Source organism: Mytilus galloprovincialis, chromosome 11 (assembly GCF_965363235.1).
Source record: "Mytilus galloprovincialis chromosome 11, xbMytGall1.hap1.1, whole genome shotgun sequence".
NCBI classification, from domain to species: Eukaryota; Metazoa; Mollusca; class Bivalvia; order Mytilida; family Mytilidae; genus Mytilus; species Mytilus galloprovincialis.
In genome coordinates, this window is record NC_134848.1 from 66,895,453 (window position 1) to 67,039,631 (window position 144,179).

Sequence of the window (144,179 nt, forward strand, 5' to 3'; positions counted from 1 at the left end):
CTGATGCTGTCGGTGAGTGGAAATTGAATTGCCTAAGAATCATCAAGGAGTCAAAATGAAACATTGCTGACAAAAAACAAGCTTATTCTTTTCTTATATAGTAGTGTCCTTTGACTTGTTGACATTGTCCTAGTGTTTATGACAATTGATATAGCCATGGCATTCAAATTATTATGTTAGAGCGTAGATAAAGTACTGTACTAAGTGACCTATTTAGTTAAAAAGTTAACACATGTTATACGAAAAAAAGGTCGTTTGGTGTATTTTTCTACTTTCTTTCGGTTTTTAAAGAGTTCAAAATATCAAAATATCAATTGCCTTGTGAGGATTATAACGCTAAATTATGATCTTTGCTTTTGAAAAAAAAAATAGAAAAAAATTACGAAATGTATGAAAATATTGATCATTTTAAATAGTATCTTAAGTGATAAAAAAACTACGCGCAATTATGTAAGGATAAATTTCTCTGAGTTTGAAATAAATCAAGAATTGATTGGTGATATTGGGTAATAAGAGATGTGGTGCAATATGTTCATGTCACCGTTCACCTTCAAATTCAGATGTTATTTAAAACTGTAACTGACAAATAGATTATCAAACATGGTAAGCATCATTAAACAGAAAAAAAAAATACCATTGACAACATGAAACACTATCAGGATGAGTCGACTTAGAAAAAGAAACATGGTTTCTTTTGTTCTTCTTTTGACCTGAAGTAAAATACTAGGAAATCAAGTCTGTATACTTCCTGCCGTACCACATTCTTTTGTCAAAGCGTAATGCAATTAAGAAAATAAATTGTTCAGGCTAAAGTTTAGTAGACTTATTTGTCGCATGTTGATTTAATTAAGGGTGTATCTCATCTAAAAAATAATTCAATTTAGAAACGTTACAATTATCTTAACTAACTGGGAAAATGACACAGTTATTGGATTTCAATCCGATAATTTTATTTGTTATAAAATATTCCGCTGCGCCAAATAAATTATGTGTAAACAGTGATGACATGGAGTTATGTCTTACTGATCCTGTAAACTTTCTGAATGGACTAATGCATTAATAAGATCTGCATTCAACTTTTTACTTGTCACACAGATGCATTTCATTAATTATAAGGATAGAGTTGTATAACTCTGATCAAATAACCGCCAATATTGGGCATGGTGCATCTGAACACAATCAACAATAAATGATTCATTAACTAAGCTTATCCTTAAGCAGTACATGTGGCAAAGCTTTATAAATTCTTAACCATTTTTCAATTAATTATAAACATAGACAAAAGTGTCATTTAGTATAGACAACACCATGAAATGCCTGCATGTCAGACTTATACATCTAAAAAGTATATCATGCAATAAAACTTTGAAAAATAACGACAATTGCGAAGAAATATGTATGCCATTGGTTATCATTTACCTAATTTTATTTATTAAACAACAACAGGCTTCATTAGATAAACTATATGTAAACAATGATGATATCGAGTTATTTCTGATTGAAAAATTGCAGTAGACTTTCAAAATGACAAATAAGTTAAAAATATCTTCATCATATTTTATTACTTTTGGATATTTGTTCGCAACGCAAATGTATTTCAATAATCAAAAATGATAAAATAAACACAAACCTTGTGCATGGTACATCTGAACACCATCAACAATAAATGATTCATCATTAGCTTATCCTTAGGCAGTACATTTGACAAAGCTATTTGAATTCTTTACAATTTTTCAATTATTATATAATTAATATAATGGAGAAAGTTGCCATACATCTAGACAAAGGCCTGTATGTCTGATTCATTAATCTATTTCATAAAGAAAATATCTAAAAATGAGCAAAATATGTAAGTGTATTTCATGTTTTTCTGTGTTTATAATTTTCATGCTGTTATCTAATAAGTATTTAAATTACTTGGAGATCTACAATGTAGGTGATCCATGCTCTCATAAATATTATTAAATTGGTTTTTAATCAATCATCTTTTTTCTACCTCCATGTATATTGGTTTTGTTTATTAATTTAGCTAATCTGACCAAAATGTGCAAAGAAGCAATTCCTATCACTTGAACGTCCGTAGTAAATCGTTGGTTAAACAATAATCGTATCTGAAACCGCTGGTCCAATTAAACCACACGGTGCCGTAATCTCTAATGCAGTGTATAATTCACACAATAAAACTGGCTGAATACACTAAGAAATACCTGCAAATTAAAAGATGAGACATAGAAGCATCAATTGATATGAGTTATTGCCGATAGATGTTGATTTTTAGCATGTTGTTTTGCGTTTAAGTTTATAAATAGAGAGAAATACATGAAAAAGATGGCAAACAAGACAAGGTCGGCCCATATTAAAGATTCAGTTCTACAGGACTCACTACCATAAAATTAAATTTCTTATTCTTTTTTCGGGTTTATCAAACACTTTAGAAAATAAAGATTTAAAATAGAAAAACATTGCAGCAATACAAGATCAACAAAAAGGGGATTTTAGTATTGAATTTTATCTTTCTCTACAATGTTAGAGGGAGGTCATTGCTGAGATTGCAAATAGTTTGTAACCCGGTATTATTTTTCTCCCAAATTGAGTTGTGTCTAATGTAATACTGTTGGCTTTATTTAGACATTGGGGGTGACATATTATTCTTTGGCCCATAGTCGTATATTTTGTATAAACGTTTGGGTTCCAAAAGTAAAATAACAAAACAATACCCGATCAAGTGGCAAAATTAAAAAATCAAAGGCATCAAACGAATCGATAATAACTGACATGTTCTTGACTTGGTACAGGCATTTTTTTAAGAACTATTTTCCAACTAAATGTTCAAGCATATTAATTTTGGAAACCTTTATGTCTTGCTGTTCGTTGTCCGCAAATACTCCATGTTGAAGGCCGTACTTTGATGTATAATTATTTACTTTTACACATCATGGTTTGGTTGGAGAGGTTTTTTTTTTGATAATTGTACATCTTAAAACCATCAACATTTCTTATTAAAAACTTGAAGTGAGGTACAATCATTATATTTTACATTGTAGAAAGGAGACTAGACAAAATCTTGAAACTATTAGCCAGTCAGAAGAAATTACCGAATAACCACACTGATAAAGACGATGAAAATATCTCAAGTTTGATGCTATACACCATTGAATAACAAATAGCTTAACACCAATTAGAGTCAAGTCAACACAATCAGTCTCATCTTATTTGGTCTTAAAAGAGCGGCTGTCCTCCAAATTTTTCAGAGGCTTCAAAACAACACCAAACCCATGCAGCGATTGATACTGTCTGTCTTTGGCACTTTTAGAAGATTTAGATTCTAGACATATTGAATGTAAACAAATGATTTAATTATTTCGTTAATGTAATTGTATAAAAGAATTAACCATCAACGAAAAACATATTGAAACTCTGATAATGCACAGGCTTGCCTAAGAAAAATTATTTTTTTCATTTCTTTGGCTTTGTGTCTAAACAATAAGCTGTTTATTATCTTGTTTTGTACTTTATACTTAAATGTTAGATAGTTTATATTCAAATTATCTTTATAAAAATGAGATGTAGATAACAAGATCCTTTTTTACTATGTGATAAAACGAAACTGTGACCTAACATTACAATCTTTAAAGTTGTTTTCGGCATCATTTCATTCAATCAAAAAGTCGGATATTTATCACATAGAGAAACACTCATTAAATACACTCCCGTAACTCATAAATCGAAAACAAATAGATGTGTTGGTTGGGTATTCAACATCATAAATTTAAATTAATGGGAAAAGAACGTTAAAATTGCCTCCGAAATACATGTTATTCGTATTCTATATACAAAATGTACTATATATATTTAAAAACAAAGTTTATCAACCGTTGATACAGAAGCTTTAAAATAAAAAATGGCCAATATAATTGTATAATTATGTAAAAAAAATATAAAATGAGTTGTCCTATATGCCGGTGATCTGCAAACAGGTATATAAACCAAACTAAACTGAAGGTTATTACAAAAATTAGGGAAGTCCCTATAAACAGACAACATCAAACGTTATAAACCAATGGAAAGAGTAAATAACAACTGCATTATCTCTGTGTACTAGGTACCAATATATGGTGAGTTAAACTGGATGCATAATCGAGGAATAAACTATAAAGAAACTTAGAAGTAACACGGCTTCAGGACTCAGAATTTATAACGCAAGTCAATTTGTATCATTTGTTCATGTTGTTAATCTTTATCTACAGTCGATTTCAGGTTATTCTGGTTGGGCTAAAACGCTTCGTACGTAAAAATGACTTACCGCGTTTATTTAAAATTATGTTTTCCTAACGCATAATTTTTGGTGTTGACATTTTCAAATGTTTTACGGCAGCCCTTGTGTATTGGACGGTTGAAATTCCGACCTTGACTTTCCCTATGACAAGTTTGCATTGATTGGTCGCCATCTTTGTTTCTATGAGGATCGTTTGTTGTTTATCAATCTTCGGGAAATTCCGGAGTTTTCGGAAACGTTCGGCTAATGTTTCGTTATTTTTTCCCGCGATAATGATGTAAACAAGATGAGAGAGTAGAAATTATGGAATTGATGATTAATTCTAGGAAAATATGATCTCGTACCCGGTATTTTTACGCTACATATTGTACAGAATGATATTATTGACAACATATCCAATGCCAAGATTAGCATTAATAATGTATGCTCTCAATATGATGCAATGAATGGAACGGAACGGAATCAATTTCATACACGTGTTTTCACCGATATGGTTTCAACATCTATGATGAATGGTAGGTCAGTGTAGTAGAGAAAATCCATAATACTCATAATGATATGCAACCTTTAACATGTTTATGTGGCCTTATTGACACCTTTGATGATCGCTAATCTGTTGATCATTCGATGTTCCTGATCTTTGATGTTGGGTTAATATCGGTGTCGCGTATCACTCACTTTACGTGTGCAGCAATCAAATAAATTTGTTTACTATGCGATTTCCTTCAACATGTTCAATCTGAATGAGACAATTTGTATAGATAAGGGGATGAATCAGATTACTTGGGAAAGTAATTATTTTATCAAGAATTTGATTCAATGTTGTCATAAATTAAAGAGAGTATACGTGGTATTCTCATTTTCGAAGACTGTAGTACAAAATGTAGCTTATCCTCATGCTCATTTAAACTTTTCATTACAACTTTATACTATAGTTCTGTTTTATAAGCAATCATACCTCTCCTCAATTTTCTACAAAGAACATGTAATATTTACATATTTATGTCTTGTTACAATGCACATGATGTAGGTCTATTTTGTTTTTGGGAATAAAAGCACCATATGAACATGCAGAAACAAGAATATTGAAATAAAAACATCAAAGATGTCATAATTATTTGGAAGTTGTGAACAACTAGTTCATATGGTGAAAGGAATGGATATGAGGATTTAACTTTTGTTAACCAATGCAAAATCGCCAAAGAAATACTTGTGCTTTGTTACTGGCTGTACATGCTGTAATCATAATGTTATAAAATTTCTATTTTGTTAGATTTTTCCAAAAAATAAAAAAGCATCTTTGTAGATTTAAATATTTCATAAACGATTAGCCTTTATAAGGGTAAAATATGATATTCAAATTTTTTCATGTCAACTGAGAATTGTCCCCATATATACATGTAGGTACCAAAGGTCTAAATTTAAACTACATGTATTGTTTGTTTCTTTAAAATGAATTTGTGTTCGGGCCTTGCGTCATAAAACTTTCGACCACGATTTTTGTACTCACTCTAGAATCAACCAATCAAAATGCTGGATTTCATGTTTGGAGCATGATTTTTGGCTCTGAGCACTGAGCAAAGTTTTATGACTTCATCCCTGGCTCCCTTTAATTTGTTATGCTTAGGCCAAAAAAAAAATACACATGTTTTTGCTAACCACACTTACCATAATGTTAGTGCCTACATTAACACTTTTCATGCCATTTTGGAACAAGCACTGTTATACATGTTATAGTCAGTCTGATTCCCTAGTATAAACGTGAGCTTATGAATGTTTTTTTTTTCCAATACTTTTTTCTTAAGATTTTTTTTATAATAAAACAATCTGAGGTTCAGTGGTTGAGGTCTGTGTATGTGGTTTTTATGTGTTTCTCATTTTTTTGTTTTTACACAAATTAGACCATTGGTTTTCCTGTTTGTAATGTTTTACACCATGTACACTAGTAATTTTTGGGGCCCTTTCAGCTTGATGTTCAATGAGAGCCAAAGCTCTGTGTTAAAGGCTGTACCTTGACCTATAATGGTTTACTTTAATAATATATTACTTGATGGAGAGATGTCTCATTGGCACTCATATCACATCTTTCTATATCTATTATGTGCATATTGCATGGCAATACATACATTTTATAGTCCCCCACTGGTTAATAATTCATTGTATTGGGACAAATTCAGACTTGTCATGATGTAACTATATATACTATATATATAGCTAGTGCAATGTATAAACAAACACAGAAACATGAAGCCAATATCTTCAAGCATGATGAGTTTTTTTAAGTGGATTTTCTAAGTCCAAGAACCACAAATCATAAGAGTGAGACCAAAACAAAATTCAAGCATGATTTGTAACTTGTCATGATAAAACTATATACCATTTTTTTGTAACAATAACGTCAAACATGCAGAAAGAAGTGTGGAGAACTGATTATTGTACTTAATTTTGTAAACTACATGTACCTTGACCAAAAGTTCAACATGAAGCCAGACAGACAAACGGATGCACAGACTAAAAACATAATGACCATAGATTCATATATGGGGCATATAAAATGTGGAAAACTGATTTGTTGGACTGAAAGATTGACAGACAGATAAACGGAGTGCAACCTAAACGTCCCCTTCTACATTTGTACTTCTTTGTCAGTAGTGAACTAATTATATGGAATGACAACAATTTTGTTCTCTGTCTAATCTAAATAATCGATAAAGTGTAGTGTTATTTACATTTCTGATACATGTAGATATTTCACACTGCTTAACAATGTAATTTCTCTGCATAAGAAGTGAAAACTAAAATAGTTTGTGTTCATATGTCTCTAATCTCCATTTCAAAATGTTATACAACCATTTATTTGTACATATTACAAATATAAAGTCTGTTTAAAATAAATTAATACACATGAGATTTTGATTAGATATATTGAAACATTTTGATATAACAAACTTGCAATACATTAACATGATTAAAGAACAAACTTAACTATTTCAAATTTAGAAAATTTGATAAATTCAAATGAAACTTAATTAACGTGTAACAATAAATAATATGCATATATAATTAATGCCAACAACAGTCCAGGAAATTTCTAGATAATAATTTACATGATTTACAATGATATTGCACATTTATACCAAAACAAATCACAGATGTTTAGCACTATATAATTTAACACAGATATGCTTTATTTTTAACACAATATAGTCTTTATCACAGATATACTTTTATCACAGAAATGCTTTTATCACAGATATGCTTCTATCACATTATCCATTCTTCAGAAGTCCTGAAACTGTTAGAAAATGCCCTGCATTTGACCAACATTAAAGAAAGACATTACTGCTCCACATCATCCAGTGGTGAGACCAGTGTTTAACTGAGATTTCGGTGGTGAAGAAGAGAATAGCACCGAGGACACATTATCTGCGCCAGGGCAGGTTTTGTGCAACATTTGTTATACAACCACTGATCACAGGTGTCACATTGAAACCAATCAATGTGCGTTCCCCGGTCTCGCTTGGGAACACGTCCTAGCGGATCAGTGTCATGACAAATTTTACACAAAATCACATCAGCCTGATCGCTGGTATCAGAGACATAACCGTCAACAATGTCCATGTCAATTTCCTCGTCATCGGTACCCCCTCCTGACAATATACAATAGTCGCCTGACTGTCATCCGTCTCATCGTCCGTCATGTGTATAATAACTGGAGAAAGAGCCTTGTCTCTGAGACCATCGATCTGCCAGAGCTTTTCTTCATACTCCCTCACCACATGAGTCTCAAATTTAGCCCAGCGCTCCGCACTGAAATGGGACTTGGCCTCCTCAAAAAGCTTCTTACAATCTTTAATTTTTAGGTAGAATTTTTTCTAGCTACGAAGCCTTTCGAGTCAGACCAAACCATTTCAATTGGATTGAGCTCACAATGGTAAGGGGGTAATCGTAAAACCACATGGCAATGAGCTTTTGCAAGTTCGTCTATCACATATTTTTTCTGAGGCTTGTGCTGATTTACCAAATCAAGCAGCCCAGTCTTTTCCATTCTGGGGTCATAATGAACATTGTTCTTATCCAACCATGCCGAGATACCTGGTTTATTGGCACCTGTAGAAGGTGCCCTCGACTCAGGATCTAAGTGGCTGTGATATGGAGCATTGTCCATTACAACTACAGACTGGGGAGATAGTCTAGGGATGAGCGTGTCTCTGAACCATTCTGTGAAGTGTTCACTATTCATTTCATCATGATAATCCGAGCTGTTGGTTTTCGACTCAAAGATCAGGCCAACACCAGGGATGAGGCCGTGTTGAGAAGATCCAGCATCTAGGATTATCAAACGAGTGCCTTTACCAGATGGTAAAGAACGCCCGCTGCCCGCACAGTGTGGCTCAAAGACTGACATGGATGTGCTAGGTTCATCCAGCCAGTCACCCCTGACTACAATATGTACATGATTGGAATTCAACCAAGTCTCATCTAAATACACAATATGACGCTCTTGCTGCCTGTACTTACGTATCTGACGCAGATAATGATGACGAAGAGCAACAACATTGGTATAACATTAAATATAGACTTTGCTTTACATTCGGAATATTTATTGAAATAGAAATTTGTTGAAACTTTGGAAACAATTTTTATGTCATTCCTTTTATTATTTTAGAAATACTGTTGATTTATCCATTTTTTGTTGGTACCAGTTTTCCAGGATTGAGAAAAGTTATGTTCCATTTACATGTACTGTTGTACATTAAACCTTTAAGTTCAAGGTTTACATCAAATAATGAAAAAAATCCTAGGAAAGTTGGACTTTGCAAATTCTAAGGAATCCAAAGTTCTTATTACTTAAAAATGTTAATTTTGATATATATATTTACCGAAAACCCAGTGACTTCACTGTTCTCACTACTGTTGACAAGGATGCAGTAATGTCTTTCTCTTTCATGACTTCATGAAGACGGGGCATGGACACCACTTCTTTCTTCCTATACATATCATATATGGTTCTCTTCACTACATTCCGGTTAAAGTCGTCCAGCTTCCAAGGCTTTGGACCAGGCTTCTGTACTGATGACTTGTGCAATTCCTTAACTGCATCCTGCACTGGATCCAAAGCCTCGATCTTCCTCTTTAAAGTACTGAGGCTTATTCCTGAAAATAGAGAGAAATTTTTTCAGAAATATAAACATTCATTTGTTTTGTGTTAAGTGTGTACACTTTAATAATCAACCAAATATGAGATAATGAGAGTATTAATCTTTTCAGGAGATTTTATAATTGTATATAATGAACACATTTTCTAGTACATTTTTTATTGTAAAGTACTGGTTTGTGTAAAGCTGTGAGTGTCACTGTATTGTTTTATTGATTTTTTTTAAGTTATGCATGTGTAAATAATTTTGATTGAATGTGATGACGTAAATGTTCTTCTGTTTTTAATGTTTCCTGAGATAATTTCAAATCTTATTTTCATGAAACTTTGGAAAATCTTTTATATATATATTAAAACGGGCTCCTTTTTTTAATTTAAAAATTCAAGATCTTACTATTCTGAGTTATTGTATTTTATAAATTAAGAATAGGAGGATTTCAAGTTTTATAACTATAACTCATAAAAAACAGTCAGTGACTAAAGTTAAATTTTCAGACAATGAACAACAAATTGCATTAAGCAGTTTTCATGTAAGTCAAGAATTCCGATTTGCCAGTGTCTTTACCATAAATATTTACACTACCTGTTGCCTTCACCATGCGGGACCAAGGATCACTCAAACACCATGGCTTTCCAATCTTCTTTTCCATAGTGAAAAATTTAAACATTTTTTCAAGGAGGTGTGAAACCTGTAAAAATCAATGGCAAATATAATTTTTAATTTGGACAATTTCTGTTGTTATAAAGCTTTCTGAATTGAGTGTTTTTCAATAAATTATATGAAAGTATATGGAAGTGTACAGTTTATATTTTCATGATAATTACTTAATTGTTCATGCTTGTTGTTAGATTGCTGGCTTAATAACATTTATCCTATACCACAAATTTATATGAAATATGTAGTATAATTTTTAAACTACCTTGTATCTGATGTGGATATCTTAATATTATATATGTTGTTATTATTATTGATGTCATCAGAGCTGAAGTTGTGACAATACATGTAAATCTGACATAAAATTAATTTTCCATTCCATTATATTTCTATTCAATAAATTCATAACAGTTTTGAATCAATTTTGTAGCATTTACTTGTTTGTTATTATTCTGGTGATGCTTTACTTAAGACAATTTATAATTGTTGCATGCATTAGAAAATTTAGCATTGAAAAATGTTAATATTGTAACCAACAATTTGACCAATTAATGGGAGATAAATCTATTTCTTGTAGGGATTATCTCCCTTAGTACACAATTCCTTGAAGGAATTCTGTTTATATAAATTGAATTTGAGTGCACAATGGATGGAATAATTTGTCAAGACACATTTGCATAACTGTTTTTGAATTTTAGGACAGTGAGTTTTTATTTCTAAAAATAAAATCTGGGCAGACACATATTTCTAGCATTAAAAATCCATTGTTACATAATTATCTTGTATTTTTAGTCTGATGTTAGTAATTTATTTTCCCTGACTCACTTTCCTATGAATTCAAGTCCATCATTAATTTTCCTAGATAAAAGCATCCATGTCCTTTTTTATAGGAAAAAAATAATAATGATTCAAATCATTTAGTACATATATACAATTGAAACTTTAATGTTATGGTTTAATATTGAATAAGAGTTGTGTATTTATAATTTTCTTGAAATGGATGTCCTAGAAAATTTTATCAATGTCAATTATATTCTTAAAACATTCTTTATTTTAAAAGGACAATTTTGATAAAACAAATTATTTACATGTAAACAATGAAACTTCAAAATTTTATGTTTTATAATTAGAGTTGTGCATTATATAATACTAGTGGAATTCATATCCTCATACTTTTTTTTCCTAATAATTTCCCTGTCATTTATTATCCTATGAAAAACGTCCATGCCTTTTATTTTAAAAGATAAATTTAAATGTTGTTTCTATATTGTTTTAGATTTGTGTATAAATATTTTTTTTAAATGTATGTCTCCAGACTAATTTTCTTTAAAAGGACATCATGTCATTAGCATTCCTAGCTTATAATGTCCATATACCCTTTTTTTTTACGGAAAAAATAAATGAAACTTTCAAAATATGCTTATTTTATTAATAACTATATTTATAATTGAAATTACTAGAAAAACAAGCAATAGAACAATTTTTCCAAAGATAGTGAGTGCCAGAGTGACACATATTTTACTTGTTATGGACTTCTGCTCCTAGTAAAATAATGGTCAAAGACTATAGTAACAAGGATAAAAAGTCGGGCAGAAAATTTACTGTTATATAATTTACATTGCAGAAGAAGGGTGCATCATTGTAGTTTATTGTAAATTTGATATTCAATTATTTTTTAATTCATATTCAGGTTGAGATGTGAATAATGTCCAACTCACAAATGAGTAGGTTCTAATTTATGTTATCTTATTGTCACCGTCGTGTTTTTGTGTATATTAAATGTTCGATTTGTTATTCATCAGTTCATTTATTTCATTCATTCCATTTTCTGTTTCATCATACTCATTATGACGATTGACTGAGACTGACGACATTTCTAATATACGTCACTGCACAATTTCATATACACATCACTACACACCTGAACGATTTAAATAGAATAAAATATTATTGCACGAGCGCGGGAAAATATATGTACGTCTTATTTATACTTATATATAGAGATTTAGTATTTCATTAACTGAATAGCTGCCTTACAATGCTGACGCTTAAATGCTTAAGCAATATTTACAGGTTAGTTAATTTTGTTAAAAGATTTGTATATGTTGAAATAAATGTATATTTACAGTTATCAAAAGTGGTATCAAAGTCACTGTCTAGTTATAGCCATCACGATAATTTGGTATATGTCAAGTTCACTGTGACATTATTGTAAAATAAAGGCATGTCTCTGTGCGAACAATTTCCTCTATTTTGTTTAACCCATATTATTGCACTTACAGGTATCTGGCAGTCTTGTATAAAATTTTAGGCCAAATCATGCACTATATTTTTCTCAGGATAAATGGACTATGCAGTGTTGTTGGCTTAGTTTATTTGGTGTTTTTCACACTTCCTGCTATCTCTATTGAAGTATGTTGTAGAGACTATAATTGGTGCATCTAATTTACTCCAAGTGCAAATGCAAAATGATGATTTCAATAATTTAGAAGTAGGATCTATCAGTGTTTAGAACTTTATGCAATTGAAAGTGAAAGCATGAATGATGAATGTTGTGTCCAATTTTCATTTCTTGGTGTAAATATATCAGGGGCAGATCCAGCCATTTAAAGAAAAGGGGGTGGGTGTCCCAACTATAAGTCCCCATATGAATGCATTGATCATCCAATAAAAAGGGGGAACCAACCCCCCTCCCCCCTGGATCAACCAATGAATATATATAATTCTCTATTCTTTATTTTGTTAGTGGTGGCGGTGGGGATCGGAATGGGGACATATATTTAGAAATCCCACCCCTGTACCCCTTTCGCCTGGGTTGGAATTTCCCTTTAAAAAATGACTGGATCTGCCCCTGTGTTGGGTATTTTTTTTTCTATATTATTTATATATTTTCTCCCATTATACTGTATTCTGTAATGTCTTGAATCATGTGCAAAGATTCATGTTTTTTTACTTGCATGTACAAAACTGCAGTAGACAGGGAAGAAAAGTTTATATGAAGGGAAAAGCTGTGAATGGTGTTTTCTGAATTGCATGGGTAATCACTGTACATTATTTATGATTTTGATATATAAAAAGGGACAACTTTGAAGTTTTCAAAAACACAAGTTGACAACTGAAAACAGATGATATTCCCAAAATTGTCAAAAAGCACTGTCAGTGATTCACATGATTTTCAGAAAACATCATTCTTGGTTTACACACAGGTTGTTATACCTCAACACTCTCGATCGTCGTTTTAGATTTCTTTCTTCCCATGGTAAATAATAAATACAATATGTTGAATTACGTAAGTCTGCTCGCTGCTGTATGTAAACAGAAGTTCGTCTGCTATTTATAAACGTCTTTTCTTTTATCGTCTTAACCATGACGACTCTCGAGAATTCCGAAAATATATTGTTTACATACGTCATTGTACTCCCAGGCAACACTTCCGGTAAAAACAATGGCCGACTTCCAATGGTGAGATAACCTATCGGAAGCAATTCTGCACACGGTACCAGATATGTGAGCAATAAGGGGGATATTATTATTGGATTAAGTCAACACCAAAAATTATGCGTTAGGAAAACATAATTTTGAATAAACGCGGTAAGTCATTTTTACGTACGAAGCGTTTTAGCCCAACCAGAATAACCTGAAATCGACCGTACAAGTCTTGTTAAATTCCGTTTCAATTTTTGTGATAACATACTCCAATGCTGATTGTGACCAAAATTGTCTGAGTATATACAAAAACAATAGACGGACAAGGTGAAACATACGACAGGGTTTTAAAAACACCTATTTGAAAAATAACAAAACAAAATATGTATGTTATAAAACAGATAATCTGACAAAGGTTTTAAAATAATTTTAATATTGTATACGTATATCAGTTTGTTCTATAAAATTTATAATTTTCCATTGCATGATATTGGAAGTCAAAGTTTAGAAAAGTGTAATAAATGTATTGTTAATATACAGTACCATATGTAACATGCATAATGTTTTATAATACGGAAAGTAAGAGTAATGAAGGAAAAGCATGACACACCTATATCTCCATATACTACAAATATCGATAAGAATAGTCGTATCTGCATTTATAAAGTATAATAACACCTGGTACTAGACGGCATTTGTCATCGAATTGAATCATAGTAATTGATATTATTAGTTGCATAGTGACCTAATACGATATATATGGGGTCAGAAAATTTCGACAAATTTATCCTACCGACTATCACAACATGTGGTATTTAGGCTAGTGGCCTATTAAAGTGAAAAAGTCTTCAATATCGTTTGTATAAAAGGGCTTAACACCACTACTAATCGTGTTTTGAAATAAGCCCCGTCAACTAACTTAATATGAAATATACACGGTATCCACACATTTTTTTACCAATCATATTCCTAGAAATGTATAGGAGGTAAGATAATAACAAATACTAATTAGCAAGTTAACGAAACAAGACTTTCTCAAGATTCAGCAGTAACTTAAATCGTGCATGCATGAGCCACACATATGCAATTGTTTCCTCTTTTTGTTTTTGATCTACGACTCGATCTACGTCTCTCTCTCTCTCTCTCTCTCTCTCTCTCTCTCTCTCTCTCTCTCTCTCTCTCTCTCTCATTCTCTCTCTCTATCTCTCTCTCTCTCTCTCTCTCTCTCTCTCTCTCTTTTAGATCTACGACACGGTTGTTGTTTGCTATCTGGTCGGGTTGTTGTCTCTGTGACACATTCCCCATTTTCATTCTTAATTTTATTTTGTGTGGAAGTTATTTAATTTTCTTTATTTTTTGTATATTGTTTCTGCATTTAAAAACAAATGTTCAAAGGAATAATCGCCTATTGTAGATCTAATTTAACTATAATTAATTTAGAAAGTCAACACAAGTACTGTCAATCAGATACAACTCGATGTCATTATTGTTAACACGTACAGTATCTAGGGAAGCCTGCTGTTTTTTTACAAATAAAATTAGCTTTCTTAGTCACCCTCGAGGTTAACAGATCTATGTAGTTCTAATTTGTTTTTACCATTATTATACATTCCTAACATTTTTAACAGTCAATAAACCTTACAAGATGGAGAGTAAAATATTTCCCAAAATAAAAAAAATATATATATAAACGCATAGAAGATCAATGAATGTAAAAAATTGTTGAACACTTCAATGTGCACCTTATTACGACCCTGATTTTTTGTGCATATTATCCTATTAAACCAAAAATAAGCTTTCACATTTCTACCGACTCAAGGTTGCTACGGACTCATACATTCTGCAAACACATGCATCAACTTTCGCTCAGTTATCGGGTGGAAGCGTTCAAAAGGTTATTGTTTTTGTGTTTCTCTTATTAATCTATATCCTTGGTTCTTAAATCACACCACTGATCAAGTAGCAAAACTAATATATTGGCTTAGGGATTGGTACCGTAAAACTCGATAAGCATCATCAAAATAAATAAATTTCTGAATAATTTGATATAACATTTTTTTTATAAGCCGATGTATTTTAGTAACTTATTTTAAGATGCAAAACAGTAGTAGCATTCAATAATTTTATTAATATTTAGTTAAGATAACACTTTTTGAAATTTTATCTTATTCATGTATGAATCTTTTAAGTAATTTTTAACCAAGTTAATAAAGTTTTAAGAGTCTTAAATTTTGATAGTCGATTTGATGTTGTATACTTTGTAGATTCGTGTTTGTACGAACTTGTGTATATTTGTTTTAACATGTAAAGCGCATAGAGTAATTGTAGTGAATGAAAATGTCTTGTAATAATAATAATAATAATAATAATAATAATAATAATAATAATAATAATAATAATAATAAAATATTTACATCTACGCCTGCAAAAGTATTTACATAATGACATTTTAGTTTAGACCACACAATTGAGTATTTCTTAAGAATACTGTAGCCTCTAAACGCAAAACCAAAGATAAAGTAGTATTAAACAAAACTTTCACAATTAATCTCTAAACCAAATAATCGAAATGCCTAATGTAAATGCTACATTTACGGATGTTTCTAATATATTAACAGTGTGTCAACAAATACTTAGTTAATTCCTTATTATACGGCAATTTAATCAATCCTATTTGTGTAGAATTTACAAATTCATCAACAATATGACACTGTAAATCCCAGTGGCACAAACAGGATATTATTTCCTTGTAACAGTAGTTAAGAAATCAATTGCTTTTGATTTAAATGTCCTTGGTATATTTAGTTTTGTTGGTTAAATTATAGTGAATCCGATGTTAATAGATTCTTGATTTTAATTACGATTTTTATCATCCTTAACTTCCGTAATTTTGTAAAATGAACTTTGAAACCAGTACATAGTAATACAACTTAAGAATGGTCACGGTTGCTTTCCTGTGTGTTACGTTAATCATTTCCGATTACGTTGGTTGCGTTGACATAATGATGACTCAGCTCTACAGAAAATCATTATCAAATCTTAAAATAGATAAGAAAAAAAGTTAAAACAAAGCTTGTATAACATTTTAATTTCAGTTTTACCTTGAAATGAAGTAAGGGGTGATAAAAAAAATACAAAACTCGCAGTATATACATGTATATAAATACCGAATCAGTTCTCAAAAGCAATGTGATCAAGACACATATTTTGTCGAAATGCGCAGCTAGTGTAGAAAAATTGGTACCGTTTATGTAATTTCAATTAAATAAGATACAAAAATAACTATATTTATTCTTCTTTACCCCGGATAATTAGTGTGCGACTTTATTCAAGGTATACATTTGCATGTCCCATATCTTGACTTGCATCTAGCAATTGGTTGAAAAAAAATTATTACAAAAGGGATGATCATAAATGTAGGTTCCCATTAATAAACATTTCATTGTTATGTTGCAACCTCCCTACAGCGCCTGTATACTGAATATATACATGTATCGCCATGTTGGAATGATATTCCTATCATAATTTACTTATTAGAACGTGTCTAGTCACAAGGAATTCATTACCAAGAGTTCCAAGTGGTGAAATTGAAATAATCCCATCGTAGTGTGTTTTTTTATTTTACGGACGCCATCACGAGTTGATTGACCGGCACGGAATGCCCGTTTTAGAGATGATAGCTGATACGTTCGTAATGTCAGTTCTACAATCCTGTTCCTTTTTACCGAATTTGACCATGTCGGAGCAACTCATGTCACCCGACGTTTTTAGTGAGGTTTGTGTTTTGTTTTTTGTGTACTTAAGAGATAGCTATATTGTATTTGAAGCTTTAAGGACGTCCATCGGTAGTTTTATTGTCGCAAATTTAGTTTATCTGGCGACGCGCAGTGTAAAATCTTAATTATAGAAAATTCCGTGAAAATATGTTATCTTCTTTGGTCCCTACACTAGGTGACAATATTGGTATGTTTCCGGCCTCAAACATTAACACCGGACGTTTTCTGGCTTCTTTGTCGCATCAGAATGTAATAAAATTTGATAAAAAGAAGATTTTAGGTGCAACATGTGATTTTTTAGCTTATTATTGTAGAAATTACATGTCAATACATTCAGCTATTCAAAATATCGGCTTCCTTAGTTACAGACAAGGAGATAGAGAATTTTATGCCAACTGTTATCCAATCAGAACCATTCATACAAAATAATTGCATTAAAATATTGTTTGTCTGTTTGTCTTTTTCGTTTTTAGCTATGGCATTGCCAATTTAGTTTGAATGTCCCTTTTGGTATCTTACGTCCTTTTTTTACACCTTCATTTAAAAGACTTAGTTAGCTATACAACAAGGTTTAACCCACCATTTTCTACGTAAGGATCGTGTATGTTAATTGATAAACACTACGCTAGATATTGTGTTTTATAATTAAGAAGACATGAAAAGGAGATGAGAAATGTAAAAAGTCGAATTTTGAGAGCAAAATTAATATTTAAGGAAGGAAAAAACAATCCTTTAATTACTTTTAGAATTGCAGATATCATTTTAGCATGCTTGGAACTAATAATATCATGTATTTGTATTTAAATTTCACCAAAATGTGGTTGTGTTAATACGCAAAACTGGTTGTCTTAACTGAAATTAATATAAGTTTTGCTTTTCCCTGACTATGGAAATCAATCAAAGAGTTTCATTACTCACAAGAGAATTACTGTGCATATTACATGTATTACATAATTGAGAGAAAAGCTCTCTTTAAAGTGCATTACTATAGCATGTATAAATAACAGAAAGAAAACTGTCAATATTTATAATTAAATCAGGTGCCACAAACCAACAATATATATTAATCTGTGCCTTCAAGGTTGTTTTTGATTGATGAAATAACATTGTCAGTACGTTGTGCATATCAATGATTATATTTATTTGTTATTTAGAAAGATATTAAAAGTTTTTACTTTACAGATTAAAATATTGAATAAAACAATACTTTTGAAATATCAAAATCAATTTTTAAAATTTGTTTTTCCCTAGCGTCACTAGTGGGTCGTTTGTAGACAAAACGCGTTTCGGCGGAGACAATTTATAGTGTTTTTTCTTAAATGATGTTATATAAGTTTGACTTTGTATAAGCGACTTTGTACATGTTTGGTAATATGTGCAATTTACGAATGCTTTGTATCAATTAAATTGGCTCCAAAATTAACAGTTTTTAAAAAACAGCACAAAAAGCTTTCTCACCATAAAGAATGGTATATGTAGATCTCATTTTGCTACTGCAATTTTTCTCTTAATGTAATACATGCAAAAAGGGGTACAAACTGTCATTGTATTTTCAATTTTAGCTTTACTGACCATATTTCAAATCCAGTCATTGTGATAAGTTGTTTCCTTTTATTGTCGTGCATATCAAGACAAAAAACAAAATTAAAACGCGTAATAGTCAAAATTGAAAATACAGGCCATCAAAATATATAAGCAGTCGACTGCTTAATTTGATTCTAATCAAAATTTATTCATCTCGACATCTTGGCTTCCATGAAACTCAAGCCCTTGGAAACGGGTATCATATGTCAAACTAGGGTGGTTATCAAGTAAAGTTAAGGAAAGTATGTGCATGTATGTATGCGCAGACGGGTGCGAATGCAGGGAAAACATTCTAAACAGTTTATTTTTTTAACTTTTGGAAGTAAAACATTAATTGTTTTTGACGTGTAAGTGTCCAGCCCAGTAATCTGATCTTATTTATTAACATAACGACAATGGAAACATTTGGAGATATAGAATGAAGCACACCAGCTATAACATACTGACCCAAATTTCTTAGACTGGAAAGTCTGTAGGTTGGTTCCTATTTATTATATTTTTTTAAATGACAGAAACCTGTGAAAATTAATTTGAAAATTTGACCACTATGCCTTTTATGCACTCCAGTATAATATATTATATATATAAAAAAAAACGTGCAACAACATTTACAATAACAAATGTCAATGCATTCCAGAAGAAATAATAAAATTAATAATATCATTTGTTTGTTTTATAAAAACGTGGTCGTTTTGATTAAGTACAAAATGTTGTTATAATTGAAATTAATTACCTTTCAAAAACTTTAGAAATCAATCAGGATATGTTACTCTTCACAAGAGAATGACTGTTCACATTACATAATCAAGAGAAAACATTTACAAAAGTGCATGCTATGCATATTGGAAAGTAACCATCAACGACAACATGTATAATTAACTGTGGTAATTGTTAGTTTATAGTGTTGTTCTCTTTTTATTGTCGTTTAAATGTCAAACAAGAAAATAAAACCGCAAACATCATGTTTATAGTTAAATTCGTCTTTTACATTTATAAACGGTCGACAGATTATTTTGGTTAAAATTGAAAAAATAGGTTAATCGTAAAAGTTGGAGCATGTTTGCTCAGATATATTGTCTTTGTCTTGAATAGTCATCTGAAAATCACACAAATGTATACTACTCATTTGTTCTTTTGAAGGCTGATTCATCAGGCGAATGTATTTTATCACTTATTATAATACCATTGTGTATAACTTCAGTTTTGATTGACCAAAAAGTTTCATTAGAGGAGATGTGTTTACACTTGAACAGACAACGACTGTGCGTTGAGCTTTATTGTACATATAACACATTAAAATTTGCCATTGATAGTTGCAACATATAAATGATATAAGTTTACAGAAATTTGTCAAATGTAGAAAATAAAATATTTGCAAGCTACACATGATATTAGTTTACAGATATTCGAAAATTATATGAAAATGGATATTTTCAACATATAATTGATATATGAAACGAAAACAAACAAGCATGAAGTTTTATTTCAAAACGTAAATTCTAACGCATTGGTCAAAATTAAACCGAAAAAGCAGTTGCAATAAAACCAGGGGAAAAACAATGGCACTCAAAATTATACATAACACAGATTACAAAAACACAAAACACAGCATTCAAATCACAAAACACAGTATGTAAAACTAAATACTAAGCAACACGAATCCCGCTGAAAACTCGATTTGATCTAAAGTGGCCAGGAAGGACAAACAGATCATACGCCCAATAAGGCACCCATTATGTTACTAATGCCACTAAAACAGTGAAAAGTCTTTATCAGGAAATCACATTCGATGTACAAAGAACGGGACCAAAGTAAAACACACTGTCAGAATATCCTCGTCATCTGTGAAGAATATGTCTCATTCACGAACAACCGTTTTGTAATGGCCTCTGTAGAATTCCGAAGGGAGTATTTTAACTTTATTATTTTCAACGCACAAGACGATACATTAAAAAAAAAGTTATAGCTAAATTATATCTTAATTCCGGTTATGCATTAATGAGTGTATGCATGGTATACATGGTATATGTCAACTTTTTAAAGACAGAATCTTTACATAAAAAGAAAAGTATTCATAGTCTGATTTATTCTCTATTGAAGGTTATATTTATGATTTCTTTTACATTATATTCGTTCCAGCTGTTTATAGTATGTCACTTTCTGATACTGCCGGTGTACGGAAAAATCATCAAAGGAGTCAAAATAAAGCCTTGCTGACAAAAACAAGCTAACGTTATTCTGTCATCGTAGTGTCCTTGAATTGTTGACATGACCAAGGCAAATTATTATTATGTGAAAGCGTAGACACAAAACTGTACTAAGTATCCTATTTTGATTAGATTTTAGCAAATGCTATAAGGAAAACAAGATCGTTTTATATTATTTTCATTAGAGGGGATGTGTTTACACTTGAACAGACAACGACTGTGCGTTTGAGCTTTATTGTACATATAACACATTAAAATTTGCCATTGATAGTTATGTGGATATTTGCAACATACAAATGATAAAAGTTTACAGAAATTTGTCAAATGTAGAAAAAAATATTATTTTCAAGCTATACATGATATTAGTTTACAGATATTCGAAAATTATATGAAAATGGATATTTTCAACATATAATTGATATATGAAACGAAAACAAACAAGCATGAACTTATATTTCAAAACGTATATTCCAACACATTGGTCAAAATTAAACCGAAAAGGCCGTTGCAATAAAATCAGGGGAAAAACAATGGCACTCAAAATACATAACACAGATTACAAAAGCACAAAATACAGCGGTATACTACTGTTGAATTTATATATACAGCATTCAAATCACAAAACACAGTATGTAAAACTAAATACTTAGCAACACGAATCCCGCTAAAAACTCGATTTGATCTAAAGTGGTCAGGAAGGACAAACAGATCATACGCCCAATTAGGCACCCATCATGTTACTCATGCCACTAAAACAGTGAAAAGTCTTTATCAGGAAATCACATTCGATGTACAGAGAACGGGATTAAAGTAAAAAACAATGTCAGAATATCCTCGTCATCTGTGAAGAAAATGTCTCATTCACGAACAACCGTTTTGTAATGGCCTCTGTAGAATTCCGAAGGGAGTATTTTAACTTCATTATTTTTAACGCACAAGACGATACATTAAAAAAAAAGTTATAGCTAAATTATATCTAAAATTCTGGATAAGTATTAATGAGTGTATGCATGGTATATGTCAACTTTTTAAAGACAGAATTTTTTATTTCCTGCTATACATAAAAAGAAAAGTATTAATAGTCTGATTTATTCTCTATTGAAGGTTTTATTTATGATTTTTTTTACATTATATTCGTTCCAGCTGTTTATAGTATGTCACTTTCTGATACTGCCGGTGAACGGAAAAATCATCAAAGGAGTCAAAATAAAGCCTTGCTGACAATAACAAGCTAACGTTATTCTGTCATCGTAGTGTCCTTGAATTGTTGACATGACCAAGGCAAATTATTATTATGTGAAAGCGTAGACACAAAACTGTACTACATGTAAGTAACCTATTTTGATTAGATTTTAGCAAATGTTATAAGGAAAACAAGATCGTTTTATATTACTTTCATTAGAGGAGATGTGTTTACACTTGAACAGACAAAACGTATATTCCAACTCATTGGTCCAAATCAAACCGAAAAGGCCGTTGCAATAAAACCAGGGGAAAAACAATGGCACTCAAAATACATAACACAGATTACAAAAACACAAAACACAGCATTCAAATCACAAAACACAGTATATGTAAAACTAAATACACGAATCCCACCAATTCGATTTGATCTCAAGTGGTCAGGAAGGACAAACAGATCATACGCCCAATAAGGCACCCATCATGTTACTCATGCCACTAAAACAGTGAAAAGTTTTAATCGGGAAATCACATTCGATGTACAGAGAACGGGACCAAAGTAAAACACAATGTCCGAATATATCCTCATCTGTGAAGAAAAACTATCATTCACGAACAACCGTTTCGTAATGGACTCTGTAAATTCCGAAGGTAGTATTTTAACTTAGTTATTTTTAACGCACAAGACGATACATTCAAAATAAAGTTATAGCTAAATTTAATCTACAATTCTCGTTATTTATTAATGAGTGTATGCATGGTATATGTCAACTTCTTAAAGCAGGATTTTTTATGTCCTGCTATACATAAAAAGAAAAGTATTCATAATCTGATTTATTCTCTATTGAAGGTTAAAATTAAGATTTCTTTTACATTATATTCGTTCCAGCTGTTTATATTATGTCACTTTCTGATACGTCCGGTGTACGGAAATTGAATTGCCTAAGACGCATCACGGAGTCAAAATAAAGCATTGCTGACAAAAACAAGCTAACGTTATTCTGTCATCGTGGTGTCCTTGAATTGTTGACATAACCAAGGCAAATTATTATGTTAAAGCGTATATACAAAACTGTACTTAGTAACTTATTTTTGATTCGATTTTAGCAAATGTTATAAGTAAAACAAGATCGTTTTATTTTATTTTCTATTTTTTTTTAAGTTCAAATTATAAAAATGCATGTTCCCTAGTAATAACGCTTAATTCTGATCACTGCTTTTGAAATAACAAAACAGAAAATACTTAATATGTCAAATATTTGCTTAATTGATTTAGAAAATAAGTGTATTTTATGTAAATAAACTTATGACTATCCTAAGACCATCATAAGACAAATATCGTGTAGTCCCAACTTTTTTACCTACTTTATAGGATGTCCCAAGTTAGGACCACTTTGTGAAACCTGCTGGACTTGGATATGTCGTAGGACCATCCTAAGACATGTCTTAGTCTTAAGACAGCTTCGTGAAACTGGCCTCTGGTGATAAAAGTACAAAAAAATGAATGTCATTTATAAGTAAAGGTAAAATATTGTGTAGATTGTAGTGTGTCTTTTGAAGAATTTTGATGTATTTTATTTACTGTAGAATGTTATAAATCTTTTATACGGAAACTATGTATGTGTTAATAAGATGAATGTAGAACTTATATATGCAAAAAATATAAAATAGATTTGTTTTTAATAATAGAGTCCACCGTTTATCCCTGGACGATGGATACTTGTAAACATAGGGCCCCTTGTGTATACTTCCCTGGGTTATACAAGGTAAATTATATTCAAGTGATTTTCATTAAATGTATTTCAAGTCTTAAAAAAATATCAGTTTAAATATTATCTTTAGTAATAAAGAACTAACCACTTTATGGAAAAACTACTCTGGGATTGAAATAAATCATGGATTGATTGGTAATATAAAATGATAATATACTGAAAACAATATGTCGACGTCTACCTTCAAACTCATAGATTTATTGAATACTGTAACTTACAAATAGATTATCAAACATGGTAAGCAACATATAACAGAACAAAATACCATGGACAAAATAAAACATCCCAAGGTTGACTTGGACATAGAAATATGGTTTCTTTTGTTTTTCTTTCGACCTGAATTAAAATGCTAGGAAAGCACGTTTTTATATTTCCTGCTTTGTCGCATTCTTTTGTCAAAGCGTAATGCAAGTGAGAATTTAAATTGTTCAAGCTAAAATTTAGTAGACTTATTTATCGCATGTTGATCTAACTGCGGGTTAATCTCATCTGAAAAAAAAAAATCTATTTAGATTTTCACAATGTTCTAAACCAACTGATAAAATGACAAGGTTATTGGATATAATTATAAAACAGCCCGCTGCGCCAGATAAAGTATGTGTAAACAGTGATGATATCAAGGTATAGCTGATGGATCCTTTAGACTTTCTAAATGTATTATGAATTATGAAGATCTGCATTCAACTTTAAATCACTTTTGCATATTAACTTGCCACACAGATGCATTTCACTAAGTATCAGGAGAGAGTTGAATAATTCTAAATAAAACGCCGCTAACATTGTGCAAAGTACATCTAAACATCATCGACCATTAGTGATTCATTCATTACTATTTACCTAGTGTGTGACAACATGAGAAAAACGACGAGTGCCACATGTGGATAGGATATGCTTGCCATTCCGGGGCACGTGGGATCACCCCTAGTTTTTAATGGGACTCGTGTTGCTTAGTCTTAGTTTCCTATGTTGTGTCTTGTGTACTTTTATTTGTCTGTTTGTGGGTTTTTTTAACCATGGTGTTGTCAGTTTATTTTCGATCTATAAGTTTGACTGTCCCTATGGTATATTTCGCCCTCATTTGTCGTTACGTTATTATGATTTGTTCAATAAAAGGATTACCTTTATGTAAACGTATTGCAGAATATAAAATGTAAATGGCTGGTTGTCTCAGTTTAAAATGTCTTATTGGTGTGTCGTTTTTCGGCTTGTGATTTTCACCCGTGGTGATTTTTCCTCATGGCATTGATTGTGTAACAAGTTGGATTTGTAATCATTGCAATGGGAATTTAAGTCTACACTTTATTGACATGTTGTTGCGTGTTTCGTTTATCTTATATATCTAGTTCAGGAAATAATTATGCGAAAACAAACATAAATTCGGACTGATCATTAATTGGAGACTTTAAAGAAGAGATTAACGTTTAAGGATAGCAAAACCTATCAATATTTTCAACAAGTATAAATATATACAAATCTGTAGCTGCAGTAATGTTCTTTACATTGATAGGACCATATATAAGCTAATAAGAATGACAGAAACCAGACAAAATGTAAATAACTTGTATTTACGTCTGAGAAAATCAGATAGATATAAATTATTCGATAGTTAATGACATACATCAATCTTAATTATTATATACGAACATTAGGACACACATTTAATTTTGGTTGCAGCATAAATATATGTAAAAATATCAATTATAATTCAAACGACTACTTTCTATATCTTTGTTATATTGTCATCGAACCTATTTCATAGAACAAATGCCAAGACGAGATGTATGATAACTTGACTTTGAATTGCTGTATAACCAGGAAGTTAAACTACACAACGCCTCTCATACTTATGATTGCTATGTGCTGTTTGTAACACGTAACTAGCATTTTAATTGAAAATGGATTGATGTAATAAAATCACTATATACAGTAATGTGAAATTGAAAGAGATAAGTGCATTAACAGTGCAGAACTGTGTGACTTTACTGTATATGCACAAATTATGTGATGTTTATATTATTGAGCGGTTTAAAGAATGAACTGAGATAAGAAATTAATTACGTCAATTTCAGGTAATGTTGCATACAGGTACAGACTTATTTGCATCTTGTCTGAAAGATAATAACATTTAGTTCTGTTACAATATTAGATATATTAAATAACTGCAAAATGACACAGTATTTAGTTATCAGTGAGCTAATTATATTTGTAACAAAACTGCATGTTGCACCACATAAAGTGGCCGTCAACAGTAATGCCATCAAGTTATAATTGATTGATTTTAAATTGAACTCTAAATCATACTCTTATTCGGCGTCAATTGATTTTAGATGTGACTGATTCGTTTATATTATGGTAGCTCAGTTGATTTTCCTTATCTAAACTCATCGTGAATATATAAGATATTCATAAGCAAAAAACAATGTTTCAAAAAAAACAAAAAAAAACAGAAAGATTGGTTCGTCTGACAGTAGCATCGATACACATTCATAACTCTAAAATAAACCCCAGTAAAGGAAAACAATTGCATATATGTACAGGATGTAGTTTATGCTATTTTCTGGGTTTGGCTTAAGCAGATTCGTAGACAGTATTGTTTAATTTCTTGTAAAGGTGTAACACCACCTGCTTTCCCTATAAGTCTTTATTTAATTTGCACTTTTCATTAAACTTTGCAGAAGTCATCACTGTTTTAAATAAGGAAATACTTGAATACATGAATGAAGTTTGATCTGATTCCTTTCACGGGTTTGGCTATACTTTGTTTAACCTTTTTGATTACAGCTCTTCACCTTTTATTTAAGCTTTGTATTTCAAATATTTTGGCCACGAGCATCACTGAAGAGACATGTACTGTCGAAATGTGCATCTGGTGCAAGAATATTGGTTTTGTTTATGTTATTATTTATCCTGTCCAGTACTAGAGAAACAAATGTGCATATAGCTTCTTTGTATATAAGGAAATAACCATCACTTGAAATTAATCAATCCAAGTTCCACTTCTTTTAACCTATGTAACAGCTGCAGTAACCATGTAACTACAACTAAAAAATAATCGGTCTTAAACAACACAAGATATATGCTTATGACCATATGTCCTGCAATGGATAATTTATCTACAGCTGTCAAGTTCAGGGGAAGTTTTTTCGAAATATTGTCTTATGCAACCGGATGTGCCGTACAATTATTAAGTGGTATAACACCTATCATTTTTATTATCTAAGTCAACAATGTGTGTTGTGCTTAACTAAAGTATTAGCATGGTTAGTTACTGACAGATTCTGTATTTGTGACAGATACAATATACCAAAAAAGACAGTCAAACGCGTAAGTTGAAAATAAACTAACAACGCAATGGCTAAAAAAAACCAAAAAAACAATGGTCACAAAACACAACATAAAAACCTTAAGACTGATTAGCACGAACCCCAACACACACTGGTGGGAACGCTTGTGACTTGGAAGTGTGAGTTTATCCTGCTCTGCAGTGACAACCGTCGTGCTGCTAATGTTAGTACAAGCCCGGTTATATGTCTGATTCGGGATTGAAAATCCGTAACATGGACATTACAGAGAGAGTCTATTCATAACACTATTATTTTCCTTAAATGATGTGAACACAGATTATTTTGATCAAAATCTTGAGTCAGTCAGCAGTGTAAAATATCTAGGCTGTACATTTACATCCGAACTCAGATGGAATGACCACGTAAATAACTAATGCAATAAGGCAAATCGAACAATTGGTTTCATAAAAAGAAATTTGAATATAGGATCAATTACAGTGAAGGAGAATGCCTATAAAACATTGGTACGTCCAATTGTAGAATATGCCAGTCCAGTATGTGATCCATACCTTAAGACAGAGACTGACAGACTTGAGATGGTACAAAGAATAGGAGTTTGCTACATATCTAACAAACATCATAACCACTCCAGCGTTAACGTAATGCTACAACATCTGGAATGGACATCCCTAGAACAAAGAAAGAAAAAAGCGAGACTCACAATGATATACAAAATAGAAAACAACAAAGTGGCCATGTCAAAGGAAGTTCGTCTAATACCACAGAAACATGCATGATAAATCCTTCCAATTACCATTCGCATCCTGATATTACCGAAAACACTCATTCTTCCCAAGAACCATCCGGGATTGGAACGCTCATCCCTATAGGGTCGTATCAGCACCGTCAGTCGAGGCCTTTAAAGCCTCGATGACAAAGCTGAATTAAATTTTGGGGGAGGGGGTGGTCGAATATGTGCAACAAACCATGGCAGTATAATTAGTCCGTTGATTGTGGCCATGATCTGGCAGAAGAAGCAGATAGAAAAAAAATAAACATCACTGAATATTTTTCATACGTTTTATATTAAATTATCATCAGTTTCTAGACATATAAAGGCTTATAAAAGCACATTTATAGTTATTTCATCTTCTGTGTCTCATACACAAATTTAATCCAAAAAAAAAAAACATTTTGAAGCCACTGTAATGTCGAAGCTTGTAGGATCTAAAACAAAATTAAAAAATCCGCCAAACTTATCTACATGTTATCTTTATTATGCTCGTTTCACGTATCATTTTCAATTATAAAACAAAAACATCACAAAATTAGATAAATATTTGGGCTAGCTATATGAATAATAACATTTTTTTCCCTTTAGTTATTATTTTCTTTGCTATTAATTTGCACTGTTAACGTTCATTTTGTATAATGTACAGTTGCCAAATCTTGAGTAAACTGCTTCACTATATACAAATATAGCTGAGTTTTATGAAGAATTACAGCTGGATAAATATTCTTGAGAAGTAGTTATAAAAGGTACCAGGATTATAACTTAATACGCCAGACGCGCGTTGTGTCTACATAAGACTCATCAGCGACGCTCATATTAAAACATTTGAAAAGCCAAATAAATGCAAACTTGAAGAGCATTGTGGAACAAAAATTCCAATAAATTGGGCCAAATACGGCTAAGGTAATCTACTCCTAAGAAACGAAAATCCTTAGTTTATCGAAAAATACAAAGTTTTGTAACAGGAAATTTATAAAAATGACCATATACTTGATATTCATGTCAACACTGAAGTGTTGACTACTGAACTGGTGATACCCTCGGGGACGAAACGTCTACAATCAGTGACATCGACCCAGTGGTGTAAAACAGTTATCAACGGTATCAGGATTATAATTTAAGACTCATCAGTGACACTCCTATCAAAACAGTTAAAAAGCCAAAAAAGTACAAATTTGAAGAGCATTAGGGACCCAAAATTCCAAAAAGTTGTGGCAAATACGAAGGAGAATGACAAGTTGAACACATCTTCTTCATATGTTTAAATAAAACAGTCATGTGGTGAACTGGGTTTTTGTTAACAATCGATTCCATTATTTTTATATTATTTTTTTTTTATTATATCTATGAAAAATAATACTAATGCAATTTTTAAATTTGTAGTTACTACATTTATCTCTGTATCCCTGTTACATTAAGGGATGTTTTTTAGAAACTAATCTAGTATTATAAAGTTATTCAATATTGCAAAAAGCAGCTAGACGTTATCATGATTATCATCTATTCAAAACAATAAAATAAGGACACAAAGGACGAATATTTGACAAACAAAGCAAATATCTTAACTGTTTTTCAAATTAATTGTTGTGTAATGTGTATGAACTATCATAACACGCACATGTTGATTGTTTTCCACAAACAATAATAACTAATTCATGGCTCTCAATACACAATATTTTATTGTAATATTTTATTTAAAAGGAACGTAAATATTTGTTATTCTTCTTATATCCTATTAAATAAACTCATCATAGATACCAGGACTTAATTTTGTATATACGCCAGACGCGTGTTTCGTCTACAAAACACGCATCAGTGACGCTCGCATCCAAAAAAGTTGAAAAGGCCAAACAAAGTACAAAGTTGAAGAGCATTGAGGACCAAGATTCCTAAAAGTTTTGCCAAATACAGCTAAGGTAATCTATGCCTGAGGAAGAAAAGCCTTAGTATTTCAAAAAATTCAAAATTGTGTAAACAGTTAGTTTATAAATATAACCATATCAATGATAATTCATGTCAGCACAAAAAGTGCTGACTACTGGGCTTGTGATACCATCGGGGAAATAAATCTCCACCAGCAGTGGTATCGAATAAACGCATCATAGATACCAGGACTAAGTTTTGTATATACGCCAGACGCGCGTTTCGTCTACAAAAGACTCATCAGTGACGTTCGAATCCAAAAAAGTTAAAAAGGTCAAACAAAGTACAAAGTTGAAGAGCATTGAGCATTGTTGAGGACCAAAATTCCTAAAAGTTTTGCCAGATACAGCTAAGGTAATCTATGCCTGAGGTAGAAAAGCCTTAGAATTTGAAAAAATTCAAAATTTTGTAAACAGTTAGTTTATAAATATAACCATATCAATGATAATTCATGCAACACAACAAGTGTTGTTTATATTTATTGCAAAAGTTATTTCGGTGAAGCATTGTTTAGAAATGTAATTGTCTCTTTGGAAATTACCTGTTAATTTTTCCCATAGTGCATGCAATAATAAGTGATATTTATTTGCTATTGAAATCATTACAGAGCCTACATAATAATACCTCCAAAAACAATTTCACGAATAATTATGGCTTCATCAGAAATTAAGTCGTTAATGCAGAAATAATCGATCAGTGATTGCCATTACAATCTTTCATCTTTTATATGTTCATTTTGGAGGGTATATTCATATTTTTTATAAGATTTAAAATTTGATAACATATAATTCCAAAGGATTTCTGGTGAATAAGGAAATCCTGCTTCCTAACCTGAAGACATGTTTCTTAAATCACGCAATCATGTTTAGTAAATTATAGAAGAACTTTGTTTTTTAAAAGGTGACGCCGTTTCTTTTAAATTTGGTATTACCAGCAGTACCTATGAGGAAAAAGCACTTTTTAAAGGTGTTGTCTATATAAAAAAAGAAGATGTGGTATGATTGTCAATGAGACAACTGTCTACAAGAGACGTAAATGACACAGACATTAGCAACTATAGGTCACCGTACAGCCTTCAACAATGAGCAAAGCCCATACCGCATAGTCAGCTATAAAAGGCCCAGATATGACAATGTAAAACAATTTAAACGAGAAAACAAACGGCCTTATTTAAATAAAAAAATAAACGAAAAACAAATATGTAACACAAAAACAAACGACAACCACTGAATTACAGGCTCCTGACTTTGGACAGGCACATACATAAATAATGTGGCGGGGTTAAACATGTTAGTATAGTACTGTATAGTACTCAAGGTTGACGCGTAGAATATTTTGCAGCTTATGCTATTTGTTTTTGTCATTTCGTTTACAGAGACTTTATATTTAAATACATATAATTCCTTAGGTTGTGTGGTGAACAAGGGAATCCTGTTTCCTAACTAAAAGAAATGTTTTCTTAAATCATGCAATCTTGTTTGGTTGATTATAAAGGCATTTTTTTTTCAATAATAACACAATGGTTGGATAGTGAACATGTTTATACATTAACGTTGTTTTTCCGCAAGATAATAGCTATGCAATTTGCATAAAATGACGCACATTCTGATTAATATTATATTTCATGGTGCTGCTAATCCAAATACAATAATATTGGCTTATGACACTCATTACACAGGTTTGTATGGTTATGTTCAATCAAACGAGAATATATATTTGTTATTTTTTCGATTTTTCTGTTAAAAATTTCTGATTATTACTTAATCTGTTAACTTTAATGTTGGTGTAGATAGTTTTGAAATATTATTCTCTCTACGGAAATTACCCATTGAAATATTTCCAATAATAAATGCAGTAAATGAGGACAATTTTTTTATGCTTAATTCCTAATTTCACCTGTAATATATATTAAAAAAAAATGGTTTGATAGCAAGTTATGAGCTTTTAAATTTGCCATTTGAGGAGGAACTTTCTGTTTTGAATTGACGGAGCTCGGAAATCTTGTTTGTCAGTGAACAATTTAAAATAAAACATGTTCAACTCTAAAATTTTTTTTTTTTATCCACAACCAGTAAACAGATTAATGTTATATATTTTTTCACTGCAATCTGTATCCATACAACGTTAAATCGTCTATTGACATGACCATAACGACATAACAGAGGAATGAGCCAACATATTAACTGGCTGGAATCAATAAATGTCCGATTCATGTACAAAATCGAAAATAAAACATCACCTACCTTACAATCACTATTTTATGAGATATTATCGGATTTTGATACGGACAGGTAATATCATAAACGTTATTTTTCTATGGCTATGAGTCAAGTTTTGCCAAAAAGTAAAAATGCCAAGATCATTTGCGAAATTTTGTAAAATGTTATTATCATGATGATATTATACATTAAAACATTTTTCTAACTCTTCAAGAAAAGGGGGACGAAAGATACCAGAGGGACAGTCAATAGTTATCAAAGGTACCAGAATTATAATTTAGTACGCCAGACGCGCGTGTCGTCTACATCAGACTTACTTACTGTCCAAAGATTATCCGTTTCAAACAGTAAGATCTGAGTGAGTCGTGGATGACATAAAGACACTCATTCCAATTTATAATTGTCGGGGACGATTGTTAGTTCCTTTACTAAAGAATGATTTTAACTCTTGGTCTTGAATGATGCTAAGATCTCCTGTTTCCACATGGGAAATGGGCACATTCATATATTAGGAATTACTGCAATTACATGAAGTAGTTGTATTTTCTCGGATACTAACATCTTTATACAATTGGCTATAATCAAACACATATTTACGGGTAGATTTCTTGTATATATAACAAATAAGAGAGACTTCAGTATTATCAAAATATCCTGAATTTGTTCTTCAAGAGAACGGTTGTTAACAATAACAGCAATATTTACAAAATCAAAACCTTTATTGACATACTTTATTTTAATAAAATGTTGTTTATGATCTATAGGGTGACCAATTTTGGGAAACATTTTTGAATTACAATGTGCCATTATAATTTGAACGATTTCATATTTAGGACTTCTATATGAAATTGTATTACAATCGTCTAAAATTTTATTTAACTTATTTACCGATAATAAACAGAGCTTTGTTAACAGATAATGTCTGCCATTGTTTTTTGAAATAAAAATTATGTCCGAAATATTGGTATGATTGGTCAGAAATTTTCTTTGATTGCGATTTTTTCTACAACCATGAGAGCGGATTTTACGAACAGTTTTAGAAACTAAATACACAATGCTAAGTAAACATATTCGGTTCTTGATATATTTCCAATTCCAATGATATTATCATTTAGACCGAGAGGGTAGACTGTAAAGACTTGTTGATATCGTATAACTTTATTCATCCGCTTCAACATTTGTACAGAAAATAAAGAAATATTTTTTTAGAAGGCTACATTGGAAAAGGTTTGATTTGTAGAAAACATAACAAATAAGACTTTTAACCGGATTTGTTATAAAATAAGCAACACGACACGTGCCACGTATGTAGAAGGATCGCTTTCCTTCTGGAGCACCTATAGAAGTCCTTTCCAGTAAACAATATATCCAACAGTAAACACAGCTGACTGTAGTTTTATTCATAACTTCTTAGAAAAATATACTTACAAACCATTATAATTTGCAAGTGAACCTAACTGAGGTTTCACTAATACACGAGAGATAACTCATCTTGGAAATATTCTCGTACCTAAGTTGAACTCTGTGTTGAAATGATATTTTATTTATATAAACGTTGAGCACGCAGTTCATACAACCCTTGTTATTTAAAAGAGAACAAGAATGTGTCCAAAGTACACGAATGCCCCACTCGCACTATCATTTTCCATGTTTAATGGACCGTGCAATTGGATAAAAATTTTATTAGGCATTAAAATTAGAAAGATAATATCATAGGGAACATGTGTACTAAGTTTCAAGTTGATTGGACTTCAACTTCATCAAAAACTACCTTGCCCAAAAACTTTAACCTGAAACATGCACTTTCATTTTCTATGTTCAGTGGACCTTGAAATTGGGGTCAAAAGTTTAATTTGGCTTTAACATTAGAAAGATCATATCATAAGTAACGTCTATACTAAGTTTCAAGTTGATTGGACTTCAACTTCATCGAAAACTACCTTGACCAAAAACTTTAACCTGAAGCGGGACAGACGGACGACCGGACGGACAGACAGACAGACAGACGGACGAACGGACGCACAGACCAGAAAACATAATGCCCTCTACTATCGTAGGTGGGGCATAAAAACCGGCTGAAAAAAAAGTTAGCAAACATTTACCACTTTAAAAAACTTATTCAGTATATGTTTTTAATTATGTTCTTATAGCTTTTGGTCATATGCTTAGTATAAACTTGTATATTTTAGGATCGAAACAACAATGCTGCCTGAAAAAAAAACAGATGTCCAACGTTATATTTCGAACAACTGCTTTAACTCTTGTGTGAAAAATGACCCTATTTCCTATTATCTGATCTTCGTGAAACTTGGCAGGAACAACGTCATGTGTCAGTTTTTTGTAACATTGAAGCTGTTATTTTCTCAATTTTATTTGACTCGGTGGCTCCTTCTTAAGCTGGAATAAGAAAAAAATGTCCAACGACTTTGATCGTTGACTCAAAGACTAAAAATAAATTTTAAAATTAGATATAGCAGAGAGTGTCTTAAAAAAGTAAATAATAACAGCATCTACCAAAAGTACAAACATTTTTCTAATTGTTCGTGAGTTAAAAAAAAGTAAATTCTATTACAGTCGTTTTTTTAAAGCGGTAGCCATTTTGTCCAAGTTAATTTTTCATTTGTCAAAGTAATTAATTCGGCTTTTTTACCTGATATTTCAGTAAATAATTTATAATCATTAAAATAAAAGTTAGATAAATACAAACTGTCTAGATTCGTTGTTATTAACTACATTCGTATATCGTAAAGGAATAACATGCTACGAAACATTACAAAACGGTAGCCATTTTGTCCCAAAGTCTGAAAACTTCGAAAATCATAAGAACGCTTATTTTCGACGTTTTAGTACATTTGATAAATTTATTTCAATTGAATTTTCCTGATATATAAAACAAACCGTTTGGTAAAATTAGAGAAATATATCTAAGGCTGTAGAAAAAATAATGGTGCAAGTTCACAGACTCGGAACATCGATTCGACACAGATAAATCGTTTTAGCTTTTAGTAATTGATTCTTGAAAGAGGCAAATGTTTGATTCAGAATTTCTATGATATATATCACCTTTGCAAAGACAATTAAGAAACTACGAGACAGTCGTCTATATGTAAAAGGCAAATTTTTCGTTATGTTGTTGAAATGCCACATAATAGCTGATTACCGGTAATAGATCATTTAAAGTCGTCCCTTTAGTAAGGTAAGTACGATGTATTCATTAAATTAAAAGTAAAAGTTTTCAAAATGTTTAAGTTTGCAACTTGTCCTGCTACACATGTTATTACTGTCGTACTGAATCTTATCCATGTTCTAGCGAAATTGGACCTTAATTTTCTCATTATAAACTTGTATATGAAACGGACATAACTGAAGGACAAATAGGAAACAGCGACGAAAACTATGTCATTGAATTAATGATATTATGTTAGCCGTTTTTACGGACGATCCAGGAGAAGATTTCTAAACTTATAAATGTAACTAGAGGTGACTCGTGGTAATAAGACATCACACAGAGACAGAATCAACCACCATCATTTAAAAAACAATAAAAGTTACAAATTTAAATTATCGACGTCAATTTCAAAAAGCATTCTTTTGGTTTACAGCGTGTTGTAGAAACATCTTTCGCAAAGTTATTCAAGTAAACGAAATATAAAATCGAATTGTTCAAATTAAATAAGATTTTGTATGCCAGGGATAGATCACCTTAGCTGTTTTTGGAAAACTTCTCGGCATTGGGTTTCTTAATGCTCTTCAACTACGTTATTTATTTGGAATCTAAAATGTTTGATCGAAGTCAAAATGTTGGGAAATTTCAAACATTAAGGAAAGAAATAAAGTACCTATACATAAGGGAGATATATCTTTAAATTTTCTTTGAAATTGGATCTGTACCATATTGGTTTAGGGTATTAGTGACTATTCATATCGTCTATAAAATTAAAAATAATTTTCAAGAAGAGGTTTCAGCTACTACGGCAAAGTTGATCTTCGATGAATTTGGGTACATGCAGTTTGTTTGGTGCTTTTTAGTTATCTAGCTCTTGACTTATACGTTTTTTTTAATACTCGGCGTTTCTGTTGAAGATAAATCCCAATAAAAAAGTTTTAGTTCAATCAGAATAACTGTTTTTCTTCTAAATACTCATTTTACTGTTGTCCTTGTCATATTGCATTTAATTAAAAAAAAACAAAGTCATTGCATTTTCTGTTTCTAGTCAATAATTATCATCATCCTACTACTGCCGAACCTGCAATAAAAAAAAATCAAACATCATCGTCATAACAAGCAGCAATCAAATATTCACATACAAAAGTAAAAGTCCACACTTTAAAGATTCCTTAACTGCAATAAGTGTGTAACGATATTTTCCCACTTGAAACAGTTATTTTTTTTTTTATTATAAGCGTGAGGCATGTTGAGATTTGAGAAATATCGTAATAGACGAGTAATAGTGGTGAACTCTGTTTATCTACTGACTTTTATCCTTCCTTTTCAAACATTTGCAGAAAGTTGTGTTTATATGTCACGTCATCAGACATCATCAGTATTTTTTATGACGTCATAAGACATCATCGTCTTTTTTTACGACGTCACAATCATAAATTCTAAATAAATCAAGATAATTAAACGTCATTATTAATTTTCGACCAATTATTTGCTGAGAACAGATTTTTCACTAGTGACGAGAAATATTTTTATCACACTGCTCAGGAAATACGAAAATAGCATAAAAAAAAAATTTTTGGAAATCTGCATTGATTCATAAAAAACCAGTTTTTTTATAAAACACATTGACAACATATACCATAATTTATATTCTACAATGAAGTATTTTTGGCCTCACTGAAGAGACATGTATCGTCGAAATGCGCATCTGTCGCAAGAAAATTGGTACCGTTAATTTTATTACTCACTATGATGAACGATAACTGTTGCTTTTGCGGTATCCATTCCAAATTCATTCGTTGCTGTACAAGTAAGGATTCCAGACTCTTGCATATCAACTAACTCTATTAAATTACCATGACTGTGTATCTTATGTGGAGGTAGTGTATCAATATGATGAGAAAGCTAAAGGCAAATTTAACGTTTATATTTTAACTTAAAAAATGGTTTTATTGACATAATGTTTTTAAACAAATTAAAATAAATAAAATGTTGTTTACCCTTTAGAAGCAGTTATGTATTCATTATTGTTTATCTCTATTTCATTATTTGCTTGGACATTATTCACTATTCGTCATACATTTTATTTTTATATGTTGACTAATTGGAAAATGCTGACTTGCGCTGTATTGCAAAGGGGTCACTTTTCTGGGCGTGTTTGATTAACAAGACGTTGATTTTGTATTTACACTGTGTCTTAGATCAAAATCAGTTGATGTTCACTTGTGTTAATATGTCTTTTGGTTTAGTTAAGCAATCTTAAATAATATTTTATAGTGTGTATTTCTATGTTGTGAATAATGTTAAACTTTTATTTCAAATAAGGGTAAAGGTTATCTATTAAAACGTGTAAACCCGCTGCATTGTTTTGCGACTGTTCTTATGTAGTCAGAAATCTGATGTTCAGTAGTTGTCGTTTGTTGATGTGGTTACTGGTGTTTCTCGGTTGTTGTTGTTTTTTTTAAATTTATATATAGATTAGACCCGTTGGATAATACATTTGAATGATTTTACCATGGTCATTCTAGGTGGCCGTTATAGCCTGCTGTTCAGTGTGAGCCATGGCTCCGTGTTGAAGACCGTACTTTGAGATCTTTAATGGTTTACCTTTACATATTGTTACTTTGATTGAGAGTTGTCTCAATGGCACTCATTCAACATCTTCTTATATTTATTTGATGATAAATTATGAACACAGTCTTGTTTTTAAATTTGTATGACAATGAAGTGTTTTAAACTTGAAGTTTACATACTGAATTTGCCAAATGTTAATGTCTAATAATGATAGGTTCTTACTGATGCAAAAGTCCATGTGATCATTGGAACAGGATGGCCTGTCGCAGAACAGGTAAAGTTATGAGATATACCTGCCTTTCCCGAATAAACCAAAGGAGACGTAAGGAGTTTGGGAGAATCTGTAAAATGCAAATACCAAAAGGAATACAAATATACATTGTACATTAAATAGATGAATAAAGCATACAAAAATTCGGTGAAATGCTACAAATTATAGAATAATATATCTCGTTTGGATTTTTAATTCATAAAAAACAGTTATAAATTTCCTGTGCCCGCATATAAAGAAATATATTGATGTTGTTGTTGGGTGGAAAAACTGTTAGTTCATTATACAATACCTACCATAAGTAGCTTCCAGCATTATATTTGCTCGACTTGATCCTATATCATTTGTAGCTATACAGACGTAAAGACCAGTAGCTTCACTAGTAACATTTGAAATGAGCATGACACCGCCTGATATTTTAACACCAGGAATATTTCTACCCTACAGAAAATATACAAATACAATACAGATTAAATTTTTACAAGTGGTAAAGTCTTTAAAATTGTTGAAATAACTTGTATTATTTAGGAAACAGTGTATGTGTCAACGATTTCGTATTTCCTATCATTTATTACTAGCTTTATTTCGAATATGAATATAAGAAAACCAGTTAAATCAATTAAATTTCAAGAAAAAAACATTAATTGGACCCCTTGAATAAACTTCAGAATGGAAATGGGGAATGTGTCAAACCGACATTAACCCGATCTTAGAGCAGACAACAACCGAAGGCCACGAATGGATCTTATGTAGCGAGAAACTCCCGCACCCAGGGGCGTCCTTCAGCTGGCCCCTAAACACATATGCCTACTAGTTCAGGGAAAATGGACGTCATACTAAACTCCGACTGATACACACGAAACTAAAAAAAATTACACTAGACTAACAAAGGGCAGAGGCTCCTGGCTTGGGACAGGCGCACAATTACGGCGGGGTTAGAACTGTTTTTGAGATCTCGACCCTCCCCCTATACATTTAGCCAAAAGAGAAAAACAACTGCACAATAATAAGCACAGTAACACTCAGGTCAAAAAAGTCTGAGTCTGATGTCAGAATATGAAACAAAAGAAAATTTACAAAATAACAATAACACATAAATAGCAACAGACTACTGGCAGTTACGGACATGCCAGCTCTAGACCATACTTACACTGATGGAAAGATTATGTCTTCATCATATGCATATCAAGCACACACCCCCTGTTAGGGGTTTAATATTATATCATCATGAAATATTTGAGACGAATATAACCCGTGTCAAGAATATTGCCATAAAATAACTTGTAATAAAATACATTCCTTTTCTCTTGAATTTGACAATAAAAAGCAATGTGTAGAACTACTTGGCAAACGAAATCTTTTTATGAAACATCAATCTGGAAGATCTCATTAAAGTGCTACATTCTAAAATAGGTAAATTAACAAAACTTTCTATTGTAAAAACACTTTAATTGAAAAATCTCCACTATTATCTGCGTAATATCCCCTGATGTTGCAAGTACGAAGAAAAAAATTATATAATCAAACACAAGTATTGTGTTTTATAGAAAATACAGCCATAAATATGCCAAAAAATATGTACAAATCTTCTCTATTAACATGCAAAACACATAGTACATGAATTATCTACTAATTTCATAATTTGCATATTTATAGACCAATTGTTATTTACCCTTCACAATTCTAAATGGAGGAAAACACACCAGCCACCTACGAATGAGACTTTTGAATAAGACTTATCGCCTTGTTTGTACTGACATTAACAATACAAAAAAGTAAAATCACAAAAATACTGAACTTAGAGGAGAATCCCATCGGAAAGTCTATAATCAGATGGCAAAATCAAATAACAAAACACATAAAAAACGAATAGACAAGAACTGTCATATTCCGGACTTGGTATAGACAATTTCAAATGTAGAAAATGGTGGATTAAACCTGGTTTTATAGTGCTAAACCTCTCAATTGGTTGACAGTCTCATCAACAGATACTATGTGTGCAACATAATATGCGTTCTCGTCCTGTGCACCTTGAATTCTCAGATTATGGTGTGGTTCGTGTAGATCAGTCATTGGTTTTCTTTTTTGCGTTTTGCAAATTGCTATTTTTCTTGTTACCGTGTTCAGTCTTCCAAAGGGATTTCCAGCTATGTTAAAAAAAAACAAGTTTAAATATCATTTTGGGTTTTTTTTTCGCCTCATTACATATAGTTTATATGATAAGCGTAAAAATGACTAACGACATACTTAAATTAATGAGAGAAGAAAAAACCTGAGTAACCTGATTGTATTCCCATCTGACACTTGGTATTGGGTATCCAGTTACATTACATACAAGCCTAGCATCTGTGTAATATTTCACGATCACTGTGGATGGTGCAGATATAACTGGTGCAACATATGGTCTTGTTGACTGTGCTGTTAAAATTTGAAACATCTTTTTATTAAATGACTTGCATGTACATGCAAACAAAAACTTTTTTATTAAGCTTTCATAAATGTAAATACTAAATATTGATAAGCTTTATTTCTGAATGTCTAATTAACATTACATTTTATTAGTTTTGAGAGGTATCGATGGAAAGGCGGTCTATGTTTTTTCTACTACTGTAACCACTAGTCACAGTAACAATTAACAATCCTCCAACAATCAAAGCTGACCGTCACTAAATAACACAAAAGTGATTCCTATAGGTGGGGTTAAAACACTAACCCTCACCTAATCATTATTTGATATGGTTGGTTTCCATGTAAGTGCACCAATCAGCCTGAACATAGCAATGTACATAATATATATATTTTTTACAGTTCGAACGACTTATTAAGAAATGAAAGTATGAACCATTGCATACCTTAGTTTGTTATCAATGAAATTCAGGTCGTCTTGTTTTAAATGACAATTCTTCTCTCGTCTTGTCATTTATTGGCTTTTAATAAATGAATTGTTCAACGTTCTCGTTTCCCTTCATATTACAGACAAGTTGGTAATTGTGAAGGAAATGTAATATGGTTTAATTCCATTCCAAACAGATAAAGTTTAGAACAAACACATTTGTTTTTCTAATTGCCATCTTATGGCAGTGGCTAAATGTTTACAAAATTATAATCCTGGTACCTTTGATAACTATTACTTACAAGCAACAATAATGTTGACAGCTTTGATGTCGGTCCCGACACGGTTTTTAGCTGTACATGTATAATAACCTTTATCTGCCATTGTTACATTTTGGATTACCAGGAAATGTCCAATTTGTCGAACGTTTGGTTGAAACTTGGCCTAAAAGTTAAAATCGATTCGTTTGGTTCGAACAAATTAACTATTATAATAAAACATATATACTCACAACAACTATGTCCAGTTGTAAATTAATATATAAATAAGAAGATGTGGTATGATTGTCAATGAGACAATTATTCAACAGATCAGAATAAATTTAATGTATATTAACTATATAGGATGTTATGTTTATTCTTGAAAGTAATTTTTATCTGAACAAATCACCGCGTTAATCTTCAAATGTTTTCTTATTGTTAATGTAATGATTGGAAATATGCAGGATGAAATAAATTGATCGCTTTTGTGTAGGTTTTTTTATATGCATATAATGCATACATTCGGTAGTTGCCTATTTTATTTATCATGTGGTTTTGTGTAAATATTTCGGAATTTGACGAGACTGTCTTACAAGTGAGAGGTTTAGCGCTTTAAAACAAGGTTCATTCCACCATTTTCTACATTTGAAAATGCCTGTACCAAGTCAGGAATTCGTTTGAGGTGTTTTGTCATTTGATTTTCTATGTGATTAGGGACTTTCCGATTTAATTTTCCTGTCATTTCTATATTTTTGTGATTTTACTTTTTTTCGACTAAGAAAATAAGCAACCTAAGCGTTGTATACTGCTGACGCCATTTATACCTAAACCAGAGATATTCTCCAACGAAATAATCCGTGGTGGCAAACACAAGTTATCACACCACAACCCATCACACTATCCATACAGACATTACAATAGATACAAGAAGATGTGGTATGAGTCTCAATGAAACTCTCCATTTCAGTCAGAATTTGTAAAAGAGAACCTTTAAAGGTCAAAGTACGGTCTTCAACACGAAGCTTTGGCTCACACTAAACAGTAAGCTATAGAAGGCCCCACAAAAACTTGTATAAAACATTTCAAAAAGAAAAACCAATTAACATTTATTAACCACATCAACAAATGACATCAACGGAGCATCAGGTTCCTGAATTATAACAGGTGCAAGCAATTAAATATAAAGTTCGCAACATTTTAATAGGTACCAACCGTCACCCTTACATAAAACACAAGTGTAACTATGAATGCATTCTGAGCAAATATTTATATTGCTTTTAAAGAAAGGAACGAAATGAGGTCTATAAACATGAACTGCTTCTCCATTTCTAGTTATATACTAATCTTACTATAGTTGACGTCTTACATCAATTTCCTCCCAAGTGACTACAGGTGCAGGAATACCTTCAGCAAAACATGCAATCTTTAAAACAGGGGTACCTTCAGTAACAGTCGTTTCTGATATCAAGTTTATTTTTGGAGTTTCGGGTACCGTTGTCCCTGAAAATATACAGTTGATTGGAACAATTGTAAATGTAAGGTTTTTCTTTAATAAAGCTGTACTTTAAAAGATCTAACTGATAATCAAGCTTTGATTAAAATATCAGGTAACAGGTCTTGGGTAAATAAATCTTTATAAAACTAGGAATATGTGGTATGATAGCCATTAAAACAATTATACACCAACGTTATATGGAATATACATCAACGTTATAAGGAAGTGTATGGAAGCATTCATACTCAACAAAACGTGTAACCTGTTGTCAACTGATTATTCACTGTATCGGTTTGTATTCAGTTGTTAGCGTTTAATTTGAGTTTTCTCATAATAATATAACAGACAGCAGCAAAATGCACTCACTAAATATCCTTCAAGACCGTGAATATGATGATCACTCTCAGAAGCACTGCTTACGATTTTTTAAGGCTCCTCTACATAGTTACAATTATAGCATCAATATATGTTATCGATGCAAATAAAACCACAATGTTTTTTGAGAATCGAAATTTCCAATTACCATCCCTCTTTTGAGAATATATTTTAAAGTGTAATTTATATCGGATGAGATCAAGGAGACAATATAAAATGAAGTCTGATTTAAAATACTACAAATTACGAACCCACAAACTTGTTGAAAATCCATAGCATAAGAAGAGAAAGGACTGATCGATCTGAGTAAATATATTATAACACCAACCTAGTTCACAGTTTTTGCCAGAGTCACCGTCAAGACATTCACATTTGTATCCATTAAACTGGTCGACACAGGTGGCACCATTCTGGCATGGATGAGAAGCACATTCGTCAATTTCTAGTAATGTAAAATAAACAAACTGTCATCAGTTACTTGTAGTATTTGCATAATGTCAATAGTGAATATTAGTTCAAGTAAGAAAACAATACCGATGCACCTTTTGATATGTATGACATCTTATTTTGTTGCATCCTCAGAGCAATACATTATTAAGACATAATATATACATATACTTTCATTATTAAATTGGTTCATTTCCTCACCATTGTTTTAACGATCAAACTAGTACTTCAGCCAATTTTGTTATAATGTCGATGTAAATAAACTCATCATAGATACCATGACTAAATTTAGTATATACTACAGACGCGCGTTTCGTCTACAAAAGACTCATCGTTGACGTTCGAATCTAAAAAAGTTAAAAAGGCCAAATAGTGTACGAAGTTGAAGAGCATTGAGGACGAAAATTCTTAAAGTTGTGCCAAATACAGCTAAGGTAATCTATGCCTGAGGTTGAAAAGCCTTAGTTTTTCAAAAAAAATAAAAAATTGTAAACAGCAAGTCTATAAATATAACCATATCAATGACAATTCATGTCAGCACAAAAAGTGCTGACTACTGGGCACACTACATAATTAAAATAGATCGGAATACCAGTTGCAAAATTTGGTTAATCAGTTATTTTTTATACATTTCAAAAGCAAGGTTAGTTTGGACAGTTGAAGCTCAAATTCAGTACCAAAGTTTACACAAGAAGTCGACTAGAAGCTTGTGTTCAGTTTAGGACATTCAAAAATTGTGTCATTCTATAGATTATACACAACCCCACATTAATGTGCATTGATCGCAAACACTAATTTGTTATTTTTGTACATATGACCTATATTCCTAAGTATGTAAGTGTGTAGTATAAACAATACCTGTCTCACAGTGAACACCATGAAATCCAGCTATACAGGAACAGGTATAACTGTTAACACCATCATTACATGTACCACCGTACTGACAAGGATTACTTGCACACTCGTTAATATCTGTAATAAAAATAAGGATTATCTGGAAGTTGATATTGGTTTTCAAGAGTGTTTTATTCTAGATAGTGTTTTAGTTTGTAATTATATCTAAAAAAAATATGGTACGTCATTGTGTAATCACTCAAGGTTTGTTTTATTTGCACAAATCGGTACTTTTGATGATTTATGTTTCAAATAATTTCCAGTCTGAATTCCGTAATGATAATCTAGACGGATTTTACAGATAAGTGTAGAACGAACGAACAATGGACAGAATACAGAAACATAAGCATAAGCATACACATTGAAGAAAATAATACACTTGAAAGCTAACATATACCACATACAAAATGGTGAACTATTTGCATTGACCAAACCAACTATTTAACTTTTAGCTTTTGCATACCATCGGTTGATATTTAACGACGAATCAAACGCTTTCCGTTACAATCGGCCTAGCCATATTCAGATGTACATTTTATGTTTCACATGAAACCAAAACTGAGTGTCACCTCAGGAAAAAACTCTTTTGATATTTTGGTTAAAAAATGGTTTAAATTATGAAAAATAGCCATCATTAGGCTAACACTATAAGCATTTATATAATAACATGCAGATTTTGGAAGAAAGATTTATTTTTTTATGTAATAAATTGTGTTTAAAAGCTGTCTAATCTTTTTAATGGTTGCCCTCAAGACATGATCACCAGTTTCAGATTTTTTATCATTGACAAAGACAACAAAATATGTTTAGAATTAGTGAATATCAAACATTTTAATTGGAAAAAAATGACAAGAACAAGATATTTCAAACAACAGTAGCTTTCTTTGATCATTAATCTGATCAAACGGCACATTTCCCATTTCCATTCTCAATTTTATTGTGATTATGTCTACGGACAAGACATTTTATTGATATTTAATTGAATGCTTTAAAAGTTGATTGTAAAAGTTAACATTAAAAGTTACCAATGATTTTTAAGCTGTGTCTTTTTTAATTTTGGAGAATATAAAAATGTACCCATAATTCTTTACATATCTCAAAAATGTATTGATTAGGTCGACTTGAACTGAAATCCATCAAAAGAAGAACAATAGTTATTTGATTCAAAAACCTTAAGCGTAATATAGTAACCAACGGCAGCCAATACAGTTCAACGTTTGGGCATATACATAATGTGGCAGTTTGAAGCATGTGACTGTAATAGCACGAATAAAGCTTTGCTATAAGTTGTCATACTTCGCATACCTGGATTGAAAGATACACACCAAGAAGATTGGTTTTCGATCAATTACTAAAGGGTTTTAATAAGCTGCTTACATGGATAACTGAAAAAAAAACATTCCATTTACAATATACATACTCTTTTCACAGTGCACACCGGCAAAACCAGCCTTGCAGCTACATGTGTATTTATTTACTCCATCATGACATACACCTCGGTGTTGACATGGATTGCTACTACACTCATTTATGTCTGAATATAGAAAAGAGCAGATAAATAATTAGAATAATTCCTATTGTCAGAAGACGGGAAAACACGAAAAAAATTATCAGTCCACAAAACGAAAAGTTCCTAAGCAAATAGCAAAATCAAAAGCTGAAACAAATCGAACAAACAATTAGCTATGATATTCCTGACTTGGTAGAGGCAATTTCTACAATAGAAAATCTATTGAGCTCTGCTAATAAAAATATCATGTGTGTCTGATAATTTTAATACATCAACTGCCTGATAAAGGAATTAGGGAGTGAAACTGACATATTCTCTATCAACGTCATCAACATTGAATATGAGAATTGATGGACAAACACAAATGTCATGTTTTGGGACTCTTTTGGATGTTTTCATTGCATATGTGTTATATCTGTATTGATTGAAACTTTAGTGTGTGACGACATGACTACTGCTTTCAAATTGATTGACACTTAGCTTTAAAGATAAGCTGTTACAGCATTGTATTATGTAAGCTTTTTAGCGAAAACAATCATATGGCTCAACTAAAAAACAATAAGTATCGCATTTATTTCATCGACGTTTACATTAGCGATACTACAAATACTATCAAAGCAGATTTTATCTTGACTCTTAAGTGATGCCATCACTCCATTGTACATAAAGCATAAATACATACATTAAGGAGATAGGTAAGTAATATGGAATATACAGATTTTCCAATTTTTAGTTTTAATGCTACGTTTGACAGACATGTAGTTATTTGATCGCTGTAACTATCACTGACTTGCATCATGCATTATATGATTAGTGTTTCAAACATATAATTATATGTTGAGTGTCTAAATTAAAGTGATTATTTTGTCATACAAGATTACAACTAGTGTTACAAATATCATTTTTTTAATTGTTATTTTGTTTGTTTCTTGATTATGATGTGACCAAAAAACAACACCAAAATGGCTGTGTGATTAAATTGCAGTAATTGTTGTAAATAATCATTGATACCTGTTTCACAATTGACACCAGTATATCCCCTCGCACAGCTACAGGTGTATTTATTTACTCCGTCATGACAAACACCTCCATGTTTACATGGTCGACTAGCACACTCATTAATATCTGTATGATGAAAAGTAAATAAAGTGTCAAGGGCATTCCCAGTTTTCCAACAATTGTCGATTCGCGATATGGTCTAACCATAATTTTACTATGGAAAGTTAGAAATGTCAAATGTTTAAAGTATTCCGATTTTTACGTGGTACTTTATTATATTATTAGCATTTTCTATATAGTTTTATCTTTTATTGACTTTTATATACTTCTTTGGAGCTTATTATTCAGAAGTGGGGGGAAAATAACAACATACGTTGTCAATTCTTACGAGAGACAAGCGAGAATGAGCTAATGCTTTAACAACTTGTCAGAAATATTCACAATGATTGAAATAGTGAAAACATATATGGTTTATAGCTATTTTTTCACATTAAAGCATAAGTGATAGAAGATATAACATAACAACGTACTTGTCTGACAACTTGCCCCTGAATATCCTCGTACACAGGTGCAGGTGTACTTATTTACACCGTCATGACACGTGCCACCATGGAGACAGGGGGTTTTGGCACACTCATTTATGTCTAAAAAATTTAATTTGTTAAACAGATAGGTAGTATACATATGCATGTATGTCACAATCAAATATTATCTAACTTTCAGATGTGTTCGTCTGTTTTTTTTTTTTTTGTTTTTTTTTTAATTCTTATTTCATACCTGACAGCATACCCGTTAAATAATGTGTACACAAATTAGGCCGTTTATTTTCTCGTTTTTCTCGTTTCACATTTGGCATTTCGGGGTTATTTATTACGAACTATGCAGTATTGGCTTTGTTTATTGTAGGAAGTAGCACAGTGATATATAGTTGTTACATTTTTATCATTTGATCTCTCTCGGAAAGTTGTCTCATTGGCACTCATATCTCAGTATTGTAATATAGATTTGTATCACGGCTTATAGAGACCTGTTGTTGTAATCAACACATTTTCCTTAGGTATTGACTTTATTGCGTAACAAAAACTAGACCACATATAACGGTGATGCCAGATGTTCCAAGGTAAGTAGTATTTAAATTATTTGGCAATAAAGGAAACATTAACTCTGTAGATAGCATAACATTATTCTGCATATACAACGAATGTCCATAACTTTATGAAATTCATTTCCTTTATTGTGTTATCTTTTATCATGATTATAATAATAAGTTTGTGGAATTTATTCTCTAAAAGTACAAACAATACAATATCAACATATGTTTTCAACTCTTAAGTGAGACAAACACAAATGAGTACATGCATTAAGAACGTTTAAGAAATTTTGGTAATGTTTCAACATATTTACTGTAGCTTTTTTCACATAAAAGCAGTAGGCGTAGTATATATAAAATAAAAACATACTTGTCTGACATCTTGAACCAGTATAACCTCGTAGACAGGTACACGTGTACTTATTTACACCGTCATGACACGTACCACCATGCTGGCAAGGAGTAGCGGCACACTCATTTATGTCTATAAAATTCAAGTTGTTAAACAGATTTGAATACTCTTCAAAGTTAGGAGAAAAATTGTAGAAAATGTTCCAACAGTGACGTTACTGTCAGGTATCAAGTGATCGAATAAACGTGAAAAAAAACTACTTTTTTTTATAATTTGCTAATTCCTTTGAATTTCGGTGTTGACATTCACGACAGTACTGCTTTTGTCTGCTCTATGGTCGGGTTGTTGTCTCTTTGGCGCATTCCCCATTTCCATTCTCAATTTTATGTATGCATAAGTATATCTGCTTCCTCTTAAACACATCTTTAATCAGACATCTACTTCAAAATAAAGTTTGAATTTACACACATACAATAAACTCCATATAAAACTCCCTTATTATGTATGGAACATCTCTATTTTACATGCTAAGGCAGAATTTTGTTTCTGTACAAAAAAAAATGTTACTGAACATTAAAGACTTGTTTAAACAGGAACAAGATTTTTAGAAGAAAAATCTATATACAATTAGTTATGTCAAAAAAAGTATCACATTCTAATGGAGACTGAACATTGTAATGTATAAAATCTAATATGTATGATGTTATAATAACACATAACTTTATTCACTCAACATTGCCAAAAAAGTACAAACGCTGATGATATATAGACCAATTTCTTGTTATCAAGGACATACCTGTCTCGCATCGTTTACCAGTATATCCGTGTAAACATGTGCATGTGTATTTATTTACACCGTCAAGACAAGTACCACCATGTAAGCACGGATTGCTCGCGCATTCATTTGTATCTACAAAACATCTCATAATTTTGGTTTGTGAAATTAGGGAACATGAGCATGTTTAATGCAACATAAACTATGTCCTGACCCAAGACTCCAGTATATGGATCGGTGATAGTCGTCCATTGTGTTTAATTTGAAAATCTGTACACTTTTTTTGTCGTTTGAATTGATTTAAATTTTGTAAAAATTTAACCTGTTACGAATTTGTAAAAAAGATATACTATGCATATTATAATTCTTAAAAGCACAGTCATGTAGTTGGGAATATTAAAGAAAAAATACTAAACTTCCATCTTTCTTGCGATTATTCTTGGTATTTTGAATATGTTTTTCATATTTCTATATTCATTTCGAAGTCCGACAAAGCAAGACTAGTATACAGTTATGTGAGATGAATTATAAAAATGATGCCAAGATCATAACTAATGCATAAATGAAGATGTGGAATGATTGCAAATGAGACAACTCTCTACAAGAGACAAAATGATACAGAAATTATCAACTAAGGGTAATAGAAGGGCCTTCAACAATGATCAAACTTACTTGTTTGACATTTTGTTCCACTATAGCCGTGTGGGCAAGTACATGTGTATGTATTTACACCGTCATGACACGTACCACCATGAAGGCAAGGATGTTTAGCACATTCGTTTATATCTAAAAAGAGATTACAGTTTTATGGGAAGAACAAACTTCTTTCAAACTTACCGCTGTAAAGATTGACAAAAATTAGAGCACTTAAACAGAGAAGACATAATTTGCTAGCAGTAATATTTTGATAAAAAAAATGTAAAAAGATTGTTTATGATTCGGATTTAAGTGTGTCCCATTCGAGTTACATTTTCTCTCATATCTATAAATGAAATGTTTCAAAGTTGTTGTTCGAAAAACATATTGGGTTCAAGATTACAAGCGCATCAAATGATTACCGTACATAAATCTATATTTGGCAAAATAGTAATCAAAGGAACCAGACTTATAATCTAATACGCCAGATACGCGTGTCTTCGACGACATAAGACTCATCAGTGACGCTTTCATTAAAATAGTTATAAAGCCAAAAAAGCACAAAGTTGAAGTGCATTTGATCTAAAGTTCCAAAACTTAATGAAATTACGGCTAAGCTAATATATGTCTGGGATAAGAAAATCCTTAGTACTTTTAATTATTCATAATTTTGTAAGCAGGAAAATTATAAAAATGACCATAAATTGATAGGCATGTCATCACCGAAGTGCTGACTTTTGGGCAAATACTTGAGGAATTTTGGGTCCACCAACTTTTTTTTAAATATTGTTTTGATCATCACTTCTGAATCTTTTTTTACGAAATGTGCGTGTAGCATAAAATGTTTTAACCCTGTATATATGATGCACTGAGGTAAATTGATCAATTTACCAAATAGAAATATACCATCGTCCTTCTGGTCAGGAATTTAAAGCAGTGTGAAAGTTACCATTACTTGTACATGTTACATGACTAAACAATTTCTTTTTTCTCATTCGATAAAGGCATAGAAAAAATCTTTTTATTTACCGCCGAGAAAGGTTAATATAAGATTTGAAACATCGCCCGTGTACGTAAAGATGAATATTATGAGGCAACTTCAATGACGTTGGTTTATGACTTTATATGAATTTGCATTGACAATGACTGAATACTAATTAACTCACTTGTCTCGCAACGATGTCCAGCAAATCCAGATCGACAGCTACATGTATATGAATTGATTCCATTATGACAATGCCCATGGTTTAGACATGGATTACTTCCACATTCGTTTATATCTGGTAAAATAAAACCAACTCATTAACTTAACCAAAAAAACATTCATAACGTATGGTAACTAGGTTGCCTATCTTAAAAAGAAAATACGTGTAAGTTTTAATGAAAGTATGTTTACCTAAGTGATAAATGGTTGTACTCTAAAAGCCGAAAACGGGTATCAAAATTCAGACGACCACATGCATAATCAGTAATGCAGTAGTTGAAATAATTCTTTACGTAATTGTCGATGTTTCCTTCGTATAAAAGAATTGATACAAACTTTACATTCATAACCCAGTTATTTCGCGACGAGAGGGATACACATGTGTAAAATTCATTCTCAATGTTATTAAGTTAATGAAGGTATTTGTCAATTCGCTATTTTAATTTGATTCGAAATTACATTGTGTAATTTCATTGTTAACAAGAACATAATCCGTTAGCTAAATGTAGAATTATTGCCGTTTTCGAACAATTGATGACAACATAGCATGTGTTCAAATAAGGGGCATATAAATAAGATTTTCCCCTTTATTTGTATGTACATATATTTAGTTAAATTATCACCAACACATGTACTATACGCAAAGAAAACGTCATCATGATCATTGTCAAACAGTACCAAGCGTTTGTATGGGTTTTCTGAAAAAAGAATGATTTTGCCGTTTGTCCAATCAGCATCACTGAATCAAAAAGCAATAGCAAACTGTGTTACACTCCGCCATAGAGGTATAATAACAAAGAATTCTTCAACATATATCTATATTGTAGTATAGCTTTACTCCCTCAGGCAAAGTTGACAAATGTTTGGCTTTGAGGGTTACTGATGAAGGTAAATCCAGAGAAGCGGTTCAGACGCATGGAATTATTAAACGTGCTGTTTTCAATTTTTTTACCTGTCTGACATACTGCTCCACTATATCCAGCTCTACATGTACACGTGTATCCATTACTTTTATCATGACATGCACCACCATGCTGACAAGGATTACTATGGCATTCGTTTATATCTATTATCAATATATAAAAAGTTATAAGATAATACTCTATATGTGTAATAAGATTGTGAAACAAACAATTATAACAAAAATAATCAAATGAAAATACAAATTAGGCAAAGTCCATTTAAGCTGTCAAACCCTATCAAACAACCGAACTAGGGAACACTAGTACCATATGACTCGGTACAGACATTTAAAAAGAAGCTGGTGTTATAGATTGTTAGACAACCAATTAGTATAATTGTTGTTGATAGTTCCGTTATGTTGACGCAAAAGGTTAATAAAACAATAATATGGACCTAGCTGTTAAATGTTAAGCATACATCGCATAAATACACATGACTTGAACATTCAAGCATACATACAAACATTAATTTATATAATAATCAAATAGATATATATGACACAAATCGAGATTCAGCAACACAAACTGACTGAAGAATGCAAATATAGACACAATCTAATATACCAAATTCACTAACAAAAGCGGTTGTAGATTTATATATATAAATTTATATCGACACCAGATAAAGGCAAACAAAACAGTGGCGAAATATACCAGAGGGACAGTCAAACTCATAGATCTAAAATAAGCTGACAACGCCGTGGCTAAAAAATAGAAGACAAACAGACAAATAATAGTACACAATACATAACTTAGAAAACTGATATAGAATAAGCAACACGAACGCCACCAAAAACTTGTGTTAGTAGTAGCGTGATATAGCAGAAAAAAATCAATAAACTGCGCTCTCTGCACAACATCTTACTATGACTTTGCAATCCATAACTCCACTTTAATTAATTAAGTTTGTTTGATCTACAAAATGCTACATAAACAATAGTATAGCTTTATGCAGTACGTATCAGGATCGTGCGAGGTAATGTGCATTTTACGTGAAAGAAAATTAAAGTTTATTAATTTTAAACTTCCAAATGTATGACTATAATGTCATGTATATGAATGGAAAAAGTCCAGGTACATTGTTTTATAGAAGATCGGCCTTAGAACTTATGCAAGCTATTCTGTAGAACAAGCAGTTCTACTTCTTCTCATCAAAGTGATGAAAGAACATATGTATGAGTTTCTATTTGCAACTTTTAATTATAAGTTAATGGGTCTCTCATCAATCACAACATCTTAAACTGTATGCATATACTTCATACCAAGATAATCGTGTTATACATACATACTTGTTTCGCAACATTTTCCAGTATAACCTCCATTACAAGTACAAACTCCAAGCTTTTGGAATACTGGTATTACTTTGTATGTGCCATGTCTGATGCATGTAGACTGCGCATTACAGAATTCTGAAAGTGATGCAAACATAAAAATAAACTTTAATATATATGTAACAAATTGATCTGTAGAGGACTTACATTGCTGAAGCGCCAACCGATACTATAAACAGTTCGCAGATAGTATGCAAATATCAATTTCAAAAGTTACAGTATCAAATTGTTTTGAAAGTTGAAACAAGAATTGTTAAGTTTTATTAAAAGCTAATATCATAAATAATAGTTACTTGGTATAGATAATTTGCAATATATGTGAAATAACTTTCAGAGTGTGCATCAATACTGGAATAACAAAATATAATTAACTGTCAAAATCAGCTGTTCAGTCAGGGCTCTAATTTGAAACTGACTATAATTTCTGAAATTGTTAATCGACACACACTAAAAATAGTACATGTAAATAGTTTACCAGTATGATTTTAGATATTTCTAACCTGATATTAGGATAAATATGGATAACATAGAATGTAAAAGTAACTTTTGAATAAGGTAATTTTGTTGTACATGTGCCTATGAAATATCATTCCACATAACATCCAAGTGTGCAAAAGCGAAATAAGTATGGACTAGTTTTGCAGAAAATAAACGCCGGGAAATATGAATGGAATAAATGAATGAATAAAATTGAGAATGAAAATGGGGAATGTGTCAAAGAGACAACAACTCGACCATAGAACAGACAACAGCAGAGGGTCACAAATAGGTTTTCAATGCAGCGAGAAAATCCCGAAACCGGATGCATCCTCCAGCTGCCCCCTAAATAAATATATATACTAGTTCAGTGATAATCAACGCCATACTAAACTCCAAATTATTCACAAGAAACATAAATTAAAAGACAATTACAATCAACACCAAGGAGTAAACAAGGACTTAAAAACTAAAGGACAATTACATCAATAGTTATAAATAATAAATAAGAAACAACACGAACTCCTCTCAAAACTGGGAGAGAAATTAGGTGATCCGGATGAGTAAGCATTTCCTGCACCGTCTACGGCACCCATCGTGTTATTTCTCTGTTCAGTCGGTAATGATGGAAGGTTGTTATGACTGAGGAATAATATCAGATAAATCCTATGATTTCTGACACACTTTTTTCATCATGGTCAATCAGCTCATGATGGCGACCGTAAAATGTCTTTAGTGATGACCCTAATTTGATTGATTCATAGCCCTGTCTTAGCAACTTTTGAGAAAGCAGTTATCCTCGTTCAACAAAATCAACGTACTTTGAGCTAGCTCTAGAGTAACGTATCCATTGAGACACATATACTCCATATGCTGGTGCCGCTGGGATTTTGCTACACAGAAATGGAAAGTTGACTATAGGAAAATAAAAATCTTCGCGTTTGTCACAAACTTTGGTATTCAACCTACCATCAGTAGTCATTTCGAGAAAAAGGTCTAAATATGAAGCAGATTTATCTGTGTCGGTAGTATCTTTAATTTCAAGTTCACTTGGATATATTAAATATAAGTGACCACTGAATCTATTAGTATTAATAGACAGTACATCATCGATAGACCGAAAGGTGAGATTAAAATACTGGGATAGTTTCTTTTCTCCTTTCTCTTCAAGCCCTTGGATACATTCTGCTTCATATGAATACAAAAACAAATATGCAAGTAGATGAGCGCAATTTGTACCCTTTGGGATTCAAATAGTCTGTTGGAAGACCAAACCTCCAAATTTAATAGTCATGCATGGCAGTGATATCCTCTTCGGTGTATTTTTTCCTTGACTCTGTATAATATTTTCAAAGTAAATTTCTGCCCAAAACTAGATATATAAAACGTCTAGTACCCTTTTTGTTAAAGAAACATAAGCTGGCGAGTTTGAATCTACAACTTAGGAAAACTGAAAGTTTAGTTTGATAGGCTAATCAATGTACAAAGAGCATATGAGCAATTAATTCATGCAACGTATAATTCGTTGATACAAACAAAAGCCATAAGTTTTGATAATTCAATAGATAATTGTCTTTAACAGCGTGTAATATTTTAATACGAAAAGTCCTTAAATTCCAAAATTTCTAACAATCATAATTCTATGTTATGCTTAATTATGCATGCATGATCAGGTATAGGTTCAACATTGGTAGTTTGGATTCATTCATGTTCGTGAGTACCCATTTTCGTGGATTAAGGAACACTCACATATTCGTGGATATTTTATTTTGTGGTTTTACTAAAATATGCTTACAAGACTATAAAAATGTTGTCATTCGTTGCACATTTAATTTCGTGGTTCGTCTGTACCCTCAAAATCCACGAAAATTGGTATCCAACGAAAAAGAATAAATCCACAGTATATTTTAATTGCTCTAACTGCATACTTACGTGTACTGGCAGCATCAACATAGGTAAGGAGTGAAATGCAACCTAAATATATTGAAATATTTTGCTTACTTAAGAAAAAAAATTGGCAATCGTAGATTTGTTTATAGACACGGATAAATTATTGATATAATGAACAACCAATGGTCAAATAAAATAAAATCTACAGCTGTCATTTGTAATTTCGATCATCATAGGAAAACTACGGGGATGTTGTCAAAAATGACGCCCTTTTGATACGACACTGTTTTGGTTGGTCCGTTTTAGCCCCATACAAAAGTATATTCAATAGTGTATTATTCAATGATAAATTGAAAAACAATTACACTTTCACCTAAGACCACACTTATCTAGTTTGTAGTTCTTCGGACAAGAGCTATACAAAATGTCGGCAAGCAAGCTATTTTTTCTTGAAAATGCATGATTTTTTATGATGTGAGTGATCTACAAGTGAAGCGAACGGTTTATACATAACTTTGTTGTAATTGTCCGATTTGCAATTGATGTATATATAAGAACTAGTGTTACTTTATAGAAAAAGAAGTGAAACATGTTGTTATGCATATAATTGGATGTATTGGTGCCTTTACCAAACCCGACTTTCTTGTCATGAAAATAAGCGTTGTCTGCATGTATTTTCATTTAAATCCATACATGCAAGTGTATATATCAAGAAAGCAAAGCAGATGCAGTTTAAAAAGACGAATTATGTTAGTTAGGTAAATGACAGATGTTGAATGCTGAGAGTATTGCATAGTAATGCACAACCCCTATCAGTTAATTATCATTTGTGCTGGAACAAAATGCCAACTATATCTATTACTTGTCATGGTGTAAACTATATAGCAAATATCTAGTAAATATCTAAGTATGACAAATACAAAAATTATTAATTGACAGAATTTTCTAATTCAAAGGACCATAACTCTGGAAAAACCCCTCAAACCAGAACAAATCGAATTTGATCTGTATCTTATCAAGATAAAACTATATACTAATTGTTAAATCAACATCTTTAAGCATGACGAAAAAAAATGTTAGAAAACTGATTATTTGAGTCAATTTCGAAGTCCAAGGACCACAACTCTGCACAAAATCATCTGACTGGAACATGATTCGACCGTCCGTGATAATTGTTAATCAGTGAATTGTCATGCTAAAGCTGTATACCAATAATCAAATCAATATATTCATGCATAAAGAAAAAAAAGTATGGAAAACTGATAATTTTACTATTGATCAACATTATGAGTAAGGTGAATAATTCAGCAATATCATTAGAAAGATAGTTATATTGCTACGTATGTAGTTCGCAATGTATTAGAATATTCCCTTAAAATACATGTCAGCTCATTCATATCATTGTTTTGACTGAGCAAAATACTTTCTCATTTTGCGCCTTAAAGCAGCAATGCAGTTGAAACTCTTGAGCTTGACTAGAAAGTTGTTTGACCATTTTATTACCCATACCTAATTATAATGAGTATATCAATCACAATACCCCCAATTTGTTCTCGAAGGTTAGAACTCTCAAATGTTCCGTTGCAACATAATTCTGCTTGTATGACGATAGGCTCTAATGGGGATTATGGGTTTCATCAAAATTAAATAAGTCATACAAATGAATATTTATTGTATCTAAGATAGATACTAAGATATGGCTCTGTTGAAACAATTTTTTGATCTGGGATAACGATGGTTCTTACAAATATGGATGTGATTGTGGTAATTAGACAAAATATTTTCAATTTGTGTCTCCTGGAACAGGTCTTCACAGGTAAAACAATATGCTTTTAGGAGAGCTGTGTTCTTAATTACTACTTATCGACGACAGTGAGCTGACAAAACTACATGTTTGCACCCGAGTTTGTATCTTTTATTTACAAATCGATCGGATCAATATATGCACAAGAATAACGTCCGTGTGAAAAAAAATGTCAAGAGAAAATTATTTTGGAGTGGCATGTGACCCCAAAATATGCGGAAGGGGTTAAAACTTTTTGTTATTGAAAAGTCAATTGCTCCCACACAGGAGCGAACCCGTAGAACAATTAATGAAATAAGTGTGGTCTTAGGAAAGTTCTCTTTATCTAATGTTACTACTTTCTGCGGCGTACAAGAAGCACAAACACGCATGGGGTTACAATTGAAACCAGGATCATAAATATAATGTCACATTATTTAGCTGCAAAAGACATTAAAATCGTTTCGCTTACGTTTTATGACATTTTACACAGAAATAATAACTAAAAAGGACTGATTTGAATATTTTTTCATTATAATATGAATTACTGTTTTGTATTTGAAGCTTGACCTTCGTAGTTTGTACTGTGACAGTCGCATGCATAAGATGGGCGTAGCTCGGAACAGCCGATTTTGTGTGTTAAGACTTTGCTGGTTTACTTAGATATACTGTGGATGCGTTTTTTTTCTGAATATAAAGTGAAACAGATAAAGTAAAAGTTACATTAAAACGAATTTGTGATGCCGTTGACTTGGCTTAAACATTGTTAAAAGCATTGCATTTTTTATTACTTAATAATTGAAATGTGTGTTTCACCTTAATCTATAAAAACCTCAAATATGTCTTCGCCCTAAATAAAATTGAGAATACATGTATGGATTACTACTACGTTCCTAATCATTTTGTGATTTGTTAACGTGGATATATACAATACTTTGCTACGATTAAAGGTTCTAATGTTTTTTTAAAAAATCATTGATCACAGTGTTCAATATTTACTTGTGTAAAATGTGTGCTAGCAAATAAGGCAAAAACTTACCCAATATAAATAGATGCATGTCAATAGTTTTATAATAATCCACAGGTTTGCAATTATACTAGTATTGTAGTGTACCTGTATGATTTTGTTGAAGTCAGATAAGAGGTCATATGTATACATGTCAGTAGAATATTCGAAATCACGAACACTGTTATGGGAAGTTTTGTCAATCAGAAATTTAGACGTTCCCTATTTCCATTCTCAATTTTGTTTTATGATCTTTTTGAACACAAACTATTGTTACAAATAAAATTATATACATCCTGCCAGTTTCTAATCATCAAATGTGTGTTTGCAAATAAACAAATAAAAACGTACCTAATATAAATAGATTCATATCAATTGTTCTCAAATGAATTCTCGGGCTTACATGTATGCGATAAGACTAATATTGTAACGGTCAAGTAAGGAATTCTTATAGTCAGATAAGGTGACACATGTACATGACATTATGATATCATAACCACTAACACTCTAGCGGAAGTGTTTATACAATCTTTCTAGTTCGAAAAGTTTTCAAAATTTTTAGAATTTTATAATAGTTATCAATGATAATAAGTAAGTACGCCAGACGCGCGTTCGTTTACATAAGACTCATCAGTGGCGCTCGAATCAAAATATATTAAAAGCCAAACAATTATGAAGTTGAAGAGCATTGAGAATCCAAAATTCCAAAAAGTATTACCAAATACGGCTAAGGTAATCTATGCCTGGTATAACAATATTAACTGTACAAGTTTAATTGCAACAAAAGCCAATTACGACAGTTCATTTGTGAATATCTCTTTAATGATGCACAAGTAACATGTATTAGAAAAATCAGAATTCATAAAAACAGTTCTGTGTATTAAGTGTGCACAGTTAAGGCAGTAAAGGAGTCCTCCAATTTTTTTTTAAAATAACAGTTGTATCAAATATTTAATGAAATAAGCACATATAAAGTTTAACAAAGAATCCTTTGTATGCATTTTTATTGAAATTAATAAGTTTGTGTGACCTTATAATAATATGAGGACTGCTATTTATCAATGAAATATTTTATTTAGATTAAGTTTTTTTGCTGTATAAGTGGCGACAACTATTCATATCATTCGGTTTATACAATTAAAGAAATGTGTAGTGATTTTCTTTTTTTTTTGTATATAAGTAACAAAAAAAAAAAAAAACGCTGACCAAATTTGCTTTTAATCTAGGAACACATTTTATTGTCCAAAAGGTCGAAGTGTAAGTCATTCGTTAGAAATCCACATGTTGGTTGACCGTTTTGAATTATCTGTTTTATAGATGACAATATCTATGTTTCAAATAGTGGAATCACAATTATTTCGATTACAAATTTATTAAAGATGGATTTTGTGTTAACGTTTTAAATCCCAATTTGAAACAGGGCTACTCAAGTTACGCATGTTAAATAATTGTTTCTCATTTGCTTTTTAAGATTGAAATTTTAGTGTTAAGGGAAGCTTTGTGTTTCCTATTTCTTATTTTGTACGGTAATTGTGTCTAGTTTTCTTATTTTCTTATTTTGTACGGTAATTGTGTCTAGTTTTCTTATTTTCTTATTTTGTACGGTAATTGAGTCTAGTTTTCTTATTTTCTTAATTTTGTACGGTAATTGTGTCTTTGTTTTCGGAAATCAGTATCCCTATGACTGTAGTGACAATTAAAATTAAAATGTGGGACTTCATACAAAAAAAAATATCTTGATTCTTTTACAAATATATCTCATTTAAACCAAAGGGGGGCTATAAAAAAAAGAGAATGGATTTGGGGAATGTATCAACGAGACAAAAACCCTATTAAAAGGCAGAAACTATTGAAAGTTATTAGTAAAATGAGTACGAAGCAGTTAACACATGATGTAGTTTTTTGTGTTTTTTTTTTTCATTGTTGGCTTTGTAAAAGGTTATGATAGATGTGATACAGCATATTAGATCTTTAAACTTAATCTGTTGTTCCGGTTTTATATATCAGCAAGTCTTGATTTTTATATGTTTTGTAGAGATTTAAAAAAATAACACTTGTTTTTATGATATTCTTTTTAATTTCATGTAAATCCAATGGTTAAGCCATTTCTAACTGATTTTGTTCCAATTTAGTACTGTTGCACAAATGTCGCAAGTAGGACACATTTTTTTTAATAAAACTGCCACATCTGAGTCTGTGCCAAGTAAGATGACTGCAATTTGATATTGGTTTGTGCCTGTTATGTTTGTGGTATGTTTACTGTTGATTTGAAAAATAATTAGATCGTTTGGTTTTTTTATTGTTCATATATTTTTATTTGACGTTGTTTAACGTGACATTTGTGGATACTTTTCAGGTGTTTGCTTTGCTTTTTTTTATAGTTTCAGTATAGTAACTATAGTTGATTAAATCCAAAAATTTCGGACATCTTAAATATAATTGTCTCATATGCAATTATAGAAATTTTTGCATTGTATATAAGACCGTATTGGGGTCAGTAATTGTTGACCAGTATGTCTTTTATTAATTGCTGATAGGAAAGTAGTTATACCATAAACATAATATTATTTTATATAATACTTGTCGATCTCTATAATGTTGTTTTTTTTAATTTTATTTTAAGTCGTACCAAATTAATCATTTATGTTAGCTAATGGATCTATGTTAACTCCAAACCATACTCATTGCTTTAGCTTTTACATAATGGCTGACAAAAATTGTGAAATTAACTTGTGCAAATGTATGACCATTTAATATAACAATTACACTAGACAAGAACATAAGAAACACATTATCAAGGTTATGAATTAATATTGGAAGATATATAAATGTGCGCTATAATACATGAATTTGTGTTATCAAAATATATAATTTAGAAGTATTTTTTGCCAACGATTAATCTTCGTCCTCCTCTTCGTCCTCCACCAAATCCCCCTCCACGTCCACCACCAAAACCTCCAATAAATCTGCCGCCAAATCCCCCTCCACGTCCACCTCCAAATCCTCCTAAAAATCTGCCGCCGATTCCTCCGGGAAATACTCCTCCCTTACCAAATCCAATCCACGGTGCTCCTATACCCCATCCATATCCACCACCTGAGCCCCAACCTATTCCTCCTGCTCCCCATCCGGGTCCTCCAAATCCGCCCCATCCACCTATTCCTATAAAGGTGGCATTAGTGCACACTGCTGCCAGTAGTAATCCCACGGCAATTGAGAGCTTCATGTTATACCTAAATATACATCATTTTATATAAAGTATGTGGTTCTATACATATTTTAATCATTTACACTTCATGATTTTAGGATGATAACGTGTATGGTATTTCATTATCCAGGTGTTTTAAGGTCTTTTAGAGATATTATATATTACTTCAATACAGTGTTTGTTAGTAGACATGATAAACTGTCATTCATTCACATTTTAGTATACATAAGCATAATATGTTCTTCATGTTAGTAAACATATTCAAGAATGATTTTCTTGTTGGTTTGAATAAATGATCGGTTGTTGTTCGATGCCAGTACGAACCAGGCATAGACTTCATCTATGTATAAATAAAACATATTGAAACAGTGAATACATCAAATATGTTATCATCGATAAAATAAAATGTTGCGTTTCAGAAAAAGCAGCGTAGAGTATACAGTGTTTTCCATCATTGACACAAATAACCAAAAGCCACTATTAAGACCACATACCGAGTTGTCTTATTGCGATATAAGATAGATGCAGATATATTGTACATTAATTAAATGTATAAAGCAATGGTACAACCGCTACATTTTTTTTCTATTTTAAAGGATTTTACCTTACATACAAAAAATTGGTTTATAGATTTGCCTAATTCTATGATCAGATTTGCCTGAATACATTATAGATCTGTCTGATTTCTTATAGATTTACCTGATTTCACCTTAAAAGTATACTATTTTAGTAGTTTTATAATAGATTCAAATTTTACATTAGATATTCCTGGTTGCGTTGATATTGAAACAAAATGTGTTACATAAAAACATTCCAATTTTGTAAAATAGTCATTCAAAAATCCGAGCATGATGGCCGAAACTTAAACAACAAAAATGTTGTAGATGGTCGAAACTCTTTTTTAAGTAGGACCGAATAAGGCAAGTCAAGAGGTTTAAATGTGTCTTTTATTGTATGAATATATTATATGATTTGCGCAGTTGATTTCACCAAGTGATAAAAACTAAAAGGGGAAAAGAGAGGGTACATGTTAACTGCAAAACGGAAGACAAGTGGAACGAATCGAAAAAAACCCAAAAAATGAAATGAAATGAAAGTCATTGTTAATTAAAGTATAATGTATCAAAAAACAAAGGCAATAACAATTAAGAAAACAAGAAAGTTACACAGCTCCTGTTATGATCATTCTTAGTTAACAATAATGAAAAGGCGTTTTTAAGAAATTGGACATCACATGAAATAACAGTATACTCAGAGATTTATTTCTTTATATTTTGCATCTATTGAAAACATAAACTTTTAAAAAAACTAGTATGCATCTACTAGTTGGAATTTAAAAAAAACTCTACTATTTAAAATTTACACTTTAAGTCGAAACGACATAAGTAAGGAATCAAAATAAGCTAAACATATTGATATGTTATGGCGTTCGTTATCGAGACTAACGTACCTGAATTGAAAAACATAAATCTTATTCTTATAGCCTAGATTTTGAGAAGTCGTATTTTCATTTGGTAAAGTCAGGCTGATTTTAAGGTGCAAGGTCAAAGTTCAGGTATAATTATTACCCGTGGTTATTAAAAATCCCGAATACGCCTATTGGTACCGTGCTATCCGATATACACACTGAACGTACATATAAGAATGAAATATATGTATGTGTAGCTTGTGTCCGGGATAATGTTTGAAAATAGAACTTTATGCTTCAACTCAGCGTACTGGTCTTTTAAAGCTGAATACATTCATACAATATAAACATATAACATAAATATTATTTTCAACCTGCATATGTATGTGATAGTTGCCGCAGTACATTTAGTTCTAACTTGTAATATTATCATGGCTAAAGCCTGGCCACAAAATACTAATCGTTTATCTTACTCTTAAATTCAACGAGTGTAGTAGTGTAAATATATATCAACAATATTCATCCTTTCGAGGTTAACACAATGTACATTGCGACACAGTGGATTCAGTTCTCATTCCGTACAAATACTACGAAATAATATTAATGACACATTGCAATATATAATCGTTATGTAATCGATAAAAAACAAAGACAACACGTTAAAAACACCAAGATTTCGAAGTGCATTTGTGGGTTTACCTTCATCATGAACGACCAAAATTCGAATATTTGTAGGCCAATGCTTTATTAAAACTGCAATAGCTGATTCAAAATTAAAGATTATTGTTCAAAATTGTACGTTCAATAATTTCATCTGCCGACATGGTAACAAGTAATAAAAAAGTCGTCAATGAAAAAAATCTAAAAACAAATATGAGGGAATACACGTGTATTCAATAATTTGTTGCCTTGACTTACATGCAAAAATATATTAATACTCAACACTTACATACTATTTGGCTTAATACGAGTTGATTAGTTTTTACTGTTTCTCCTAAATGATGGTCGTTTGGAATACATCAGAATTGCGTATGTTTGATAATTTTATAACTTAATCTCTGGATACCATTATCAGAGTAACATATAATATTGCTTATAGTAAACTATGTATGACAACAGGGATTTTTAACATGGTAATATGCACAATACTTTTAAAATACATTGATAAAAGTTTATCTAAGTACTCGAGTTACGGTCATCTATAAAGTTACGACCATCTTGTGTCGGTTATGATTATCATCCGAAATACTATTGTTGACATTACGACCATAACACATTAAAAGTAATGACCATCATGCTCGAATTTTTGAATGACTATTTGACTAAAATTTGAATGATTTTATGTATCAAATTTGGTTTTAATATCAAAACCTTTACGATAAGTGTACTAATATATGAGACAAGCGATTTGGCTTAAATGAACCTTTTACTGCACGAAAATCGGAAAAGAAAAACTTCTCTCTTGAGTTGTCTCCCATATTCAGATGTTCGTAACCATCCGCTTACCACCAGTGCTTAATATACTTAAGAACACCTAATCAATATCAGAATTAGAAGCTTGATTCTGACAATCTGTATTACATTAAAGTATATCAAAATCACACCTTACCTAGTATATGTTCTTAATAGTTTCACTGTGTTCCTATCATATTTCTAAAAAGTTTATATACTACATTATGCTATAAAAGATTGATGAGGAATAATTTCCAATTCATCACAAAAAAAGACAAAAGTCTTTATTATCTTTTTTAATCACTTAATTGATGTAAAAAAATCATAAATATTCACTTATTAAAAAGTCATTCATCATAAGTCATTAGTAATGTATATGTTATAATAATTATCCGATTTTACATAACATGCATAAGTACTTATTATATTTATTCTATATATATAGGAAGATGTGGCATTAGCGCCAATGAGACAACTCTTCATCCAAGTATTTATAAAAGTAAGCCGTTATAGGTCAAGGTACGTCCTTAAACACGCTAAAAAGTGCCCCAAAAATTACTAGTGTAAAACCATTTTAACGGTAAACCAACGGTCTTATCTATATGAAAACAAAAAAAAACAGAAACACATATGAACCACATACACAGACGACAACCACTGAACATCAGATTCCTAGATTATTCTAAATATTCCAGTTGGACATTTTTATCTTAATTGATTAAAACCTTACCATATTGCATTTTTTTTTAATCAATGGACTGTAAAAAAAAACCAGTTTTATCTCCCACTTAAAAGCATATGAGTCAATTTCACACAGGAGTCTTCTCCTGTAAAATATATTTTGTATGTGTGATCGACATGGACTCCAAATATCGTTATTCTAAGCTATTTAGATATCAAAATGTTCTAAGTGCATGGGTTCACCCACAATGCCAAATGAATTAAAACATACTCTTTCCATAAAGTTTTAATAGGTTAAGATATATTTTGTACTTGCTTGGTATGTCTTCTTCTTAGAAACATTTCTAAATATGAAATATATCAAATAGTTATTTGAAAAAAATACTCTGCGGCTTCCAGATTACTGAGAAAGATTTATACACTCAAACTAATCTAAAATTGTATCTGGATAAATAATATATTTGTTTAAGGTGGTACCTAACACTACAGGGAGATAACTCTGTCAAGTCAGCTAAACGTTTTAATTACGTTGTGTTATAAAAGGAATATTAAGCTTCTCAATGATCAAAATTGGGGGTTGTCTAATTGCTATATAACCAGTGTAATTTTTCTGACAAAACGGTTGGTTCAAAATTTTTGAATTTTTTTATATTTTTGTTAAAGGGTCAAAGTAAATACTTTGACATAATTTTATGAAAATTAAACGAGCCAAATTAATTTTAGTGAAAGTGTTGGGTACCACCTTAAAACAATTTCATGTCTTCTTACAAAGAAGATGTCGTATGATTGCCAATGAGACAATCTCCACAAAAGACGAAATGACACAAAAATTAACAACTATAGGTCACTGTACGGCCTTCAACAATGATTAAAGACCATACAGTATAGTAAGCTATAAAAGCACCGAAAAAAAATGGAAAACAATTCAAACGAGACAACTAACGGCCTTATATTATCTAAAAAAAAACCTTTGCCTTTTTCTTAGGATCTACCCACAAAAACAATGTACAAAAAAACTTGTATTATGAGATGGTTTTTTTTTGGAATATAATTTTTGGAAATTCTTCTTTTATAATGTTAAGGTTTTTTTTGCTTTTAATAAATACAATACGAAGCGTTTGTTCTTGCAGAAGTCAGTTTTCAAACAGCCCCTTTGCCACTATCTAAACGTGGCTGTCGAGTTGATATAAATACTGATCGAACTGAGTGACATGTGATAGCATTGCATACCTTTTGAAAAACACAATGACACAATACCATTTCTTAAAACACGAACATATATAATATGATGTCGTTTTAATAATGATTCAAGATCAATTAGGTTATTCATCAAAAGCATATAGTAGCAACTTTATTTACGAGGTAAATGATTAAAATAAACTATTATGTGACTAACATAAGTACATTTAATTATATAACGATAAAATCGAAAATATACATATATACCTGTATACGTAGCTGATTTTAATGCATTGTCGACATTATCAAGAGTGATTGATCAAAAACAGTATTTCATTATATGATGATTCACTTACATAAAACAAATTACATAAATTAATTATGAGGACATTGAATTCCTTTCTACAGCTTATTAGTAGTTAAGTTACATAAGATATATTTACGAATGTGCAATATAATAAAGAAGGTGTGGTATGATTGCCAACGAGATAACTGTCCACAAGAGACCTATTAGTCTATGTTAAATTTGCACTTTTCAAAAAAAAGCATCATTTATCTTTGTTTCAAATAAAAAAAATAATTGGTATGAGTAAAGTTTTATCCTGTCCAGTACTACAGAAACAAATTCACATAACTTTTCAATGCATATAAGAAAATAACCATCATTGGAAACTAACCAATCAAGTTTCTCCCCTTACTTTATATGAGTACAAGGTTTAGTCACCATGTAACCACAAGGTTACAAAATATTCAATAGAAATCCAAAATAAAAAATAATGGGGTTTTAAATACCCAAGACATATGTTGATGAAACAGAAATGTTTTACTGCAATAAAATGTAGGATTAATTCCTTACAACTGTCAAATTCAAGGGAATACTTTCGTATACAACCGGATGTGACGTACTATGATTTGGTGGTACTTCACCTTTTAGGTAAAAAAAAAATTGGTATGTGTCGTTTAAACAGTTAACAGGTGGCATTTAAGACAGAACAGACTCATTGGATCGGAGTATAGCGACCGCTCTTCCTACGAACTGTAAGCTTGTGCACTTACATTATAAACAGCAAGACTCAGCATGTAGTCTTGTACAAAGTTGTAATATTATTTAGTTACATGCTTTAGTCCTAAATATGTATTTAATTTACCAATCTACGTCATCTAAATCATCACATGTTTTAAGTTACTCAACAATTACATGTTTTTCTTAGAACTACTGGTTTTGATTACACTTTCGTTAAGTGCACAACTGTTTTTTATTGATATTTGCTTCCTGTGTTTTCAATTGACATTTTCTCTATGGTTTTGTTTTGTGTTATTCATTGAAAAAAGCTCAAATAAAATAGAAATGTTATCAAACAGATATTTATTCTACATGGGACGTTAAAAGTTAAAAAGTTGAAGACAAACTGACAATGCCTCGGCAACAAAAACCCGTAAAACGACTGTAAACAACCAACAGTCGACACATCAAATCAAAACACACAGGTACAACATAGTATGCCGAATAATGCTGACAGGACACAAGTTGGTCTATAGAATGTTAAAGGCAGAACTGTGTAGGATGATAAATTGATTTTGTTAGTGCTCAAATCATGCAATGGACCAATTTGTATGTGCAATTTGCGAACACTATACGATAATACTGTTATCAGTGTAAGTGATCAACAATAAAAACTACAAACCAATACAATCTTTAATATTTATTCATCTCGTTGACCAACGTAAAAGTGGATATTTTCAATTTATGCGATTTTGTTTTTAAGTACTCTATATCGCTTTTTAGAACTATTATACGTGCAATAAACCGAAACACTATGTTCTTTTGTCTTGCTCTTTGCATTTTTCTTGTTTTTGAGAAATGACTTGTTTGGAATCAAGTGTCTTTGGAACCAGGATTCTCTTTTTTGTAAAATCAGTTAAGTTTTCACAATGCTTGATTGCACTATTTGATACCTATAACATAAAAAAAATGTGTACCATTATTAAACATTCAGATAATACACCAATAGAAAAGCACCATTACGTACAAGAGCATATTTGATAATTGTATACCTTCAGGTTTTGGTTACAAAATTAACATTTATATTGGATTGAAGTTTTGTTTAGTATGCCTTATTGATTGAATGTCTTACAACTTCCAGGTAACGTTATAATTTAAGTAATATTGGTTGTATATAAATATATTAAAGTCTACTATTTCTGCTGCATATACTATGCGTTATGTAGGGTTTCGGTGGTTAATTAGTGCTGTCTGGTTTTTTTTTAAATCTAATGTATGAACTTATAATTGCAAATGGAGTTTTACTGCTTTTAATTAAGCAGTTATTTTTATGAGTATATGATTACCTGTAACTGATTTAAAAACTATAATTTCAAGAAAATATACAATAAACAATTTATAGTAACCAAAACATATATTTTGTTTTAGTTTGAATAAGAATTTCTTTCATTTTTAAAATGTGGGAAAGCATTTTAAAACTTGTCAACCCTAATAAGACACATTTTAATTAGTCAATCAATCTTTGGCTTAACCTTTTCTGTAATAGTGGAGATATTACATTGATAATTTAAAAAAAGAGAAAGTCGAAAGACACCACTGGGTCATTTAAACTTAAACGTTGAAGAACTAAAGTTTGTAAACTATAAATAGGAGCGAGCACGTCCCAAAGAGGGGATCAAAACACATATTATGAAAAGTCAAATCCATTAATGACAGCACGACAAAACAGGAAAATATTAATTAACAGAATTGTTTTTTTTTTTTTAAGCAAAAAACCGTAACAAAGAAAAAACATGAAAATTGGTCTTAATGCATGCTATCTGTCTCATTATTAACACAGATCCTGTGAAAAAAATGAATAACAATGTTTTGTTGTTTAATGTGCTATAATTATACCACGAGGATTTCAAATGTCCAAATACGACATGTACGAGTAGCTAAAGTAAAAACAAATATAACTTACTTTCTCTAAGCGTTGATATTGTGGATGATGGTGTGGTTTACATTTTTGGTTGGACACTGTGTTGTATGCTGTCAATAAAGCCCATCTTCTGTGTGCACTGCTATTCTGACCACTACAGTGCAATAAATTGCAATGGAAAAACAGAGCATCTCCTTGAAAAGCAATTAATCAGTTATCTTTGTAAAACGAGGACAAATATTCTACCGCTCACTATAGAACATTACAATGTTTTCATGATTTACAACATAGTTATGGAATGCATGTTTACTACAAAACTATCTCTCTTTATTCCTTCAATACAAATTGCAGACGATATTTTTCGAATCGTTAGAATTCGAAATGAGTGCATCAATAATACAATTGGGAATTATATATTCACGCATTTTCAATGTTGGAAGTGAATGCATCGAAAGTTGACTATAAGATAACATGATTTAAATGTGTCTGAAATTGATGTGTTGCTCTTGTGTACATTTATATGTTTACATGTGTAGGGTACTGTTATATTTATGTTAGACGCAGAATCAACATAAAAATACTGCTAGGACCTGGATATTTTCTTTCTACTGATGTGTACAGTATGTTGTTACATATTAATGATAATACATAAAAATATATAGAAATCGTACAGACTTGTTAGATGTGTTTATCCAACTAATTTCGTGCCCTTCCAAATGCAGTAAAGAATCGTTAGCTCTGTTACAAGCTTCGAATTCTGATATCATGAATTAAAATAATAAGAAGGTGTGTTCGATCTCATTCTTAAATTATTTACTAGGCTTATCCGTAATTTTCAGGCTGGAGGAAGATGCTTAAATATGAGGATACCAGGTACATGTATATAATTTTCCCTTGGCAAACAACTATTTAAATATTAGGACGAAACAAAGTTTACAATAGCTTCTATCAAAATGAATAATTCACTATCAGGTCTTTCGAGTGTATACTATGAAGCGGCGTCAAATCATTATGCTCATTAAGCAAAACTTAAATACATAACACATAGCAAACTTTGCATTTAGTAAAACACAAATATCAGTATATCTGTTGCAAGTGTGTAAATTCTTGCGGTAGTTCAGAAACTAATCATGATCATTTTACCAAAAATAAAATTTAGTGATATTTCACCTGGATTGAGAAGGCAGTATTTCATCGGGAAACGTTCCATTATTTTGTCAAGTCTTATAGGATCAGTGACAGTCAGTTGACCTTCTAATTTGTGGTCCAGACGTCCGCATTTATGGGAGCTTTCTACAATCTGTTAACATCAAAATCGACACAATTTTAAGTATTCTAAATGTCAATCACCGAACCATTTATTGTTTTTTATTAGATAATGTAAGCTTTCTAGATACGAATTATACATGTAGTATTGTGATACAGAATGTGATATTCATTATCTCTATGTTCAATGATGTTTTAAATTATTTTGTATTCTGTTATTTGTGTTTCATCATAGTAAGACTTCCTTATATTTTTTTTAATAATTAACCATTGATTACCATGTGTTTGTTGCATTGATTCAATTTGCTGCAAAAATATTTAAAGACGGTCTGGAGCATTGTAATATATTCATTTTTATATATGATTACCTGTAAACATCCGTTTGTTTTCTCACATTTATCTAAGGCAATAAATACAGTCATCATGTTAGGCTCCAAAAACTCATTTATATACCAATATCTGTAAAAATAAGTTTGCAAAAAAAAAAAAAGAAACAAAAATGATAAAATGTTCTCTTTTCGATCATTTGTTATATTCTCTTTTGAGTTACGATCACACAAGTGTTATCGTTGTGAGTAGTTACAAATGTTTTCATTTACATCTTTAAACAGAATCAGTTTCCGACATCTACACAAGTTCTGAAATGTTAAACAAAAGTATGACGTTATCAATAATTACTTTGTAAATGGACACACAATCAAAACTATTTGATACATTTGAGAAACCTTGATTGTAATAGTAACATGAGTAAAACGAGCATATTCCACCAAACAATCATTTACACACGGATACACATAGGTAACACAGGGGTGGTGTGCTGCTTAGAACATCCAAGAGTTTTATTTTGTGCTTAAATTATGTACTACCCCTCTCTTTACTGTTGGTCCTCCTTAGAATTAAATAACGCCACTTCTAATTTGTTGTTATACTGGTAAAATTTTCAAGTGTTGTGTCTATGGAATACACCATAGAGATCAAAACTAGGAACTAGTCCATGAACCAAAAAAAAATATTTATCTCCCGAAAAGAGGTGCGGTTTGATAAACAGTTGCATTGAAAAAGCGCAACATATAGATATAACTGTGTGTAACTGAACAATACTGTGCGGCAATAATAATTTTTGTATACCCGTAATCTTGATGCCACAAATGAGCTCCTCCAGTAAACGGTTCTTTGGTTACTAACTTTCCATGATAATGGTAAACTTCGTCTTCCAGTAACTAAATTTCATATATCAGTATCATTAAATGATTTCGAACAGAATTACCTATCATAAGGATCAATTATCGTCATCATTCAATATTGTTACATCAGTTGTTGCTTTGGTGTTAGATACACAGTTGATTCTAGCATTTTACTAAGATGTTTATATTATTCCTCTTACAAACCTTTAAAAACATTGCTTAGTGTTAAAATGTCAGTTAATAAATGTCTTTAACAGTAACACATTTTAAGTCAAATAAAAAGCATACAAATGAGAAATTTAACATTTTATTATTAATCCATATATCATATAAATTAGCCATTCAACGTTTAATTATGAACAATAATATAAGCATGCTTCTTGAATAATGTATTGGTGTCTCATATATTACACGTTTTCTTGCTTAATATCGATTTCATCATACATTGTTAACTTTTTTCTTCTTATTTTGATAATATAGCAAATGATCTGTTTGTTCAGAGGATTTACACGATGTCAATCTATTGGTTAAATAATTTTACTGTTTACAAGTTATTGATTCATACCTGTTCGCATGTTCCTGCCACTTTTTCCGATCTGCTGACCATTCCACTAATGTCATTACCCGGATGTCCCCATATGGTCAATTTTGCTTCGCGGCCTTGACAATCAGGAACCTTAAATGCACATTATATGCTTAATTAAAATTGCATCATATGCTTCTTGCTGCATATTCAATATTTTATAGATGCAGCGAGCAAATATTTGTTATGTACATGTTTTGTTCTTTGTTTCTCTTTTTAGTCTAATGAATGTATAAATTTCGTTAAAGTGAATATCTCCTCAACTATATTAATTTGCAGTATTAGAAATGAAAATTGTTTAACTTAAAAAGTACTAAACAAAGACTATGTACTTTCATAAACAAAGAATGTTTTACTGAACCCATATATATGAATTTTACCTGCACTTTATTATTGTTTAAAATCTGTGCAGTAGATGGATCTTCAAACTCTTTGATGACTTTTTTTGTTTCCTCTGCATCTAACAGATTTCTGATAACATATGATATATGCATGTATTATACACTGTATTGTATTTTGAGTTCCTATGGATTTAATTGTTGATGCAATGGTCGCAAAATTAGTTTACTGGTGACGCGTTAGTGGACACATTAAACCGGTATTTGGCACCATCAAATCACCAATTGATGGCATCGGAGCTTAACATATACTATTTTTATCTCCATATAGTGGAAATCTGCCACGCGTATTCATCACTTGCGCGTACGTTTTCATAGAAGTGTGAATTGATACCAGGTAAATTGATGTCGTTATCCAATCAAAATGAACTTTACAAACAATGTTACATTAGAAAAGGTATTACACTGTTTTGATGATGTTATACATTTGATACTTAATGTGTGATTTATTTGCATCCTTTAAGACTTGTTTCGATTGATAGCTGCTCGAAATATATACGTCATGTGTGTTGAATTTTGTACATTTTAAACAAATATATAGTTAGATGCTGTTTTATAAATGTTAATAATTGAATAAAGAAATGTAGACTGCTTATGTTATTTTATCTTCGTTTCACATATTTACTACATATAATACAGAATTGGTATTCACCTCTTTGACACTGCACTAGACATATTTTGTTAATGGATATGATTTAAAATGTATTTCACGCATGAAGTCATAAGTCCTACATTGTGCTGAGGTATGTCGGATAAGGAACAGAGATATGAAAAATGATTTGAATTAGTTGTCCGTTCATGCAATTGACAACAATGACGACCTTAAGAATGAAACTAATCATCGCTATTCTGAAGAAAATTCATAAAATAACTACTCGACGATATGCATTAAAAAATATTTTTGTGACATTTGTCTCCATTTTAAAGAGTACAAAAGCTGAAATCATTTTACTGTAAATGCATTTATTATTAATTCAACATACCTTATTACGATGTATCCATACTTGGCAAAGTCTCCCTTCATTTGTGGTGTTACTTTAAACGTTTCTCCATTAAACTTGTAAACTTAAGTATCAGACACAATGAAAGTGTGATGGGAGATATACAATGAACATTTAATCTCAAAAATATTTAATAACTAACAATAGTTTCCAAATAATTAACAGATAATTGAACACTGAGCAAACAAACCCAACCAAAATACGGTTGTATGTTTATGTGCTCCTAGTGGGTAAATAAAGTCCCATGTCGCACCCATGGTATCGCCTATTCGCTTATACATTTGGAAGTATTGTGTTAAGGTTAACTATATAATTACAATTTCATGTTTCCACAAGAAAATATATATTTAGTAGTTATAATCTATATTTGAACTAATCCGATTGAAACTTATATATAGTGAGAAAAGTAAGCTGAAAAAGCCATATTCCACAGTACTGTGATTCATTAGTCAGCTGATACAAGAAAAGAAATATCAAGACGAAGTATTTATTTTGTTTCTTTATACCGTTATAATGTTCCAGAGCATTCTTAAGTGTATGCGTATTCAACATCGGATTCTGGTTTCGATAGAAGTATGCAACCTGATTTGTTTATATTGCTTATTTATTTCATTTAAAAGTAATGGATACTTTTTCAACTTCTGTGTGTACACTCAAACTGACACATATATTGACATACACATTTTGAACAGTAAGTTACTAGTTTCGATGTCCTTTAAAATAATGGCAGTGTTTTTTTTAATCATTTCAATCAACAAGAATAATTGACTTTTTTTTTATAAAACTACTGCATTAACTCGCAATTTTGAGAGATCAATTATGGAGAGGGACTAAAATATTCGGGTAAAGTTCTAGTAAATTGACACTGACCTGCATTTAGATCGCACTCTCCCGACATCTTGAAGAAATTTTTGCTTTTGAAAATAGATTATAAATGAGCTGTATTCTCATTGTGAACAGGTCTAAGGATAGTTGTTTTGAAAACCAATAAAAGCATATATATTCCTTAAGCCTCGGTCACACCTTACCGGATAGCACGACCGGACGCCTAACGGATGAAAATAAAAGTTGTCCGTTGACAAAATTGTTATCCGTTGGGAGTCCGTTGATGTCCTGACCGAATAAAACGGACGTGTAACGGATGCATAACGGACACACACCGGATATGCAACGTACGAGAAACGGACACGTACCGGAAAGAACGGATGTCGAACGTACATCCAACGGACGAGCACCGCATAAAACGGACACCTAACGGAAGTGTACCGGATAAAAAGGATGAACAAGATATACGGAAAGGTCAAAGGCGACAATAATTACACATGTAAATCTCATAAATATTCAAAATGTTTCTGTGTAACTGGTTTTGGTTTGTTCTTCAAAATTCCGCAAAGGACAGTGTCTGGCCTGAAAAAGAACTGCTTGATTGTGAAGACGTGCCTATACTCTAAGATCGATTATGAATAATAAAAATACATGAACCTTAAGAAATCTGGCATACCAATAATTGGAATTCCTGACTCGAAATTTTCAATTGGCATTTATCCGTTTCAGATCCGTTCATCATGCGTTTCAGATCCGTTCATCATCCGTTTTATCCGTTATACGTCCGGTAGAAGTCCGTTGGTGAATTTTTCTTCAAGATCTCCACCGGATGTATAACGGACATGTAACGGATACAAAACGGAACCGAAACGGACGAGTACCGTTCAAAACGGACGCCTAACGGACGTTCAAAGGACACTTTATCCGTTGGACGTCCGTTCAAAGTTTTGAACATGCTTAAAATTTTCCATCGGATAGAACGGACGTCAACGGATAAAACGTACGCTTAACGGACATGCAACGGATATGGACGGGCGTCTAACGGATAAGAACCGACGTCTAACGGACATGAACGGATTGGAAAAAAGTTATCCATTAGACGTCCGTTTGAGCTATCCGGTAAGGTGTGACCGAGGCTTTATGTTCTAATTACGATTCGTTCCTTTTTCACGAATATAACCTTCCGAATTAACTTATTAACCGGGTAAGAGATAACACATTTAACACGACGGGTGCCCCGTGTGGAGCAGGATCAGCTTACTCTTCTGGAGCACCTGATACCAACCTCAGTTTTTTTGTGGAGTTCGTTTTGCTTAATCCTTAGTTTTCTATGTTGTGTTTTGTGTAGTATTGTTTGTCTGTTTATCTTCTTTTTTTTGTCGGGTCATGGCGTTATCGGTCTTGTTTTAATCTATGAGTTTGAATATCACCCTGGCATATTACGCAACTCTCTTATGTCAACTTTCGATTTTTCTAATAGAAGGGATTTTCAAATACGTTTTTTTTGTTTGTTTAATATGTTAGTAGCTTGCTTGATATTGGAATTTAATTGATGAAATGCTTCAACAGCGACCTTATCATAGAAGGGACTTTATATAAAAAAAGTTTGGCATGATTGCCAATACGACAACTCTTCACAAGAGACCAAAATGACACAGAAATCAACAACCATAGGCAACCGTACGGCCTTCAATAATGAGCAAGTCCATACCATATAGTCAGCTATTTATGGCTCCAAAATTACAACGTTAAACAATTCAAACGAGAAAACTAACGGCCTTATTATTTTACATAACAGTGAGCAAAAACAAATACGTAACACATAAACAAATGAAAACCACTGAATAACATGCTCCTGGCTTGGGATAGGCATATACAAACATACTGTTCATGATCTTGGTCTTGTAGGACAAGGACGTAAGTCTTTCCTCGTCAGTCGGGGAATATTGATACGTCCAGAAAACCGTCTTTGGTTCATTTCACTAGACAAACTCGAGATAGACTGAACACGCCTTGGAATTAAAATGAAAGAAAGTGAAAAAAGGAGAGATCTACAGTTATGTTGCCATTTACATTGGTCGAGAACTTGATCACTATGTTTTTCTCAAATTCAAATATTGGAAACAAATGATTTTAAATTCAATAAAACTTCACTGACCTATTCATGTCTGCTGCAAATAAACAGCAGGCTGAGTTGAATCACTTGATTCCATATGTTAAAGAGAGACGAAAAATACCAGTGGGACATTTATACTCATAAGTCAATAATAACACGAAATACTCAATACTGAGCGACACCAAACCCCACCGAAAATTGGTGTACTTTCATGTGCTATGGTAAGCAGATCCTGTGTCACATATGGTACTTGTTATAAATTGATAATCACAATTTTAGCTTATGATTAGTGATAGCCAATTTTCGTTGATTGTAAATATTAAGATAAATTGCTTTTGAAACGTGTTAATGTATGTATGTTTCTTAATGTTTAAATTTGAAACATATCACTATTTTTAGCGGATGACCGTTGCTTTAAGCATATTACATGAATATTCTTGTATGCATTTTTGGGGAAAACCTTGGTAATTCATTTACTATTAACCAAATAATGTATGCACATTTTAATTTAAATACCTCTATAAACGATGAGAAATGTATTTAGCATTTTTGTCAATGGGCGTGTTTTATTTTAATAAAATTAACGGTACCAATAACACATGATTGATGTGTTACGACATTTTAAACACTAAACATGACATTGAAAACCAATTCAAAACGTTTTAAATGAACATCAGAGGAACCATAAACAAATAGAGAAAACATATTAAAAGCTAACAGGTAAAAAGCAATGGTAGTAAATACTTACTATTGCTACTTGGTTACTTCAACGGGCCACTAGTCTTTATTCCAACTATAAACATAGGCGACTGTATAACATAGTGTGCTATTGACCGTATACAATATATAACGATTTAGTAGATCAATTGGGTCCAAACATACTCTCATCTACCCCGTATATATTGCATTACGTCACTTACACACTTTGCAACAAAAAGTGGTAGGATGAGAACGAAATAACAAATCGAATTTAACATTTTGTCTAATGTTAATCTTACCTATTTTCCCTAGTTAATTTGTTATCTTTCGTATATGTATTAAGGTAAATTTATCTATGAGGTCAATATATGTAGTACAAAACACATGTGAGGATGTAAAGGGTAAATCAAAGTTAGTCAAAATGTCTTAGTAAGTTTCTTTGTCGTTACATTTGAACTCATTTGTCATTAACGATTGAATATTGTTTTTCTTAAACCCGACCTGTTCATCTTGGTCGCCAATTACCTTGATAAATGGCGTTGAGGATATTTTGTTTCCAAAGTAGTCATATTTACACCAATGCTATTTGTTTACAATAAAAAATAAAACAGTGTTCCCATTCCGTAGTTTTTTTTTACATTTTTTAATTTGCAATTTCGAAAACGATATAGTCTTCATAATTCTAATCGAAAACAAAAACCAATGACCGAGAGTAAAAGCTAGATATCGTTTAATCCCATTTAATCGGCAATAGTAAACCGTTCTTACTGCACTTTCAAGTATTTAGTTAGACGTTTAATTTTAGACGAATCGGCGTATTCTTTGACAAAGATACTGTATAAGTCAACAGTTTGTTTTTGGGGTAAGTGTAAGCACCCTATCCAAAAAATTATGATAAGATACACACACTATCGTTTGAATTAGGATAATGCAACTCTGTATGCAATTGCTGCTTGAATTTTGATACATAAAATTGAAAGTTTAAAATTGCGTTTAGATCTAAAAATATCTCACTGATTTTGAAAGTCACACTGTTTCAAGATGTCATATATAAATAAACGCATGAAAATCAAAAATAACTGTTTGTCTATTTACAAATCTTATTTCAAAATAAGACCATTCACCGGCTTTGTAATGAAATTAGCAACACGATGGGTGCAACATGTGGAGCAGTATCTGAATACCCTTCCGGATCACCTGAGATCACTCCAGTTTTTCGTGAAGATCGTGTTGCTTAATATTAAGTTTTCTATGCTGTTTCATGGGTGTCATTTATTGTCTTTTTGCCTTTATCATTTTTAGACATGTCGTTGTCAGTTTATTTGCAATCTATGCGTTCACTGTCCCTATGGTATCTTTCGCCCCTCTTTTCTAAAACTGGTATAAAAAAAATATTGTAAAGTACTAAGCTTGCAGACTTGCTATTTTTTTTTCTAATTTGGTATATGTATATTTTTGTGATTATTCTTTTTTTTTTGTAATGCTTATCCCGTTTTTTTATCATATAGATTGTTTTAAGTTTCTTCAAAAAGAAAATAGTGCATCTTTTTTTTTTTAACGACAACAATTATTTTATTCAATCATTTCCTGCTATGTAAAACCTAATTTAAATCAACAATACATTTGATTTTCACCTGATAAGCTTCATAGTACAAAACACTATCGTATATCTGGTTCACTGACAAAACATGAAAAAAATATAAATTGATTGCGAAAAATAAGTTATATTTTCAAATAGAAATTATTGATGTGATTGAACAAAAATTGAAATTATTCTGTAACATACATATAGATTATAAAAAAAGGATAAAGCAAATGTGATGCGTACTTTTACTGCGTATTACGAAGCACGATATATTTGATAATTTAATAATGTAGCCTTTCTCCTATATGTTGTAAATATCAAAATAAACCAATGAAATTTGTTTTTTTTAAACAGTCATCTACAAATATAACAAAAAAAAAAACATTTGATTGTATATTCTTGCACGCCTGAGAAAACAGTATTTCATTTTTGTTTTGATTATAAAACAACAAATTAATACAACGGGAACAACCAGAGTTTTTCTTTGACATTTTCTTATACTAAGAGGAATAACTCAATGTCTTCATTCCCTAGTTTTATTGAGTATAGCCTGTTTCAGTCATGTTTAATACCACCGCAAAAAAAATCTATCTTTTTCGTTTTCCTCTTTTAGGGAGGGGGAGGTGTCATACTATTTTCTTCAAGATTGATTAAAATTTCAATTTAAGAAACAAACACCTTAAAAATTGGGGTGGGTGGGGGGGGGGGGGGGGGGGGGGGGGTTCTGATATCTAAGTTATAGAAGACCAATAAATTAACGAAAGATTTGCATTCATCACAGCTTTCATTCGTTTGGGGGGGTTCTGATATCTAAGTTATAGAAGACCAATAAATTAACGAAAGATTTGCATTCATCACAGCTTTCATTCGTTTGACTATATACTTCAGCCAATTCATTGTCATTAAAACAAACCAGTCATATAACATGTATAGTCTTGTCAAAAGAGGTTATACACGATTTGTGTCAATTGAAAATACTAAACTTTAAAAAATAAATAAATATCTTTATTCAATGAATTCAAAATACTAATATCTATTCAATTTCACAGATATGTACTGAATAAGCATCATGTAAATCATTAAATAAAGTAACATGAAATGGACAGTTTTAAAAAAGTGAAATAATAATGAACATTTGAAACTGATTATACTGGTAAGGGAGACAACTACATACACTTTTATATTCAGTCAACGTGCATCACTATGAATTATCTATGAATTATGCGGCAAAGAGAAATGATTTTATTCAATACAATGACTGTATATATTATAAAATAAATAGATGTTAATAACGTAATCAAAGGTGGAAATAAGCAAAAATGACGGTCCATTCAAGATAATTGTCAGTGTCTATTGAAAATAACTTGTGATTGCATTGCGCTTTTCAACTTCCTGTAAACATTTAGAGTTATTGTTCTTTAAACCTAGTGACAGGTAGACAGGCTAACTAATGTACCAAATATGCACAGAATTAGATTCAAATATTGATTACAATACATATATTAGTTATTCTTTCTGTTAGATAACATATAGTTCACTACTTTATTCACAAGATAAAATAAGATACATTCCAGACGTAGTGCATTGTACAAGTATGGGAGTAATTAACACTTCAATATTGATAACAACGATAATTAGAATCATGACCCTTTAACAATTTGGTATTTCATTATTTCGTTGAAATCTTACCTTGATAAAATAAATTGAACATACACTGGTGTATTATTAAACTTAATATGACGATAAAGACCACCGTTATCATATTACAGTTCACTATATAATCCTAACCTGAATTATTGACTTAGCAGTTGTAAGTACATCGTTTTTTAAGTGATATCGTATTGGGACCAGGGTTTCCGCTGGCGGTCGCCATTTTGACAATTTCCGAAAAAATAATAATTGTGGCGATACAAATTCGCCATTTGCGAAAGAATTTGGCGATAAAAATATATACAACGATTTATTTTCCTCCATCTTGTTTATTTACTTTTTTTCGAGTTTCTCGGACTTTACCTGATCTTTTGAAAATCAATAATCAGCTGATTGCATTTTATAGCTATCGACAATAAAAGATTAATTAATTAAGGTGTTGATTGAATTGTTTGACAAAATGATATGGTTAAATAGCTTCAACTAAATGTCACATACAGAATTTATTTACCACTTTTCGACGCACGTGTTTGGAGCAAACTTTTGACGTCTCCTCTCATCTTAAAGATAGTTCAGAAAAGAAAGATGTTGTGACGAAAAATGTTCAAAAGCAAGAAAAATCTCTGATTTATAACTTTAATTATCCTTTGACTTTAATATACGTAATTGATTAGGGAGACTACTTTAAAGTCGTTTGAGTGACACACGTGTTTCAGGCATAGTTTTACGTCTCAACTTTTTCATTTACGATGGTCAAGGAAAGAAAACTGTCATTATGAACAAATCTATCCAAAAGGTTGGGAACAACCCCTCGAATGAGAGTAACCCTTTAATGTAATGACTACACATGAAATGAAGCCTCAATTTCATATGATAAAAGCCTTTGTTTTGTTATAAAAACCACTTCTTAGTATAAAAGGGCACATTAGTATTTTTTCTTTTAAAGAAACTTCCCCTCGGAACTATACTGGTATTATATGACCCAAACATTTCCATTAATTTTGTTATATTCCAGGACTTATATCTTCTTTATTATTAAAGTATAGTGGCCCCTCTTTAGGAAAGTTGTTTAAAATACAATGAAAATTTTCCCTTTTCAGTTAAAAAAAATTCTGTTGTTTTAAAGTAAAAGTTTAGAGTAAAAATATATTTATGTTTAGGTGGCGAAAAAAATAATTGAACCAGGGGAAACACTGATAGGGACAGAAGTCTTAGGAGCATCATAGCATTTTTGCGATTGATTTTTTCACCGACCCTCATACAGGCGTGACTCCAGGATTGACCTGAAGCCGAAATGTGGGTTTAAGTTGTAGATGTTCCAAAAGTCCTGAAATTAACATGAAGTCATGCGGCTTGCTGGATTCTTCATCGACACACGAGCCTAATTATCAACCCCTAGAGTAGTTTTCTAAAGAGCTGTTAAAAATTCGAACAATTTCTCAATTTCTACAGACACAAATCATAATTTGCATACTCCTTTTCTATGTTGAAATATATTCCCCTGTCTTCCAATGGTAAGAACTATTATAATTATGACCTGTACTAGTATTTTATTATATATGTGAAGGATTATCAAAAACAAAAACACTGGCAAAGAAAAATAAAAACGACAAAAGACAAATATCAGTCGACAAGCATGTAACAATACAATTACACACTCGACAGAGCAATGCACAAAAAAAAAACCAGATTGATCACAGTTCAATTTAAATCGAGTCCCATCATATGTTCCCGTATTTGGCACACCTTTTTGGAATTTGGGGTCTTCAATGCTCTTCAACTCTGTACGTGTTTGGCTTTATAACTATTTTGATCTGAGCGTCACTGATGAATCTAATGTAGACGAACCGCGCGTCTTGCGTACTTATTATAATCCTGGTACCTTTGATAACTATCAAAAACAGAAGAACATTTTATGGTGTATTTATTAGCAACTATTATACAGGAATTGTTGTCTTTCACAGGTTCATCATGTCCTTTGATAGAAAAGTATATAAAGCAAAACGGAAGGTAAGAAGTAATAGTTTCTCAATTTGGGAAAATAGCTGTATTTATTGATCGACATAACCAATCAAACAATTTAGTTATGAAATGATTGCTGTCATTTCTTCTTAAAACCGTTTAATTCAAATAAATAGACTTCAAGTCCCGTTAAGGCACACAAGACAAAATCACATGCGCACTTTAAGAGATCGAAAGTTGAATTTACTAAATTTGTACAGTTTTCTTACATGTATGATTATTGCATGGTGATGTTAACCTTTAACTTTTTTGATAGCTTTGCACTTAAATAATCATCAGATGCACAGTCTATTTATTTCAATTTTATTACAACTACTCTCCATTTTGTTTCCGACGACATATTGCATAAAACCTTCTAAATATAAGTAGTTCTAAATTAACATTATTTCACCCTTATATGTTTGCAATGTGATACAATTATTAGATATGAATGAAACCATAATGGATGAACGTTATGTACGACGAACATGATTAAACCTAAATACATACATGCAATACAGCAATTTTACAGTAAAAGAAAAGTGTGTGTTATAAATTTCCAGTATATCTTAGACTCGACTAGCCTCAACTATTGAACTATTGAGTTCAGTCTTAATGATTTACAGTAAGGTATATTTTAAAAGCTGAAGATTGCAGGGATTTAGTTTCGGATAGTGTGTTCGTGTATAATTCTGATTTAGTTTGCTTACTTGTCAATGCAGAGCACCTTGGTCATGCTTTTGCTTTTCAAATAGGAAGATGGTAACACAATAAAACAATAAAAGAACAAGTTATTTATGTTGAATGTTGTTTAAGTGATGAACATTTAATACTTATTTGTTTTGTTGTTTGCTTATTGACAAAAGGATCGTAAATTGTATCTCTAAAATATCTACACAGACCAAATATTATAACAATTAACCAAGTGTTTTGTGAATAAAATCAAACAGTTTTGAAATAAGTGATTGTTTTGATTACGTGTTTTTAAATGGTTTGTCCCGGTTGATACAAGTTTATTTTTCCTTCCTTTTTTTGTATAATTCGTATAACAGTTTATTGTAAAAGTTATACGTCAGATTATATTTATTTATTTTTAATTGTATTGTATTTGTATTAAAATTCAATGGTGTGCTGTGACAGTGAACTTCGTTTCTTAATAAAAAAAAAGTACCTATCTGTAATTCACCAAAATAATATTTAAAAAACATCTCATTCATAATTAATTCATCTATTTGAAATAAAAAATACACTCAACGTAAACACATTCTGATTTAAATGGTTAACTTTTCGGTTTCATGTGGTGTTGTCAAAACCGTGTACAATAGCACGAATAGGGTGAGATAGATAACGAAATTTTGAGCATAGCCCTAATGATATATGACACAGATATTCTATAAAATTGAATCAACTCAATAATGCGATGCCATTCAAAAGTGACTATTTATTCAATAATGGTACCAAAAACAATGTTATTAATTTCAGGCGTTTGAGTAGGGCTTGGTCTCTGATTACGATGTTCGAGGCCTGTGCTTGTCTCTAGAGGATTTTACTCTTCAGGTTTTGACCTTTTCGCAGTAAGGAATATTTTACTGTGTTTCCAAAAATAAGCTTGATCAATATTAATAATTTCAGAATCACTCAGAAGACCATCGCTTGTAATTTCGTGTGTAAAATATTGTTTGTCAACCACGGGGAATCGAATTAAACATAGAAAGCTTTGAACGACTTGCATATGTTTTTGGCCCATTTCATTGCAAATTTGCATAGGTCGGTTTCTGTCCAGTTGAACTCTTCTGATTCTAAAATAATTCCATGCATTTTTTGTCTATGTTATTGGCCAATTTCGTTGCATTTTACTTCTCTATGTCTATGTTCAGGATTTTCTCAATTTCTAAACATTTACTTGGACATGTATGTACATTTTTCAGGCTTGCACTTTGAAGATCCAATAAATTGAATGCTATAGATGTTTGAAGAGCAACAACCGAATCACTCGTTGATACTAACTTTTTAAGGAAGATTTCGCAAGCATCTTTCCCACCATAAAACATAAGCCGTTACCTTAGCCGTATTTGGCAAAACTTTTTTGGGAATTTTGGATCCTCAATGCTCTTCAACTTTGTACTTGTTTGGCTTTATAAATATTTTGATATGAGAGTCACTGATGAGTCTTATGTAGACAAAAAGGGCGTCTGGCGTACTAAATTTTAATCCTGGTACCTTTGATAACAAATTATCATTTTCCGTACATGTCTTTAAAAGCCAATATGCATTTTGACACAAATAGTGGAAGAGCTATAAAACAAAATAGGTAAATCCGTCTACGATCAACTTTGCCTGAGGGACTTCAAACCATAGTTTCTGATAATTCTAAAATGCTTTACCGGATAATTAGATAAAATATTATCATAAATCATGTTTGTACGAAAGAACTGACTGATAATGCCCTTGAGGACATATAAGTCGAATATATGAATGCCAAGGATATATAATAATATATACATTAGCATAATATATGAAATGAAAATATAGTGTTCAACAGTTAAATTCAGATTTTCAATAAAACACAACTTGAAGCCGTATATTTTTATACATTGTAGGCGGACGCTGAAAGAGAGCGGTATGGGACAACTTTGTCAGGTTGCACATTGTATATGCTTGAAAACGGATTAATGTGTGATGTCTCTTTCCAAGTTGGTCATGAGCAGAAGATTATAAAAGCACATAAATTGATACTTGCTACTCGAAGTTCTGTTTTCCATACAATGTTTGAAGGCTCCGTTCCAGAAACCGATAATATAGTCATTTCTGATGTGGATGCAGATTCTTTTAACCTTTTTCTTCGGTAGGTGAATAAATGATAAAACTCAATGTCATGTAGTCTGAAATATACAAATTTATGTTTTAGAATATGTTGTTATTCATTGCTTTTCATCTAATTATGATAAATACTATCAGAAAAGAAACATTTTACTTGTATTTATAATAGAATTCATTTATTATTAGTTATTGTATTTTTGTAGTATAAAATATTCTACATGTATCACACATCCTAACCATGTTTATGTTTGTTACAAATTAGTTAAATCCCTTCAGTTTCTTTTATTTTATAATACAAAATAAACTATATCATCATCTATGCTAATGTAGATTCCGTTTATTTGCAATTGCTTTACTCTTTCAGGTGGATCTATTCTGATAACCTACAAGTATCATCGGAAAATGTGAGACAGATGCTTTATATATCAGAAAAGTACATGTTTTATAATGGGAAAGATGTTTGCGAAAACTTCCTTAAAAAGTCAGTATCAACGAGTGATTCAGTTGTTGCTCTTCAAACATCTATAGAATTCCATTTAATGGATCTTCAACGTGCAAGCCTGAAATATATACAACAATATCCAAGTAAATGTTTAGACAATGCGAAAGGCCTAAACATCGGCAAAGAATGCATGGAATTAATATTAAAATCGGAAGAGTTTAACTTGACGGAAACCGAACTTTGCAAATTTGCATTGAAATGGGCCAAGAACAAATGCAAGTCATTGAAAAAGGAACCATCAGGACCAAATAAAAGAGAGCTTCTTGAAACCTTACTATATTTGATTCGATTCCCCGTGGTTGATAAACACTATTTTACAAATGAAATAACAAGCGATGGTATTCTGAGTGACTCTGAAATCATTAATGTATATCAAGCGTATTTTGGGAAAGACAGTAAAATATTTACAACTGAGAAAAGGTCAACGCATAAAATCCGCATACCACCAGCACGTCCAAATATTGGAGATGATCGATATCACGTGGAGACAAGATTAAGTCCGGTATATCGTAATCGGAAACCAAGCCCTACTAGATGGCCAAGGTAGCAGTAATACCTGGCTGTTCAGATGAGGATTGAGCTAAACAATGCTCATGAATTTAACATGGATTTCATTCAACCTGTGCAAATACATGTAGAAGTATAAACTAAATCATGTCATACGATGTTACAAAATTGGCATATTCAATATGTTATATTAAAATCCTCCCCCGTAATTGATTTATTTTTTTATATATGCTATGTCTACTGATTCTGATGTCCAATGGTTGCCGTCTGTATATGTGCTTCATAAGTGTTTCTCGTTTCTAGTTTTTTTATATAGATTAGACCGTTGGTATTCCCGTTGGAATGGTTTTAAACAGGTAATTTTGAAGCTTTTTGTAGCTAGATGTTTGGAGTGATCCTAGACTCTGTGTTGAAAAAACCGTATCTTGACCTATACATGCTATTATGGTTAACTGTTATAAATTGTGACTTGAATTGAGAGTTGTCTCACATGCACTCATATCAAATATTCCTTCATCTATTAGGAACCATCCTGTTATTTCAAAAACCCAAGTAGATCGATGTAATTTTGACATTTATCTATCAACTATATCTGATGACATAATCTCACTAGGTAAAGTTCCGTATCATATACTTTCACTTCATTTTTTTTCAGAAATAATGCCCTCTTTCAGTTTTATTTTTATTTATTTTCTTATGACTGCGTCGCATGTTTTCATTTTTTCTAGATTTTTGATAAATTAAATCAAAATGCACGATTCAAAATAAAAGATTAATTTAATCTGTATTGATTTCTATTCAATCATATTGTTATATTTTACACGCTTACCTATCATCATTGCCTTTTATATAACTAACTAGAGGCTCCCGAGAGCCTGCATTGCCTACCTGACTCTACTCCGGTTTTTGAAATCATATTAAAAAAAAGATAAAATTTGGCTACAAAGTAAGAACACTTGACCAGCACCTCATTAAGAAAGGAACATTCATGCTAAGTTTGGTTTCATTCAATTCAGGTGTTCTCTAGAAGAAGTTCAAAATGGAAAAAAGTTGACGCCGACGACGACTACTGACGACAGACGCCACGTGATGAGAAAAGCTCACTTCGCCCTTCGGGCCAGGAGGGCTTAAAAGCATTAATTTTCCCTGACCGCCAACTGATTCCTTTTTATATATTTTTTTTAAACTTTTTTTTATATATTTCAAGTGTATTTTTTTATTTTCGTCTGAAATAATAATAGGTTACATAAAGAGCAGGTTAAAGTAGTTTATAACTAAATAAATTCTACTGCTACCAAACATATAGACGAAACTGAACTTAATCTTTGTGAGTAATTAACTAAGGTACAGTTGAGTGCAGACTAAGCATTACATAAAGTAAACACACCTGAACGCCACATGCAAATAGTTCGTTTAACTTGAATGTTCGCGAAATGATATTCTAGTTGATAATGTCAGTATTAAGAACATAAATGTCATTGTTCTATGTTGATATGGACGTAAATAAAAAAAAATACAAGAATACAAGAATACAAAAAAATGTCCATAGCACAAACACATAATGTTGAAATCTAAACCTACCGAGCTGTACCGAAAGTATATTAAAAATGCACAAAATACATACAAAGAACACTATAACACGTAATTCTAATGATCAAAAACCTCACACTTAAAATGTTCTCGTTCGTAATAAATTCCTGTACTGAGATGACTGCTTATGTCAAAGTTAAAGTATAAGTCTACAAATGGGCCGCAAAAAGCCATGATTTCCGTAACTTTTACCTCACATTCATGTTTGTGCTCAACAATTACATCATGTACATCGTACGACGATTCATCAGCACATTGTTGACTATACATTAACACACCACAAACAATCACACTTTAAAACATAACAACTGTATAAAAGCAATACTATGAAAAGATTTGTATAATATTTAAAAGAAGCACATTGTCATTTACAAAAGTTTTAATATATTGTCTTTGAGTCAATACTTTTAACTGATACAAAGAGTTAACGCTGGTAAAGTTTTGTGGGAGTAAATCTCAGAGTAGAACTGAGAACTGGGAAAAGTTGTAACTAAAGCGATTTATTCTGGTGCTGAAATTTTGATTTTAAAGTTAATTAAATAATTTTGTGATTTTGACAAGATGTTGAAAGCTAAAGGTTTGGAGTTATTGATATAAATTTCTGTTTGATTTTGAATGACATTATTACTCGATTGTTGTTATCGCGATTTTAGAGAGAGTTCCATTTTAGATGGTCAATCATAGTTGTGACGGTACTGGTTTTATAGTACAGATACCTGTTGGTGACGTATTGTCCTTTTCCCCATTGCAATTTTGTAATATATTTATATTTTATTGGGTGTTATGAGACCACACGGAAAAGCAGAGTTCTGGGTTTGTTCGTATCATAGATTTAAAATTCAAACTGTTAGTTTCTTTTTTTTAAGTGTCCAATATCTAATTGTGTAAGCAGTGATGTTGTTAATATTGTTATTCAATGAAATAAATTAGCTGATACCAAGATATGTTACTGCGCTATGCTCTCCTTATTTGTGCAGGTATATGTGTTTTAATTTCCCACACATCATATTTAACGTCTACAAACAGATATGTGACACATCTGAATCTGGGAATCCCGAGATGCAAAAGCTTTGCCATGATAACATTTACATTCATAATCATTACCTGATATCATTGACAAACAGTTCTTTCTTAGGTCCCAAAACAATGATGTATACTAGTTCAGCAAAAATGGACGTAACACTAAACGCCGAACATATAAATGAACCAACATGTAAAAACAAACATGCAAGAATAACACAGGTTAGAGGTTCCCGATTTGGGACAGGCGCAAAAATGCGGCGAGGTTAAACATATTTTGTGCGATTTTGATCCTCCCCCTATACCTCTAGCCAATGTAGAACAAGAAGGAAGGGCCTGATGGTTTATTTTCGTTCTTCGTAAATGGCGTGTTTTCACTATCATGATACGTTTTTTACTTATAAACACTAGAGATACCATCCCCCGAAACGAATACTCAAGTCGGTTTTTCCAATAACATTGATGATGCCTTGTTCTTCAAAATTCCAAAACTCTGGCATTCAACTGGTCAAAGATAATACTGAGATACCAATCAATGACGTAACCGGTATGCTAGCGTCATCTTTGCGGTCTGGAACTTAAACAACTACTGAATCTTAGGGACCAATGTTAGCTGTTCTTTTAACCACCAATTTCCTCTTATATTATTTCAACCCTCCTTATAATGGTAAACTGCTAAACTCAAGTAACACAAATGAAGAAAATTGAGAATGGAAATGGGGAATGTGTCATAGAGACAACAACCCGACCATAGAAAAAAACAACAGCAGAAGGTCACCAACAGGTCTTCAATGTAGCAAGAAACAAATATATATTCATATCATATGTTGACACATTTAGCTAATATATATACTAGAAGTTTTCAAACAAAGCCATATTTGCAATAGTTGTAAGTATGCAGATACCAGTCTAAGATATAAATTCACTTAAAATGTTGTAGAGATGACTGCTAACATCTGTTTTTTGCATAACTTCCAAGCATAGTTATTGCTTTTTATATCAAGAACTTAAAAATCATAAAATCATAGCATTTACAAGTTAAATTATTTGTTTTATGACCCAGGGGGTAGGCAATTTTCTATGTGTTTGGCCCTTGAAGCCTCAAATTTCCTAAATCATTCTGCTGTTTCTAGCAATTTTAAATATATTTAGTACATCTTCAGGATAGAATACACTATTGTTAGTTTTCTTGGGATAATTTTGTTTTTCTAGCTTGTATTTATTATGTCGTGGTGACAAAAAAAGCAGATTTAGGTGTTACGGCTTATTTTTGGGTTATCGAAGGGACACAAATACTCCATACATAATATTCAGGAAGGATCTATGAGTTCAATGACTGCGAAGACTAAATATAAGCACTTCTTAACAATTCAACTTACAAATATGCATACTGTTAACTGTGAATTTATGCTGAGTCATCATATTGAAGGCCCATGATTCTACCAATCTTCATTAAATATTTATAAAACTTCATATTTGAGTTACTTTCTTTCAAATCTGTGAAATAAAGCAAATTTAGATAAATTCTGAATGTTCCCCTTTTTTACCCTATATAGGTTGCATTTCTGTTAATATTGACAATGCAATTTCCCATAGAAACTCATTTTAAGGCTTAAACTGTACCACTTTTACAATGAAGTTTTGAAAAAAAAATCCTATCCTAGAATTGAAAGTTCATATGCACCACAATTTATTTTAAAGGTTAAAATATAGGGCTGTGTGGCATATTTTCAACGTTTATATGCCCTGAACTTCTCAGAGTTTAAACTAACACTAATTTTCTTAACTACCCCTACCTCGAATGAAAGGTTACCACAGATTTTAATGTAAACAATATGCACATGTAAATTTACTGGTAACATTCCCATATTATGTCTCTGTGAGATTGAACACAGAGAGCATAACTGAGAAGCAGTATGTAAACAAAATTAATTTTCCATGAATATTCACGATCTCCCCAAAAGAGGCGTGTTTTGATAAACAGCTGTATTTACAAAGTGCAACCTCTAATTCAACGAATATTGGGTATGAAAGTTGTTTTCAGTTTAAACTTCTTTATATTTTTTTTCGTTTTGGGCTTGTAACATATTTTCCCTCCGGTTAAAACATACGTTCATTCTACTTGATAAAATTTAATAGTTAACATAAAATCCTAAATTCAGGTTAATTGCCGGATAAATGACTTTCCAAATACTGTGTCGATCCCTAACATCACTGAAGAGACATTAACTTTTGAAAGTCGGTTATGTTGTACAAAGTTTTTGCACCTGATGGTTGTGTTATACCATCTTTCCCGAAAGTTTATTGTTTTCTGCTTGGTATTAAATTTAATAGTACGATTCTTTGTTACATCTGGTTATTAATTTATTTGGAAATCGCAAATGGCAGTCAGCATGGATTAAGAACATTCGTTTTTCGAGCTGTTAATCCAATGCGTTTGCTTTAAAATATACATTTTTTCACTTTTTGGACGTTTGGACATGTTGATGTCATGCACACATATAATAAATATTCTTTTTTAATCAAAAGCCATCATAAGTTTGAACGTTATTTGCACTTTAGACAGTTTATACATTGTATACATGTATCTCAATAAAACCTGCTTATTTTTTAAAATTAAATCTTCATTCAATAGTTTTATTTGAAACTACCTATATTTTACGAAAACGTTCGCAAGACCAAGTCATTCAATACACTTTGAATGTAGTACGTCTGTACAAAAAAGTAAACGTATATACTATATTATAAAGTGCATAGATGGTTTTAATATGCAATACAGTAACATTTACCAATCTTTATATTGAAGAGTAAACAAAAGTGTATGTGTTTTGATTATTCGTGATAAACATTTGGTGTTTTGTATAATTTCATTGAAATCAGACAACATTTCAATGACTAAGTAGTTCTGTTTACGTAAATGTTTATATCGTCTAGTGTTATCTGTAATTGATGTCGAACTTATAAAAAAAGTAAAGGATAATCCTAAAACAACCTTTTTAATCATTGAATATTATCTTACGTTATACAAAAACATAAGCCGTTACCTTAGCCGTATTTGGCAAAACTTTTTTGGGAATTTTGGATCCTCAATGCTCTTCAACTTTGTACTTGTTTGGCTTTATAAATATTTTGATATGAGCGTCACTGATGAGTCTTATGTAGACGAAAAGGGCGTCTGGCGTACTAAATTTTAATCCTGGTACCTTTGATAACAAATTATCATTTTCCGTACATGTCTTTAAAAGCCAATATGCATTTTGACACAAATAGTGGAAGAGCTATAAAACAAAATAGGTAAATCCGTCTACGATCAACTTTGCCTGAGGGACTTCAAACCATAGTTTCTGATAATTCTAAAATGCTTTACCGGATAATTAGATAAAACATTATCATAAATCATGTTTGTACGAAAGAACTGACTGATAATGCCCTTGAGGACATATAAGTCGAATATATGAATGCCAAGGATATATAATAATATATACATTAGCATAATATATGAAATGAAAATATAGTGTTCAACAGTTAAATTCAGATTTTCAATAAAACACAACTTGAAGCCGTGTATTTTTGTACATTGTAGGCGGACGCTGAAAGAGAGCGGTATGGGACAACTTAGTCAGGTTGCACATTGTATATGCTTGAAAACGGATTAATGTGTGATGTCTCTTTCCAAGTTGGTCATGAGCAGAAGATTATAAAAGCACATAAATTGATACTTGCTACTCGAAGTTCTGTTTTCCATACAATGTTTGAAGGCTCCGTTCCAGAAACCGATAATATAGTCATTTCTGATGTGGATGCAGATTCTTTTAACCTTTTTCTTCGGTAGGTGAATAAATGATAAAACTCAATGTCATGTAGTCTGAAATATACAAATTTATGTTTTAGAATATGTTGTTATTCATTGCTTTTCATCTAATTATGATAAATACTATCAGAAAAGAAACATTTTACTTGTATTTATAATAGAATTCATTTATTATTAGTTATTGTATTTTTGTAGTATAAAATATTCTACATGTATCACACATCCTAACCATGTTTAACAGACTCTATTTTAAAAGAGTAAAATCCATTTTATTCCTTTTTATAATCTTTTTCAATGTTTACCATAAATTGAATGAAGATTTCATAAAGAAACACACATTTTTTACAACATTCCATGTTTTTATTCTTATAATTGATAACATTTACATTAATTGTTCAGGAAATTTCCAAAAATATATGAAAGTTTCAAAATTGTTGTAGTAAAGATGTATGTGACAACAAATTATTCAGGAAATGTCCCGAAATCATTCTCAACATTATTATTTATTACATATATGTTGGCAGAGCATTTTAACAAACAGATCTGAAACGCATTTCGGGAAATATCCCGACAAAAAATAAACTAAGTACAACATGTATAACACAGATGTCTTCAAATATTTCGGGATTTATCCCGAAAATTCAAATGTATATGCTAGACCTCATGACTAATAATTTCTTTTCACATTTCGGGAAAAATCCCGAAAATATAAATCTAATATCAGACACACACTTGTTACATAGATTTTTTTTACCCATTTCGGGAAAAATCCCGAAATAAAATCTACAAGAAAAAATTTATGCATTTTGGTTTTTTAAACATATTGGGGAAAATCCAGAAAAAAAAATCATTCAGATTTTACAACACATAATTTTGATACATTAAAAAAAAGTTTTTACATAAATTTGTTTCCATTATTTGTTAAAATTTTAATTCATAAAAAATATGTTTATAACCATACTTTTCATTTCTTTAAAAAAAAAAGTAATTTCTTAGAAATAATAAGGTTACTCTATACTGCATCCCTTTTGTCATGCTTCAGTAATTCCCTAAATATAATATCAACCAAATTTGTCCCACAAAAAGGGGGGCCTATGCATCCTCTAAATCCTATTTATAAGTGGTCGATATTAAACTGGCCTAAGCATAAACTTTAACATATAAACAGAAAACTGCAAAAGATTGTAAGTTATAAAACCATGATTCAGCGTTCAGGATTATTAAAATCCCTAAGCACATGCATTGTCCAAAAGCTTATTCAACTGCATATAAATTATCCCTGACCTACTTTTAGTGGTTCTCTTTAAACTGGACTTATCACAAATATTTCAGTGTAAACAAAGGAAATTTTCAAAGTCAATATGCCATTACTGAGAGGCTGGTGAGGAGGGCGATGCTCAATGGGATTGAGATATATATATATGTGTCCATAACACATTATACTCTGCTTCCACAATCAGATTTCCATGTTCAGTAACTTATTTGTAATTGTTTAAAAAACACTGAAAGTACAAAGTTTCAAGTTTATTTGACCATTACATCATAGTAAACTATTGTACACAAAACCTTAACCTTCTCTACTGTTGTACATCTTGAAAACAAAATAATTGATAAAAACTAGTTTCAACTCATTATTTCAAATGCCAATGAAATTTTAAAATAGGAATGAAAAAAAAACTCAAACTCAAAAATATTCAATAATGTAGCCTCATTTAATTTTCCTAATTTGCACATTTTTTTTTTGTCACAGAAAACATGGAAGAAACTATCTTTAATTATGTTTTTTCTAAATTTCTTTGATATTCTCCACAGCAAAATATAAAAATTAAAATACTGTTCTAAAGTAAAATACATGTTCTTTTAATATTACAAATACATACAATAAAATATAACTACAAATCATAGTATACATGTGAATAAATCTTCATAGCATGTGCAATGTTGGTTATATTCAGATGGAATTATTACATATTATAAATTGATCTGTTTCTTTACTGATGCCTAGCTTTCTCTTCCTTTCACTCCTGCCTATAAAGCAAAGAAAATTAACATTTAATAAAATATAACAAAAACGTTCTAGTCTGCTGAACATGCTAAAAGTAAATATTAACTGTGAAATCAACAATTTTGATCATGTTGATAGGTTGAGACTATAACCATTTGACATTTATAATAAAACTTCTTTTCCCCCCTGACCATTTTGATTGCCTTGTGTGACGTTTCACACAATCAACATGATCATAATGTACATAATGTTTTTGACATTTTTATAAATAAAGATAGTATAGCCAATAAGTTTTCAAAATTATTTAGCCTAGAGTTGTGTTCTTTTCCCTTTCTCCAATTTGAATGTTCCTGGCAACCTGCATTCTTCTATGTTACTTTTTTTCTTTTTACAAACACTGATCAAGATTTAAAAGGGGAGCAATATTGAGTTTGTATGTGACTTAATAAACAGATTAAAATCCTTAAAACAATATGTTTTATCTGTATGAACATTATGGATTATTTATTCCTTTTAGAGTTTTATGAATAAATAAATGATGAATGGGTCCATGGGACACAGATTATGCCACTGCTTGCATATAACATTTTAAAGGGTCATAAATCAAGAATGGTAAAAGTGACACACAGTACCCAAATGAGTACTTGATCTGATTTTTGTGGTAATAGGCATTGCGTTTAAGTTTCAGTACATTTGGTTAAGCAAACTTAAATTTATAGTGAACTAAAACAAATAAACAGATGTGCCATGTGAACATAATACCTCCGTCTCTTTTTCAAGAATAAAGTTCAATAACTTCTTCATAAAATTGAGAATGGAATTGGGGGAAATATGTCAACAACCTGACCAAAGTGCAGACAACAACCAAAGTCCACCAATGGGTCTTCAACACAGTGAGAAAATCATGCACTATAAGTGTTTGTCTTTTCTCTTTTTTTATATAGATTAGACTTTTGGTTTTCATGTTTGACAGCTGGTTTCACAAAAGTAATGTTTTGGGTCCTTAAATTAATAATAGCTTACTGTTTGGTGTGATCCAAGGCTCTGTGTTGAAGACTGTACTTTGACCTATAATTGTTTTTCTTTTACAAATTGTGACTTGGATGGAGAGTTGTCTCATTGGAAGTCATACCACATCTTCTTATATCTAATATTATGTACAAACATACAAGGATAAAACTTACTGCCCCCTCCGCTACGACGGGGCATAACAAAAAGCATATGTATATATAGAGAAGCAGGACTCTTATTAAGACTGAATATTACAGTACCTTATTCTGCATTCTTTCATCTTATCCCCTGATTGCTGACATGAATGGTTCTTTTATTTCTTTTACTTCCAGGCAATTTTGGTATGAAAGCACCATATTTCAAGCTAAGTGTAACCATGGTTTGTCCTGGGAGTATTTTGATAAAAATGATAAATGTTGACCGCATCTTTTGGTGTCTGTTGTAAAACAATAATGCAAAGCCTCTGTGTGTTGTTTAAAATTACAAATCAAAGGAATTAACCAGTAAAACAAATTGTATTATAATTTCACTTCTGAAATAATCCTGACCGGTGACTGTACAGTTTCAGCATATTTTCCTTTGTTCTTAATTTTTCTGATATTTAGCTGAAAGCAGGATCAATGAAATTCTTCATGTGTGTGGCCAACAGGTTCTTACGACCAGAGAACCTGAAAAAAAATTATCTGTTGAGGTCATAACTAGTATCATTTATTTATCCATTAATGAGATAGAGCTTTGTTAGAATATTGAAAGGTGGAAGCAGTATAATTACTTTAATACACTAAAATATGTAATAAATAAAACAAGAATGTGTCCATGGGACACAGATGTCCCTGCTTGTAAATATATCTCTGATATATATCCTTTTTCCTATTAAAAAAGTAACATATTCATGATAATATGAGAATGGAGAAAGTGACTTGATCAGTGTTTGGTGTTAACAAGCATTGTGTAAACATTTCACAACACTTAATGGTTGATACAAAGTAAAGTTAAAGTGCAGTTTGGGATTTGAACAAGTTTTCAATTACTTCAAGTTCCCGTAAATCCCTGATATTCTTATATATTTAATGGTTTTTTTTTATTGCAGTACAGTAATAATCTGATGGTTCAAGAGAGCACAAAACCACAACAACATGTTTAATGTTTATCAAAATATCATTTTCCTTTGTTTTTTCTTAATATTATAAAACCAAAAGAAAAATAAATTTCCATATCTTGCCCTGTTAACGAGTTGTAATAAAATTTATTCATCAACATGATCAAATACACTGGATAAGAATCTGTTGGTAGTGCTCTGAGGTTAAATAATTGACTTATTTTCATAGGTTTATGACCACTGACCAGCTATAACAATAATGGCTATAGAAAGTTGAGGCTCCAATGGGCCTTTATTGCTCACCTGATATTCTCATTTACAATTGATGCATGAAATAATGCAACTGTTATACTTTTGCTTTAGTTTAAGAGATATAAGTAAACACTGCATTTTCCTCCTATTTTCTATTTTTAGCCATGTCTGCCATGTAGGTTGGCAGGGTCATCAAACACATTTAAAACTATATATACATACCCTAATGATGAGTGTGGCCAAATTTAGGTAGATTTGTCTCAGTTGTTTCTGGAGACGACTTTTCTAAAAGATGAAAACAAATTATGAAAAATTATTCATTATTTATTTCTTTCAAAATTCTCTGAATAAATAAATGTCATAATTGGGTCCATGGGACACAGATTATGCCCCCACTTGCATATAACTTTTTAAAGAAAAAAAGAAAAAGACATACAATAGATTGTATACCAATATGCGAATTAAAATATTAAGGTACAATGTAATGTATGTGCCTGTTCAAAGTCAGGAGCCTGTAATGCAGTGGTTGTCAATTGTTGAAGTGTTACATATTTATTTTTTTTCATTTTTTGTACATAAATTAGGCCGTTAGTTTTCTTGTTTTACATTTGTCATTTTGGGGCCTTTTATAGCTGACTATGCAGTATGGGCTTTGCTCATTGTTGAAGAGGGTACAGTGACCTTTAGTTTTTAATGTCTGTGTCATTTGGTCTCTTGTGGAAAGTTGTCTCATACCACATCTTCTTTATATATAAAGTTAAGTACAACATTTAAAAGTGTTGACAATGGTTGATGTTAATTACATTATATTAGATTTTCTTGAGGAGAATAACTAAAATATGATTTTATTAGGGCTTGGATCCCACTAACATGTTTAATCCTGCTATCTTCTGTGCCTGTCCCAAGTCAGGAACCTGGACAATCAGTGTTTGTTGTTTGTTGCTGTGTTGCATATTTGTTTTTAGTTATTTTATTTGTATATTAATATTAAGGTCATTAGTTTGGAATTATTTTACAATTGTAATTTCAGGGCCTTTTTTATATATGACTATGCAGTATGATCATTGCTGAAGGCTGTACTTTGACCTATATATATAGTTGACTGACCGACGGAGGGACAGGTGTAAAACAATATGCCTGTCAACTTTTTCTTACAATTTCATACATTTTCCATATCATTGACTATTTTATCATTACTTACATCTGTCCATTATTATACTGTCTTTTAGGTCACATTGCATTTCAAGCTGATGTTCAATACTTGCACAGTTGTACACCTAGAAAAAAAATATGCAAAATTAAGATAAAACAGTCTTGTGTTACTGTCACACTAGTTTAGATAGAGAGTCGTGTGAGTTTCTTACAGAAAATTTACAACACATCAATGAAAAATTGAAAAAAGTAAATAAAATTATACATTTGTCATTTTTGCTGTTGAGGTTACATAAGTGCATTAGCTGCCTTATTTTTACATGTTCACAAATCAGTATCCAGGAGAAGAGTAAATATATAGAGGCTGTGCACCCTCCCCCTGAAATGTTGTGTTCTTAAGGAAACCAGGTGCTTTTTCCAAGTTAAGAAAGAGTTTTAAAACTATCCATGCATGTCCTCACATATAATTTATAAAAGATGATTAAATTGATCACTGAAATATGTATCAGAGTGAGAACTTCTCAATGTTCATTTTTTTTATGGGGGGGGGGGATATTTATTACCCTAATTTAATATTTCTATTGTCTTTAATTAAGTAACTGGGACCTACAGTACTGAGGATAAAATTTTCATATCTCTTCATTTATAATATACACAAATTCTAATGTTTCACATCCTGGGGGATTAAAACCGAGATTAAAACCCATGAAATTGAAATTTTCACACATAATTGACTTATAGTAGTAATTGGTAATGTAAACATGTAATAATGTTTTCCCAGTAGGCAGTTTCACCAAACTTAAGATAGACAAGACATAATAAATCTATTATACAATATACACAGCATGCACATGACATGTGCTCCAATCATAATGATGAACTGAGTTCATACTGTTCCTTTAACATGTTTAACAAATAATGCAATTTTTTTTTAATTAAGATTCTGTGATTTTTTTAATTTTATAAACATTCTTATAGTTTGCTTGAACTAAATATAAGTTATATATACTTAATCATCTGTAGAATTTTTTTATTAATGAACAAAAAATTAGCTTAACTGATTAATCAATATTTAGGTCACAAGGCTTTTTACCCTGATGATCGAAGCTTGTCTAGAAATTGCTTCAGATTACTTTTAAGCAAATAGAACAGTTGTGAACATTCAAAAGGTCCCAAGTACATGTAAATATTAATGACACACATGTTTGATGACCAACAATGTATGAAGAAATTTTCAAAGAACATAAAAATAAAAAACACAAAAAAAATCACATTATAAATCAAACACTGTTTCTGTTAGCGCTTTCACTGCATCCCTTACAGTTCATCAGACAGAATTGTTATTGTTACTAGTAACAACTTGTGATGTTACCTAATAGTAGCGTCATGTGGTAGTTTGTATAAATTACGGAATCTTATTCACAGACCCAATTTCACTTCCTATTAAAAGTCGGCTTATATACAGTTAAATAAAATAGCGTTCCTTGGCTTCAAGTGGAATTTTATCTTAGGTCCACATCTGAAACTAGGTGTTGCTCACCTTGGTCTATGTGCATATCATAAACGAAGGACACAGCAGAGTGATGGATTCATGACAAAATTGTGTTTTGATGCTGGTGATGTGTTTGTAGATCTTACTTTACTGAACATTCTTAGTGCTTACAATTATCTCTATCTAATGAACCTATGAATCTATCCCAGTAGTTAAACTATTTTGTAAAATTTTACAAGATTTACAAAATTTATGAAAATTGTTAAAAATTGACTATAAAAGGCAATAACTCCTTAAGGGGGTCGATTGACCATTTTCATCATGTTGACTTATTTGTAGGTCTAACTTAGCTCTACATTATTGCTGTTTACAGTTTATCTCTATTTATAATAATATTCAAGATAATAACCAAAAGCTGCAACATTTCCTTAAAATTACCAATTCATGGGCAGCAACCCAACAACATTTTGTATGTTTGTTACGGAAATTTCAGGGCAAATAGACCTAGACCTAACAAAACAAATTTAACGGCGTCAGATTTGCTTAAAATGCGTTGGTTTCTGAGATTTTAGCAAAAAACTGCATTTTACCCTAGTTACAATTTTTTGCCATGTTGGCCATTTTGGTTCGCCGGATGGCATCATTTAACACATTTTTTAAACTAGATACCCTAATGATAATTGAGGACAAGTTTGGTTAAATTTGTCTTAGTAGTTTCAGAGAAGATTTTTGTAAAAAAAAGAATTGACAAAAATTGACTATAAAGGGCAATAACTCATTAAGGGGTCATGTTGACTTTTTTGTAGATCCTACTTTGCTGAACATTATTGCTGTTTACAGTTTATCTATTTCCATAATAATATTGAAGATAATAACCACAAACGGCAAAATTTCGCTAAAATTTCCAATTCAGGGGCAGCACGACAATGGACGACGGACGCCAAGTGATAAGAAAAGCTCACATGACCTGAAAGGAATATAGTTTAAATTTTCCCTTTCCGCATTGGTCAAAGTGTTCAGAACATGGAGAGTTTCTAATTGAAGGGACCTTTGTCCAGACAGCTGTTTGTGAACTCTTCCTCTGTCAAATGGTTTGACCTGTATGTAGTTTTGATTACAAGTGGGACAGGTTGCACAATAAATAATATTTTTCGGTGTAATTGCTGTGCCTGATTTCAGAGTTTTACTTCTAGCATTTAGCATGTTCCACATCTGGGATCCCCCCCATTTTTGTATTTCTGCTACCTTCGTTCTGTGTACTGAATTTTGCTTGTGTCAGAAGTTTCTTTAGATTTGGTGCTTGTTGACGGCTCCCAATAAGTCATGATTCATCGACTAGATCTTTCATTTGCTTGATGCAGAATAGGTAAAAAAAAACTTAGCAGAATTAAAGATCAGTGACTTTTTTATTATCTCCCTTTAAAGGACACTTAGCTTTCACTGTGAAAAAGTCCTCTTATTGAATGTCAACCTTGTAGGACAGAATTTAATAGTACTTTATCATAAAAGAATGTCCAATTGAAGGACACTTTTTCACAGCATCTGACAAATCAAAATATTTACATTTTCTGTAAAAAAGTGTCAAGGTGGTTGATAGTAAACAAATTAGGTATTGTTACTTAAAGACCAAACAACCTATTCATTTCTACCAGTGATTTTTCCTTAAAATTTTGTGTGAAGGTATTTCATGATTTGAGGAACAAAATGTGATGAAACAAATTGGGGGTCACCGACTTATTTTTGTCACTATATAGCGACCTCAGTTTCGCGTTTCCTGAATATTAACATAATATTTGCTTGTTATCTAAACTCTCAAAAAAATCCTTTATATCAAACCTACAAGCATAGTTCTTGTTTCACGTTAAACAGTAGATTTGTATCTATCAAAACAGGTTCAAAAATTTAAAACTCATATTGTTTTGATCTTTAAAATTATGATTTATTTCATCCCCGCCAAAAATAAAAATGAAAAATGAAAAACGTTTCCAGTATTAAAAAAATTCTGCCAGTGATTTATCCATACAAAATTTCAAGAAGGAAAGTGCCATGTGTATGTAATCTTCAAAATAAAGCAAAAAAAAGTGTGTGTCACCGACCTTTCAAAAAAGTTATGAGTAATTTTCATGTTTTTTTTTTCTCGTTTGTTTTGAAGAGACAAGAGATTAAATGCATGTATCAGTCTCAGATCTTATGATGCTGTTGCCGCATAATATTTACCTTCAGAAACACCATCCGTTGGAATGAAAAATTGTTTGAAATAACCTTTCACGCTGCTTTTGTTATGAAAATCTGTTTTTGTCCTCTGTCCCTCATTAGAATAATTATTGAAAATACAAAAAATGAAAGATGGCACTGGCTAACTTACAGAGTATTTGACTATATCAGACTCAAAGTGTGTTTTTTTTTCGTGTCAATTTTAGAAGTCTGCCATAATGAACTTATTCGCTACTGTTGACAGATGGACACACAAAATCATGAATGAACGTCTTTATACCATTATTTTTCCTGACTCAGACAAACTTAATTATTGCATCAAGTTTGTGATTCATTATTTCTGAATATTTAACAGTCAGGGGACTCACTGATTAAAGTAACATTATTTCCATAAAGATTGGAAGTAAGAGTTGTCTTTCTTTAATAATCACCTATTTAAGTAGTACAAATTAATCACTAAAAGAAGTGATTTAATTTTATTATAGCTTTAAATATAGAATACTAATGATCCAGGGACTAATTATGTTTCTAAAATTATCAGAACCAACATCTGTTTTGTCTAGGATGACCAGGTCATTTCAGGTGATAACCTTGTACTGAATCTAGGATAATGACATTAAGATCACTTGTTTAAGTATCATACTCTGACAATTTCCTTCCCAAAAATCACTTATTTAAGTATCATTATTTTAATAACCCCCACTAATTTCAACTGTCCCCTAACAGTGAAATTTTTATCAGGAACAGTAGAATTTTATTACATAATCTGAAAGATGAAACCTTGAACTTCACAGGAAAAATACTCCCACTGCTGGGAAAAATCTGTTTAGAAAGTATCAGTTCATTATGTAAAGCCATTATTATAGCATTTTTTCAACTAAAATAGAATTTGCAGATAAATGATAGCATCAAAGGCATAAACCTTGCTACATAAAAGATGCAAAAAGTTCTTTTTTTCCAAGTTTATTAATGAAAAGATATTATTTAAACCTATGTCACAGTTTAAAATTTTGGTAAAACTTCAAAATCACAATTTGTGACAAAACTTCAAATTTTCTATTCAAATAAGTGATTTAAAAATCACTTATTTCAGTATTTAGTCCCCTGACTGTTTAAGATATAAGGAAATTAAAATTATAGTATAATATATGAATTAAAGTTTTTTATTCTAAAATGTTATAAATCTATCATAAAATACAATCCCTGTTATTACTATCTCAAGTGTTTTGAATAAACGAGACAGTAACTATAAAATACAAAAAAGTTTTTAATTCAAAAATTATTTTAGAAATAATTTTCCGTTGAAAACTACAAAGTAAGATTTCTCCAACAGGATAAAATATTATAAATCTAAATTGCTCATTTTGGAAATTTAAACAAAGGTTGTTGCCGGTATTAAAAATCAAAATTTGTTCTCAATCTTTCCGGTCATAGTTAAGCTAAATGAAAGGCAGAGATTTAATGTTGGATATTATTCTTGGAGCAATTCTTTTTGTCTTAAGTTAAATTTATAACTATATTTAGTTTTTACCACCGACAATTTTGATTTTATTTCACATTCGCTGAGTATTAATTTTATTATTATGTTTTGCCATACAGCTAATTTCCTACTGCATGTAGGGTAAAACTTTGGTTGGCCTCCTTGCTTTGTTTGTTTAAATGTCTATTCAAGCTTTGTAATTAAGATTGACATCTTCATATAAAGGTATGTAAACCTGTATATATATGATATTTAAATTCAATTGGATATTATCAAAAAATAATAAAACAAAATATATACAAACAAAGAAAGCAAGCTAACCAAAGTGTTAATATACATAAATTAGGTAATTATCTTCAGTGAGATCAGGGGAAATGTTTGTCATTTCTCCTTTAGACAATTTGAAATGAAACAAATGACAAAAGACAATGACCCTTTGTCATAATTTTATTTTTACTATAAGATTTTGTGAAATAAGCAGTATAAATAAATTTTAACTTCATTGCAAGATCGGACTGCTAACATCTGTTTTTTGCATAACTTCCAAGCATAGTTATTGCTTTTTATATCAAGAACTTAAAAATCATAAAATCATAGCATTTACAAGTTAAATTATTTGTTTTATGACCCAGGGGGTAGGCAATTCTCTATGTGTTTGGCCCTTGAAGCCTCAAATTTCCTAAATCATTCTGCTGTTTCTAGCAATTTTAAATATATTTAGTACATCTTCAGGATAGAATACACTATTGTTAGTTTTCTTGGGATAATTTTGTTTTTCTAACTTGTATTTATTATGCCGTGGTGACAAAAAAAGCAGATTTAGGTGTTACGGCTTATTTTTGGGTTATCGAAGGGGCACAAATACTCCATACATAATATTCAGGAAGGATCTATGAGTTCAATGACTGCGAAGACTAAATATAAGCACTTCTTAACAATTCAACCTACAAATATGCATACTGTTAACTGTGAATTTATGCTGAGTCATCATATTGAAGGCCCATGATTCTACCAATCTTCATTAAATATTTATAAAACTTCATATTTGAGTTACTTTCTTTCAAATCTGTGAAATAAAGCAAATTTAGATAAATTCTGAATGTTCCCCTTTTTTACCCTATATAGGTTGCATTTCTGTAAATATTGACAATGCAATTTCCCATAGAAACTCCTTTTAAGGCTAAAACTGTACCACTTTTACAATGAAGTTTTGAAAAAAAATCCTATCCTAGAATTGAAAGTTCATATGCACCACAATTTATTTTAAAGGTTAAAATATAGGGCTGTGTGGCATATTTTCAACGTTTATATGCCCTGAACTTCTCAGAGTTTAAACTAACACTAATTTTCTTAACTACCCCTACCTCGAATGAAAGGTTACCACAGATTTCAATGTAAACAATATGCACATGTAAATTTACTGGTAACATTCCCATATTATGTCTCTGTGAGATTGAACACAGAGAGCATAACTGAGAAGCAGTAGGTAAACAAAATTAATTTTCTATGAATATTCATGATCTCCCCAAAAGAGGCGTGTTTTGATAAACAGCTGTATTTACAAAGTGCAACCTCTAATTCAACGAATATTGGGTATGAAAGTTGTTTTCAGTTTAAACTTCTTTATATTTTTTTTCGTTTTGGGCTTGTAACATATTTTCCCTCCGGTTAAAACATACGTTCATTCTATTTCGACTTGATAAAATTTAATAGTTAACATAAAATCCTAAATTCAGGTTAATTGCCGGATAAATGACTTTCCAAATAATGTGTCGATCCCTAACATCACTGAAGAGACATTAACTTTTGAAAGTCGGTTATGTTGTACAAAGTTTTTGCATCTGATGGTTGTGTTATACCATCTTTCCCGAAAGTTTATTGTTTTCTGCTTGGTATTAAATTTAATAGTACGATTCTTTGTTACATCTGGTTATTAATTTATTTGGAAATCGCAAATGGCAGTCAGCATGGATTAAGAACATTCGTTTTTCGAGCTGTTAATCCAATGCGTTTGCTTTAAAATATACATTTTTTCACTTTTTGGACGTTTGGACATGTTGATGTCATGCACACATATAATAAATATTCTTTTTTAATCAAAAGCCATCATAAGTTTGAACGTTATTTGCACTTTAGACAGTTTATACATTGTATACATGTATCTCAATAAAACCTGCTTATTTTTTAAAATTAAATCTTCATTCAATAGTTTTATTTGAAACTACCTATATTTTACGAAAACGTTCGCAAGACCAAGTCATTCAATACACTTTGAATGTAGTACGTCTGTACAAAAAAGTAAACGTATATACTATATTATAAAGTACATAGATGGTTTTAATATGCAATACAGTAACATTTACCAATCTTTATATTGAAGAGTAAACAAAAGTGTATGTGTTTTGATTATTCGTGATAAACATTTGGTGTTTTGTATAATTTCATTGAAATCAGACAACATTTCAATGACTAAGTAGTTCTGTTTACGTAAATGTTTATATCGTCTAGTGTTATCTGTAATTGATGTCGAACTTATAAAAAAAAGTAAAGGATAATCCTAAAACAACCTTTTTAATCATTGAATATTATCTTACGTTATACAATTGAAAACTATAAAGTTACATATAAAATGTTGCGTAGTCATGCTAGTTCATTTAGTTTTTATTATCTCATTTTGAAAACAAGTAGTCACATGAGTTAAAGTTTTGTATTATTTAGTGAGCGAACATCATCTATAAAGCGGAACGTAAAGTTAAAAGATATTGCTAACTTCTAATCTTTCTTTCTAAGAAGTTCCTATATGAAGTGAGCCTCATAATAATAAAGAAACAAGTCGGCAAGAAGCGGAACCAAATTGGTTGCCAATGGAATTATGACACATATAAAAAAAAAAACGTCGGACTGACAACTCCAGAACGCGTCTGGGTTTTTTTATACTATGACACATGTTCAGGACTCAAATATATGGTGGGTTCCAAAATCTATTATAAATTTCTCATAATGTTATATGATTAATATGATGTAACAAACAAATCACAAATATAGGGCGTTTTTTTTTCCTTAAAAACTATGGCAGATTTGAATATCAAGTAATTTTTCGTCATAATTAAATCACGTCATGTAACGTCTAACCTGCCGCTAATGACGACGATTTTGTTATACAGACGGCAATGAAAGACATAGGAAAGGAAGTGTGCAATGATCTGAATGAAAAGATTATAATTCAAAATTGTGTTTGTGTCTCCCTTTGTGTTCTTTCCTCGTGTTGCTGGTTTTGCTTTTCACCTTAAGAGCCAATCTGCCAGAAAACCATGCAAAACCGTCCGAATGCCACTTTGGCCAAATGAGTTCATATTTGGCACATCGGTGCACCTTATTGATATAAATAACCACACATAAATTTTTTGGAAAATATTGAACCAATTTGTATTTTTCTAGGCGCCATCTTTTAACATATGAAATTGCTCGAAAACGACAAAAATAAGCCTTTTTTGGCATATTTCGCTGGTTTAAATAAAAAAAATATGGGAACATTTACAATTTTTTGATAGTTGTTCCTAGTAATAAATTACATTAAGTGTAAGAATGCATAGAAATAACAATGCTGTCTTTTAAGTGTATGTATAATCTAACCGTTTCAATATGTCACTTTTAGCCTCATGTCAAAAATTGCTGATTTTGGTCATCTTTCAGAGCCTAAATCCAAGATCATATTATTATTGTAAAATAACATATTATCTACTTGCAAAGTATAACTATATATACCCTTTTAAAAAAATATTGAGCTCGGCAAATAATGTTGGTGTCTAGTATATGCCACAACAAAATGGGGTAGCCTGCATATTCAAATTTTGTCAATTTTGCCGTCTCATTTGTAACATCTGACATATGATAGGATCTGGACTTATAAATACGTATAACAACAAATGGAAAAGAATAATTAATGTTTCATTTAATACATTAAGAAAATAATCATACATAAATACAAATTATTCATTATAAATCTATAGGCTCCAAGGAGCCGATATAGCTTGCATTGACCATGTTGACAAATTGTGCACTTAAGGTAGCACAATACAAAGATTTTATAACTCCAACTCCCAAGTTTTAAAATACTGTAACTTTCTTAATAATGCTTGAAAAATTATAAAAGTGGTAGTTTTGGATAGCTAACAGATTACTCTTTCAAATTAATTCAATGTTAGTATTATGCAACAATTATGTAACCAATTATAAAGTTAGCTGTGTCTAAAATATTTTTCACCACATTTCCACTTTCAAATGAAATTAGCTTCTGAATAGGTATCCCGAGAGGGTTGATTTTATTATATGTTGTTCCTATGGCCATTATCTACAAAAAGGTGTCTCAGATTTCAGATAGAAGGTATAGGACAAATTTTACACCTAATTAAACATTATCTTCTTTTATTTGTTAGGATGTTTACACTAATTAGAGATTTATGAGAGAATGGAATACCATAGAGACAATCTGAGACACCCTTTTGAAGCCCATGATGTGTTGATTAAGACTTCGTCAAAATTTTCTGTATAGTTAAAGAGATGTTAGAGCTAAATTCATTCAAGTGAACTTACCCAGATTTTGCCACTAATTACATAATAATTGATGACATAATGATTGCATTATAAAAATATTGCATTCATTTAAAAGATTAATCCTTTATCTATCTGTGTATACCTTTTTTTATTATTTTCTATGCATTTATAAGAAAGTCAAAGGTTAGTGATTGGAAGTAAACAAATCTTTGTATTGTGCTACCTTAAAAACGACAAAAAAACCCATATTCAAAAAACAAAAAAATAAAATAAAAGAAGTTAAAGACTTCAGAAAAAGTTCAGACTGTAAAAGACATTTCTTCAGACCATTTTTGCAATTTATTCTTATAATATATTGATATAGCTGTCGGGTAATAGCAAAAAAGGTAAAATTTGTAAAGCAGTAGGTCCGGTAAGGACCGATTTTGGTCTCAAATTTCAGGTTCATCTGTCGAAAGATTTTGACTACTTTTTAAACGCTTAAGTGTCTAATTCATTTGAATCAATAAGTTTATGTGAAAGATTTTAAATTATTAAGTCATTAAAAACGATACGATTTAAGCTCAAACATGAAAAATATACCAAATATACCGAAAAATGTCACTTTTCAGATGTTTTTTGTCAAAAATGAAAGTGGACGCATCCGTGTTCATCCACAACCTCTATGTATGTTTTGTAATATCATCTAATACAACTTACATTTCAATATTAAGGATGAACACGAATGCGGCCACTTTCGCTTTACATGGAAACCGTTTAAAATTTAACTAAAATGCTACAATTGTAAAGATTTCAGTAATTTAGCATGACGTAATGGTGCTAGTACCCGATACATGTGCATTGTATTGTCAAAAACAGCCCATATTTATGTAGCAAAAGCATTCTATTGTCCAATAAATAACTAAAATTTTACATTGTAAAACTGCTATATTTTGGGGCCGAACAGGGGTCTTACTGGACCTACTCCTTTACACATTTCAGGGACAATAGCTCATAGATATTATGTCGAATCATTCAGAAAAATTTTGGGTACTTGATCTTGTCATGTTGATATTTTATATATAATATATGTATGACACTTGTTCTAAAGTTATTAAAATATTGGTTTAAAAGAGAAAACTTTAAACCATGGTAAACAGTTACAATATAGAGATGATTTCTACAGACACTAAGAGATAGAAATTGTTTTATGAGCCTTTGACCATAGTATTCTAACAAGGTAACATTTGCCAGGTACCTATATCTATGGTGCTGCAATGTGATCAATACAAACATGAAAATCATAAATGCATCTATAAAAAATCCCACAACTAGACGAAAAACAAATAACCTAGTCTATATAAACTAGTGCGAAATTTATAAAGAGATTTGAATGAAATTGGATAGCTGTTAAAATTGCTGTACCTATGAGGCTCTCCTGGGAAAAACAATTAAAATAAGTCACATGAATTTTTAAATTTAAATATACATGTAGCTGAATGTGGGTTTCTTATACTCGAACGGCAAGGTTTTACTATAAAACAAGTGTACATTAACCTTCTTGTAAAAGAAAAACCATAACATTAAAATCTCCATAAATGATAAACTTCTATTTTTTGAGACATCATCCCATGGATTATTTAACTGATGTTTTAAAGTTGGAAAATTTATATTGCTTGTTTGGTTGGTTAAAGTTGTTTCTGTCATAAGTATGATCAGTCTCTCAATCTGATGTTGACTGCTGTTCAGTTGTTGATGAGAGAAAGGTTAGCAGAAAGCCTAGATCTGAAAACCACAAAAATACATACATAAATCAGGCTGTTAATTTTCATATTTTTCATTTTCTTATTTTGGGGCCTTTTATGGGTGAATATACATATAATGCAATATGGGTCTTGCTCATTGTTGAAGGCCATAAGGCGTATGAACACCTATAGCTTTACTTCAATGTCATTTGTTCTCATTGACAATCATACCACATTTTTGTTATTTCATATATACCACTGACAGGAAATAAAATTGACAATTTTTACTTTAAGTCCCAAATTGCAACATCTAACATTTGTCTAATACATCTAATACATCTTTATACATTGTTAGATTTAGCATATTAATATAAAGAACCCAAACAATGTATTTATTTCAATTTGTTCTACTCCTAAATATGCATGAACCATTTGACATAGGACATTAGCAACCAACAACCAATCAATTAATCAAACAGGTGAAATATCTTCAAAAGTACCAATGAAAATCTCCCCCTTTTATATTCATTGTTATTTGAAAAGGAATGTATGAACAGTTCATTAGTCATTGTTAGCTGTTGAATGGAAATAGAAGCTGCCCATCATTGTACTACAAATTACATAAGTAAAGTAAAGTTAACAAAGATCTGTTCAATAAGACTGATCGATTTGCAATTCTAAAGATCCTTTCTGTCTCTTTATTCTGTATTACGATTTTTTTTTTGTGTACCTGGCTTTTAAACCATGTGCACTATTTGACACGAACTATAAGTTAAACAAGCGTTATGGTAGAAATAGAAGTAGAACATCCTCAGACCAAATTATATTTTAATATTATCATTACTAAACCACTCAATGTTGACCAAATGGTTCATAATCAAATTCACGTTCAAATGTATATTAAATATATCGTTAGAATTCTATATTTGCTTCTAATTCTGAATTAAAAATAATCTGATTTGATCGAAAATGCAATCAACTATAATAGATTGATTACCTGTGGACAAACTATGCAGTTCAAGTCGGGGATAAATATTATTTTTGAAATTTAAAAACTGTTTCAACGTTTTGGAAAAGAAGCCTTTAAATGATAATCAAAAACAAAAATATGCAAAATACTTCTAGAAGAAAAATAATTACATTTGTGTAGGTGTAATTGGTAATAAGATTTGGTTATTTATACTTTTTCCTGGGGGTTGTGGTGGGGATATTAAGTTTTATTTTTAGACTTAACGTTTTCTAGACATCAGTTTGAATTTTCCACATTTCATAGACATTGTAGTAACTTACATCGATTAAACCCCGCCGCATGTTTGTGCCTTTTCCAAGTGAGGAGCCTCTGGTCTGCTTTTATTAATTTGAGTTGATATATATGTTTTGGAGTTTAGTTTGACCACCATTTTCACTGATCTATTACAAAATTTTATTTAAGGGCCAGTAGAGGACCACCTCTCGCTGCGTTGGAGACACATTGACCATTAGTTTATTTAAAGACCTATTTGTATTTCTGTTGATCTAGTTTTTTTAAATAAGAGAATTCAATTTAATATATGTATTACCACATACAATTTGCTGTCTTATCTGTTGATGTGACAGTCGCTTTGATACTTTTTTTTAATTTTGGATGTATCAATGATATCAATAATTCTAAGTTCATCTTATTTTGTTGAACAATTTCTTTAAGTTGAAAATTCAAATTGATAGTGTTCAAATTTATTCTAAGAATAAGGATTCTTGTTCAAAATTTTAGAAAGAAAGTATTGGTAAGGCTTTCCAATTGGATGATTGGTCTTCAGTATCAGTGAAATTTTTATCCAAATGCTATTCATGTATTTATTGTATTAGTTGTTTTTTTTAAATTTCCCTAGGTATTCTTTATACATTTCTGTTACTGATGCAACATTATTCATATTTGATAGAATTAATGATTTAACAAGAGTTATCTTACGAAAAACAGTTAACTTTCTTTATTCCAATCTTTAGATTTAGATAATTATATACCAAATACTTGATAAAATGTTTTTACCAGAAATATTACAGATTCTTTTCTGATAAAAACTTAAACACAAGTACATGTTTTCATAGACATACGTAAAATTTTCAAAGTGATGAAACAGATATGTAAAAACAAAAATATTAGGTTTAAAAGGACTGAAATAAAAAATTAAAAAAAAAGAAAGCTTTAGTTGTGTATTCATTCTCTACCGACAGTTTTAGTCTACAAAGTATGTACATTTTAAATTTTCCGTTTCGAATGTTTAAATGTTACCCCATTATGTTCGCGTTGGTATCAGGCATACCTATACAATGAATTACCATTGTTCGAACTCACAATGTAACACGGACACATTTGATAGTAATACAGGATTTAATTTTGAGATATCATCGTAAAGTAACGTGAATTGTAACTTACAATCTCATATTGTATTCAGATTCCTCGTCGTAAGTAGTTTCTCTTTCAGCAACTAAAATTTCAAGTTTTCTGACATTTTCTTATTTAACAATATATGAAAACAAAAAACTTAGCTGTATTATATATTTAGATATGTTTCATTGTTAACCTAATAATGTGTATATTGAACCTTTTCCTGTGTGTTGGTTTAACTTGGCTAATGAACGGACTTATAAGGAAATATAAAACAGCAAATATGTATGTATTAACCATCTTCCGGCCGTCACACTAAAATTGTTCTAACAGAGTTTACATTGTTTTGTTTTGATTTCCAATTTCGTAAATCGGAAACAAACAATTAATCAGCTTTGTGAACGCTTATATGATAATTTCATATTTGTTATTTAAATCCCCATATGTTTTGCTTGTTTTTTTTTCAGTTTGGGTAGAAATGTGACAAATACAATTACCTTCGTTTGTTCAAATCTAACAATGACACCATTACAATTACCTTCGTTTGTTCAAATCTAACAATGATACAAATTTGAAATCCTCAGAGTGACAAATCAAGATATACCTGTGGTCCGAGACCACAATTATTTAATAATGCATTTCTTTTAGAGCATAAATGAAAAAAAAAACACCTGCGCTTCCTCAAGGAAATTTTACAGTGTGTTGTACTACTTTTGTGACAAATTATATTAAAATTATAGAAAACTTCATCGGCTCGAACTCAAAATAAGGACATTTTTTTTGTTTAGGGCGTCTTGAAATCTTTCGAAAGCTTCCGAAGTGCTAATTTTTAACCTTTTTCAGCTGGACCAAATCACTACTTTCCTTTAAAATTCTGGACCCAATTTTTTTACAGTGTAATTTCACCCCCTACTTGAATTTGAGGCATTAAACATGGAGAAATAAATTTGGAAGGGGTATAAAAACTAATGGCAAGTAACCCACTGTCAACACTAGGGACTATATTCGTGAACAACGAAAATCAAGGGACGACAATTGTGGTCTCGGAAATAATAGGAAAGAAAGAGTTGACTAATCTTAAAAAAAATTGGTATGACTAAAGCTGGTAAAATATAAATACCGCCAAGATATTGGAGTAAATTGTTTATCGCGGAGTGACAATTCATATTAGTTGTACATTCAACATTGTATATTGAAAGATACCTATCATCAACATTCTTCACTTTGACTTTCAAAATAAATACGAACCAAAGAGAAAATATTCAAAGCGCACTTTAGTGCGTATTGAGTTGTATCCCTATACGAAATCTGATATTTTACAATGACTTGACAATTAAACAGGTATGCATTAAAAAAATTCAAGTCCATATATGTAAATATATATCAATAAACATGTATATATATATATATATATATATATATATTTGAAATAACTAATTGTACGTATATAACAGGTTGATTTAAAATAAATTAACATTTCCAAAAATCTACGAATATTAATCAATCATGAAAATGTCATTTTATAGTATCAATAATCAGTAAACATGTGCATTTAAATTGATCCACTCGTAAATGCTCTTATAAGCTGTTTGTTTCCAGGTCTGTTATCTATATGACATTAACTTTAGTTTAACTTATCAGGTTTTCTCGGTTTAAAGGATTTATAATTATCTCTCAAAACAAATGACGTGGTTTTTTTAATATTTTTTTTAGGTGTGACGCGAACAGCTCTATAAACTTTCATCAACTAATTTAGTAACAGTTACACTTATTTATTATGGCAGGTGAGTTTGTACATATTTATTATAACTGTACACGTCAAACAACACTTGTAAAGACAATATTCGGCTAACTTTATTTTAGGAAAATTATCTTATATCTTTATTTGATTATTATAAAAAAAACAAGAAGAACATATAACTTTGTTAATACACACTATCAAAAAGACACAATGACTAAGAAAAAACGACTATGTCCACCAACAGTATATTCCAAATTTATCCTACCTGACACAAGGAAATAATGTATGTGTATCATATCTATTGTAGGTAAAATACAATCACAAATTTGGACCATTTATCCGCATTGCCTCCTTATTTGAACGTCATAAGTAAGATTTTAAGCAGCACTAGTTTTAATCAATTCCTTGAAAAATCTCACTTAAAAGTGAATTACTGGGTTACAACACATCAATAATATATCTGCAAATTAAATATAAGGTAAATATAAAAAAAACAGGTTTGTCTTTGCTTTTGTCCGTTTAGAGTCACATCTGAAATCTCGGCCAGACAATTTACACAGTTCTAGGTGTACAAAATTTGAACTCAAAACAACTTACCCAGTATTTCAATGGTCGAATTGTGACTCTAAGAATGATAATCGTACTCGATCTTTTATGAATGAATCCCCGCAGGTTGATTATACCTAATATAAATTATTAAGACCGGGTTTAATTTGAAGCTGTGATAAGAGACAATAAAGAAAAAAATAAATCCCTACATGAATGACTATACAATAATTCAAGCCTTGCTTTACCTTACGGACCAGATGCTCGAAGTGGTATTTTTCTAATTAAATAAATTTGGAAATAAAGTGTTTCTGAAAATGTCATTTTTTTAATTTTTCTGCATAAACTGCAATTTGTCATGCTTTCTCTAAATCTCAAATAAAACATATTTGTCACCGTGCTGGATTCTATGATAAAAGCAATTTATATCCCCTTTGTAACCTCAACGTTAGCGCTAAAAAGTACGACGTTTCTGGCAGACTTTTTCGACGTTATCGCTGCAAATTACTGGCGACATGTTTCCGATGTATAAATATTGCTTGTAAAGAGCTACCTATAAATAGGTAATATTGTTTTCGGAAATAAAATCATGTACATCAAAAATACATCTCTGTCTTTGTGTTCTAAGCGAGAAATATCTCAAGAAAAGTGACAACGGACTGTTGATAATTTTTACGGCTTTCAAAATTAAAGGCTCGGCAATTTAGAACTTGACATTCAGGTACATGTACTGTAATGTATGTATTAATTTATACCATATGTTGACCTCTAGATGTTTTTTTTTTTTTTTTTTTTTTTTAATGGGCTGCTGCTTCATTACAATACTCCTTTAAATCCTCTGTTCACGTTTTAATCACTTTTTAGAATTTCACATTAATTAATAAAATTAAACTTTTATTCGGGTCAATGATAACAATTGAATAAAATCGAGAGGCTCCTAAACAGTTTTAAAATTCCGCAGTTTTTATAGCTGACTATGCGGTAAGGGCTTTTCTCATTGTTGAAGACCGTACGGTGACCTATTATAATAGTTGATAATTTCTGTGTCATGTTTGTCTCTTGTGGAGAGTTGTCTCATTGGCGATTATACCACATCTTCTTTTTGTTGTTGTCAGAAAACAAAACAAAATCTTAGAAAGGAGAATCTTCAATATGCTAAAGGATGCTTTTGTCCAGACAGAGAAACTATACCATAATTATTTCAATTTTGATTTGGCAAACACGATTCAATTAACAGCGAGAGAACTGGACATGTTACCTATGCATAATTTCATTGGTAAATTATAATTAAATCCGGTCCTTATTGTTAATTAGACATTTTAAGTGTACAATTCTTGCCAAATTTCTATAAAACTGATGTCGTATGGACACGTTCGAAAATCAGTGCATATCAGCTATCGTTTAAAAGAGTTATGCCGTTCGGAAATATTAATTATATTGGAAATTGCACTGTATTTGCTGTCATTCCGTAAATTCTCTAATATATTTGTTAAAGAAATAAAAGAACAAAAAAAAAAAAACAGCTGTACTTCGAGTGCATGATACGCTCGTCGTCTTATGAAAAAAACCATAATACATGTTTTTAAAACAACACGGGAGATGTACAGGTAGTCATGCTAAGTATATCCTGACTCATTCCGTATTCTTGCTCAAAGGAAGTTTGTATATCACAACATGTGTCTATGATACCAAATTGTAGCTCAATAAAAATTCACTGAGAACTCAAAAATGAATTAAAGAATCAACACGAAAAAATATACAGATCTTAAGAATAATTTAACCAACAAGTATTTGAATTTTTTTATGCAATAATTTTCTAAAGTTTCTGAGATACGGCGCGACATGTGAAAACCCCTCTTTTTTCATAAACTCCAAAAATAACATTTGAATCAACCTCAGAAAGTATACAGATCTTCAGATTCATATAACTAAGAAGGGTGTAAAGCGTTAACCAAAAATCCTAAATCGTTTTTGAGATACAGTGCGGACGACTGTGAAAATACACCCCTGTTTTGGTTATTAAAAAAGTTCACCAAATAGAATACAGATTGTTTGACCATCATGAAAAAAACAACCATGACATTAGGATATTATGCTGTACCATGTTTATGACGGACAGACGGAAGCCGGACATTTGTATACCATAATACGTCTCGTCAAAATTTGTGCATGCAATATTTGCCACTGGACGTTAAGCAAACAACAATCAATCAGTTTATGGGACATAGTCTTGGTACTAAGCTGGCATTTAAGGTAGCGCCTTCCTCATATCAAAAATGATAACCGCCATACATTATTTTAGAAACACCAAAAGGGTCAATCATCTTGAGATTTCTAACTATACGATATTTTGTTGAAGATCTCACATATACAGTAATGTGTTTTATTTCTTATGGTTTTATTAAACTGTTATCCTGTTAGAATCAAATGCACTAATATTAATGGTGAAGAAATAAGATGCGGGAGAAACAAAAAATGGGGCATCGAAAAATCCACATTACGTTTCTAATTACGGAAAATTACACTCATTATGTGACGTTTTGAGGGAATTCAAACGCTTAACGTCGCGCCAAGAGTTAACTCCCTTGAAACTGTATCGGATGCCCTTAAAACACAAACTAAATAATTCCCCTCCTTTGAAAGTTTGTGTGGAACATTTTTCCAAATGACTTACTTTTAAAAAATCATGTTATCTAACAGAGTAGTACATTTAACCATATTAACCGTTCACAATAATCGCAAAACTGTCATATATAGTCAAAGGTGTAAAGAACCTTATTATAATTACAATAATCAAAGTGCATAATTCTTAGTACGTTTTAATATGTTTCAATATGTTATTAAGATTATCTGCAATTATGTTTTACATTTAATGTATTTTTGCATACAGACCCTAGAGTAAAACAGCCTATCATTACAGATTGTAAGGACGCTTTGAGAACAATCTATCACGTGCTTATAAGCATAATTCGTCTCAAACTTAACCTAACCATGTCTGATCTTTAAATTTGAGTTAGCTAATTTTTGTTCTTTCCTCAGCTGGATTTAAACCGTTGCTTCTGTGACATCGTGGTAATACCGTCTGCATCGTGTCCATCACAGATGTGATATCAAAAGAATGAAACTGATATCACAGCATAATATAATATTGTTTGTGCTCAATCCCTTCTCATTTTAAAGCAGTCATTCATTAGTTGTTCCATAGATGTTTCAATCTGCATCCAATTTACCTAAAAATCGCTATCTTTGAAATTGTGTTCATTCTTTTTTTTACAATTATTAAGCTGCATGTACCTGCATTTGACACAATGTTTGATAAAAATTTATATGTTAGGTCAATTTGTTTTTTTCTTTTTAAGTCTTCATTATTATACATTAACAGTGTATGTTACTTGAGATGGTTTCATATGTCTCTGATGGTACAATTTAGACTTTAAAAAACCTTTCATTATAAAAAAATTATTCATACCCCATGGCTTTGTTTTATGATACGATTTTTTAAAAATTTCACCCAGTACACATATTCGGTCTGGTAGCGCTTCGTTACGGAACCTTCCAGTCTCAATGCGTAATGGAAGAATCCCACATCTCAATTGGGAAAGAGCCGATCGTTCTTGTTTTGATGTAATATACTTTTCAAGTTCATAATTTTCTTCGAAGGTCACAAATGTTCGTAGTTTTGGTGATAAAGCAGATTTATATTTCCTTTCACTCTCAGTATAACATAAAAAAAAATCTTTAGCTTCTTGTTTGTTCACTATTTGATGTGTTTCATAAAGGTTACTTAAATCAAGTTTATTAAAGATGTCCATTTGATTAAGATGTGGCCGTGTAATATTCCATATACAATGAAAATGTTAACGTTATAAACTAATATATTTACAGCCTGACACTTCAATCAGTAGCAATACAAGGCAAATTGTAATTGACCGAATTAAGAGACGTTTTAAAAATACTTATTACCACGCGAAAAATGACTGATCGCATCATATAACGTAAATTTAAATTTTGAAGTTCATTTTTTTTGGTGTTTTAAAAGGAAATATTTCATATCAATTTTTACAATGTCATATGACCCATCCATATTTCATGTTCGTCAATGTAATTTCACATTATATCAATTACAGACAAATGTCACAAGAAAGAAATTACAAATGAAGAGTTAAATAGTTATTGAAATCTTTGTTTGCACATTATCGATGACATTTGTTATTTTCTACATGTTACAATATGTAGGCTTGTATGTTTTTAAGTGACAGTAAAAAGAGTATTAAGGAAAACCTTCTGCCTCGTCGTTTTTATTATGTCATTATATTGCCTTTATGGTGCTCATTACAAGTTATCAGAACTCATCAACGAAACCATGCTTATATTTAATACTCAAGATGTGCGTTTCGTCTACATAGACCTCCTAAGTAGCGCTCAAATCAAATTAGTTTGAAGACAAAAATCATTAATGACATTAAAACCAAGTCATAAACGAAGTAGAAGACAACTGCAAACAAAACTTTCAACTTCATGACAAAATTTTCAATTTCTCAGCACTAACACACCCTCTGCTTCATCGTTTGGCGTTTGCACATATCAGTTAATAGGTTAATCTCGTCCATTTTAACACTTTACCATATTAAAGGAGTTGAACTTCTTTCATAAAAACTGCGCGAACAGAGTTGTGAGGAATATTGATTATAATTGACAAACTACATAGATTTCACGATCACCATCATCAATTGATCGACCGATGCATATGTCGGTGTCTTAACTCGCAAGCGACATGTTTTTGCGGTCTCATATCTTCAGATTCATATTGTACCAATATAGTGGTGTGATCTGTAATTTTACCGATGGTGTCCAATGCCCGATTGTGACATTTTGAGCAAGTATTGATTTGCATGGGCGGTGATACTTACATAGCAGGAGACGCTTACCGTGTCGCCGCACCCGGTATCGTTCTTTTTGGAAGTCATGCGATTCTATCAGTCTTTGCTTGTTCCCTGCTTTCGAGTCTTCTTAATCGGTATATGAGATGTTAAGTGTTTTATGGATAATAATTTGTATTAACCCAACAATGCACTTACAAATTTAACAAAATAAGAACAGACTTTCTCTATGAATACTTGGAATCAGAAAAAAATCCAGCAGAAAGACGATTCTCAGTATTGTACTTTGTTAATCTTATGAAAGTTAAGATTTGACATTTTTAAGTTTTATGGTGATTTATATATTTTTGTCCATTTAAAGAGAATTATTAATATATTGTATTGTTAATGCTGTAAAGTGATATTTTGTTTTCTTATATGATCACGCCATCAGTATCACATACCCGTCCTTGTTAAATGTGCAACGAGGTTGTTTTTTTGTTATTTAATGACGCACTTGATAAATGTTTCGATCAAAATTTAGAACCTTGGCACAGCTGACATATTTTCAAATTCGGTTTAAAATGTAAATCCTATTAAATTACATCTTTGTGAAAGAAATAGTTAGCTAACATAACCTTCTCAAATTCAGAATTTTGCGGGGTATAACAAAATCACACTTATTTGCAAGTCATGCTCTGTTTATGCATTATACCCCCCCCCCCAAAAAAAAAATCAAAAAAAAAATCAAAAAAAATAATCGCAGTCTTAAGATTGACTATGTCTTTTCGAGGGGTAATAATCTGCTCTATCACTCTCTCAGATATTTGTTATTTAATTTATTATACTGAATGTTCTGTTATTGCTGTCTATTCAATTTCAAATTCAAAGAAATAGCTGTGACGTCTTGTGAAAAATCAATACCAATCATCCGTATTTATTAAACGCGCACACTCGATCAAGCGTCTCCGTGAAGGGTAATAGAGTTTTTGCCATGGGATAGAGTTTATTGTCTTCTTGCTATCAACCAATCAAAATCTGAAATTTTGACATGAAGTATAATAAAACACAATATCTAACCGTACTTAGAAAAGAAACATAATAACTAAATACATGAATGTTTGATCTATAAATACCGAAACACGTCGTATAGCATGCGAATTTTCAATCGGCAAAACAGTCATATTCGGAAATATGTCACGTTCGGTACTTAGCAGACAGACGATGTAGATGGTAAACCACAATCTAAGACGTGGTTTAAACGTCGTAAGTTAGTTTAGACACAGACACATCGTATAGATCAACCAATTTGTGATGGTGTCCATATAATTTACGGAGTGTCATTTTTAAGCTTTCCTCCTCATAACTTTGTTGGAGCAGTTTCTGCGTAAGGTGCACACTCCTGTATATGAAGTCCGTATAGTGTGAACATGCACGAGCATAACGTATCAATTGAGATATGTAAACACCATACGACGGAGCAGAGGGTATGTTACTGCTGAGAAATGGGAAATTAATAATTGGGAAGTTGAAATCATCCCGTTTGTCATAGACTTTAGTGTGAAGTCGTCCATCTGTGTCAATATTGAGGAAAAGATCAATGTATGAAGCAGTCCTTCTAGTATCAATAGTATCCTCAATTTCAAGTTTATTGACATATATGAGATGCAAGTTCTGACTGAAATATGAGTTAGGACATCATTGCTATATCTGAATGTAAAATTAAAAAATATTCGCAAGGTGCTTTTTCTTTTTCTTTTTTTGAAGGTTCTGGATGAATTCTGCTTCATACGAGTAGAAAAACAAACCATCCAGAAGGGGTGCACAATAAGTACCCATTTGAATACCGACTGTCTGTTGAAATATCAATCAAAGAACTTGAAATTGGTTATATGATTTGAATGTATATTCACTTGAAGATTTCTTGCTTTGTGCAATACACTGTCATGACTGTGCTGTTGCACAATACTTAGTAAATCTGTTTTCAGGCTATATACAAAGAATTAGCAAAATAAATTGTGACCTCCAACTTTTCTTTGGAAAATTAACATTTTCTTAAATCTTAAGGTCAAACAATTGACCCCTAAAATTATCCCCCCCCCTTATTCGATAAAAATAACATTTGAAGAAATTATTACACTGAAACACAAGTTATTGCCTGAAAATTAAAAGAACGCTTGTTTTAGACCCTTTTTGGCCCCTAATTCCTGAACAGTTTGGACAACTCCCCCCCCAAAATGAATCCCAACTTTCTACTTGTGGTATTGAACCGTGTGGTACAATTTCAGAGCAACCACAATACTTATACACAAGTTATTGTCCTGAAACTATAAAAATGCTTGTTTTGGGCCCCTTTTGGGCCCCTTATTCCTAAACGGTTGGGACCATCACCCCCAAAAACAATCCCAACCTTTTTTTGTGGTATGGAACCTTTTGATTAAATTTCATAGAGATCCATACGCATAAACTAAAATTATTGTTCGGAAACCAAATGTCTTCGGACAATACGACCCCAATTTTTTTTTTGTGGTCGTATAAAAATGACTATAGCACAATATCACAATGGCGGGATGTATAGATACCGATCAACGCCAAACGATTATTACTAAAATTGACTACACGTTTTATTTCAATCAACTGTAAAGGACTGCATATTTATTTATAGCAGCTCAAAAACAGGGTCAAGGGAGGGATGGCAGACATGAGATCCATTAAAACTGAGGGAAAATAGAAACGAAAAAAGTACATATAAATAAAAAGATGTGGTATGAGTGCCAATGAGACAACCCTCTTTCCAAGTCACAATGTATAAAAAGTTAACAATTATAGGTCAGAGTACGGTCTTCAACAAGTAGCCTTGGCTCCAACGAAAAGCAAATAAAAGGGCCCCAAAATGACTAGTGTAAAACAATTCAAACAGGAAAACCTACGGTTTAATCTATATAAATAAACGAGAAACGAAAAAAAATACCTATGAACCACACCAACTCACGACAACCACTGAACAACAGGCTCCTGATTATCTATAACACCTCAGAAAACTTCACTCAATATATTATATAAACAAATGTTTTAAAGATGATTGGCATGTAATCTTAAAATTTACCCAAACTATGTTTTAATAAAAGAACGTGTTTCTCAGACAATGTAAATCATGCATGTTAAAAAGAGAGTATTGGAAAGTTTAAACTGCGAGATTAAACACACTTGGATAGTTGTCTCATCGGCAATCGTACCTCATCTCTTACTATACATTTTGGATAAATGAATTTTTAAGACTGCAAGTTTTTGGTTTTTTTTTGTTGGTTTGATTGGGTTTTGTGTGTGTGGGGGGGGGGGGGGGGGGGTAGGAGATATTATGCTTATACAAAGCATGAATTGCAAATAATTGGGATTTTGTTATACCCCTTACTATTCTGAATCTGAGAAACATTTAACAAAATTGCAACATAATAGAACTCCGGATTTCCATTTTAAATTGAATGTGAAAATATGTCAGCTGTGCAAACGTTCTAAATTTTGAAACACGTACTGCGATGTACATTTACCAAGGACAAGTATATGATACTGATGTCGTGATTAATTATACGTAAACATAATATCATTTTACAGCATTAACAACACGATATATTTATAGTTCTCTTTAAATGGGCAAAAATACATGAATCACCATAAAACTTAACAATGTCAAATCATTAACTTTCTTATTATGTAACATTTGTAAGTGCATTGATAGGGTAGTTGCAATTATTATCCATTGTGAAAGGAGAGATATGCGATCTGTCGTGCAAAATGCAAGACAGTTTTAATTGAATTGCCCTCTTGTTTGAAATCATACTCTATAAGCTATTAATTTGTGAAACTCCTTTCTTTCGTGCTGTTTTTTTTTTGTGTTTTTTTTTAACATAAGGATGCGTATTTAAAACTAATAATTCAGCACAAGTTTTAGGTATAGTTTGGACATAAAAGTTTTTTTTAATTTCAGTCAAAATAGTAGAATTGAACATATATTGCAATGGGGATATATGAGAGAGAGAGAGAGAGAGAGAGAGAGAGAGAGAGAGAGAGAGAGAGAGAGAGAGAGAGAGAGAGAGAGAGAGAGAGAGAGAGAGAGAGAGAGAGAGAGAGAGAGAGAGAGAGAGAGAGAGATTTGGTCCTCAATGCTTTTCAATTTCGTACTTTATTTGGCTTTTCAAACATTTTTTGATTCGAGCGTCACTGATGAGTCTTTTGTAAATGTTCCAGACCATATGAGTATTTGGACCGTACGCATAGTTCAAGCATCATTGTAAATATAACGGAATTTGATGAGACTGCCTGTACAAAGTCAGGAATATGAAAGCTCTTGTCCATCCGTTTTTGATGTGTTTTGTCATTTGATTTTGTTATGTGATTGTGGACTTTTCGATTGGATTTTCCTCTGAGTAACAGTATTTTTGCGATTTTACTTTTGAATTATGAATAACTTTAACGGTACCAATTGGGCTCACCAGATTACGACAAATTACGTCTCTTCAGTGAATCTCGAGGCCAAAGTTATTGAAAGTCTTACCTACCGAATTAGACTATTTACCCCTATTTGTCAAATTGTTTTTGTTGTTTTGTTGCGACTTTCATAGAAATGAGAGGTTTAGCTAGCTTTAAAACCAGGTTCAATCCACCATTTTCTACATTAGAAAATGCCTGTTGTTATGATATTGTAATTATTATGTTTATTTATGTTGGCCTAATTTGTGTTGTATGGCCTGATAGTTGTTTACCAAATAATCTTATAACTGTGCAGTTTAGGAATCACTGGAACAATCACAGAATAATTGGAACTTTCTAGAATGATCCTTATAAAAGATGCGTAATTTAAACTTCTACGTTATTCCAGAAACTTCCGTTGTAACTTTCCAGGATTTTCCACAATGTTCCATTATAGAGTGTTCTAGAATTTTCCATGACAACACTATATATACAGACACTAAAGTTAAACTCTCATAATTAAACTTGGACATATACATTGATAGACATTAGTATTCACAGCATTTGGATTGACACTTTTATTCTACAAACAACATCATACTGGATTGTGACATTAGTAGTGAACGTAATATTCAAATTGGATTCCGAAAGATTTCCGGATACAGATAAAGATAACTGATTGGACTCATATTTTGACAGTAAAGTTAATAATAATATTTGTGTAATATCTTTTGTAAACTTTTGTATATTAAATATTGTTAAATTTTATTATTGATTTGTGTCTTTTGTTGGCTACAATTTAAAGGCGATTTCTGGCCGTAACAGAAATTGGGGGCTCGTCCGGGAGACTGAATTATCTTATTCAAAATTTGTTTAGTAATTTTTATTATAGCTAGCCAACAAAATTCTACAAAATGGCATTTGATGCCGGTAAATTTTTGAAAACGCCTGACCTGGAGGGTTTCATAATTTAAAGAAAGAGGAATTAGTGTTGCTTGCTAAACATCTGAAATTAGATTTTAAAGTATCTATGAGAAAACAAATTATAAAAAATTTGGTTTTAGACAAATTAGTTGACGCCGAAATTTTAGGTGAAGAAGCTCTTGAACTTAAGGTCGAAAATGTTGACGCCTTTAAATTAAAACAGCTTGAATTAGAACATGAACTCAAATTAAAAGAACATGAATTTAAATTAAAACAAGCAGAACTGGAAATGAAGGAAAGGTTGGAAATAGAGAAAAAAGAAAAAGAAGATGAATTTAAATTAAAAGAACTTGAAATGAGAGAAAGGCTAGAGATGGAAAAACTGAAAATTGAAATGGTCAAAGAAGAAAGCAACTCTAGAGTCCAGTCGAAATCAGATTATTTTGATGCAGCAAAAAATATACGTTTGGTTCCCAGATTTTGTGAAAAAACAGTCGATAAATATTTTCCACAGTTTGAGAAAATTGCTCATAATTTGAATTGGCCAAAGCCATATTGGACTACAATGCTACAAAGTGTTTTTGAGGGTAAGGCCGCTGAAATATACTCCGCACTTCCATCAGAAAAAAGTTCCGATTATGACACGGTGAAACAAGAAGTTTTGAAAGCTTATGAGCTAGTACCAGAAGCATATAGACAGAAATTTAGATCTTATAAAAAGTTTGATTCGCAAACCTATGTGGAATTTGCTCGGGAAAAAGAAGATTTATTTGATAAATGGCTTACTTCAAAGAAAACAAAAAACAATTTTGATAACCTAAGACAATTGATGTTATTAGAAGAGTTCAAACAATGTGTTCATTTAGACTTAAAAACACACTTAGACGACAAAACTGTTGGGACAATACATGATGCAGCTGTTATTTCAGATAATTATACCCTTTCACATAAAAGAAGTTTCAAGGGTCAAAATGTTAATACTTCAAGTGGAAATTACAAAAATCAAAGCACTGAGCGTACTGATAGCAAGCCTGTTGCACAGAATAAGAGTCAGTCCAGTTTTAATATGTCTAGTCCAAAATTTGATACTTTTGAGAAGAAGTCACTGATTTGTGCTTATTGTAAGAAGAATGGTCACCTGATGGCTGATTGTTTTAGACTCCAGAAGAAGAATGAACGAGATAATAAGCCGAAGTCCAGTGCGTGTACGACACCTTATATTACCAGTACGTTGGAATGTCCTGCGAGTCAGGCTTTTAAGTCCAGTTTTTGTGATTACATGGAGGAATATAAACCCTTTATGTCTGATGGGTTTATTTCTATTTTAGATGATACCACTCTTCAGCCTATTAAGATTTTACGGGACACTGGAGCTTCTCAGTCTTTATTGTTAGAAGGTGTGTTACCTTTGTCCGAGAAGACTTCTGTTGGTGCCTCCGTTTTGTTACAAGGTGTAGAGTTGGGTTTTATAGATGTTCCTCTTCATCGTATTTATCTGAAGTCAGATTTGATAACTGGACCAGTTATTGTGGGTGTTCGTCCTAATCTCCCTGTTGAGGGTGTTACATTATTGCTAGGAAATGATCTAGCTAGGAACAAAGTGGTTGCAGAACCAATTATTACCAGTGAACCGGTGGTGGATGTTAAATCACCTGAAGATGATGCTGAATTGTATCCAGCTTGTGTTGTTACTAGGGCGATGGCTAGAAAACAACAAGATGAGGATTTGCAAGAAAACCAGTTTGATTACATGGACCTTTCTGACACTTTCCTAACAGACATTGAAGGTCCTTGTAGCTCAGCAAAGGCCATAATAAGATCACCTAGTGTTAACAAGAATGTTATTATGCCATGGCCAGACGTAAACAGCCATTCATTAGACCGAACGAATTTATTCGAAGAACAACATAAAGACCCTGAGGTTCTTCAGCTCTGCAAGAGGGCTCAACCACAGGAGGAAGCAGACAAAGTGGCTGAATGCTATTTCCATCAGGACGGCATTTTAATGAGGAAGTGGAGGCCTCCTGATGCTACCCCAGAAGAGGAATGGAGAGTGGTATACCAAGTGGTGGTGCCTAAAGTTTATAGGCAAGAAATTATTGGTCTTGCCCATGACACCCCCTTGGCTGGACACTTAGGTATAAGGAAGACTTGCCTTAAGATATTGCAGCATTTCTACTGGCCCAGACTTCGAAATGATGTCGCAGAATACTGCAAATCATGCCATATATGCCAGGTTGTTGGTAAGCCTAACCAGAAAATACCACCAGCACCACTTCTGCCTATTCCAGCCTTTGACGAACCTTTTAGCAGAGTTCTAATTGACTGCGTTGGACCTTTACCAAAGACCAAAACTGGAAATGCGTATTTATTGACAATCATGTGTACATCCACTCGCTTTCCTGAGGCTATTCCGCTAAGAAATATCAAGACACCTACTATTGTCAAAGCACTTATCAAATTTTTCACATTAGTAGGACTTCCTAAATCTATACAGTCCGACCAGGGATCAAATTTCATGTCAGGTTTATTTCAGCAAGTCGTGTACCAGTTAGGGATTGCTCAGTATAGATCAAGTGCGTACCATCCAGAATCTCAAGGTGCCTTAGAACGTTTTCATCAAACATTGAAGAACATGATTAGAACTTTTTGTCTTCAATTTGACAGAGACTGGGATGATGGAGTCACCTTTCTACTTTTTGCAGTCCGAGAGGCTGTTCAAGAATCCCTGGGATTTAGTCCCTTTGAGTTGGTATTTGGCCATACTGTAAGGGGACCGTTAAAATTGATTAAGGAAAAGTGGCTTACTGAACATAATGACTTGAATCTTTTAGACTATGTATCTAGATTTAAAGAAAAATTGTACACTGCTTGTCAAATTGCTCAGAAAAACTTAAAAAATGTACAGAACAAGAAGAAAATATGGTATGATAAAGATGCCAGGGACAGAGTTTTTGAGCCTGGAGATAAGGTACTTGTATTTTTACCAGTCCCTGGACATCCTTTACAGGCTAAATATTGTGGTCCTTATACAATAGAGAGTAAAATAAATGATTTGAATTATATTGTAAAAACTCCAGGTCGGCGTAAACAAAACAGAGTGTGTCATATTAATATGTTAAAGCCATATTTTGAGCGTACTAATGAAGGTGAGAGTAAACCAGTTGCCACTTTAGGCATAGTTAAATTTGAGAACAATCATGACAAACCAGAGTTAATTGAACCACCTTTTAACATGTTTAATTCTAAAACTATGGAAGAGACGGTTAGATTGAAAAATTCAGAAATTTTGTCAAATTTAGACTCAAAACTTGCACATCTGTCTTTTGATCGTAGAGAAGAAATAAAAGCTTTGGTATTTTCTTTCAAAAATCTTTTTCCAGATGTGCCAAACAAAACCACTGCTGTTTGTCATGATGTTGATGTTGGAGATGCTTCTCCCATTAAGCAACATCCTTACCGGCTTAATCCACTCAACTTGAAGCTATGAGAAAAGAAATTAAATATATGCTTGACAATGATATTATTGAGCCGAGTAACAGTGAATGGAGCTCTTCTTGTCTTCTTGTGCCAAAACCAGATAAAACCTTTCGTTTCGTGACTGATTTCAGAAAAGTAAATTCAGTCTCAAAATCTGATTCCAATCCGATTCCAAGGATAGACGATTGTATTGACAACATTGGTAAAGCAAAATTTGTGAGCAAATTTGATTTGTTGAAAGGTTATTGGCAAGTTCCATTGACACAGAGAGCTCGTGAAATATCAGCTTTTGTTACACCAGATGGCTTATTTCAATATACTGTAATGCCATTTGGCATGAAAAGTGCACCAGCTACATTTCAAAGAATGATAAATAATGTTATAAAAGATTTAGACTGTTGTTATGCTTATATTGATGATCTTATTGTATGTAGTGATAGCTGGGAACAGCATTTAACACATTTGTATGATACTTTTGATAGATTGTTACATTCAAATTTGACTGTTAATCTTGGTAAAAGTGAATTTTGTCAGGCCACTGTTGATTATTTAGGGCATACAGTTGGCCAAGGTCAAGTAAAACCTATTATGGCTAAAGTGGAAGATATTTCCAAATTTCCACCTCCTACAAATAGAAAACAACTTATGAGATATTTAGGCATGATAGGATTTTACAGGAAATTCTGTTCAAATTTTGCTACTGTTGTTCAACCATTGACTCATCTTTTACGAAAAGATTCTAAATTTATCTGGAGTGAAAATTGTCAAAAAGCTTTTGAAAATAGCAAATCACTTTTAATTAATAGTCCAGTTCTGATTACTCCAGACTTTGAAAAACAATTTAAACTTGCCGTTGATGCAAGCGATGTAGGAATAGGAGCTGTTTTATATCAAGAGACAGATGATAATGTTGAAAAACCTATATCATATTTTTCTAAGAAATTAGATAAACATCAGAAAAAATATTCAACTATTGAAAAAGAGTGTTTTGCAATGTTGTCAGCACTTCAACATTTTGATGTATATTTGAATACCACTGTATATCCTATTCTTGTTTATACTGATCATAATCCTCTCACCTTCATGCATCAAATGAGAAACAAGAATCAGAGGTTGACTAGGTGGAGTTTATTGTTACAGGAATATGATGTAATTGTAAAACATATTAAGGGTAAAGATAATGTAATAGCTGATGCTTTATCTAGAGCTTATTAAATCATTTTGTATATATTATGTATTTTTGTTTATATTATTCATGATAAGTTTTTGTTACACTAAAACTTCTTTTAAGGGGGGAGGTGTTATGATATTGTAATTATTATGTTTATTTATGTTGGCCTTATTTGTGTTGTATGGCCTGATAGTTGTTTACCAAATAATCTTATAACTGTGCAGTTTAGGAATCACTGGAACAATCACAGAATAATTGGAACTTTCTAGAATGATCCTTATAAAAGATGCGTAATTTAAACTTCTACGTTATTCCAGAAACTTCCGTTGTAACTTTCCAGGATTTTCCACAATGTTCCATTATAGAGTGTTCTAGAATTTTCCATGACAACACTATATATACAGACACTAAAGTTAAACTCTCATAATTAAACTTGGACATAGACATTGATAGACATTAGTATTCACAGCATTTGGATTGACACTTTTATTCTACAAACAACATCATACTGGATTGTGACATTAGTAGTGAACGTAACATTCAAATTGGATTCCGAAAGATTTCCGGATACAGATAAAGATAACTGATTGGACTCATATTTTGACAGTTAAGTTAACAGTAATATTTGTGTAATATCTTTTGTAAACTTTTGTATATTAAATATTGTTAAATTTTATTATTGATTTGTGTCTTTTGTTGGCTACAATTTAAAGGCGATTTCTGGCCGTAACACTGTACCAAGTCAGGAAATATGACAGTTGTTATCCATTCGTTTAATGTGTTTGAACTTTTGATTTTGCCATTTGATTGGAGACTTTCCTTTTTGAATTGTCCTTGGAGTTCAGTATTTTTGTGATTTTTTTTCCAAAACCTAACACAAACGTCGAAGAGAACCCTTTAACTTTTAGAGAGTCATCAACCCGAAGAGTTATGTGAATAAAGGGAGATGGGGATGTCTGTCTTTAAATCTGAGGCAGATTTAATCGTAAATGTTCAAAATTCAAAAACGTTGCCATTGACTTCGACAGTCAACCATCCAATCAAGAGTGCCGTTAAATGTTACATTACACGAACAAACTTTTTATATAACTATCATTATTTTACTTAACGGCTGTTTCAACATTAAATGCGTTGCTCTCTTGTATTAAATAGTTTGATGGGAAGATTGTAAGCTTGTCATTCAAATGTCAGATAAATGGGTTTGAGTGGAAATACAAAGGTATTTGTGTGGATAGAGCCACTGGAGAAACAGGAACTGCTACAAAACAAAGCAGAAGAGGTGCAATTGAGTATTCCATGAAAGACCTGTTCCAGAAGCTGGGTTCAATGAACGCATTATAACATTTATATATATATTTGTACTCATTACTATGTTATGTATTATATATCAAAAAGTAGACCGGCGATTTTAAATTTCTATTTTGGTTTTCATATACTTTATGACATGGTGTGAATCTTATTAAACATTTACATCTAGAAAACTTCATTTGGAAAATACACCCATACAGATCAGGCAAACACATATAAAACAGAAAGTGAAGAACTACAAATATAAACTAAAAACATATTTAGTGAACTCAAGTTGTATCGTTCTGTTTTATTATATATATTACACCTACTCTTCTACTTACTCCTATAGTTTTACAATTTAACTAAATCCTAACTGATCATGATAAATTATATATAACAAAAATAAAAAAAAACAATAAACCAACTTGCTTCTTATTTTCGTGCAAACAATACCTACTTATAAGGCCAATGTAAAAGGGTATCAAACTACCAGACATGAAGCACTGACTCTAATGTGTACGAATATGATGTTTGTAATAATTACTATACTATTATGTGTTTATTGGGAAACCCTGTTGTATATTTTCAATTTTACAATCCGGGACCCTTTATATCTAGGCTAGCTATGCAGTATTTTATTTAATCTTACCTAGTGACAATATATATTTGTTTACTACCTTGTCTGTTGGACTCTGGAGATATCTTAATTTGGTAATTAAGCTGCATCTCCTCATACAATTTATATGTTTTTATTTAATCTGTAATTGTAGGAACAGACAAAATTGTTTTACATTTGTCATTTTTTTATAGGCTGACTATGTGGTATGGGATTTGCTCATTGACAGCCATAAAATAGAACAAACTACTGAAAGTGATGTTAGGCAATCTAAAGAAAGGAATCAATTAATCAATTAATCAATCTAAATGTAAAACAATATGTGAATCTTTTTTTTTATCATGGAATCTAAGTCAGATACCCCTAATTACTAAGGGTGTGGGATTGGGGGATACAACGAAAGGCTCCGAAACAATTGTCAATGAGAAAACTCTCCACAAGAGACCAAATGACACAGGCATGAACAACTATATGTCACTGTACGACCTCCAACAATGAGCAAACCCCATACCGCATAGTCAGCTATAACAGGCCCCGAAATGACAAATGTAAAACAATTCAAATGAGAAAATTAACGACCTAAGTTATGTACCAAAAATGAACGAAAAACAAATATGTTAATCATTAACAAACGACAACCACTGAATTAAGACAATATAGTCACCGAAAAAGCAAAGCTTCTGTTTCGTTCTAAATGACATCTCATTCTAATACATTAAACATTATAAAAGCCATTTTTCCTAATGCTTGTAGTTTAAAGATGTGGTTGTCCTACTTGCTTTGTTTGTCTAAATGTTTGTTTAATCATTGTAATTAAGATTGAACAACCATGCATATATACAAACAAAACAAGCAAGTCAACCAAACCTTTAAACTACAAGCATTAGGAAATAGCTCCTGTTTTATACTAGCGTCGTACACAGTACATGAAATATAAGGCATGCAGATGAATTTGTAACAGATCAGCTGAATTATCTATTGCAAATGATCCTACAAATTAATCTAAGATGCAGCCACATACATAAATATATTATAAGTAAGTCTGAATAAGTGACGACTCTACAACAGATTTTATCTATCAGTGATGTTGATACAAGGCTGAAAATGCATTACTGTATATATAAAATATATAATTATGCAAAACAAATTTCGTTTTAAAGGGGTATTTTTTTCCAAAAGACCATAAATAGTGAAAAAGTATATTTTAACAAAACACATTTTATAATACTATGAGTATGCAAGCAAATTCTTAGATACTACATGAACTATAGATAAATAGAGAGAACAAAAGTAGACGATTGAGATATCATATTTTTCTAAGATAATAACCTATACTTTGATGATGATGATGACCGTACGTGCCAGTATTAATAACAGATCGTGAAGGTATAAGAAAGCTTTTAACCATTTAATAAAGTCTTAAACATGTTTGAAAATTATGAGATGATGTTGTTCGTTCGGAGGTTCAAGGTCTCCGCAAGTAGCTCTTTCTCCATAGCTCTTTCAAGTTGTGAACATTACATTCCAGCAGCGCCTGCATACAGAGTATATATTGTTATGATATTGTAATTATTATGTTTATTTATGTTGGCCTAATTTGTGTTGTATGGCCTGATAGTTGTTTACCAAATAACCTTATAACTGTGCAGTTTAGGAATGATTGGAACTTTCTAGAATGATCCTTATAAAAGATGCGTAATTTAAACTTCTACGTTATTCCAGAAATTTCCGTTGTAATTTTCCAGGATTTTCCACAATGTTCCATTATAGAGTGTTCTAGAATTTTCCATGACAACACTATATATATATACAGACACTAAAGTTAAACTCTCATAATTAAACTTGGACATAGACATTGATAGACATTAGTATTCACAGCATTTGGATTGACACTTTTATTCTACAAACAACATCATACTGGATTGTGACCTTAGTAGTGAACATAATATTCAGATTGGATTCCGAAAGATTTCCGGATACAGATAAAGATAAAAGAGTGGACTCATATTTTGACAGTTAAGTTAACAGTAATATTTGTGTTATACCTTTTGTACACTTTTGTATAATAAATATTGTTAAATTTTACTATTGATTTGTGTCTTTTGTTGGCTACAATTTAAAGGCGATTTCTGGCCGTAACAGAAATTGGGGGCTCGTCCGGGATACTGAACATACTTTATTCAAAATTTGTTTAATATTTTTATTATAACTAGCCAACAAAATTCTACAAAATGGCATTTGATGCTGGTAAATTTTTGAAAACGCCAGACCTGGAGAGTTTTGATAATTTAAAGAAAGAGGAACTAGTGTTGCTTGCTAAACAACTGAAATTAGTTTTCAAAGTATCTATGAGAAAACAAATTATAAAAAATTTGATTATAGACAAATTAGTTGACGAAGAAATTTTAGGTGAAGAGGCTCTTGATCTTAAGGTTGAAAATGTTGACGCCTTTAAGTTAAAACAGCTTGAATTAGAACATGAACTTAAATTAAAAGAAATGGAAATGAAGGAGATGGAGAAAAGAAAAGAAGATGAATTTAAATTAAAACAGGCAGAACTGGAAATGAAGGAAAGGTTAGAAATGGAGAAAAAAGAAAAAGAAGATGAATTTAAATTAAAAGAACTGGAAATGAAGGAGAGGGAGAAATTAAAAGAACTTGAAATGAGGGAAAGGCTAGAGATGGAGAAACTGAAAATTGAAATGGTCAAAGAAGAAAGCAACACTAAAGTTCACTCGAAATCAGATTATTTTGATGCAGCAAAAAACATACGTTTGGTTCCAAAATTTTGTGAAAAAACAGTTGATAAATATTTCACACAGTTTGAGAAAATTGCTAACAATTTGAAATGGCCTATGCCGTATTGGACTACGATGCTGCAAAGTGTTTTTGAGGGGAAGGCCGCTGAAATATACTCCGCACTTCCATCAGAAAAAAGTTCCGATTATGACACGGTAAAACAGGAAGTTTTGAAAGCTTATGAGCTAGTACCAGAAGCATATAGACAGAAATTTAGATCTTATAAAAAGTTTGATTCACAAACATATGTGGAATTTGCTCGGGAAAAAGAAGATCTATTTGACAAATGGCTTACGTCAAAGAAAACAGATAACAATTTTGATAACCTAAGACAATTGATATTATTAGAAGAGTTCAAACTATGTGTTCATTTAGACTTAAAAACACATTTAGACGACAAAACTGTTGAGTCAATACATGATGCAGCTGTCATTTCAGATAATTATACTCTTTCACATAAAAGAAGTTTCAAGGGTCAAAATGTTAATACTTCCAGTGGAAATTACAAACATCAAAGCAATGAGCGTACTGATAGTAAGCCTGTTGCACAGAATAAGAGTCAGTCCAGTTATAATATGTCTAGTCCAAAATTTGATACTTTTGAGAAGAAGTCACTGACTTGTGCTTATTGTAAGAAGATTGGTCACCTGATGGCTGATTGTTTTAGACTCCAGAAGAAGAATGAACGAGATAATAAGCCGAAGACCAGTGCTTGTACGACACCTTATAATACCAGTACATTGGAATGCCCTGCGCGTCAGGCTTTTAAGTCCAGTTTTTGTGATTACATGGAGGAATACAAACCCTTTATGTCTGATGGGTTTGTTTCTATTGTTGATGATACCACTCTTCAGCCTATTAAGATTTTACGGGACACTGGAGCTTCTCAGACTTTATTGTTAGAAGGTGTGTTGCCTTTGTCCGAGAATACTTCTGTTGGTGCCTCCATTTTGTTACAAGGTGTAGAGTTAGGTTGTATAGATGTTCCTCTCCATCGTATTTATCTGAAGTCAGATTTGATAACTGGACCAGTTGTTGTAGGTGTTCGTCCTAATCTCCCTGTTGAGGGTGTTACATTATTGCTAGGAAATGATCTAGCTAGGAACAAAGTGGTTGCTGAACCAATTGTTACCAGTGAACCAGTGGTGGATGTTAAATCACCTGAAGATGATGCTGAATTGTATCCAGCTTGTGTTGTTACTAGGGCGATGGCTAGAAAACAACAAGATGAGAATTTGCAAGAAGACCAGTTTGATTACATGGACCTTTCTGACACTTTCCTAGCTGACATTGAAGGTCCTGGTAGCTCAGAAAAGGCCATTACAAGACCACCTAGTGTTTACAAGAATGTTATTATGCCATGGCCAGACGTTAACAGCCATTCATTAGACCGAAAGAATTTATCAGAAGAACAACATAAAGACCCTGAGGTTCTTCAGCTCAGCCAGAGAGCTCAACCACAGGAGGAAGCAGACAAAGTGGACGAATGCTATTACCATCAGGACGGCATTTTAATTAGGAAGTGGAGGCCTCCTGACGCCACCCCAGAGGAGGAATGGAGAGTGCTATACCAAGTGGTGGTGCCTAAAGTTTATAGGCAAGAAATTATTGGTCTTGCCCATGACACCCCCTTGGCTGGGCACTTAGGTATAAGGAAGACTTGCCTAAAAATATTGCAACATTTCTACTGGCCCAGACTTAGAAATGATGTCGCAGAATACTGCAAATCATGCCATATATGCCAGGTTGTTGGTAAACCTAACCAGAAAATACCACCAGCACCACTTCTGCCTATTCCAGCCTTTGACGAACCTTTCAGCAGAGTTCTAATTGACTGTGTTGGACCTTTACCAAAGACCAAGACTGGAAATGCATATTTATTGACAATCATGTGTACATCTACCCGCTTTCCTGAAGCTATTCCGCTCAGAAATATCAAGACACCTACTATCGTCAAAGCTTTGATCAAATTTTTCACATTAGTAGGACTTCCTAAGTCTATACAGTCCGACCAGGGATCAAATTTCATGTCAGGTTTATTTCAGCAAGTCGTATACCAGTTAGGGATTGCTCAGTACAGATCAAGTGCTTATCATCCAGAATCTCAAGGTGCCTTAGAACATTTTCATCAAACATTGAAGAACATGATTAGAACTTTTTGTCTTCAATTTGACAGAGACTGGGATGATGGAGTTCACTTTCTACTCTTTGCGGTTCGAGAGGCTGTTCAAGAATCCCTTGGATTTAGTCCCTTTGAGTTGGTATTTGGTCATACTGTAAGGGGACCGTTAAAATTGATTAAGGAAAAGTGGCTTACTGAACATACTGACTTGAATCTTTTAGACTATGTATCTAGATTTAAAGAAAAATTGTATACTGCTTGTCAAATTGCTCAGAAAAACTTAAAAAATGTACAGAACAAGATGAAAATATGGTATGATAAAGCTGCCAGGGACAGAGTTTTTGAGCCTGGTGATAAGGTACTTGTATTTCTGCCTGTCCCTGGACATCCTTTACAGGCTAAAAATTGTGGTCCTTATACAATAGAGAATAAAATTAATGATTTGAATTATATTGTAAAAACTCCAGGTCGGCGCAAACAAAATAGAGTGTGTCATATTAATATGTTAAAACCATATTTTGAGCGTACTAATGTACTATGTGATAGTAAACCAGTTGCCACTTTAGGCATGGTTAACTTTGAGAACAATCATGACAAACCAGATGTAATTGAACCAACTTTTAGTTGTAAAACTATGGAAGAGACAGTTAGATTGAAAAATTCAGAAATGTTGTCAAATTTAGATTCAAAACTTGCACATCTGTCTTTTGATCGTAGAGAAGAAATAAAAACTTTGGTATTTTCTTTTAAAAATCTTTTTCCAGATGTGCCAAACAAAACCACTGCTGTTTGTCATGATGTTGATGTCGGAGATGCTTCTCCAATTAAGCAACATCCTTACAGGCTCAATCCACTCAAACTTGAAGTTATGAGAAAAGAAATTAAATATATGCTTGACAATGATATTATTGAGCCGAGAAAAAGTGATTGGAGCTCTCCTTGTCTCCTTGTGCCAAAACCAGATAAAACTTTTCGTTTCGTGACTGATTTCAGAAAAGTAAATTCAGTCTCAAAATCGGATTCCTATCCGATTCCAAGGATAGACGATTGTATTGACAATATTGGTCAAGCAAAATTTGTGAGCAAATTTGATTTATTGAAAGGTTATTGGCAAGTTCCATTGACACAGAGAGCTCGTGAAATATCAGCTTTTGTTACACCAGATGGCTTATTTCAATATACTGTAATGCCATTTGGCATGAAAAGTGCTCCAGCTGCATTTCAAAGAATGATCAATAATGTTATAAAAGATTTAGACTGTTGTTATGCTTATATTGATGATCTTATTGTATGTAGTGATAGCTGGGAACAGCATTTAAAACATTTGTATGATACTTTTGATAGATTGTCACATTCAAATTTGACTGTTAATCTTGGTAAAAGTGAATTTTGTCAAGCCACTGTTGATTATTTAGGGCATACAGTTGGCCAAGGTCAAGTGAAACCTATTATGGCTAAAGTGGAAGCTATTTCCAAATTTCCACCTCCTACAAATAGAAAACAACTTATGAGATATTTAGGAATGATAGGATTTTACAGGAAATTCTGTTCAAATTTTGCTACTGTTGTTCAACCACTGACTCATCTTTTACGAAAAGATTCTAAATTTATCTGGAGTGAAAATTGTCAAAAAGCTTTTGAAAATAGCAAATCACTTTTAATTAATAGTCCAGTTCTGATTACTCCAGACTTTGAAAAACAATTTAAACTTGCCGTTGATGCAAGCGATGTAGGAATAGGAGCTGTTTTATACCAAGAGACAAATGATAATGTTGAGAAACCTATATCATATTTTTCTAAGAAATTAGATAAACATCAGAAAAATTATTCAACTATTGAAAAAGAGTGTTTTGCAATGTTGTCAGCACTTCAACATTTTGATGTATATTTGAATCCCACTGTATATCCTATTCTTGTTTATACTGATCATAATCCTCTCACCTTCATGCATAAAATGAGAAACAAGAATCAGAGGTTGACTAGGTGGAGTTTATTGTTACAGGAATATGATGTTATTGTAAAACATATTAAGGGTAAAGATAATGTAATAGCTGATGCTTTATCTAGAGCTTATTAAATCACTTTGTATATATTATGTATTTTTGTTCATATTATTCATGATAAGTTTTTGTTACACTAAAACTTCTTTTAAGGGGGGAGGTGTTATGATATTGTAATTATTGTGTTTATTGATGTTGGCCTAATTTGTGTTGTATGGCCTGATAGTTGTTTACCAAATAACCTTATAACTGTGCAGTTTAGGAATGATTGGAACTTTCTAGAATGATCCTTATAAAAGATGCGTAATTTAAACTTCTACGTTATTCCAGAAACTTCCGTTGTAATTTTCCAGGATTTTCCACAATGTTCCATTATAGAGTGTTCTAGAATTTTCCATGACAACACTATATATATATACAGACACTAAAGTTAAACTCTCATAATTAAACTTGGACATAGACATTGATAGACATTAGTATTCACAGCATTTGGATTGACACTTTTATTCTACAAACAACATCATACTGGATTGTGACCTTAGTAGTGAACATAATATTCAGATTGGATTCCGAAAGATTTCCGGATACAGATAAAGATAAAAGAGTGGACTCATATTTTGACAGTTAAGTTAACAGTAATATTTGTGTAATACCTTTTGTAAACTTTTGTATAATAAATATTGTTAAATTTTACTATTGATTTGTGTCTTTTGTTGGCTACAATTTAAAGGCGATTTCTGGCCGTAACAATATCTCCCAATTGATACGAAATTTCCTTGCTTGTAATTTCTATCATGATTTCCTTGATTAAGGTTGCTGCTCACATGGAAGTTATTAAACCAAGAGTTCCAAATGGTAAAGTTGATATCATCCCTTCGTAAATCTTACGGACGCCATTACGAGTTGTTTTAACTTTATAGAATATCCGTTTCACAGATGATATTGGATACTTTCCTTATGTCGTAACTACAATCCCGTTCCTTTTTTCTCCAAATGTGACTTATCGAATTAGACTATTTTCCGGGTTTGTAATAAAATGAGCTAAACGACGGGTGCTACACTGGTATTAAAATCTCCCTACCTTTCCAGAGCACCTGAGATAACCCTCAGCTTTTGGTGGTCTTTCTGTTGCTTTGTCTTTAGTTTCCATGTTGTGTCCTGTGTACCATTACTTGTCTGTTTGTCTTTTTCTTTATAAGCCATGGTGTTGTCAGTTTATTTTCGATCTATATGTTTGAATTACTGTTAGATCTATAAATAGCACAACGGGAAATTTGAATTAAGAATTCCCTTAAATGGTATATATAAATTCCAAATGATTAATTTTTTTCATTGACATTCACAACTTTGATTAAAGGTAACTAACTTAATTAACTTTTCTTCGAGTCTATCATCATCATGATTTTCAATAATTATTTTTTTATAGGCACAAAATATGTATAATACTAACCAAAAGCTTAATATTTCAACTTTTCACATCTGTTGATAGTTGTTAAATAAATGGTTGAAAGTATCAAACTCATAATCATCATTTTTTTAACCAATAATAGGAAAAATGTGTCGGTATGTTGTTTTTGTTATGTTTTACATGATTCTTATAGTTTAATTGGCTGATGATTGATACTGACTTTGAAATTAATAAATGGAATTCTATATATGTACAATAAAGATATTATCCGAATTGAAGGGTACTGTTTAAGTACCGTTTTAAAATGTCAGTTTATGTCAGAACGACTAATTTTATGCAAATGTGTTGTTTGTCTTTTAGGTTTTTGTTCAGTCCACTGACACTAATGGATAAACTTGGAAACTTCTTGTCCATATTTAAAGCCGCTGAAAATGCACTGGGAACATCTGGCGAGGGACAGGTAAGCAGTTTGAATTTAGTTTTTAATTTGGTTCAACCCACCATTTATTTTTTAAAATGTCGTGTACCAAGTCAGGGAAATGGCCATTGTTATATTATAGTTCGTTTCTGTGTGTGTTACATTTTAATGTTGTGCTTCTGTTGTGTCGTAGTTCTCTTGTATTTGATGCGTTTCCCTCAGTTAAAGTTTGTAACCCGGATTTGTTTTTTCTCATCGACTTTTGAACTTCGAACAGCGGTATACTACTATTGCCTTTATTTAACTTTTGGAAAGACTTTCAAAGAAACAGATTTGATCAGATGTGGGTCCAGGATTTAAAAAAATACGGAAGGATCATCAGTAAGGAAACGTTAGTAATGGGTATTGTAAAAGGTATATAAAATAAACATAAGCTTTATAACTGTTGTATTTATCATTAAACTGATTGCCTTCTTGATTTTTCAATCTTGAAATTTATAGATTGATCGTGGTGATGGAAAGATTGTACGCTGGTCATTTAAAGGTCAGATAGATGGTACTGAGTGGAAATATAAAGGTAAATGTGTGGATGAAACCACTGGAGAAACAGCAACTGCTACACAACAAAGCAGAGGAGGTGCAATTGAGCATTCTATGAAAGACCTGTTCCAGAAGCTGGCATCAATGAACGCATTATAACATTTCTATATTTAGTTTTTACTCAGTACTATGTTATGTATTATATATTAAAAAGAAGACTTCTGCCATTTTTCAATTTCTATTTTTAATTTTATATACTTTATGAAATGTTGTGAATCTTATGAAATATTTAGATCTTTTAGTGATCTTGTATTTGCAAAATACACCCATACGGGTCAAGCAAACACCTATACAAACATATATAATACAGAAAGTGAAGAACAACAAATTTCAACATAAAACATATTTAGCGAACTCAAGTTGTATCGTTCAGTTTTATTACATGTACTAAACCTCCTCTTATACTTATTTCTATAGTTTTATAATCTAACCCTTACCCTAACTGATTAATTGTATATAACAAAAACATAAATAATAAATAAACCAACATGCTTCTTGATTTTGTGTAAACAATACCTACTCATAAGGCCAATGTAAAATGGTATCAAACCACCAGACGTCCAGCACAAACTCCAATGTGTACGAGTATGTTGTATGCACTAACTACTGCTCTATGATTATTGTTAAACCCTGTTGTATATTTCCAATTTTACCTACGGGACCTTTTATATCTAGCTATGCAGTATTTTGTTTAATCTTGCCCGGTGACTTATATAGTTACTTACTACTTTGTCTTTTGGTCTCTGGATATATCTCATTTTGAAATTAAGCTTCATCTCCTCATGCAATGCATATATTTTGATTTAATCTGTACTTTTAGAAACAGACAAAGTTTGCCATTCCGGGGCATTTGATAGCTGAAAATGCGGAATGGGAGTTGCTGATTGTTAAAGGCCGTACTTATATTTGTCAATGTTGGTGTTATTTGGTCTCTTGTGGAAAGTTATTTCATTGACAATCACACCAGACCTTCTTATTTTTATAAAAATTACGTTTTATCTTTTCAATAAGCCATTTGTTTTACACAGCCGCTCCCTAAAACCCTGGAAGTAATTTCTAGTGATGTGGGGATGCTAACTGTCTTATTAGATTCCATGAGAAAAAAAAGTTTTCATGTAGATTGAAAGATTGATTATTTACATTAAATTAATTGTTTTTAACGTCACTTTCAGTCTCTGAGTAGAAAGTTGATGAACCAGGGGTATGTCAAAGAACGTCTCGTCCTTGTTCTAAAACAGTTCATCGGAAGGTACTAAGAGTTTGTTGATAAATAGTCCGTATCAACTTCACAAATAATACATGATGGTCTTGATGTATAGATTCTGCGTACTGATGTTGTTTATCATCTTAACAACGTGTTTTATTGTTCTTTCATTTGTCTTTGTTCCATTATTAATATTACTTTTACTGTTGGATTGTTTTATGTGATATCCATTTGGCGTGACTCGGTACTTATACATCCCGTCAATGTGTTTGTATTGTCTTTCACTCTTTGCTGGTGTGTTTTGTATATACGACTTTTTGTATTTATTTGGTTCTTATAACGTGACTCTGTACTTTAAAAGATCCCGTCAGTATGATATTGTTCTATTTTATATCATTATGATATATTTCTATTATGAATTACAAAATACGTTGAACCAAAAACGTCAAAATAATTCAATCGCGTAGTGGAATTGACTTGTGTTAATATGTCTTTTGATTGAGTTAAATGAAGGCAGCAGTAGTATACTGCTGTTCGAAATTTGTAAAACGATTGAGAAAAAAGGGAGAAAAAAATACTGTTTTTTTCTTCTATCATGCAGATAATCTTCAAATCGCTGTTACAAAGTAACGTATAAAACCAACCTAACTGTTATAGGCATGATTGCAAACGTTTGTACAGGATGTAAAGTCAAATTGTTTTTTAATGAGACAATATAATAAACAAGTTCTCTTTTGGAGCAAAATGTAAGTGAAACCAAATACATGATTAAAACAATGATATTACAAAAGATATCGGTACTGCTATCAGTAACGAGCTTCCAGTGGTTTGTTCTCTCCCTAAATGCGTACTTGGAATAAAAAGCTCGCAAGTTCGATAGTTTGCAAATCTCTTGACAAATCCGTAACTATTTGTAAAATCAAATGTTTTTCAAAGAAGTAGGGCCGGAAAACCTTTCTTAAGCGTCCAACTATAGCTTTAAAAAAATGTAAACTTTAAGCTAATTATTAGCTTGTTGTTACATACATATGGGCTGTTCCGATACGGAACAGGAACGCGGACATTTTTATTTCAGTAGACACTTAATTGTTTAAAATTTTCATCAGATGTATTTCAAACTTATTGAATCATTTGTTAAAAATAGACATAAATTTCCGAAAAGTTTAGAAATTTTCCCGTGTCATTTAATTGATATTTTAATGATAATTTTTTTTAAAATTCATTAAGTTTCGAAGCCATTTACTTTCAATTTAACAAACAGGTAATGCATATGTCTAAATATACATTTAAATCCTATTAAAGGTCGTCATAACTATGAATAGCACAACGGGAAATACCCACAACTGGTACATATATATATATATATATACATTCTAAATCATTTTTTGGGGTTCATTTTTGACAAGTTGATTAAATGTAAATAACTTTATATACTTTTATTCGATTCTCTCATGATTCTTTTACAATTTAGAAAATGATTCATTTAGGAAATGGTTGAATAAATCACACTGATCATTTTTTTTAACTAATAATAGACCAACTGTGTGGATGTGTTGTTCTTTGTGGTATGTTTACATGCTACTTTATCACTATTACATGTATAATTTATTTGGTTTATAATTAATACTGACTTTGAAATCAATATCTGAAATTTTATATTTGTACAATGAAGAAATTATCCGAGGTGCATTGTACTGGATAAGTACCGTTTTAAAATGTCGTTTTATTTCAGAACGACTTATTTCATGAAAATGTGTTGTTCGTCTTTTAGGGTTTTGCTCAGTCGAATAGATACTGAAAAGACAACATTAAAATGTAACAAACACAGAAACGAACTATAATATAACTATGGCCATTTTCCTAAATTAAGCCATTTCAATTTATATTTTATAGAGTGTCTTTCTATATTGTGATGTTACACTTAATTAAGGGTCGGGTACGGGTGAAGTTTGGTACCTATTAAAACGTTCAAACCCACTGCATTAGTTTGTATATGTCCTAAGTCAAGAACTTGGTATTCAGTAGTAGTCGTTTGTTGATGTGATTCATAAGAGGTTCTCCTTTCTCGTTTTTATAAAGATTAGACCTTTGGTTTTCCCGTTTGCATTGTTTTACACTAGTTATTTGTGAGCCCCATTATAGCTTGCTGTTCGGTGTTAGCCAAGGCTCCATGTTGATGACCGTACTTTGA

The 144,179-nt window shown here is 31.6% G+C and overlaps 3 protein-coding genes and 3 long non-coding RNA genes across 9 annotated transcripts; 1 reads left to right on the forward strand and 5 right to left on the reverse strand.

Moving 5' to 3' along the window:
* Positions 1–8,135: 8,135 nt before the first annotated feature.
* On the reverse strand, positions 8,136–10,084 carry LOC143050872 (uncharacterized). Its single transcript, XM_076223978.1, has 3 exons — positions 10,018–10,084; positions 9,160–9,433; positions 8,136–8,844 (listed from the first exon to the last, which is right to left on the reverse strand). The coding sequence occupies exons 1-3, from the start codon at positions 10,082–10,084 to the stop codon at positions 8,136–8,138; spliced, it is 1,050 nt and encodes a 349-aa protein (XP_076080093.1).
* A 26,296-nt stretch (positions 10,085–36,380) lies between these two features.
* On the reverse strand, positions 36,381–59,031 carry LOC143052654 (uncharacterized). 2 transcript variants are annotated; one of them, XM_076225722.1, is made up of 20 exons: positions 58,937–59,031; positions 55,839–55,880; positions 53,388–53,507; positions 52,089–52,202; positions 51,099–51,212; positions 49,969–50,082; positions 49,318–49,431; positions 48,540–48,653; positions 47,610–47,723; positions 47,092–47,205; positions 45,991–46,104; positions 44,535–44,648; positions 43,558–43,671; positions 42,726–42,859; positions 41,402–41,543; positions 40,548–40,684; positions 38,563–38,707; positions 38,218–38,336; positions 37,170–37,326; positions 36,381–36,502 (listed from the first exon to the last, which is right to left on the reverse strand). In XM_076225722.1, exons 1-20 carry the CDS (start codon positions 58,953–58,955, stop codon positions 36,483–36,485), a joined length of 2,175 nt encoding a protein of 724 aa, XP_076081837.1. In that variant the 5' UTR covers positions 58,956–59,031; the 3' UTR covers positions 36,381–36,482. The 2 variants fall into 2 exon arrangements, with proteins under 2 accessions (XP_076081837.1, XP_076081838.1); XM_076225723.1 differs by lacking the exon at positions 58,937–59,031 and adding an exon at positions 58,619–58,707.
* A 9,170-nt stretch (positions 59,032–68,201) lies between these two features.
* Positions 68,202–80,807, reverse strand: LOC143052660 (L-proline trans-4-hydroxylase-like). 3 transcript variants are annotated; one of them, XM_076225733.1, is made up of 10 exons: positions 80,784–80,807; positions 74,740–74,783; positions 73,852–73,933; positions 72,851–72,941; positions 72,453–72,563; positions 71,832–71,923; positions 71,072–71,162; positions 70,608–70,737; positions 69,480–69,631; positions 68,202–68,469 (listed from the first exon to the last, which is right to left on the reverse strand). In XM_076225733.1, exons 2-10 carry the CDS (start codon positions 74,765–74,767, stop codon positions 68,329–68,331), a joined length of 918 nt encoding a protein of 305 aa, XP_076081848.1. In that variant the 5' UTR covers positions 74,768–74,783; positions 80,784–80,807; the 3' UTR covers positions 68,202–68,328. The 3 variants fall into 3 exon arrangements, with proteins under 3 accessions (XP_076081848.1, XP_076081847.1, XP_076081849.1); XM_076225732.1 differs by lacking the exon at positions 80,784–80,807 and adding an exon at positions 77,809–77,876; XM_076225734.1 differs by lacking the exon at positions 80,784–80,807 and adding an exon at positions 77,559–77,582.
* Positions 80,808–82,708: 1,901 nt separating this feature from the next.
* LOC143052669 (uncharacterized) lies at positions 82,709–86,787 on the forward strand. Its single transcript, XR_012971199.1, has 3 exons — positions 82,709–82,754; positions 85,346–85,590; positions 85,930–86,787. It is a non-coding gene; the product is annotated as an uncharacterized LOC143052669 (long non-coding RNA).
* Positions 86,788–96,457: 9,670 nt separating this feature from the next.
* Positions 96,458–98,712, reverse strand: LOC143052668 (uncharacterized). The gene is made up of 3 exons (XR_012971198.1): positions 98,564–98,712; positions 97,585–97,647; positions 96,458–96,679 (listed from the first exon to the last, which is right to left on the reverse strand). It is a non-coding gene; the product is annotated as an uncharacterized LOC143052668 (long non-coding RNA).
* An 8,915-nt stretch (positions 98,713–107,627) lies between these two features.
* Positions 107,628–112,453, reverse strand: LOC143052671 (uncharacterized). Its single transcript, XR_012971201.1, has 2 exons — positions 112,392–112,453; positions 107,628–110,018 (listed from the first exon to the last, which is right to left on the reverse strand). It is a non-coding gene; the product is annotated as an uncharacterized LOC143052671 (long non-coding RNA).
* Between the last annotated feature and the right edge of the window lie 31,726 nt (positions 112,454–144,179).

Excerpts from the sequence above, each read along its gene's own strand:
- LOC143050872 (XM_076223978.1), bottom strand. The coding sequence starts at position 10,084 with ATGGAAAAGAAGATTGGAAAGCCATGGTGTTTGAGTGATCCTTGGTCC. Across the intron at positions 9,434-10,017 it reads CCGCATGGTGAAGGCAACAG|GAATAAGCCTCAGTACTTTA; the intron begins GTAGTGTAAATA and ends CTCTATTTTCAG. Across the intron at positions 8,845-9,159 it reads GTGAAGTCACTGGGTTTTCG|TTATACCAATGTTGTTGCTC; the intron begins GTAAATATATAT and ends CTATATTTAATG.
- LOC143052654 (XM_076225722.1), bottom strand. Across the intron at positions 51,213-52,088 it reads TGGAGCAGTATGTCAGACAG|ATATAAACGAATGTGGAAGT; the intron begins GTAAAAAAATTG and ends TTATTTTACCAG. Across the intron at positions 48,654-49,317 it reads TGGTAAACGATGCGAGACAG|ACATAAATGAGTGTGCCGCT; the intron begins GTATGTCCTTGA and ends TGAATTTTATAG.
- LOC143052660 (XM_076225733.1), bottom strand. The coding sequence starts at position 74,767 with ATGTCGGGAGAGTGCGATCTAAATGCAG. Across the intron at positions 71,924-72,452 it reads TGGCAGGAACATGCGAACAG|TTACTGGAAGACGAAGTTTA; the intron begins GTATGAATCAAT and ends TATGAAATTTAG. Across the intron at positions 70,738-71,071 it reads AAACAAACGGATGTTTACAG|ATTGTAGAAAGCTCCCATAA; the intron begins GTAATCATATAT and ends TGATGTTAACAG.